This window comes from Periplaneta americana, chromosome 4, assembly GCF_040183065.1.
Source record: "Periplaneta americana isolate PAMFEO1 chromosome 4, P.americana_PAMFEO1_priV1, whole genome shotgun sequence".
Taxonomy (NCBI): domain Eukaryota; kingdom Metazoa; phylum Arthropoda; class Insecta; order Blattodea; family Blattidae; genus Periplaneta; species Periplaneta americana.
In genome coordinates this window covers 84,396,933-84,537,247 of record NC_091120.1, presented here as the reverse complement: position 1 = coordinate 84,537,247, position 140,315 = coordinate 84,396,933, and the positions used below count along the sequence as shown (strand labels likewise).

At 34.2% G+C, this 140,315-nt stretch overlaps 1 protein-coding gene across 7 annotated transcripts; it reads left to right on the top strand.

The window, feature by feature from the left end:
* Positions 1–39,089: 39,089 nt before the first annotated feature.
* LOC138697999 (dipeptidyl peptidase 9) lies at positions 39,090–136,994 on the top strand. Of its 7 annotated transcripts, none has more exons than XM_069823662.1 (18): positions 39,090–39,218; positions 39,562–39,628; positions 39,755–40,084; positions 45,615–45,762; positions 48,324–48,459; positions 52,709–52,849; positions 55,851–55,953; positions 56,369–56,545; positions 62,538–62,709; positions 64,182–64,389; positions 83,582–83,808; positions 84,924–85,059; positions 90,374–90,546; positions 100,535–100,654; positions 106,398–106,550; positions 116,199–116,341; positions 124,170–124,281; positions 126,057–136,994. In XM_069823662.1, the coding sequence occupies exons 3-18, from the start codon at positions 39,771–39,773 to the stop codon at positions 126,147–126,149; spliced, it is 2,556 nt and encodes an 851-aa protein (XP_069679763.1). In that variant the 5' UTR covers positions 39,090–39,218; positions 39,562–39,628; positions 39,755–39,770; the 3' UTR covers positions 126,150–136,994. The 7 variants fall into 7 exon arrangements, with proteins under 7 accessions (XP_069679763.1, XP_069679768.1, XP_069679766.1 ...); XM_069823667.1 differs by having other exon boundaries at positions 39,559–39,628; positions 45,618–45,762; positions 64,182–64,338; XM_069823665.1 differs by having other exon boundaries at positions 39,559–39,628; positions 45,618–45,762.
* The last annotated feature ends 3,321 nt before the right edge of the window (positions 136,995–140,315 follow it).

Genomic DNA, 140,315 nt, shown 5'->3' with positions numbered 1-140,315 from the left:
AGCTGTCTTTCATATAACACTGGTAGTCCGAAATTACATTTGTAAATATTAATCGCGCTTTGTTCCCTTTAATTCTCATCTCCAGAAAAAAATAATCACAAAGAGAGTCATCAACTTAAGTTACTTTAAATGATTGTAATCCAAATAACATTCAAAGAAACCACTGGACGCTGTTTTCTTCTCATAATTATGTAAATAATTTATTTTTAACTATATAATGTTTTTGTAACGCCTCTCCAGTGAGTTCGCTGCGGTGCTCCATTGATGGATAATTTTTCAACCTTTGATCTATAAATACTGCATGATATTTCGTAAATTATAAAATACTACGGGCCTCATGTTGAATAAATAGTTTGTACGTTTTCTGAAACTAATTATGAATGTATTGGGAAAGTTGACATAATTTCTTTTCTCTATTCTTCGTAATTAATTTAATTTGTAAAAATATACTGTATAAACTATATGCTCTTGACGGTTTTACTGTACCTAAATACAGTTACTTAACTCTTATTTTGAAAGGCCTTTTCTTATAGAGACAGACAGAATTGTACAACTAATTTTAGTTGGTTCTAAATACAGATGGTGCGAACTTGGAAAAAGCCTAAACTGTGTTTTGCCTTGGTATCATGAATTTCGAAGGTGTTTATTATCTGTTGCTATGTGGAACGGTAGCATTAAAACATTTTCTTTATTTAGTGACGAACAGTTTTCAGAACATGGAGGGGTTATAGTAGAAGGAAGAAGAATAAAGTGCATAAGATTTTCTGATGGTATGGCGTTGTTAGCAGAAAAGGAGACGTTACTATGCACCTTTCCAAAATCCCTCTTTTTGACATAAGTCTTCCATGAAAATCCTTTGTTCTAATGTAAATTTCAGTTTTGTAATTTGAGCCATCTAATCTAAACAAAAAATGTGAGAATTTGATCGTTAAGTGTAACCAGGACGAATAGAAGAATTTCTTCTATTCGTCCTGGTGTAACTAAAGTGTAACTGAGTAAAGATCGAGGATTAATTAGTTAAGTGTTAAGGGGAAGACGAATAGAATAAACTAGTAAAAAGGAAAGTAGTAAAGAGTGTTAAAGTAAGTTAGAAATTGTAAGTAAAGAATATTGAGTGTTTTATGAACTAGAGAGAGGAAGAATCTGGGAACTACAGCAGAGAGCAGAGGTCTCCAAAAAGCGTATCGTATTTCGTGCTCTCGATGCAGCCCGCCGAACACAGTGTGCTGTAAGGGAAAGAGACTCGTACCTCAACAGATGGGAGCGATCAGTGAGGGATCGCGGCAACGGTGTGCTTATGTTTACAAATAATAACATCAAAAGAATAAGAAATATTATACGTTTGTATATTATTTTGACATACTATGAAGCTGGATCCCGTCTGTTGCTATTGACACAAGCCATTGCAAATTAAACCTCTTCTGTTCTATGGTGCCTTTCAGTGCCTGGAAAAGATCTTCTCCAGTTATATTTTGTAATTACATCTAGAAGACATTCAGACACAGTAAAATGTTCATTAACTCCTCGGAAGAAAATGGCTAGGTGAGCCTTGTCATTTCTATCTGTGCTTTCGTCCAATGCGAGTAAGCTACAAACTGGTTAATTGTGGTTTCGACTTCAGATTCAATTACATTTACAATCTTGAAATTCCTTCTCTGAACTGTAATTGGAAACAATTTAATTCTCTAAAACTTTGACTTTGTTCTGGACATGGTATTTTAGTAACGTCCTGTATGCACGATTTTACAAATGATGCTTCTGTAAGGGGCTTCATTGACTTTCCAATATTCCAAGCTAGAACATAGCTAGCAAGAAGCTTTTATTGTTTAAGACTGAGGACACGTGTGTGATTTGTGTTTGTATTTTCTTATTTTATATTTATCAAAATATTTGTAGGCCTACGCACTTCACCTAAAATTAAACGAAAAACTATATGCGGAACTGAGTGTAAACGTTTTGTAATACACTGATTATTATGTATAACCAACAGTTAAACAGATAGCCCCAAAATAAATTCTTTTCACATGTCCCACATACCTGTAATTGTATGATATTCTTTGTGAAGAGTCGAGTATTGTCGTCGCATGTTGAATTTTAACACACCCTTAAGAATTTTCGAACAAATTAAGCATTTCACATTCTCCCCACTAACTAAAAAAAAAGTCTCTTCCTATTCATCCTTGAATGTACTACGTCCATGATTAGAAGACATTGTGAAAATGTGGAACACTCCGACCAACACAATGATAATGGCAGTCCGCCACTGCTCCTCGTTTACGCATAAACATTGAATACAGTACAGGTGGGGATGGGTGAGGCGGAGCGGCTCATTACGTACTGGCTTCGGTTCCGTTCAGGGGCTTACTCGTGAGTACGCTTTTGGAGACGTCTGGTAGAGAGAAATTGAAGTTGAGTGCAAGTAGACAGAGTGAACCATAAAAGCTATACCAATGAAAAAGAAAAAGTCATAAGTGAATTGAAGAAGTGATTGTAAGGAAGTACTACAAACATTGAATGAATGCAAGAGTAAAATTCTGAGAAAAATTTAGCGAAGAATAGGGCAATAATGTAATATTGTATTGTAGATGAAAGAGTGGAATATAGAAAATTAGTGAATATCAGTCAGAGATAAAAATAGTTGAAGATAAACAGAAAATTAGAAATAATAGAAATGAAAGGTAACAATGATAGCATAGGAGGATTAGTTAGATTGTAGCCGAGAGTGTTTCTAAACAAAAGTAATGTAGGCAAGTATTGCATAGTTATCAATAATAGGATAGAGGGAACACAAATGGGAACTACTGCTACTGCTACTGCTACTACTGCTGCTGCTATACTATACTATATACTATACTATACTATACTATACTATACTATACTATACTATACTATACTATACTGTGCTGTGCTGTGCTGTGCTGTACTGTACTGTACTGTACTGCACTATACCATACGATACCATACCATACTATACTATACTACTCTACACTATACTATACTATACTATACTATACTATACTATACTATACTATACTATACTATACTATACTATACTATACTATATAGTAGACTATACTATATAGTATACTATACAATACTGTACTATACTATACTATATTATACTATACAAGGTGTTTCCGAGGTGGTGTTACAAACTTTCAGGAATGATGGCGAAGGACACATGTATCAATTTGAGATAAGGAACCCTGTCCGGAAATGACCGAGTCGAAAGTTACAAGCAAAAATAGTTGTGTGGAAATGAAATAATTTTATTCCTCTGTACAAGTTATTTATGTGTATTTATCTTTACATCTTACACATACTGTATTCATCCGGCGTTGTTTACGTTGTCTACTTACAGTATTCCATTCAGTGCGCTGTCTGAGGAATGGGGACAGGAAACTACAATAAAGCAATGCAGATAGCGTAATATGTAACGGTCCTGATATGCACGTCTGTAGACAGCAGTGTATGTGTACAAGTTGCAGTGTCCAGTTGATCAGTCCTAGTGAAATGGAGGAGTACACGAGAGCGGAATAAGCAGACCTGATTTTCGAATACGGATGAGCTAATGGGAACAGTAGACAAGTTCACACAGATTGTATCGGGTCAAGTGCCCACGTAGGAGACATCCGGCCCATACCATCTTTCCACGACTGTTCTAAAGGTTAAGGAAAGGAGGGCACGTGGTGCCAAATTGCAATTCCTTTTCCACACAACTATTTTTGCTTATAACTTTCGACTCAGTCATTTCTGGACCGTGGTTCCTTATCTCAAATTGATATATGTGCCCTTCGCCATCATCCCTGAAAGTTTGTAACACCACCTCGGAAATACCCTGTATAGTATATTATATTATATAGTATAGTATTATATTATACTATACTATACTATACTATACTATACTATACTATACTATACTATACTATACTATACTATACTATACTATACTATATAGTACACTATACTATAAATTGTTGCTGCTTTCTATTGGTTTTTACAATGAAACGACTTAGAAGCCATAATCAGATAGTTCACCCTTTTCAATTTCCAAAAAAAATAGTTAAATAAAAAATTAATAACTGTTATTAAAACAATACATTTTCCTGTACTGATCTCAAAGTTTAAGTGTGCTGTGAGTTCCACTTTTGAGTAGTGACTCTCATTTCCGTCCCCTTCCTTAACAGAATCGATATTCTCACAGAATCAATTACACTAGCCAAAATATTTCATACTTGAATTCACTTATGCAACGGAATTTCTTTATACTCTTCACATAAACCGATATACACCCTCCTCCACTCATACACACGCCTACATAGACTATTTCCAACACATGTAAATTTTATTCTTAAGGGGAGGTGGTTGTATAATTGAATTTCTTCCTATTTGATGGTCACTTTTCATTTCTTTGTATGTTGCTGCAACAACTAAAATTCGAGATTAGTAAAAAAATTGGAGCAGAAATCTTGGGGGGGGGGAGTACTAGGGCACTAGAGTTCACCACAGTGAATATATCTCATCCATTTTTAAGATAAATTAAAAACCATTTGGTCATTTTGCTCCTAAAAGCACATTCTTTTAAATGGTTGTAGCGTAATTTTGATATTCGTTTTCAAAATGTTAAAATAAAGAGTACATCTTAAGAATCAATTTTAGAGATACTTTTCATAGAAACATGAGAAGATATTTCTCAAATGCAACAAAATAACAAATCTTTGCTACACAGAAAAGTTTCCTAATAGTGCAAGAAAGTGTTTCAAATACCATTCATGTAGCATTAACAGTTCCGAAGATATAAAGATATTAATTCTTTTGTGTGAGAATGAAGCAAAAAATTAAAGTTATCAGAAATTGCAATTACAGTTTAGTGTAATTTAAAAATTCTATACTATTTTAAGCTCCTGACATTCAAAGCTTCATGAAACAATTTGGAATAGCTTCATAGCAACATTATGGGGAGGAATATTTACAATTTTGTTCGATTCATATATGCAGACAAGAACTGGAACACAATGAAACACAGATTTCTTTCTTATAAAAAGTTGGACTTAGAACAGTCTGGTTCTCAGCCATCGATATTACAATTAGCAATAGAAAATGACTTCAACAAAAAAAATCATATAAAACTTTATACACAAACGCATTAGATCATAAAAAATAAAACACACACTACTCTGCAACCCATACATTCTAAAAGGAAAAGCACTTGGGCATCCATGACATATATTGGAAAAATAAACAATCAATTATAGGCCTTTAAAAAAAATAAAACATAAATTTTACACATAAGAGAAATAATAAATTAAACAGCATCATACCAAGTAAAGTGAGAGAAAGAAATTAACACTTGTAAAGCGGCATATACAAGCTTAATATAGGACAAACAAAATGGAATTTCAAGGAATATAAATCAGATTCTATCAAAAAATCGGAACAAATCAAAATTTGCTGCTTACTTGATCGACTCAGGCCATGAATTGAATAACATAGATAATACCTTACAGATCCTAAAAATAGTTACTTATGGCTTTTAAGGAACCCGGGAGTTCATTGCCGAACTCAGATACGCCCGCCTTTGGTCCCTATCCTGAGCAAGATTAATCCAGTCTCTACTATCATATTCCACCTCCCTCAAATCCATTTTAATATTATTTTCCCACCTACGTCTCGGCCTCACTATAGGTTTTTTTCCCTCCGGCGTCCCAACGAACACTATGTAGTATTCGTTTCTAGATTCGCCTATACGTGCTACATACCCTGCCCATCTCAAACGTCTCGATTTAATGTTTCTAATTATGTCAGATGAAGAATACAATGCTAAAAATAGTTAACAATCCTAAATTAATTAATAGCCTACTGCTGAAAAATACTTTATTGTTAGAAATCATATTCACAACATTCAAATGCTGAACGAACAGATTTCGAACCCTCAAAATCCACTTTATCGTTTATCATTTAAAACTACTCACCGATCAATAATGTCCGCTAAATGACCGGACACTCCCACCACCTCTCCCCCAACCCAACTTCCTTTACGTTCCACATAGTCAATAGGCCAGTTGTAAGTAATAAATACATTAACAAAATTCCATCTAAAGTAATTTTCAGAACTTCATACACTATACAATTGAAGAGTACAAGGAAAGAACAAAGTCACTTTTTTTAAGTTTTGAGCAAATTACATTTTTAAGTTTAAAACACTGCCATTTATTTAAATTAATATTTGGAAAAGTTATTTCAATGTAAAAATGTTGCACTGGTATCTGCCCTGAACTCATGAACCAAAAATTTTACTTTAAACCAGTTTTTGTTGCTTAATTTTTCAACAGTGCACGTTAATGTAACTTTTTACAATGATATAACAATCAAAGTCCTTAGAAATAAGGAAAGAGTAATCAGAGTCCTATATTACAATTAAACTGTAATGATTCACAATGTTATTAACACAATATTTCTTGCTGCACTTTCACAGTAGTTGAATTAATCACTATAATCACAATAGTTGAATTAATCATCATAATCACAATAGTTGAATTAATCATCATAATCACAATAGTTGAATGAATCGTCATAATCGCAATAATTGAATTAATCACTATAATCACAATAGTTGAATTAATCATCATAATCACAGTAGTTGAATTAATCATCATAATAACAATAGTTGAATTAATATCACAATCACAGTAGTTGAATTAATCATCATAATCACAATATTTGAATTAATCACCATAATCACAATAGTTGAATTATATCACAATCATAGTAGTTGAATTAATCATCATAATCACAGTAGTTGAATTAATCATCATAGTCGCAATAGTTGAATTAATCATAATAATCAAAGTTCTGAGAAACGAAGAAAGAGTATAAACAAAGTCTGACATAATAATAATTGAACTATAATGATGCACAATGTTATTAACACATTATTTCTTGCTGCTCTTTCACAATAGTGGAATTAATCATCATAACCACAATAGTTAAATAAATCATCATAATCAGTCCTAAGAAACAAGAAAAAAGTACCGGTAATCAAAATGTCCGACATAACGATTAAACTATAATTATTAACACAATATTTCTTGCTCCTCTTTCACAATAGTTGAATTAATCATCATCTTCTATGTCGGCTTGTGTCTTTATGTTCTTGTAGAATGCTTTAGCTAACGGACCACAGAATTGACTTAACACATGAAGATCACAGAACTTTGTAACCGATACTGGAAGATGAGTATGATAGCTTATTTCAGAGGATGGAATGTTCTGCTTTCTGTCGACAGAAATATGTGACACCCAGGCTGCGTTGTATGCACATTCTCTCATAGTAATGGTGCGAGTATTCTTCTTTCTAATAAAAACCTCATTTATTGGACGTGTTGCAAATGGCGATTTCTTCTTATAATGAGAATCCAGATACGATCCCCACTTGTAGAACATATTATGTTGATTGACAGGATTTCACTCTCGAGGCTTTGATGTGCTCATTCCAACCATTAGGTACTTCGATATGAACATTCTGTTTAATGAGACCCGCATTTTTATCGGACTCCATATACGAATGACCTCTTTGTGGGAAGGTTACCCTTACAGAGTCAAATCGGTGACACATATGCACTAAATAATGTAGAAATCTGAAAACAGTATAGTTTTTATTTTGTCCTGCACATGAATCGCAAAATATTTCAAGATGCTTCACTTCGGACAAAAGAATGATAGAGCAGAAGTGGTGCAGCATGGAAAAAACATCATCCGCACCTTTCCTTACCGTGGTTTCATCATATGTGTACGAGTACGTCCTAACTTATAACATTAGTACTTAGACGTATACATCTTCTCATAGACTATTGTTTACGCATACAATGTGTATTTAATATGTTTTAACTATGTGACCGTGATAAAAATAGGAGCAAAATATGTTTAACATAAAATAACCAATAAGATAGTATTGTGTAACATTGAAGTTCACCCTTGTTTTAATACGATATACAGTTTTATCACTCATTAATTATGTAATTATAAGTTTTTATGTTGTAATATAGCATGGTATAACTCCTAAAATATTATTCAAAATATTCGTATTACTTATTGTACTCACATAATCACCTGAAGATGACCAATGAAATGGTCTAAAACGTTTATGATTTAAACTAGTTAATGTGTCACGAATTAATAGGTTGTTAACCTTCAATATACCTGATAAGTTGATAATTGAAATAATAAAATATAGTATAAGCACTGAGGGGAACCAAGGGACGGAGAGTGAGATTGACATATTTTAACACATAAAGAAAAAGGCCGCCAAACAAAATGAAAGTTTGTAACAGAATTGCTTAGCTGTGAACAAGTGATGAGGAAAACATAGAAACACGCCAAAAGCGATCTATCTGAAAATGGCTCTTAAACATAAAATGTATAACTACTTGCGCCTAAAAAGACAACGAAGCCCACAAAATACAAATCTTAAACAGCGCCAGCAACAACTCTTCGTTCTTCTCCTCTCATCTTCTTCTTCTGCTGGTAGTTGCTCCAATGATGGTGCTGTCATGGGAGCTGGCACAGGATCTCGCCTGAGAGGTGGACTGGGTGTTTTCATGTGACCTCGCATTTGAGGTAGTGACCTTGGTGCATAGTAATCGATGAAGTCCACCATATCTGCAACAAGCAAAATGAACTGGATCATTAAGCATGTGTCATCGTCAGTGAATGGCATATTAATAGGGCGAGAATTCGTATGCAACTGCATATTTTTACTGACTATTTGCAAGTCATACAAAATCATTTTGTACATATTTTGAACGAATGTAATGACGAATACTGCAAATTAATTGTATATATTTTTGCATATTTCAGGCGTTCCTGTATATTAGACTAGTGAGCAAGCAATGCAACATATTTTCTATATTTTGTGGCAAAAAGCCCCAAATTATATTTTGTAAAAACAGTAATATTCTGAATTGCAAATCTAGTTTTTTAGGTAAAGCTCCCTGTGAAGCAGATTTGAATAATTTCAAAGGAAAAATTGTTCCGATTCCGGTTATCGATCCCGGGATCTGAATGTTTTATCTGAAAAAATTAGATTTGCATAATATATACGTTACTGTAGGTACGTTAACACAAAACCACAATTCCAAGTCACAGAGTTTGTATGCACTCGTCAGCCCACTCGAGTTGTGTGGATATAAGGGGTAAAATTGAGACAGTGTCGGGTGGAGTTCCTGGGTAGCTCAGTCGGTAGAGCGATGGTGCGTTCAGCCAGAGGTCCCGGGATCGATACCAGGCCGCGGAACAATTTTTCCCTTGAAATTATTCAAATTATTCAATATGCTGAATTGTATGTCAGCACATAATATTTTTTATCTTAACTGTACTTGATAGTCGGAAATTCCTTGTATATGCAGTGTGGATGTGGAGAAACCAAAACAAACACAGTACGCTTTTGTTCCATTGTGCTACTGCTCAACAGGAAGCATACCCAAACACATCTACCTACTTGACTTCATCATCATCCATGCAAGTATTAGGCCATGTGGCCTATGAGTCATTCCACGTCAGACCGGAAACATTTTAGACCTCATATTTTTAGAATTGTTAAAAATTGTTTATGCTTTCTAAGTCAAAAATAAGAGACCCATATTTTTTGTTGGCCCCAATACTGATTATTTAGAGATTTATACAGCATCAAAATTATTTAAAAATTGCACACATTGACATATATAAATATTTGTTTCTCCCATTACGTGTGTCGTATGAAATCGAGGTTAGTCTCATTTGGAAGTTTAAATATATGGCTTTTAGACTGTGTATATTCACTTCCATTTTTACATATTCACAGTACTTTATGCCATAATTATTATATAAATCTTGATGTTCATAATGTTCGGAAACTTAGAATACCATTTTAAAGTTATCATCGTGTTCTCCATTTAATTATCCGTAAGTATGCCAAATTTCATAGTGGGAAAGCAATAAATGACAGACTAAAAAAATACTAAATAAATACGCGCGCAGAGTCTGTTGCGCTAATCTCAATCCCTTGCAGCAGCACACTGTTAAACTGCTGACTGAAGCTGTCCTGCGATAAACTGTCAGTTGCTGTCTTTGTCTGTTATCACCACACTGGTGACTGTCAATTCTCTTTGTTTACGTCTGGAAAAGCTTAGGTGGAATATATAATTCTTAAACCAGGTCCAAGGCAGAATGAATTCTCTTCAGTTTGTTTCAAGATTTTCAACCGTTCGGGCATTAATAACATAGTACTATAGTGAGTGAGTGAGTGTGTATAGCGTAGTTTCTGTTATTGTTTTTAGTTGGTGCAATTATTAGTGTGTAGCCTAATCACAATGAGTAGTGTAACATAACCTAGACATTATCAGTGTTTTAATCCTTTCAAAATAAGCATCCACAGTCGTAAGTTTAAGAAAGGAAAATTAAGGTGCGTGACTTCCAACGTGCTTAAAAATTGAACATGCAACACATTAAGTCAGTGATGTCAACTGATGCCCTTAGGAGCAAGTGCGCGCTTTAGAGCCCAGGAGAGCCTGAGCGCTTTACAGCGGAAAGGAAAGAGACAGACGAAAGAGATAGTACATATCGCTTGGTCGAGCTATATACAGGGATGGCCAGCACTGATTCAGTGGATGAAGGGAAGAGAACTTATTAAAACTGTATCCATGTTAATTTTTAGATGTCTGAGAAGTATAAGTGCATTATAAGAATGTAAGTTTTAAGTAACTGATTAACTAGCGGACTTACTCGTGTTAATTATGTAAGTCTGTGCGGCTTACAGCTGTTTCGGTGCTTCATCACACCATCCTCAGAGCCTACTAGATCTCGGCGTCATCTCGAACTACTCTGCCTGTTATGTGGGTGCGTTTGATTGTTGAAAGGTGTTGAAAAGTGGAGTCAAATAGTGTGTGTACTGAAATTGATCTGTGTGTTGAGAATTTAATCGGGGTGTGTTTTAGTGTGTTTGTATATTTCGTATTGTTCTAGTGTGTTGAGATTTTGGTTCTTGGATTGTATGTGTAGGATTTCCATGTGCGCATTTATGTTATTGTATGTATGGTTAGCATTGGTTATGTGATCGGCGTATGTAGATGTATTGTGCCCTCAAAATGTAAGTTTTAATTTTAATGTTCATTTTTCACAAGTTTGCTTTTTTATTCAAAAGGAATATTTTCTTAACTATTTTACAGAAAAGTGAAATTTTCAGATAAGTTGGTTTAGTAGCCTTACAGATACTAAAACAATGTTTTCGTAAATATAATATATCGTAAATACGTATTACTGAAGATAGTGTATTAAAATGTTTGGAAATATTCGCATGGAAAATGTCTGTAAGGAAATGAATTAACAAAGCAAATACTGTTACATCACAAACAAAAGATATGTGCCTATGTGTTGGTAAAATGTCAGCTGTATAGCTTCAGCAGATTTCGAGATAATTTAATATTCTGATATCAGAAAGTTGCGCACTAATATCACCTAAAAGTATAATGCGATAAGAGTTTTATTATGTAATAATAGTTACAGTTAAAACATATACCTAGACAACTTTGCTTTGTACTATAATATTGTTTTGATACTTTTATAAGGCTAAAGATACCATCAATATCAATTTCAAATTATCATGTCATATTCAGTGTCTTTCTTTGGGATAACACTTTCTTTATGAATGATGTGTTTAATTCAATTAGTACAGTTAGTTGTAGTTATTACGGAATTTGTGTGAAAATTCCTTCTCTACTCTTTATTATGTTATTAACGTTTAAAACACAATTGCAATATTGGGCTAAGAAATAGGTGTTAGTACTTTTATTTTACAGACAATATAGAAAATAACAAACAGAAAGAAGCCATATAAAAATAACGACATAAAATTTCACGTTCCGTTTGAAGTTTGTGCACCACTGTTTTCATAATCCAACAGGCTGCTTATTCCTCCTAGCACACCTAGCGCTTAATGCCCGCGCACAACGTCAAGGTCAGAAAAATGCGCTTGCTTTGACATCACTGCATTAAGTTGTCATACAATCTAGGGATTTGTGAAAATTGTCGTGAGAAAATTTCGTTAATATCAGATGTTCGTAAATCAAGTGCCGTTCAAACCAGCAGTGTTGATATCTTAGCCGGTTCTAGTGTCCAGAATATTGAACAAGAAACAACAGGCAATTCGGAAACTGATAAATGTAGTGCGTCAAGTAATTCAGAGGTGTCAGTGACGGACATTGATAAGTTGAATGAAAGTTTGGTCTCAATGGGGGAAACACCAATTAAGCATAAGAAATTATCACAGAAGAAGTATCCCCAACGGAAACATCAGAAAATAAAACAGACACTTAAGGAAAAGATTTTTCGCGTTGAGAAAATGGAAGTAGAAACACCACTAGATGAGAAGAGTAGTAGTGACATAAGTAATAAGCTAGCAGAGTGTTTCAGGAACACTACTGACAGAAAACTTAAAATTCAGATTTTAACTATATTTGAGGACTGGTCATAAAGTAAAATTAGAGAACACTTTGATGCATCTAATCACATGATCAGTGTTGCAAAAAACTTAGCTGCAGAGAGGGAAATTCTCTCAACTCCAGAATCTAGAAGTGGAAAAACTTTATACATATCCATAATGAAAAAAGTACTTGACCATTACGCTAATGATGATGTGAGCCGAGTCATGACTGGAAAGAAAAACTTCGTTTCTGTAAAAGAAGACGGCCACAAAGTACAGAAACGGAAAAGATTGCTGTTATCAAATTTAAAAGAAACAGTTTGGGCTTTTAAGGTTAAATATTCAGATATACAAATTAGTTTTTCAAAATTTGCCGAACTAAGACCAAAACAATGTGTGCTTCCTGGAGCCAGTGGTTCTCAGTCAGTCTGTGTGTGTGCTCGTCATGAGAATGTAAAGTTGTTGATTGATCGTGGAAACATTGCGAAATTGACAGCCAATCTAGAACGGCCACTGAGAAATTACAAAGATCTGATTTCACAGATTATATGTAACCCTGCATCCCCTGATTGCTATTTCAGAAAGCGTAAAAATTGTCCATCGACAGCAGACTTCATTCAATATTTAGAGGAAGCATTTGAAACAGAAATGATAGATGTAGTCAATTACAAACAATAGGTAACTATTGACCGAACTAATTTAGAAATTTTGAATTCTTCAGTAGAAGAATTTTTAGATAAACTTTCGACCAAGTTAGAAGCCCCTAGCTCGTCATGCATTTATTGCTCAGCAGCAAGCTGCGTTTCTGGCGGAAAAGAAAGAAGCTCTCCAGGATGGTAAATGCCTTGTAATTTCTGACTTTTCTGAAAATTATGCCTGCGTGATTCAAGACTCAGTACAGGATGTTCACTGGAATAAAAATCAGGTCACATTAGGGCTGGGAACAGAGCGGTTCGATTCGGAGCAGTTACTGTGACGTCATTACTCGGTTCATCCGAGTACAGTACACAGTACAAATTTGTGGCGGCAGATTTAAGATTTAGATAGATTGAGTGTTTTACATGCGTTGTAGTAAAGCTCTTTCGCTTCGTCAATTGACAAAAAAGTGCTTCTCTTCATTGCAAAAAGGCAGTTGCAAATTTTATTTGCATGATTACAACTATTTGCACAGTTATTTTATATGAAAGGCCTATTTTTTAACCTTCAGTGTTGTTATATATGACAGACGAAATAAAATTGATAAAATAATTTATAAAACTAACAGCTAATAAATTAACATGTGAGGTAAACGTTGAACGCTGCAGCTAAGTAAAAAAAAAGATAGAAAGAAACGGGCTTCATGAAGTGCTGCCTAAAGCACTTAAAAATAACACACAGAATTATTTACTGTTACGGAAAATGGATAAAATAATCAATAAAAGGTGGAATCTTGAACTGAAGAACATAATGTTTAATTATTTTATAACATTACTAGCCTTCCCATACAACCATGTTCTCTTTGGTGAGGAGTAATATTATTGATAAATTAAAGTAATTAGGTAATATAATTCGTAGAAATAAATACAAATAAAATGATGACTGATGAGGTAACACAAATCCAATAAACACAAATAGAAAAAATATAATGCACTTCCTTTTTTAACATATTTCAATATTAATCACTCTAATATAATAATAATAATAATAATAATAATAATAATAATAATAATAATAATAATAATAATAATAATAATGCTTATGGCTTTTAAGTAACCCGGAGGTTCATTGCTGCCCTCACATGAACCCACCATCGGTCCCTATCCTGAGCAAGGTTAATCCACTCTTTACAATCCTATCCCACCTCCCTCAAATACATTTCAATATTATCCTTCCATTTACGTCTCGGCCTCCCCAAAGGTCTTATTCCTCCGGCCTCCCAACTAACACTCTATATGCATTTCTGGATTCGCCCATATGTGCTACGTGCCCTGTCCATCTCAAGCGACTGGATTTAATGTTCCTAATTATGTCAAGTGAAGAATAAAATGCATGCAGTTCTGCGTTATGTAACTTTTTCAATTCTCCTGTAACTTCATCCCTCTTAGCCCCAAATATTTTCCTAAGCATATTATTCTCAAACACCCTTAACCTATGTTCCTCTCTCAAAGTGAGAGTCCTAGTTTCACAACCATATAGAAGAACCGGTAATATAATTGTTTTATAAATTCTAACTTTCAGCTTTTTTGAGAGCAGACTGGATGATGAAAGGTTCACAACCGAATAATAAAACGCATTTCCCATATTTATTCTGCGTTTAATTTCCTTCCGAGTGTCATTTATATTTGTTACTGTTGCTCCAAGATATTTGAAATTTTCCGCCTCTTCAAAGGATAAATTTCAAACTTTTATATTTCCATTTCGTATAATATTCTGGTCACGAGACATAATCATATACTTTGTCTTTTCGGGATTTACTTTCAAACCTATCTCTTTACTTGCTTCAAGTAAAATTCCCGTGTTTTCCATAATAGTTTGTGGATTTTCTCCTAATATAGTCACGTCATCCGCATAAACAAGAAGCTGATGTAACCCGTTCAATTCCAAACCTTCTCTGTTATCCTGAACTTTAATAATAATAATAATAATAATAATAATAATAATAATAGTAATATTATTATTATTATTATTATTATTATTATTATTATTATTATTATTATTATTATTATTATTATTATTTACAGTAATATGTTCAGACTGGCAGTGTTCATTAGGCTCACTTAACAGGTCATATAATAGGATGAACTCATCTTCAATACTAGAGTATCCTTGATAAGGAAATAATTTGTCCTACAGCAGAAAATATTTAAATACAATAGTATCTACGTTGTTGTCTGGTAGAACTAAGTGAAATACGTAAACTCTGTTCGAACGTTTGAACTGACCGGAAACGGCTACGGTTAACAGAGTAACTTCGGTGCTCCGCTGCCAAGCGCGTAAGCCGATAGAACCGAGTTACTCGACAGTTCTACTCGCTCCGTCCCCAGCTCTAGGTTACACTCCATCCCTTTGTAATTTATTTTAAAGACAAAAGTGAATTAAAACACAAGAACTTTGTACCAATTTCAGAGTGTTTTAACACGATACAAATGCTGCCCACCTTTTCGAACGACAATTAATACGGTTTCTGAAGAACGAAATAGGAAATGTGAAGAGAGTTATTTATTTTTCTGATGGAGCTAGTACCCAATACAAAAACCGAAAAAATTTTGTAAATCTGTGTTTTCACGAAGAAGATTTCGGCGTAAGTGCTGAATGGCATTTTTTTGGAACTTCACATGGGAGGAGCCCTTGTGATGGGATTGGCGACACCACTAAAAGACTAGCAACAACAGCAAGTCTTCAGCCACATTAGGACCCCATTACGACACCAAGAAAATTGTTTAAGTGGGCTGAAAAGAATATTAGTGGAATTGATTTTCTATTTTTCACCAATGATGAACATAAAAATGAATGTAACTTACTGCAGTCTCAATATGAGTGTTCAAAAGCAGTAAGTGGCACGAGAACACTACATGCTTTCATACTGGTCTCAAAATCTGAAGCACTAGTTAAAGATTATTCTTTGTCCCACGAAAATAAACGAGTATTTATCTGAGTTGCTTAAAAGTACGTTCAGTTATCCAATCGTTTGACTTTTTTTTATGTGTTTTAAGTTAGTTTTGTGGAATTGTATGTTAATAATTGTGCTTCAAAAGTGTTTACATATTTCGTAAGTTGACTTTATGATGTATAACATACTGACACTGTGTGTACACACGTATCCATACATAGCGACGCGGTCTTGCAGTGACGCTCCTACTTAACAGCGTGCGCCCGGCTGGGTAAATTAATTTATTGCAAATTCATTTATGTATATCCCATTCTGAAATTTTGTACACATATAGTTGAGAAACTAAGGAACGCAGTGATATTTTATATATTTCGAAAAGAGTTTCCGAACTTAAAGAATAAGGCATTTTAAAAATATATTTTCGAGAAAAAAAATACAACAAAAATGTTTATGTAATCGAAAGTTAGATATGCTAAAAGTATATCTTATAAGCTTTAATGTGAGCCGAATTTGAATAAATTGCGTTAATTAGTAACGGAGATATTACCGTTTATATATAACAGTGCGCGCGTTATTACGTAAGTTTTGAATTTAAATACTTTTCACAAAAATCAAATTTTTATGAAAATAAAAATATACGTATATTTTATTTTTGTTCTTTCAATCGAATAAAAAAGTTTGACAGAAATAAGAAAACATTAAGGTTAAATTTCCTTTAAATTTGTCCGCTTTGACGTGGAATGACTCCTATTAGAAAGTCATAATAAAGATAAATTTTCTCTCCACCTCTTCTTAAGACATCCCAGAAATATCTTCCTATGGACTTGATAGTGAAGCACAGCTTTTGAGATTCTGTGGGATCTCATAAATCGCAAATGGCTCATCCAATTATTCTGAGATTTCTGTATGAATTGAAGTACTGGTTCCAGATCGAGTTCTTCCATTACTTCGTCGTTGCGTTTATGGTCCCATTTTGTATAACATGCTTTTCTTTCGCATAAATCTCATTTCGTTAGCTGTTATTCTGCTTTCATCCATCCACCTTTGAACTACTTTTCTTCCCTCCTATACCTGGTAGTTGATTCCCGATTTACCACGCAAATCGTCTGTAGCTGCATTTAGATTGGCAACAGGCCATGACTGTTTGGCCAAGCATCTGCATAGAATTGGAATATTATCAGTCTCCTAACTGTCCATTGTGCAACTCAAATCAAGAAATGGATTCAGAACATCTCAAAATCTGTGCGTCAGTGGCTAACCATGACAATATCTTTGAAAAATATTGGAGTGCAAGAGATCAAATGCCTTTATTGTCAAATGCCTGGCATTAGAAAACAACAACATACCTAGTAAAGTGATTTGTTTGTATTTACGCCAGTATCATCGAACTCCAGTCGTGAAACGGAGTAGCAAACGGTGTTTCCGGTTCGCAACCGTTAATCCAAAGGTATAACCAGGTTAATATTAGAAATGTTAGTAAAAATAAAATAATGCCCCTGTACATTTGTGCATGACATTAACCTTGTGGGAATTTGAATTTTAGAAAGTTCAGTTTTTTGGACCATACTATCATGTCAAGGCACTGGAAGATACCTACTAGCAAACACATTTGATTTTTAAGTAGAGTTCTCTATTTTAGATCTTTTATGTCAGATTCTAGATCTAGAATCTTGACCTAAATAAGTATTTAATTGACGGTATCGAATGTATTTTGCGTGTTTAATCTTACTGTTTCTAGTTGAACTGCGAGAGATTCGGTATAATGTATCTCTGGCAGACTTAGCATTCTCTTAAGAGATAAAAGTTTCTTGGTAGGCGATCTGTTGCAGACTGGATCCTGTTCTCTTACCAGGGATAGCTTGGTTGAAACATGACCATCAACGATCTTCCTGATGATAAACATTTCTTGCACGGCAAGATGAAGGATCCACCTGACGTAAAAGCCTCGCACTCAGCATCGCCGAATTTGAGACAGTCAAGGTGGAAACGTGGACTAAAATGGCCCAATGCACTTCAGACCGCGCACCTCTTAGTTTTACAAACTACTCACTATTGCTCGTATAATGTGGATTTGTACGAAACTGGCCTCGCACCTCACATGCGTCAGTTCTTAAACAGCAAGTCTTTAGAAGACTTGATGGAATACTTTCACTTTTCATTGCACTACCCTGATTACTATGGGGGGATTTACATTCAAACATAAGAACAGCTTAAATGATACTGACTACTACCGACCCGGCGGCCATAAAGTATTCTGAATTGTCAATACTTTTAATGAAACAAAAATCTATTCCATTAAAAATGGAATAAAAATTGTAGGAGTATTAAAAGGGGAAAACGAAGTATCTTATTAATGTGCTTAGTAGTGTATTTTGTAGTTGAAAGTCTATTTATTTCTTTAAATAATGTTTCCGAATAATAAACTATGGTTCATTTTTGTGTATGCGGTATTAGCTCTCAAAAGGAAAGGGGTATCGGTAGGCGACTACCAAAGTAATTGCAGATCGGTTTCAAGCCTACAAACATAATATCGACGGGCCAGTTCAAAAGGGAAACAACTCAAAATTTAAACTTTTGAGAAAACTGAAGTTTAAAGCTTCATGTTGCTGTGGAACATCCAATTAACACAATCTAATTTGAAACTTACAGCATAGGCTATATTAAACATGATTTGAATTTGGATTAAGTTAAACGATTCTTTGATTTTTCACAGCAACATAAAGCTTCAAAGTGCAGGTTTCCCAAAACTTTAATTTTGAGTTGTTTCCCTTTCAAGCTGGGCCGTCGATATTCTATTCCTGTTCTGACTGGCTGCACACTTGGATAAGAAACAACGATTTAATAATATGATATGATTATGTTTACTGTCTTATTAAAAAGCTAGAGAATTTCATGTTAAAATGTTAAATTAATGCTCTTCCTTTCTGTCAAGAACCTAATTTGTTTTAACTTAAAACTTTAAGAACAGGTTCTACGAATTCAACAAGTGAATAGGGCGACTGGTGTGAACTGGCTGAATGACACCATTGGATAACTGCTCTATTTGCTACCAATAAGAATCCAAGTCTCCTGAACTTGTGCACAGAGTTCGTCAATATCCAGAGTACAGCAATCCTTTGCACTGGAAATGCCGACAAATCAGCCATTTTTATTCCAACGCACGCTATTTGCCGTATACATATACATTTGTATAGGGAATGAATGTAGCTTAAATCAGAATAAAATATTTTTAATTTTAAGGGCGACGGAACTGGCCTAAATTGAGTTTTACTTTAAATGGAACTCCCAAGCGTGTTGCAATGGAATAACAATGGCGACCAACTAGCTGATTGCGCTACTCTGGGTATACATGGATTCTGCTTATGCATAGCTGAAAGCGCCACTAGCTTAGAATTTAAACAGTTAGTGTACCTCCGTAATTCTTCTTTTTCAAGTGTAGGAAGAAATAAAGGTGATACTCTAGCTTCACCATTTTCTCCAGGCTCTCCTTCATGATGCTGTCCTCCCACTCGATGTACTCCCGGATGAGTTCAAACATGTAGTCGCTCTTCGAGGTCTGGGCAGTAGCGTGTACCATCATGGGCCTAACCCGCTTGCGAGCTAAAAGGTAATGTCATTCTGAGTTGAAATCTTCATAATACACTGATTGCTAACTATGAAGAGGATAAATAGGTACTGTCCAGCCGAATGGTTATGTCACATCCTGGTTTTCTCCACTCGTTTCTCCTGTCCTCTCTGCAAGGGCTAATGACTAAGCTGTAGGCTCTTCTTTGCAAATATTTGCTGCACGGAATTGGAAGTTTATGCAGTATTATACAACTGTTTAAAATAATTTAAAGAAAAGGGTCATGTTAAGTAAGTGTCATGTGATTTCCGCCATTTTGACGACCGTGTAACATAACCACATGGACGGACAGTAGCATGACAGCATGTACGTCATCAAACTATTAACATTAAGTGAATCATAACAGTAAAGTCTGAAAAGAACTCAAAAGATGAATCACCAACAAGAGGGCTAGAGCTACTGTAGCCCTCTTGAGCACTAAGTAACGGTTACTTCTAATATAAGTATAACCTCAAACAAAAATGAATACAGGAAATTGAAATAAAGGAAGTTTAGACTTTTATTAAACATGAAATTAATTTACTGATTTTTTTTTATTTACAAATGTCTCCTAAATGTTATGTGCCTGTGTGTACCAGCAATTACCAGAGTGCTATAAGTGAGTGTGTTATGTTATAGTTTTCAAATTTCCAATTGAAAAGGATAAGTTATGTGGCTAGAATCTACTCGTCTACCACGAAATGTCTTCACGCCAACAAAGCATTCAGTTGTGTATATTAAACATTTGAAGTAAACGATTTGTACCTAGTACATGTTTCTAGAGACGGAAGGAAATATGCAAGAATACCCCGAAATAGGTGGATATTTAAGGAAACAAGGATATTTTCAGGTTTACCGGAATGATTAGATAATTTTATTCCTCAACAAGAATGGACCCTACTTTTTAAGTTACTTTTAATCTCCTTAAGGAAGGACAGCCCTCAAATACCGCTGCAGGTAGGTCATTCCAATCATTTATAGTTCGATTTGAAAATGAGAGTGGCAGAAATACGTTCAAAGATTTGAGCAGCAACAAATTAAGTGGTTGCAAATAGACGAAATTAATTCGTTTGGTGAACTGTGTAACTAAGGGTCGAATTCATAGTCGTCACTTATAAAATGAGGAAACACTTAAGTAATGAACATTTCCTTAGCACTTATTTTAGATCGTATTACAGAGACTCTACTCTATGCACTGAACATTCATTCCCTTGACTTCGAAAGAAATATAGTAACATGTCTAGACGTGAGCGCTTTCGTACATTCAATTGTTTTCCAGTACGTTCAAATTGTTAAATCGGCATTATCATCGTACACAAATACAGAAATAAACATTATAGAGCTAAAAATTATACAAAATGTCGAGAAAGCACTTTACAGAAGAAGAAAGAAGTGAGCTAAGGGAACTAGTTATGAAATACAGAAATATCGTCGAAAGTAAAAAAATCTTATAATTGTTCTCTCCTAAAGAAGAAGTTGACAATTTATTTTTCAGATACTTTTATGGTAAACAAAGTGGAAACGGTATAATTACGAAAATTTTAACAGCTTATTCCTTGGATAGAATACAAACGAAAATGCAAATAAAACTTCGTTCGGGCCTGAATACTTTCCAAAAAAAAAATACCACTTAAACCTACCTGAAATGATCCTGTAGCATAAAATCTCAAAGCAACCGGTATTTTGAGCAGTGATGAAATCAGTAAGCCTCATGGTTGTATTGTGAATTTCAATGAGAGACACCAGAATATCCACAACAATGTTATCGAAACGGTATCTCCTCTTAAATTGTTGGTCATTGTACTTCTCTAAACGGTTTCCCATATCTCTCATATATATCTTTTGTTTTGCCGAACACATTTTCATTTTCATTATGAAACTCAATAAATTTATCAAAATCATAATCATCATCCATTGTATACTATTATTATTAATCTAATGCTCCAGACTATTGGAACTCAGCCATCAGTCTTCTAGCATCCCAATACATTTGTCCATTCGTACCGTTCCAGAATTTGTGAAGTGCAGTACTTTTCCTAAGATGGTCGCAGTTCATAATGGCATTTCTTTTGCACAGCAAACAGTTTGGTGAATCCAGAATGTTGAAGCGATGGAAGTGTTCTGCCAAGCAGTCGTGTTAGGCGGAATGATGTTTTATCCGTTACCAATTTCGCCCACATCTTCCCATTGTATACTGAATCAGCTGATTGCAATGCATATGAGGAAACACTTGAGTAACCTGACAAGCTACTTCATTTGAATAAGTGTTCACTTCAGTGGGATTTATGAATTGGAAATTATTAAAAGCAACTGCTTACAATAAGTGTTGGCTATGAATTCGGCCCATGGATACTTTAAAGAAGATAGCAGGTGTATCATTAATTCAATGCATGTTTGTGTATTTCTTGTTGGTTAATTTTGAGGATATTAAAATAAATGAAAATTTATCTGTGCAATTGTGTGTAAGTAATCAAAATGATATTCACTGCATCATAGAGTCGGTAAGTGCAAACATGAAATACAGTACTTCGGGTGCAGTATTTCTACTGTTGTGTTGAATGGGGGGCAAGCTCGTGATTAGGAATTAAACAACCATAAGGCAAATTCCTGCATCGCAACCTGCAGTATATTATGGAATGTAGACTACGATTAACTTATATCGTAAAAAAACAAAGCCCGTTCAAAGGAAGAGAAGGGCAATAATACAACAAAAAGTAGAACATTTCCTAACAAAATGACCAGTAAACAATAGAAGACCAAAAATATAAATAAACTCAAAATAAAACTAGGCTATTTATTCATGTTGAAGTGAAACGAGTTTATATTGTATCCTGTATTGTCTATGATGTCTAAGAAGAAATATGATATTTCATCAACTTCCAGCCCTATTCATCATCACTCGTCAACTCACCACTATTTTCCCACCTCACTTCTGATATTCCCATCACATCCACTCTGTTTCTTATCATTGCTTCCTTCATGTTTTCCAACTTACCTGGTGGAAGTGGAGGCTTCACATACCACGTTGTAGTCGATCTTCTTTTCTTCTCACTATTTTTCTTCTTTCGATCTTCTCTTCTTTTGTTCCGTTGTATCATGACGTGTCCTTCCCCAGTATCCCCCTCCCGGACATCCGAATGGGGAGATAGTTTACGTCCGGATTCTTTTACCGAGGAAAGACTCATCATGCCATTTTTTATCATATTATTTTCTTGAGATAAATAAGTGCGGTAGCTTCCCATTGCTATCCGCACACCACTCTCTCTTTCGCATCTTAAAAGATCTCAGGGGGCCCCAGCGTGGGGGTGAGGAGAGTGGATTTGACTAATTAGGCCCTCCGGACTTCACCGAAATTCACCGCAAGTGTTAAATATCAGTTCCATCAGGGTTTTTGACCTGATCAGAGACCGGGAAATCCCAATTAGTCTTTGCTCCCCATATTGAGTTTAAAGCATTATAAGGATCATCAATGTGAAAAGATCAACTAAGATCCATCGGCCTGGGTAGCGCAGTCAGTATAGCGCTGGCCTTCTGTGCTCGAGGTTGTGGGTTCAATCCCGGCCCAGGTCGATGGCATTTAAGTGTGTTTAAATGCGAAAGGCTTATGTCAGTAGATTTACTGGCATGTAAAAGAACTCCTGAGGGACAAAATTCCGGCAAACCGGCGACTCTGATATAACCTCGGCAGTTGCGAGCGTAGTTAAATAAACTATAATTTTAAATTTTTCAACTAAGATCCTTATCGAACATGACATCAAGAAAGTTAGTCTTCAAGGATGATTTAAGAAAGTTATGTGATTGAAATACTAGATATGTAAAATTAGCATTATTACTAAAAAAATAACATGATGTCCTATCTACATTAATAGTAAGATTGCTAGAACGATACCATTTTTAAATTCACAAATACCATTAATTAATTTTCAGTTTGAGCAATACCTAGATGCGAAACAAGAGCAAGATGAATTAAATTTCTATGAAGATTAAGCAAACTAACACTTCAATATTATTAATTTATGCAGTGGTAGGGGAAGTTGTGAAACAAATGTTAAGTAAAAGTCGTGAACTGAATATAATTTATTTAAGTACCTAATAATAATTATAGGATTAATAGAATTCTGAAAAGAAAAGTTGTAACTTCAATTTTTATATTCATGTGGATTGGAGGGCACATAGGTAGACATGAAGTAATTTTGATTGTGCTACGAAAGCCCCTTAATTCTTGGTGTCCCTGAGTGAAAATCTGTCTTGCAGAGCTCACATTTGAGGTGGACGAGAAATTGCGTGTGAAGATTATTTAATGTGCTGTGCACTTATCTTCAGATTGACACTAAAGACAGGTAGCCCTAGACATTGCGAAACTTACAGCCTACAATAAGGGATCTCCAATTTTTTTCCGTACATCTGTGGTTCATAGATCGCGAAAATCACGACATAATAGATATACAATAGATTTGTACTAATCTTTACGAATTAAGTGATTCTGATTAATAATATGTGGATAAAACAATCGCGACAAGTCGCGAAATAGAGTTTTAACCCTAGCAATACCAACCCATAATCTGTAAAGTGCCTCTCAGGCCCACAAATATATATTTTTTTTCAAATTATGCTTTTTTGTTTTTATATTCATTAATTAAGACTTCAAATGTTCTTTATTTGCTGTAATTCAAAAAAACATTAGCCTACATGCACGATTCAGTATTCATATCATAATAAATTATGAGGACTAGGAACGTAATATTTGGGGAGAAAACTCATTGAGGCTTTGAAATAATTTCCTCAGTAGTGCAAACTTGTCATTCTGGCAGCGTAATTCCCGTGTATTCTTGTCGTTAAATCTAAGCATTCTTGTTAGTTCAAAGAACCGAGTTCGGCTCATTGCTCCGTAATAGATTTGTCGACCTTGTAGGAAAGACCACAGAAGCCGTGTCGTGGTTTGTGCCATTACCAATAACAAACCAATGTAGCAAAAGAACTGCGTGCTGTGCCTCATTGAAGTAGACTTTTGTCAGATTCATGATTTGTGGTGTAAGGAACAATTGTAGGCTTACTGTTTCCATCATAGAATTTACTTTTCCCTGTCTACGAAGTCCCATTTTTTTCACGTACAATATTCTGCACAATACAAACCTAGCTTTAAGGTATAGCTCCCTGTGAAGCTCAGTTGAATAATTTCAAGGAAAAAATTGTTCCGGGGCCGGGTTTCGAACCTGGGACCTTTGGCTAAGCGCATCAACGCTCTACCGACTGAGCTACCCAGGACGGTTTGTCAGCCCACTTTGAGGTATGTGGATATATGTTGCTAGACTGCTGAAACTTTCAACTCAATTTTCTAATTAACCGTACATTTAAACATAAAATGTAATACAGATTTTCTATTCATTTAAGTGTATTCTATCGTCCCTCTCATCTGCAGGATTACTTCATCTCTACGTATATTTGTCTTCGAAGTGTCGTGAACACAAAAGGCTATGTACAGTAGGATACTATTTCTCTCGTTTCATATTTACTACCCACTATTTCATCAGTTCCTTACTTTTTAAAGGAAACCTGCAAGAAAAGAAAAATACTGTGCATACTGTAAGGTATGCTGGGCTTTGTTACAAATTTACGCATGCAACAAAATGCTGCTAATTAACAAAACTATGAACTTAACTTCATAAAATTTATCGGAAATATGATACATTCTTTTTTTCTTCTGCTACTACAGTTATATGCAAAACACACAGGAGGCTTTTTTTTTTTTCACTTTCTTTCTGGCTATTATCTCCATATGTAGCACATGGAAAGCAGACGAAATAAATACAACGGAAGGCACTCTTATTTAACGGCTGTCGTATTTCGTCTTGGCACCACTCAGAGCGCTGTGAAGCCAAGTGTAATATTCTTCATTACAAGAAAAATATGTTCTGTATTCAACCTTTCTTTATTCTTGATCATTCACAAACAAAAACTAAAAATGTCAACAATTAACAAAAAAATGTTCACATCGAGAAAGGAAACAGCCTTACATAATACTTCTTCCCTTTAAAAATAGAATACAATCAGTTATTATATTTCATTTTAATATAATTATACAGAGAAATGTTACATTTCTTCAGTCAGTCTTTTCGGAGGCTTAATCTCCCGACGGGCTCTAATATCATCAAGCACTCTAACTCTTACTGTCACACTCATTGTTATCATTATGTTCTATTAGCAACTCAATATTATTATCACCTGAACAATCTATTTTATCTGCCTCTTTAATCTCTAATGATTCCTTGTTTTCATCCTCACTTCCCCTTCGATCAAAAATTGAATTTTCCCATGCAACAGGAACATTGGACCTTTTATTAAGCTGATTCACATGTCGAATCCATCTGCTTTGTAAACAAGGTATAGCGATCCTGAATCGACGAGGGCCTAAAACTTGTTCTATTATTCCTGCAATCCATGAACCTTCCTTTTTTCGGTAGTCTTTGACCCATACTTTCTCCCCTAATTGCCAAGGCCTATTTATCCCACCATATTTCTGAATCTGTTTCTCTTGAGCCTGTTGAACTTTGTCACTATTTGCAGGAGGCCTGAGTAAATCCAATCTACATCTAATCTGTTTCCCGAGAAGTGACTCGGCAGGGGAAATGTCAGTTGTACAGTGTTTTGTATTCCTATAGTCAATCAGAAATCTTTGTAGACCTAACGCTAATTCCATTAATCCCTGATCACCAGCCCTGCCTAATGCTTTAAGTATAGCCTTCTTAATTGTGCGAACCGAATTTTCAGCCGCCCCATTATTTGCAGCGTGATATGGAGCCCCTAACTTAAATTCTATACCATTATGTATTAAAAAATTCGGAAACTTCTCGGATTTAAATGATAAATAATTATCCGATACTAGTGTCTCCGGAAGTCCAAAACGAGCAAACACTTGTAGTAAATAGGTGATTGAAATATCATGGGTCATAGTAATAAAAGCTTCCACCCACTTTGAATGGCTATCAAGAATAACGAAAATATAATGCTTCATTATAGGGCCTAAATAGTGTATGTGTAACCTGGACAAAGGTTTTTGTATATATTCCCAAGGTATCAAACTATGTTTTGGAGGGTTATCTCTATTCTCTGCACATTCTTTACAACTACTTACGAGTAACTCAATGTCTTAATCCATATTTGGCCACCAAACATAAGAGCGTGCAAGCGATTTAACTTTAACTATTCCCATTCTTGCAGTATTCTTGTTCTTAAATCCTCAGGAATAACAACACGATATCCCCATAACAAAATATCCCTAACTACGTACAGTATAGCTTTTCTTTATGCCTGCGGAATAGAACTAACTTCTCATTTACCTTTTCTGGCCACCCAAACTTGATAAAGTTTATTACTTGCATTATTGTTAAGTCTTTTCTTGTATAAGCAAGAATTTCCTTATACTTAAGAGGCAAATCAGAATTAGAGCCGAAAATATAATTAAGAGCTATTTCCAACTGTTCATCGTTATTACTAGATACTTCAGGAAGTGGGGCTCTTGACAGCCGGTCAGCTACATTTTTATTAGATGAAACATATTCTATCTCAAATTGATAATTGGCCAAATACAAAGCCCATCGCTGTAGTCTATTTGCAGCACAAGCTAGAATACCACGTTTTGGACCAAATATAGTCTGAAGAGGTTTATGAACAGAAATTAAAGTCCACTGTCTACAAACAAATAAGCATGAAATTTCTTTACGCCAAAAATGATGGCTAAGCTTTCTTTTTGCTCCATTGAATAAGCTTCTTCGGATTTCGACAACGTTCTGCTGGCATAACCTATAGCTTTTCCACATTTTTTCTGGAGTAACATAGCCCCCAACCCATGACTAGAAGCATCAACTGCTAATCTAAGAGGACATTGCGGATCATAATGAGCTAAGGATCTAGATGAACAGGCTATTTTTTTATTCCAATAAATGCTCTTTCACATCCAATACCCCATTTCCAAGGATTATTCTTTTTCAAAAGTTTATACAAGGGGTTCAATGTCTCTGTCACCTTAGGTAAAAATTTTGATTTGTATGTAACATAACCTAAGAAAGATTGCAATTCTTGAACATAAGTTGGTCTAGGAGCATCCGGTACTGCTTTAATTTTTTCATCTGTAGTATGAATGTCATTAGCATCAATTTTAAACCCAAGAAAATTTAAAGATTCCCTACTGATTTCAAATTTCTTTTCAGAAACAGTCAATCCTGCTTCTTCTAATCGACGACTTTCTAATTCCTGTAAATCTTTACCTCCAACTATAAAATCATCCAATAGGGCTGCTCCCCCTCAACACCTTTCAATAATATATCAATTTGTTTTTGAAACTTAGCAGGCCCTGAGGCCACTCCAAAAGATAAACGAGTACATTGTAATAAACCCTTATGAGTTGTAATAGTAACCAATTCCCGTGACTTTTCATATAACTCCATTTGTTGGTAAGCATTTGAAAGATTTAACCTGGCAAAGATTTTACACCCTTGTACTTTTTAAATATATGCTCAGGTGTGGGTAAAGGATGTTGGTCAACTTTTAGAAGGGGGTTTAACGTTAGTTTAAAATCACCACAAATTCGAATACCAGCCCCTTTTTTAATACTGGCACAATAGGAGATCCGAATGGACTATAGTCCATTGGAACTAGAATACCGTACCCGTACCTTCCTTATTTAATTCTGCTTCTACACCTTCTCTTAAAGCAAAAGGCACATTTCTTGTCCGAATAAATTTCGGTTGAGCTCCTTCTTTTAATTCTAATTATAACTTTCTCTTCTTAAAACAGCCTAATTTATCTGAAAACACAGAGGGAAATTTAGCTTTCGTCCTTCTAGCCAAGGCTGAATTTTCTGAACTCCAAAAACAATCATTATTCGGTTTAGATATTTTAAAGCCTATATGATTAAACCATTGGCGGCCCAGCAAAGGGGGACCATTTGAATCTACAACATACAACGGAAGAAGTCCATAACATGTCTCATTATACTTCACATTAAAATTGATCATTCCAAGTGGTTTAGCTTGAGTCTTAAAGTAGGTTAAAAAAGTGTTATTAATGTTCAACAAATTACAATTAGAAAATTCATTTTGAAATATTGAAAATGGTAATATGGTCGAGGCACAACCAGTATCTATTTCAAACTTGACCGGTACGTCATCTAAAACTACCCATTGAAGTGAAAGGAGGTGACCTTGAAATTGTTAAATCCATATGAAACAAAGTTTCTTCATCAGACTCTACAGAAGTAATAAAATTACTCTTAACATTTTTAGTCGCATTATCCACTAAACACTTTTGTTCTTTTTTTGCATGCCTTTTTTTAATGACCAACCAGTCCACACTTGTCACATTTTAGATGTCTGAAGCGGCAAAATGCAGCACTATGTTCATATACACAACAGGGGATAAACATCAGAACATGGATTGCACCCTTTCCCTCTTACTTCAAAATTCCAACCTTGTGCACACAAAATAAATTATTGGCACTGAAAAGTGCCTTTTCGTAAATATAATGATGCGCATTCGACAAACGCAGACAAATCTGCTCTTTTTAGTATTTTAAGACATAATTTGGTAGGTGCAATCAGTGTTCTAAAATTTTCCCACCACAGGCGAGACATGTTCTTGAGTTTCTCTTCTTTTCCTTTTATTCATACTTCTGTATATAATATGTTCCTCTTTCACATACAAGTATTAATGTCTTTGATGTTGATAAGTCATACTGGAAAGCCGCAGACTAGCAGAGGCGATAGATATAGCCTTCTCTAAAGAGAGTTGAAAGTGATCCTCCTCAAACACTCTGTCCTTAACTGGTCCTTTAAGCAAACACAAAAACGACTTATGTCAAGATGTATTAACAATGCACTAAAAGATACATTATCTGGCTCCTCTGGTACACATACATTACTAATAAGTTTGTAGCCATCTTCATCCAAACTATTTAAAACAAAGCTTTTTTTTTTCTTCCTCTGTTTTGTTAGCGAGTCTGTTTTGTTAGCGAGAAAGAAAATTATAACTCTTCTTTTATGAACTAACCAATCATACTTCCAAGGCTGAATTCATGCATTTTTCCAACATACCTTCCTTCTGCCGTGTTGTTTGTTTCCCAAGTATAACTGAATCTTTTAGTAATTAAGCATATATATTTATATAATGTAGAGTTTTCCTCGTCGCTAATGTAATACTGTATTCTTCATTACAAGACAGATATTTTCTGTATTCAACCTTTCTTTATTCTTGATCATTCACAAACAAAAGCTAACAATGTCAACAATTAACAAAAGAATGTTCACAACAAGAAAGGAAACCAAGCACGGCCGACTTGATCTCCCTTCGCTTCACTATTAAGCTACGGTTTGGCTACGGCGATCTTTGCCGACGATCATCGCTGGCGAACTTCGCTGGGATTCTGTCCCGTTGATTTGAATGTGCATGGTTTCTTTACGGCGATGAACGTCAACGAACGTCGCTGGGCTCGACGAACATCGTCGGCGTTTGCCTTGGAGGCAAAAACCTGGCGATCATCGCCGAGAAACCAATAGTAAAATTACAGTAGGTTATGAATTAAATCATTTAATAACTTGTGATTTATACATCATACATACCATAATGGCGGTAAAACAGAAATCTTTCTGCAATTTCTTCAGTAATAAGGACGATTGATTAAACACAAATCCCTGTTCGACATGAGCCAAAAAGAAAAATCAATGTAAACAATAACAAATCTATATTTTGCAATAACCAGAACTGTTAATACAATTGAGTAAAGTGATTCATAATTGAAGAATGCACACGATGCGGCAGATTTAGCTACTGAAGCAAAGTTTGAGTGTGAAATAGTAGTAAGTGAAGTGGAATTCCGAGCAAAGGAGAGAAGTGCAACAACCTCCTTCTCACATTATTTTTTTTATTTGTAACATTATTTCCTAAATAAATGCTCCTAAATGAAAAAAATAACATTGTAAAAAGTAAAAATAAAGTTTTTATATAATTGGTTTTTACCTTAAAGTTATGCTTATCTTTCAGCTGGGCTGATTGGTTTGTGAATAAATTTTGTAATTTTACAACATCATTTTCAATTGAACTTAAAACAAAATGAAATTGTTCGGGAGAAAGTCTGAAATATTCCTTAAATTTGGTGGGTTCATTTTCAAGATGTCTTAATATCAATTAATTAAAAGACCCCTCTGTATATCTATTTATAAATATGACATTAACTACTTAAAAGATCCGTACTTGTTTTTCAAGGCAAAACTTATATTATAACATTATCATATTGTCATCCACATATCAGCTGATCAGACATGGTCAACTATATAAAACAATAAACTATCCACCTACGAAGTTCGCCGGTAAAGAAACCACTCTCTGACGATGACCGCTGGCGATATCAATCGTCAGCGAAGTTCGTTCGACGAAGATCGTCGCAGTGAAACCGTAGCTTTAGGGTACGTACAAGTTGGAGCGACGATAAACGATAAAAGAAGCAGCGATGCTATATCAGAGGGAATTGAAGCATGCATTGTCATTGAGGTGTGCATATTGGAGTAACGATAAAAGCGAAGATACACGATAAAAGCGACGAAAAAAATAAGTTCCATTTTCTTCGCTCTTGTCGTTCATATAATCTCTGATTAAGATAATATTGATCTGTATAATGACCGGTGGTTATCAATATATCCGAATATTAATAGATTTATTAATATTTCGGCATATTAAATTAATTGTTGTAGATATTGGCAAATTAATCAGTTGTGTATTTATTCGTGATACATTATGTGATCACAATAACCAATCACAGCACAATGAATTTATACTACCTTTGGGATGAGAAACGGGTTCAATTTTATACGTATTTAAGTTATATTAAACTCGAACCTAGCAGCTAATATTTCCTATATATCTTCTTTCATTAAGTGGATGTATAGAATATCTTCTACTGATAAATCAAAATGTTCGCTTCCCGCGTCCTCGTCGCTCTGATATGAACACTTGATTCTTTGATAATACCAAAGCGTCGCCAGGTCTTTTCTTTTATCGTTTATCGTTGCTCCAACGTGTACCTACCCTTATAGGAGAAGCGAAGCGAGCATCAAGTCGGCCGTGCACCAAGCTACCGCCTCTCCCACAGTATAAAGAAGATACAGTAGAGACAACTCTTGTCGGCACCTTTGATGTTGTTGGTACTAAAATCAAGCTCAGGGAGGTCTAATTCTCAATGAATCCAACCATGTCGCTAGTATCGGCAGAGCTAACAGCTGATTTTAGTGATCAGCTGTTCAGACATGCTAAACTTTCAGATGAAACTTTGTATTAACTGTTGTAATTATTCCTTTGTTCTGTAGTGATATTTGTGTTTTATTATGTAGGTGTAATGAAAATTCATTTTTTCTTTTCAAAATACATATAAAATTGCAGTGTTCATGATTGAAGTAACAGATACTATTAGCGAAGTACTTACCGTTTTATTCTGTTTCTTCATATGCATTGCGTTTCGTCTTGAATCACAATATGTTGTAAAATACATATATCAGGGAAACATTTAATAAATAAACAAGAATTTGAGGTAACCTGTTATAATTAAAAATGTATGTTCACTCTATATATATGATGTAGGCTACTAATTGTAGGCCTAACTACCTAGGTGTACAAAGAGGGCCTAATAATTATCGACTGCTACTTTTATCACATAACTACGTAATCCTTAAATCATTATGGACTGCTGCACTTGGTAGACAATGCTTAACTGGTAACAGTTAAATCCCGGTAACTTCTTTCACTTTTCCTTTACTGTATTAGGCAATGTTTGAATTACAATATTCTTACCTTCTTCCATTTTCCTAAAAAAATATATATATTGCAGTAACAACACATTTGAATTAACAAATTCTTACCTTCTTCCATTCTCGTAAAGGATTTTTTGTAGTCAGTAATACAAATTCTTAACTCCATAGCTAGACACAAGAGCCTACACCAAACCCTAATTACGTCTCATAATTGTGTAATGGTCGAACTCAGAAAATAATTCCCTTGCAAAATTGGCTTATTACTGTGGGAAAAAATCATTATGTATGTAAATTTTGACATTTTTTAACTCCATACGTATACTAATTACTTATCTCTATACAAGCCTCGAACCCAGGAAATAATGCATTCACGGAGTTCAAACTACGGCATGTTACTACACGGGCAAGGGTCATTGCTCATATGAAATGTTGTACCTTTTCAATCGCTCTTTCATAGCTAGATCAAAGAGCTAGCTGTACATCAATGTAATCGGATGCAGCCGAGGGTTATGTTTTCTTTCACTTATTTAGAGACATTCTATTCAACCGATACAGTTAGAAATTTTAATGTGTATGTTAATTCCAATTTGGAAACCAAAATCAATATCAATGTACAAAATATTACTTACTTACTTACAAATGGCTTTCAAGGAACCCGAAGGTTCATTGCCGCCCTCACATAAGCCCGCCATCGGTCCCTATCCTGTGCAAGATTAAGCCAGTCTCTATTATCATACCCCACCTCCCTCAAATCCATTTTAATATTATCCTCCCATCTACATCTCGGCCTCCCTAAAGGTCTTTTTCCCTCCGGTCTCCCAACTAACACTCTATATGCATTTCTGGATTCGCCCATACGTGCTACATGCCCTGCCCATCTCAAACGTTTGGATTTCAAGTTCCTAATTATGTCAGGTGAAGAATACAATGCGTGCAGTTCTGTGTTGTGTAACTTTCTCCATTCTCCTATAACTTCATCCCGCTTAGCCCCAAATGTTTTCCTAAGAACCTTATTCTCAAACACCCTTAACCTATGTTCCTCTCTCAGAGTGAGAGTCCAAGTTTCACAGCCATATAGAAGAACCGGTAATATAACTGTTTTATAAATTCTAACTTTCAGATTTTTGGACAGCAGACTGGATGATAAGAGCTTCTCAACCGAATAATAACACTCATTTCCCATATTTATTCTGCGTTTAATTTCCTCCTGAGTGTCATTTATATTTGTTACTGTTGCTCCAAGATATTTGAATTTTTCCACCTCTTCGAAGGATAAATCTCCAATATTTATATTTCCATTTCGTACAATATTCCCGTCACGAGACATAATCATATACTTTGTCTTTTCGGGATTTACTTCCAAACCGATCGCTTTACTTGCTTCAAGTAAAATTTCCGTGTTTTCCCTAACCGTTTGTGTATTTTCTCCTAACATATTCACGTCATCTGCATAAACAAGAAGCTGATGTAGCCCGTTCAATTCCAAACCCTGCCTGTTATCCTGAACTTTCCTAATGGCATATTCTAGAGCGAAGTTAAAAAGTAAAGGTGATAGTGCATCTCCCTGCTTTAGCCCGCAGTGAATTGGAAAAGGATCAGATAGAAACTGACCTATACGGACTCTGCTGTATGTTTCACTGAGACACATTTTAATTAATCGAACTAGTTTCTTGGGAATACCAAATTCAATAAGAATATCATATAATACTTCCCTCTTAACCGAGTCATATGCCTTTTTTAAATCTATGAATAACTGATGTACTGTACCCTTATACTCCCATTTTTTCTCCATTATCTGTCGAATACAAAAAATCTGATCAATAGTCGATCTATTACGCCGAAAACCGCACTGATGATCCCCAATAATTTCATCTACGTACGGAGTTAATCTCCTCAAAAGAATATTGGACAAAATTTTGTACGACGTCAACAAAAGTGATATTCCTCGAAAGTTACCACAGTTGGTTTTGTCCCCCTTTTTAAGAATAGGTACAATTATGGACTCCTTCCATTGTTCTGGTACAATTTCCTTTTCCCAAATAGCAAGTACAAGTTTATAAATTTCGCTATATAATGCACTTCCACCCTCTTGTATTAATTCTGCTGGAATTTGATCGATACCTGGAGACTTGTACTTTTTTCAGATTTTCTATCGCAATTTCGACTTCTGAAAGCGTGGGTTCGGGTATAAATGGCTCAGCAGTTTGTATTTCAATATCGTCCCGATCATTTCTATTTGGCCTATGTACATTTAGTAGTTGCGCAAAATAGTTTTTCCATCTGTTTAGGATTGATGGAGAGTCTGCAAGCAAGTCACCATTCTCATCCTTGATCACGTTTACCCTTGGCTGATATCCGTTCTTAAATTCCTTTATACCCTTATATAAATCTCGAATGTTTTTATTCTTACTATTTGTTTCTACCTCATTCAGTTTTTCCTTCAAGTAACCTCTCTTTTTATTCCTAAGTGTACGACTTGCTTCCCGTCTTTCATTGAAATAATTATCTCTCTTCTCCTCAACTGGATCCTGTAAGAATTTCAGTTTTGCCTGTTTCCTTCTTTCTACTGCCATGCAACAATCTTCATCAAACCACGGTTTCTTTTTCTTAGTTTCATAATAACCTATGCTCTGCTCAGCTGCAATTTTGATACTATCTCTGATATTTTCCCACACGCTATTAACATCTAATTCTTTCTCAACTTCGTCGGAACTTTCTAAAATGGCAAACCTATTCGAAATTTCGACCTGATAATTTTGCTTAGCTTCCTCGTCCTTTAATTTCAAAATATTGAATTTAGTAATATTAACTTGTTGCTCTACTCGCTTGGCTACTGATAATCTTTCTCTTAATTCTCCAATCACCAAATAATGGTCAGAATTACAGTCTGCATCCCTGAAAGTTCGAATATCTACTATACTAGTATGTCTCCGTTTATCTATCAAGATGTGATCTATTTGGTTGTGTGTCAATCCATCTGGAGAAGTCCAAGTATATTTATGTATATCCTTATGGGGGAATGTTGTACTTTTGACAATTAAATTTTTCGATGTGGCAAAGTTGACTAATCTAACTCCATTGTCACTACTAATTGCGTGTAGCTCTCTTTTCCAATAGTTGGTCTAAAAATATCCTCCCGTCCTGCTTTAGCGTTGAAATCCCCTAATAAAATTTTCATATGATATCTAGGGAACTGATCAAAAGTATGTTCCAATTCCTCATAGAAGCTATCCTTTATATAGTCGTCTTTCTCTTCTGTAGGGGCGTGAGCATTTATAACTATGATGTCGCACCATCTACCCTTAAGTACTAAATATGATAACCTGTCACTGATAAATTCGACCTTTTTTACTGCTGATTTTATTCTTTTATGTACAAAGAATCCTGTTCCTAATTGGTGATTATTGTTTCCTTCCCCATAATACAACAAGTAATCTCCTATTTGTGATATGCCATTCCCATCTAACCTAACCTCTTGTACTCCCACAAAGTCTATTCTGTATCTAGCTAGTTCTTTTGCTACTAATGTTACCCCTCCTGTTCTATAAAGATTAGTTACGTTCCAAGTGCCAAATCTCAAAACCTTATTCCTTTGCTGTGGTCGTGCCAGAGAATCAGTCCTATTCCGAGGCTTACTGTAGGAATTCGTAACAAGCTGTTTTTTACGGTGATGGGTTGTTAGCCCTTCGCCCAACCCCCAAGCTGGAGGACCACCCCTTATCGGCTGTCCACGACTGCTTATTCAATATATTCGCAGCTACCCTCCATATCTGGAGGCCGTCTCCTCTATCCGCAACCTGAGGACGCGCCATGCCGTGGTGATAGGGACCCACCATACATGGATGTACAAAATATTACTGTCAATAATAGGAATAATCATGTAGTCCTAAGTATAACGTTACTGGTATGAAATAATATCCATCACTAATATAATGTTATTAGCTAGTCAACAAAATTTTATTATATCCATTGTTGACGTAACTTCAACGAAACGAATGTCATGATCTATGTAGCTAATGATTCAATATTACGTTACCAACATAAGCATCTACCAGTGACTTTAAAATTAGCGTCAATTAGTGAATATTTTCATGGTGTTTACATACGGAAGTAATTATTATTATGATTATGTTGCCATTCCTTTGCCTCATGTCTTTCAAATTGTTAAAAGATGAGTAATAAATCTTTTCAGTTAATATTAAATCATGCCAGCCTGTCGTAGATGGAGAACCATCTGGTGGAGGTTCTAGACAATACACCCGGTTTCGTGACATGCGCACTCAGAATTTGTTCCCACGAAATGGGCTAGTTGACCTTACTGTATCTTCTTTATACTGTGCCTCTCCCGTCTTTTAGCTTGTTGATGTAAAAATGATTAAGTTCTCATGGATGTTAACTGTGCTAGTTAATTGCAATTATTAATATAAATTATAGTGGGGGCTTATCATTAATAGTTCATAACACATAGTAATTATTAGTGAAAGTTATATTAAATTTATTTATGTGGATTTATTAATCATAGTTTTACCGCAGTCTAATAGATACAGTCACGCAACTCATACGTATAAAATATGCCAACATTTGACAGCTGGCGCGACAGTAGCCCTCTAGCGGCAGGCAAGTTAAAAGTGTGCACACGACATATAACACATCAGAAAACGGGTTTTGCGTAATTTATTTTATATTTTTATGCTATACAGTAAGTGTATATGGTTCTTATTAGTTCTACTTTAGAATCCTGGAAGAATTTCACACGCAGTTAATCTACAAGTTTCAGAAGCTGAGTATAAACGTAATTCTTTCTGCTCCTTACAACTGAATCATTGCCTGATCACGTATCATGGTTTGAAATAATATAAGTTCTTACGTGGACGGTTAATTCAATTCATTCCTAAATATATTTATGAATCATTGGAACTCTATATTTCCTGTGAGAAGAGTCAAAATTAGTAGCTTCAAAATTGTAGGGCATATCTCGTAGGGTACATCGCGTGGTGAACTCCTCTCCCTATTTCCCGAGAAATTAACTATTTTCCATACCGCAAATTGGGGTAAACTCGGCCGCTGAGGTAAACTTGAATATAAGAAAGGGGGAGGATTTAAACCTTAATATGACAGACATTGATTTATGAAGTTCATATTTTTCCATTTCTTAAGAACCAGTATTTCCTTTATTCTTTTGAGTCACAAATAGTGCTGATATTATGGTTTAAATTTTTATGGCAAGTTTACCGCATTTTACATTACATTTCCAGTTTTCACACATAAGCTTAATTTTGACTAATCCTACCTATATAATACATAATTTACATGCACTTATTGTTAATATGACGTAGGTGAGAACAAATAAATGAACACACAATTTTGTTGAACATTTTATAACTTCAATTAACTCAGAAAATGTAGGCCTAATTTTATTTTCAGAGCAGAAGTGGTGTAAGTCAAAAATGGGTAATGAGGGTTGAAGTAAACATTCTGTAAAATACAGCGCAAAGTAGCAGTTAATATTGAATTTATTCAAACTATTAGTAGTCAGTGAATAGTACGAAGGATATATTAATTGCTACTTTGCGCTGTATTTTACAGAATTTTTACTTTAAACCTCATTACATAATTTTGATTTACACCACTTCTGCTCTGAACGGCTCAAATAATCACTGGTAATGTAAAATCAACACCAATAATATTCATGCAAATTATTACAGAAAAGATTGCTTTTTATATTAGATTTAAAAAGGCTCTTTTATTTCTTGAGAACTTAATACGTCTGCCACATGAACCTACACCAACACATCAGAAATTTATCGACACTGGATTTATTCTGGAAATGAATATTTTGCAAAAGGATTACAATACTCCATGAATTCTTGATAAATAAACACCATTATGCCTACTTGAATGCAATATAACATTCAACTTTTGAAAAATAGAAAGAAAAAAACACGAATACAAAATTTATGAAATTAATTGCATTAAAAACTGTAGGCCTAGGTATATTATTCAAAATCGGAATGGTTACACATTTACACACATGATCTCTGCAAAAAAAAATAATATACTGTAACAGGTATTTACTTTGTTTTTATTTAAACTGTTCTTCCTGACATACAAATAGGTAACTGATAACTAATAAATGTTTTATAGAACACAATACGTAGGCTACCTACAACGTGGATTATAGGTTATGACTGAGTTATGATTTTCTCTTGGTCTTTAGGGAATCTGAAGAACGACAAATTCGGAGATTTAAGCTTGTTGTTACTGCAATTTTCGTCATCGCACACATTGCCTTTATTCCGACGCATGATTAAAACGTTATTATAACATCTCGCATCCCTTTAAAGCACGTGCTGGCTGAACGAGACTGTATCAACCCTATGACCAGTGCCTTGCCTGCCGCTTGGACGCTAGTGTCGCGAATGTTGGCAAAAAAAGTGTTGAAGTTGCGCGACTGTATCTATTAGACTGTGATTTTACGATTAAAATAAAGAATAGTTATAGAGTAATTTCTGTAATGTATGTTGCTGTTATTCAATTTTAGCGATTATGCAAAATGTTATGCATTCATCGCACCTAGCCAACAATAAGAAGGCTGTGAGCACGCTACTTGATCGTCATATGCGACTGGTTTCTATGTCTACAGGTAGAGGGCAATGAACAGACTTATTATAAAAAAAAAAAATAAAAGTGGGGTCCCAAGTCATTTTAGTTCCCAAAATTTAAGGGAAAATTATAACATTGGTGGCTTTCTCTAAGATTTCAGTATTGGGTGACAAGGTTATTACAAATGCAAAATTTTGTGTTGTGTAAACTTTCTAGTTTTGTGGTCAGGAAAATATGGTTAGAAGTTATCAGCTGCTACATTTGTCAAAGTTATGCATACATATTTTGTAAAATAAATCATCATCTTTAAATTGCAAATCATATTATTTACTACAGTTTTCAACCATTAGTTGGAGTGACAATATATGTGACAGTGCATAGTTCTTAAGCCTAGATATTGGACTACGTGCATTGACATTGTTTATCTTCAGGTTAATGCACTCTTAAGCGTATTAGGGAATTATTTTAAGTTATAATGCAATATAACTAACATTTTATATTTATAATGTTACAGCAGAACTGGCCCTATGCTGTCCTTTACGAAAAGAAAACTTAATTAAAAGGACCCCTTACAGCCTTTATAGGTAAATATTCTAATTGCATCATTGCTCTTTATCTTACCTAGATCTTGTGTGTTAATTAATAAATGTATAGCATTCAGCTTAGTACAATATGTTGTATCATGTAAATATTTATTTTTTTGTGTTGAGGCTGGAGTCGTGGAAGATGGAAAGCCATGAAGAGTCGGATATCAGTCATAACGGAGAACATAAACGTTCATGGTCTGAACTCAAAAATGTGGTTTGTGATTTACGCCGCCAACTATCAGGCTTATCAACTATGGTTCCTGGTTCTGTGTCATTCCGAACCTTACCAGACGGAAGAACACGCATCTATTTCTTAAGTACCCCTGCAAATGGATGGGAAACAACATTACTATACGCGGATGTAATGAACGGTGATCATCATACAGGTTCACATCGTTTACAATGGCAACCTGTTATAGAAGCAAACTTCCAAAGCTTATCTAGTGTGAGCAGGTATGTTTGTCAAGAAACCTTATGTAGTTCATCAGAGGAGAGATATCTACACCTAATGGTCTTTTTGTTTGTAAAGTTATTTTGTGATGACTTCCAATTGGTAAGTCTTAAGCTTTGATTGCCATGTTCATTATGCTTTAACTAATAAACGCAGTTTGTATTCATGTAGTGTACACTTAAATTTACAATAACAGATTAAATCATGGGTTAGCTAGTGGTGATTTTATTCTCCACAAGCTTCTCCTATCATGGAATGTCTATGCAGACAAAGGATACTCGGTAGGCCTATATACAAATATAATAACAGTAATGAACAATATTGATAAAAATGGGCTCTGAAATTAACATAATTGCAACTGGTACACAAGAGAGCAATGTAATGAGATAAAAGTTATAAGAAACTTGCATACAGATGGAGGTGAATGTAGAGTATCCAACGCCCACTGAACGAATATTTCACTTTTATAACTGCCAATGTTGCGCTATAATCGTATATGCAAGGTAGGCTATAACAAAAACCTAAACTAACCAAACCTAACCTGTCAAAGAAGCAACAAGTTATACTAAATATGTGTAAATTGGCCTATGTCTCTATAGTAGGCGGGACATAAGTAACATTGACCCAGATGGATCTCTAAACCCTAATGATGGGACATCAGGAGCAGGGTATTATATTCCATATTATCAAGAAAGTTACTTCATACCATGTTCATCCTCCTCCAGTCTTGACACTGAATTGCTAGCTACTGATGCTGGTCTTCAGTGTGTTACTCATATTTCTGAAAAATTTATTTGCATACTTACTGACTCCAAGGGGGCTGTATTTAATATAATCATAATATAATCAAATATGTACCAAACCTATACACACATAGAATTACTCCAATTCAGAAACAACTATGTAAAAACTCCAAAGGGAAATAACAGTGGATACCTAGTCATTGTGGCATACTAGGAAACGAGAAAGTCGATAATATTGCAAAACAGGTAACATATTTGCAACCAAGACCTCTTCAAGTGATATCTCTATCCAGTGCCTTTGCTTCAGTAAGGTCTCATTTTATAAACCTATGGATCAACAATTGGCTCTCTTCTGACAAAGGAAAAATTTTACAGTCCGTTCAAAAGAAACCAAATGATCTGAAAATATACAAAAGCTTGTCCAGATATGTTAAAATATTTTTAATAAGAACCAGAACTGGACACATTGTCACACAATTGTACCTACACCAATTTCGCCTTTCTGATACTCCTACTTGTCTGTGGTGTAATAATCATGATGAAGATCTAAAACACATTCTTCTATACTGTCCATCCATAAACCACAAAAGAAGTAAATTAAAATCATCAGTACCAGTTTCGTATATATTGACTACACCCCAGCTCTGGCTACTAGCAACATTCATCTCTAATGAACACCAATCAAAATACCCCTCATTCATGAAAAACAAGGACTGAAAAGGCTACAGTGGATTATAGTGGACTTTATGTTCTCAGCAAGCAGCTGGATACATTAAGAAGATTAATTGAATAATTTGGTATTTCTTTACTATTGCGTTACCATTTTAAGGTACAAATGTATTTACATCCTTGAGTTTTATTCGAGTCTTACATATGGTATATGAAAAAAAAAATGAGTGCCAACACCAATTTCACACTGAAAATAAGGGTCGAAAGTTGCTGTGAATGTGGTGGCTAGCAGAGAGGTGCGGGCAGGTGGGATGCTCGAGCAAGGCAGGGAGGGGCAGCACATCTCATTTCCTTGCGTTTTCTTATTGATCACAGAGAAAAAGCGAGTTTTCGTAAGGTCGAATCAGTGACAGGTTAGGTAGGCTTTTGGTATGTCGTAGAAGAACGAGCATATTCATTGGCAGTTGTGAGTATATACAAGATATAGCAGAAGCCTAAACTAACCTAACCTAACTTGTTACTGATTCGACATTATGAAAACTCATTTTTTCTCTGCGAGCAGTAAGGAAACACATGGAAATGAGACATACTTGCTGCCCCTCATTGCCGCCTACTCTTTCTACTCGACGCAGTGATGCCGCCTGACAGCACTTCTGTGCCAGCCCCCCATTTTCACAGCAGTTTTCATCCTTATTTTGGTGTGAAATTGGTGTTGGCACTGAATTTTTCTTTTGTTTATGGTGCGTATCACTCAACTGGATTGCAAGTATATGTAATACATTTGTACCTTAACGTGGTAACACTATTGTAAAGAATTGCCAGAAATTTAAATATTTGGTACCGGTACATAAGAGTATTATGGTGTTTTAAAATTGCAAAAGTTCCTTTTACATCAGAAATAGCTGCAGTCATCATTAAAGCAGAAGGGAGACTAAACTTGAGAGAGAAAGTTACTAGCCTACACTGAACAACGAATTTCAATTGTTTCTTTGCGCTCTAAATGAAAACAGGTGATTTTGTCTAATTAGCCTATGCTGAATTTATATCTGAAATACAAAATTTCATACCAATTTTAAATTTATCACAAAAATTTATGTAACAGACCTTATTTAAATATTGTCCTAATTCCTTATGAATAGAGAACTTCATAAAGGTCAAAATTTCTATAACATTATGTAAGTGTGCAGAACTAAAAAAATTGCAGTTACAGTCTATACAAAACTAGACAGGCTTCAAAGCATCACCATGGCAACCAGTCAAACTACCCAATCAGAGACCATGTCAACAGGCCGACATTGCCGACTGTGCGCAGCAAGCACATGGTAGCCAGTTGCTTTGCTTGGAAGCGTTGAATCTTCGTTACTGTGTTCTGTCGTGGCTATTGTTGTCGTAGATATTTTGTTGTTGATGAAGGTAGAATAAATTTAAGTTTAGTTTCAAATTTAATTTAGTTGTGAGTGTATTTGTAATGCGATTTATAGTGTCCGTGTGTTTCACTTATACAATGTCGCAAGGCATCACTCCTGCAGTTAGCAGCACAAAACGAACCACAGGCTCAGAGGGAGAAAGGAATGCTACAAGGGACAGAAAGAGGTCTAGAAGTAACGAAAAAGGTGCTCTTGATCTTTTACCTTCAGGAAGGGCAAAGGTATGAGGGATGCAATTGGACTACTACAATTGGCGAAAGATGCCTAGAAAAGAATAAAGAAGTGTATATAGTATTTGTGATCCTAGAAAAGGCATTTGACAGACTGGGTTGGAACAAACTGACAGGGACCTTGAAGAAAATAGATATGTATTGGAAAGAGAGGAGGCTGTTCGGTAATCTTCATATGAAACTAGTCAAAGTGAGGATAGGAGAAGAAATGTCAGAAGGAAATGAAATAGGGAGAGGAGTACGACAAGGATGTCCTATATCACCTACCCTGGTCAACATCTACTTGAAGAATTTAGTAAAGAACTGTTTCCAAAAGTGGGAAGGGTGATAGTAGCAGGAAGAAGAATAAAATGTATAAGATTTGCTGATGATATGGCATTGTTAGCAGAAGACGAGACAATACCAAGGTATATGCTACTGAAGCTAAATGACAGCTATGAGCAGTTTCGGATGAAGATACATTACCTTCCAAAAAAAAAAACGTGGCACATAGTTTTTTTAACAGAAACCACATCTGAATGTGGAAAATTTTAATTTGCTTCAACTGTATCATTTTAAAATTATTTCCACATAGATTTAGAGCTTTAAGAATGCATACATAAATTTAATTTTACTACAGTCCTATTAAAAGTAAAATAAAAAAAAACAGTATAGACTTTTTTTGGCATAAACGAAAACAGAGGATTTATTGATCATATGTTTGAAAGAATTACATTCAAAACTACAAAATTGTTCATTTTATGATCAATACCCAGTATTCCCACCTCTTGCTTTATTACCACTATGAGTTTTTAGCAGTTTCCTGATCAAAACCCAGCTGTCCTATGGTATTTTCTCACATTCTTTCTTTAGTGCCTCCCGTAGTTAGGTTGGAGTGGTGAAAACTCAGGTTCAGATATGACATGCAACCATGCCCCACATTTGTTTAATAGGGCTCAGATTGGGACTCTTTGCTGACCACTTCAAAGTTGAAATGCCGACCTCCTAGAGGTAGTTCATCACACACCAAGCAGCAAGGGGACGTGCATTGTCGTGCATAAATGCAAAGTTTTTGTTCATGAAAAATGCAAAAGGGACTACCTCTCATTTCACACATAATTTACTACATTTCGGAACAATTTTCTTTTCTTGAAATATTTTCCTATAAAATCCTTAACTTTTGAAATCCATCTCTCCAAGAAATCCCTTAACAAATTCAATCATTTTCACTTCCAAAACCACCGGAACTACCTCAATGCTCGTTTCTCTCTATTTGCAAGAAGATTTCTTAGTGTGAAGGTTCCAACTTGTGAAACACTTCTAATACATAAACTTAGAGAGTCTATAAGTGTGTGTAACAGATAAGAGATGTAGGAAGTTCTGACAGAAGAAATGTTGAATTGGTTACTGCATGGAAAATTCCTCTAAAATTCCATTAGGCAGCTAGCCCAACAAGTGGGAATTTCTCATTCTTCCACGCATAGAGTTATAAAGTTGTTGAAAATGAAACCATACAAAACTAGTGTGTTTCATGACCTTGAGTTGCAATGAGGCAGTTCTGGAATATATATATATATATATATATATATATATTGTGAATGTGTTGTAAATAACATGCAAGATGAAGAAATAGACCCATATCTTATTTTCTTCTCTGACGAGGCTTGGTTCCATCTCCATGGCTACATTAATTCACAAAATGATCGCTACTGGTTCAGTGAAAAACCAGACATTATTCACGAGGTTCCTCCACATGACGAGAAAGTTAGTGTACAGTGTGCCATGAGCAGTGAAAAGATTTGCCGTACTGTTATTTATTTTTTTCAAGAAACAATTAATGCCAATAAGTATGTCAATCTGATTTTATATTCCCTTTAAAAAAATTGACCAAGAACAACGAAATTGTTCATTCTTTCAACAGGATTCTGCTACTTCTCATACAACGAACGTTTCTCTACAAGAAATTAATCAGGTTTTCTAGAACAGAGTCATGACTGTTAATCTGTGACCCCCATGTGAATCCTCTGTGATTTTAATCTTTGAAGCCTATTGAAAGATAAAGTGTATATGGCAAATCCAAGCATCTTATAAGATCTCAAGCATAATATTCACCAGGGGATTACCTCTATTTCTCGACTAGGACTTCCAACAGGTTATGGGGAAAATGTTAAGGAGGTGCCAAACATGTATAGAAAAGGACGACAGACAGTTTCAGTATATGTTACCAGCATCATTTCAGCATGCCACATGACCAGTAGATATACTGTTGCTGTGCATACAGAAACTGCTGCACAGGTACACTATGAGACACTGTATTACACGATTTAAATAGCAGTTTTGTAAAATTGTTTTATACTGTTTTTGAAATGCTCTCAACAATTTCCCTCTTTCTTCACAGCATTCCATTAAAAACATTGATAATTTGTTATACTCTTTATCTCTATTTCTGTTCCTATCAAGTGAAATTAAGATTTATTTAAACAGCAGGTTCTCACGTGAAGAGCAGCTGCTTTGGGAACGTAAGAGGTTAGCAACATGGGGAATCACGTCGTATGAGCTCCATCAGGAATCTGGAAAGCTCGTGTTTCCAGCAGCCAGCAGTCTGTTCCAATGTCTTGATACAGGATTCGTAGTGAGTATTGCATTTACATTAATTACTTGGTTTTAGTGGAGAAGTTTATTCCAACCCAAATAAATACAGGGTGATTCACGAGGATTTACCGTCCCTTACGGAGCTTATTTCCGAAGACATTCTGAGCAAAAAAGTCATATAAACATTTGTCCTAATCTCAATATTTTCAGAGTTACACTAATTTGAAATTGTTTGTAAAATACCATTATTCTTGAGTTTTAAGGGTAAAAGAATATCAGAGAGAAAGAATGAACTATTCAGGAGTATCATTTCTTTAATCAGCTAATATTCTGAAGCTAAAAATGTGTTGTGAATTCCATAGTTGCTTCGTACAGATTTTTTTTTTTTTCGATTTTTAATTACAAAATTCCATTTTCTTACACATTTTTCACAACAATTTTTACAAATCACGCCACTCTTGTAAATTTTTCAAGACTGTACATTAGGATACATAATTAAACTGTAAAGAATCAAGTTCCTAAAGTCCTATGATTTGTAACAATTTTTGTGATAAGTGCATAAGAATGATGTCATTTTGAGTTAAAAATTGAAAAACAAAATCTGTACAAAGCAACTTACAACACATTTTTAGCTTCAGAATTCTAGCCAATTAAAGAAATGATACTTCTGAATAGTTCATTCTCTATTTGTAACATTTTTTTACCCTTAAAACTAAAGAAAAAAGGTATTTTACAAACAACTTCAAATTAGTGTAACTTCGAAAATATTGGGATTAGGACAAATGTTTATATGACATTTTTTGCTCAGAATGTCTTCGGAAATAAGCTCCATAAGTGACGGTAAATCCTCGTGAATCACCCTGTATATGATCTATAAATTATGTTGTTGTTGTTTTCTAATGCCAGGCGTTTGACAATAAAGTCATTTGACCTCTTGCACTCCAATATTTTTCAAAGATATTATCATGACCAGCCACTGAAGCACAGATTTTGAGGTGTTCCGAATCCATTTCTTGGTTTGAGTTGCACAATGGACAGTTAGGGGACTGATATATTCCAATTCTATGCAGGTGTTTGGCCAAACAATCATGGCCTGTTGCCAATCTAAATGCAGCTACAGACGATTTTCATGGTAAATCGGGAATTAGCTGTGGATTTTGATGCAGAGAGTTCCATTTTTTCCCTTGGGATTGTGTTATCAAATTTTGTTTGTTGAAGTCTAAGTTATTTTCCAGTTATTATTTTTTTTTTTTTTTACATTTTAAAGTCAACAAATTATTCAGGAAAACAAAATGAGAGGTTATTTGCTATAGAAATCAAAGAACAATATGCTATCAACTGTAAACCAACCAGAACATAGTTAAAAGAACGTCATTAGATGTTTAATATCATCAATGACGTCCCTAAACAAAATACAAAAAATAATAAGATATGAAATTGCACTGAGTTAATGGCTTCACTCACATTAACCTTATAGGTAAGATAAATAAACAGTGACAGAAATTGCATAATTTTGACAATTATGGTACATTTCGATGGACACTATTCTCCATTAACCAATAAATACAGAAGTCAAATTTTCTCGCTGTTTGAAATGCTCCAATACCTCCAGATATATATTATAAACCAATCAGAAAAAGTCAGCGATTAAGTTAGGCTTTTATTATTGACACTGAATCAAAGTTGAATTTCATTTTGCCATCTATGGACAGACGAAGTGAGTAAAATATTAACCCATACCTCATCTATGAATGGCCCATGAAACAATTTGTAAATAGGGTTGATTACGTAAGTAGGTACAAAAGGGTATCTGTCGGATACAGGGGGGAGAGCCATTAATCCTTCCCATTGAAGGCTTTAAGGAACCAACCTGGACAAATACCCAATGTCCCATCCCTAACTTCCCGTGGTGCAGCTGTTAGTAAGCATAATTTTACAAGCTGAACTACTCATCAATTAGCACTGGTCAGCTTGATGAGTTAATGACTGAATTTGGTATAATTTTCCTCTAACCAATACGTAATTCCCTCTTTACCCTTTCCTATCCAGTCCTCTGACTGAACTCTTACTTTCTTCGACCCTGACGGCATTAGAGCATTCGAGGCCTAGGGGTTCATTTCCCTTTCCTTCCTCCTCTTTCTACTTTTCTGTTCCTAGTGCTGACCTGCTATGGCACTAAAATCGTCCTCCAGTGGCTTAAGGAGGGAAAGCTGGTGATCAACAAGATCTCCCAGCTAGGTCCAATGGACCCATCGACCAACAGCAGGTGTGGTCCTCCAGACATTCTGGGGGTTGTGTGTGAATGAAGTAGCCACCAAAACGTTAAAATATGGTGTTCACTTAAATCGGCTACTCTTTTACCATCTGCTTGATAGGCTAAAGGTCTGATCACTCAGTCACCACAAGGGTCTCTGCTTTTGATACTTTATATGCTTTAGAAAATAATTGCTCACATAGGTTAACTTTTAATATTCATATCTATCATAAGTAAATTTTCTCTCATTTAATTTTATTCATTAGATGCGAAATTAATATGAAAGTCGTGATTTGGTTACAATTCAGATTAGAAGAAGACTAATATTTATTGCAATTTTGTTTCAGAATGGACCTTTATTTCCAGCTGAACTGCGTATGAATTCATGTGGAGCAAAGCTGAACCCACAGATATGTCCTTCTAATCCTGATCTCGTAGCGTACGTTTGCAACAGTGATATATGGGTTTCACATACATTAACAGGTAACTGTCTAAACAGAGTTATCTATAAGAAATACAGAACTTTCACTTAAATTGCTGCTTAAATTGCAGTGGTGTAGTGTAGATTATTGTTGGAATCCTTTTAATCAATAAAATTAATAATTCATTACTCAAAATCATACAGCATTTCTTCATATATACAGTGTTTTCGTATACAGTATATTTATATTAGGAATAAAATTACAGCATCATAGTTTTCAAATTGTTATACTGGATAGATTATTCAACGATACATGGCATTGCCCAATAGAAACTGAGCACGCTGTTGGAATCCTAAACATACACATGAGTAAGATATTGGGTGGCAAGTTCTGTACATTAACACCCGAAATAGAATTGCAGAAGATCTTGCTGGTATGTTAATTTTTATTTTATTCTTACCATGATAACTGCAGGACCCATATCCAGTGAGGGAAGTAAGACAGTATGTGCCGGTATGGAATACCGCCACTGGTTTCTATGGCCGGAAAACATACCGTTAATGAAAAATGAAATACCAGCACTGAAAAAATGTGATCTGTAAAAATTTGTTTATAAATTTATTCACAGCAAAGAGTATTATCTGTTTGCTTCGTAAATCTAAACCACAGCCTTCTGGAACTGTATTCAATATGTATTTAGACATGTTTATTTGATAAATCAACTCCTGGAATGCTTACAACGGTAGCATTTCAAGTATAGAAGGCTGTGGTCTTTAGCTTGTAGTGGTCATTGTTACCAATTTAGTGACTGTCATTTTTGTTGTTGTTGCACTTTTTATTAATAATAAAATTAAATAAGGCACTGTGAAGCTTTAACATTATTTTAAATGATAAGTTTCTCTCAGTGGACATTCCAAAACAATATAGCAAATAACTGAAGTAACTTGAAATTATTTTATTAAGAAATTTAATGTGTTGCATAAGCTTCAAACATTTGCGTTACTGATTGCACGAAACAATTTATTACGTAAATCATGTATGTGTATGTTGTAAGTGAGGGAAGTATACCTTTTTTAAATAGAGGTATGACAGAGGAAAATCTTGGAGTAGCATACCGCCTCTGGTTTTTTTCCGCTTCCCTCACTGCCCATATCCAACTGAATATACAAGAGAAGAACTAGCATATCCCCACAATTTCACTTGATTCACTGTTCTCAGCATCACTGTCAACTGTTATCCTTAGATTTACGATAAGCTGTTTTAATACTTCAGAGAAATTATAAATAGCCCAATGCAAAATATCTTCCAAAAGGGTGGCCAGCATTGTTACACTTTTGTCTTATATAGTTTTCCTCGAGACTTAAACAAGAGCGTACTTCTCTATTGCATCAAGTTCTTGCTTTCCTTGCAAATTCTTGAAATTGTATGCACATCTCGGCAGTTAAATTCCAGCCTTTAAAAGGCAACAGTTTTCTAGTTTTATGCAGACGATAAATTCTTTAGAATACCATACACCTTATAAAATATTTCACTACCTCGTCCGTGAATAACTCCACTTTTTTTTGCTGCAATAAGATCTCTGCTGCTGTTGCTGCGACTTATACTTGGTTCATAAAGCATTATGAATCCTTGGGAACAGCAGACATATAAACTTGGAAAATATTCAGTAGACCATGATCCGTCAACACGTGGTAAGAATGCTAGAGAGCAAGTGTGCCACAGTACTGGACAGCACTCAGGGCAGTCGAGTGACCACAAGTGATAAGGTTCTTGTTTAGCTTTCCTGAGCAATAGGTGTACAATACTACTGCCTTCCCTTCAGTAATGTCACTTCGCAAGTTTGAGCATACATGTAGTGTTCTTTATAGGCTAACAAGCAAACATTTTCATGGGAGCAGATCAAAAAGTTATTTTTTTTTTTCACCATGTTAATAATGTCAAAACAAGTGCTTATACAAATTTTCGCCATTTGAGCGCAATTACAATGACTCCCCAGAAAGTAAGTTTCCCTGGGGCCATTTACAGAAAGTGAACACAATTTCTTGGAAAGATTTATTGGAACAGATACAGCAATTCTTGAGCTATTTTTCAACATATTCCCCACCTGAACTGAGACACTTGTAATACTGTGGGATCAACAGAGAGGTACAGACTGCTATCACACACTGGTTCTGATCTCAGGTGGCAGACTTCTATGATACAGGGATACAAAAGTTGATCCCTTGGCATGACAGATGTCTTAATTCTGGTGGAGAATATGTTGAAAAATAACTCAACAGTGGCTGTATCTATTCCAATAAATCTTCCATGAAATTGGTTTTCTTTCTGTAAACAGGCCCAAGGAAACTTAGTCTCTGGGTGGCCCTTGTAATTGCGCTCGAATGGTCAAAATTTATATAAGCACTTGTTTTGACATTATTAACATGGTAAAAGAAAAACTTAACTTTTTTTATCTACTCCCATGAGAATGTTTGCTTGTAAGTGTTTTGTTACCTGCTTGTTGCTAGTCGTAATATTCATACTGTATTATACGAGGTGTGATCATTAAATTCCGAGACTGTGTCTGCTGTGGGCGAAGGGATCACGTGATTGACATGTGCTCATACCAGTGACACTAGGCGACCTTGAAGAGACGCGACACAAAGTTTCTAAGTGCTATCTTCATTGAGACCTGTGTTACATAAGGTTTTGTTAACACGTGCATCTGCGCATTTGCGAAATCACAAACCCGAAACTGGAGCAGAGAGCCAAAATCAAATTCTTCGGGAAATTGGCAACCGAAACCCATGGAATGTTGAAGCAAGCCTACATTAATGAAACAGTGAGTCGGGTGAGGTGTTTTGAGTGACATTCACGTTTCAGAAAAGGCAAAACATCACTGGAGGATGACGAGAGGCCAGGTCGACCACATACGTGAAACACTGCCGAAAATGTCGAAAAAATTCAACAAATTGTGCATGATGATCTTCACATCCATTTTGAACATTAACGACCACAACTCTGGACAGACAACAAATGAATACTCCATGACGACAATGCGCCAGCTCAGAGAGCTCTTGCATCACGCCAGTTTTGCACCCATAACATGATGGTCGTCGTTCCTCACCCTCATATTCGCCAGATTTGGCCCTGCAACTTTTTTTTGTTTCCAAAGATGAAATTGAAGCTAAAGGGTCACCGTTTTGGCACGGAGGAGATCCAGTGTGATTCGCAGAAGGTGCTTGACAAGCTTCAAGAACACGACTTGCAGGAGGCATTTAAAAAATGGCAGACACGTTGGGACAGTGTAGAGCTGCCCAAGGGGACTATTGTGAAAGGGATGGCAGCCAAATTTAAATCAGGTAATTTTATTTCCATTTATTGGACAGATCTCGAAATTTAATGATCACACCTCGTACTTTCGGTAATTTAGTGTTACCTGACAGTATGTTATGCTATAGGTCTACAGAATGTGCAAATAGCCTATTTAAGCCCACCTAAAAAACACTCAAACGGACGGCTTTGAGTAGCTCAGAAAAATACATAATATTAAATGTGTGTAAATGAGAACAGAATTTAAATCTGGCCACACTGATTTTGAACATCACAAATTAAACTGCATATTCCACAGGAGTATGTAAACCTTCTATTTATCAAGTGATTCGTGAGTACAGGATAATTCATTACATAAAAGCACCCAAAAAAAACATGCTGCATGCGAAGGCTGTTGATACAGTTGACAAGTTTGACAAAAATGCTATCACAACGGAAGTGCACCAGTCTTTGTTTCGAAATGAACTGCCTACAATGGACGAAGTGCTTGCTTCCTGATTTACCAGATTTTCGAAGAATAACATTTTCTGAGTTATTAAAGGAACATAATTTCAAGTATGTTCACTGCGGACGTGATGCTGATAGACAAAGATAATATTATTCTGTGGAGGCTATAAAATTAATGGGACAAGAAGGCAGGAAAATACGTTACATAGATAAAACATGGCTCAACGAAGATCACACTAGAAATAAAGTTTGAATAGATTCGTCCATTTCGTCTTCATAGCAAGCCTTTTTGTCGGGATTATCTTGTGGATAGAAGTTCTCCTCAGGAAAAGGAAGACGTTCATTTATTGCTCATATTGGAATTGAATCGTTAAGATCCAAACAATGATGGTGATAAACAATTTGGTAGTGTTTCTTTAATGGATGTATTTAAAATACTGATCAGGGTTCATATATCATGAAAATATTTAGTAAATATCCAAAAATATTAATTGTAGCCCAATAAATCATGAGTTCTTTTTTTTTATAATTATATCTTGCTATTCTTTCAGGAAGCACCTTAAGACTAACATACGCTCACAAAGGAGGTCGCAGCCTAGCAGACGACCCCTTGAGTGCTGGTATTCCTTCATATGTGATGCAAGAAGAATTCAGTAGATATCAGGGTTATTGGTGGCAGCCAAAAAGTATTGGTGAGATATATATATATATTTTTTTTAATTTCAAATATACATGCATGTGTAATATACATTATACAGGGAAATTACAAAAATGATTCAACAGGTTTTAAGAGGCTGCATAAAGAAAAATATAACACTTAGAATAATGTATGATACATCAAAATAAACAGAAACTGTCCAAGTTTAGGACTCACCTTCACAAGTGTTAGATATGACATCCTCACGTTACATGACACACATTGATGCATTGTTGAAGTTCATCCCATACGTGCAGTAGCATATCCCTGGTAATGGTCGTAAATGTAACTGTAATCTGATCCTTGACTCAACCAAAATTGCTGGTAGTGGTGGCATGTACACTATGTCTTTTACACACCCCCAGAGAAAAAAAAGTCACAGACCATTAGGTCAGGGGATTTAGGAGGCAACTGTAACAATGCTAAGTCATCTTCAACGCATCACCCAATCCAACGGCAAAGGAGTTCTGTGTTCAGGTAGCTACGCACTTCAGTGTGCCAATGGGGCGGTGTCTCATCAAGTTGGAATATGAATTTATTGGACTCCTCAGCCACCATTGCTGCAACATATCGTGGAATGACATGTCTCCGTGGAAAAAAAAGAAGGCCATACACCTTTGATTTGGACACTGCAGCAAATGCATTCACTTTTGGAGAATCTTGTTCATGTTGCACTGTCAAACGGTTTTTCAGTACCCCGGATGCGTACATTATGGCAATTAACTTTGCCAGTCAAGTGAAATGTGGCCTCATCACTAAACACTAGAAGGTCCTCAAAACCATCATTCTCCTCCATAGTGGCCTGCATGGAATTATAAAATTCATATCATTTGACAAGAATCCCGCACCGTGGCATTGTGGTCTAAGGCAGTCTGCCTAGGACTCGCGTTACGGAATGCGCACTGGTTTGAGTCCTCACGAGAGAAGAAATTTTCTCATGAAATTTCGGCCATTGTATGGGACCGGTGCCCACCCAGCATCGTGATGCACTTGGGGTGCTATGTTAAGTAGCGAAAATTCAGTTTCGCAAACCAGCTATAATGGCGGGGGGGGGGGGGGGATCATCGTGCTAACCACACTATACCTTCATACTGGTTGGATGATCGTCCACCTCTGCTTCGGCATGTGGACGTGAGGCCAGAAGCCAGCTGATCGGTCTTGGCCCTTCATGCACTGTGGCGCCATGATTATTTGACGAGGTCTTCCAGTTATAGCTTTACAGTAACTGTAAGCAATACGGTTTCATTCGCAAATGGGTTCGTAAAATTTTTCATACAAACAGTTGCGAAATATCAAGTTCCTAACTGGTGCAGTATGTTGATTTCTGAGGGCTGCGAATGAAACTTGCACTAACTCGATCCACTGTTTCATTAGAAATGCTAGGGCATTTATTGCTTTTACCTTTACTCATGGTACCATTTACCTTAAATTGACGATGCCATCGCAGAATACTTTGGTGACCTGGCAGTGAAGTTCCAGGGTATTGTTTCCGGAATGCACGCTGTACGGTAACAAAGGAAAATGACTTCTCATATTCCAAAACTGTGAACGCTTTCTGCTGCATAGACACCATTTTGAAAACTATCCTTGTGCTGCCGTCTGCCTACATGCACCAGAGTTACAACAATGGAAAAGTAAACTTTCAGAGTTTTTCTTTCTATTCATCATTAGTACAAACATATTGCATCCATAGTTTTCGCAAATATTTGACTCAAAACCTGATGAATCATTTGTTGTCCTGTATTGTCATGTAATCACTAGACATTTGAATTTAGATTTAGATTACATTTCGAGTAAAGACTGGTCCACAGTGAACTGGGAATGAAAACGAGAACAGACAAATTGTTAAATACATATATTTAAATGTGAGCATTCACAATTAACAAGAAGCTTGCCAGACCCCAGGAATGGGAATATGAAGGTTGGCGAACTTTTAACTTTGCCATTATCGTTTTCAATCACAACCTACTAGATTCATTCTATTGTCAACAAAAAGCTATTTGGTCTTCGTATATTTTGTAGCAAGGAGGGTGCGACATAATTTTTTCTTCCATTGCTTGTAACTAACCCAGAAATTCAGTAGAGTCACTTTCAATATATGCTGCATGTACATGTGACCAGACTACCACGTGAATTGAATTCTTAAATATTCCGTACCTCAAGTTTTGAAGTTGGTTAACCTGTGTTCATATTGGCTGACTTGTACTCATGAGAGAACGCCATTGGTCAATTAGACACATCAGAATGCGTAATATCGACTTTACATATATCGATATGCATAGTCATTTCCGTTCTCGGTTTATTGTAAATAAAAAATCTTCATTCCTCCGCTTTCCATTGTCGTTATGGTTCTCATTCTTAGTTTATTGTGGACCAGCCTTAATATGTGAGTCTTCATGTAACTGGTCTGTTGATTTTTTTGTGTACTTCTGGTTACCTAAGCCTTGAATCCATTTGGCAAGTTTAATGGTCTACATATCGGACTTTTTCAGGTCCTTTGCAAAAATGATAGGATTTTGTTTATATTTTTCTGATTTGATTACTAAAAGCCACTACACTATAATCTACATAATGTTATGTCTTCATATCAGTTGAATGTTTTTATGTTGAAACATGCCTTTGTTCTATTTCTGTACTTTTCTCCTGGCCCCTGAAGGAATAACCAGCAAAGGAGCGTAAAAATCTCATTTCTGCAAATTCAATTTTGCGTTATTCTTTCCTGTTCATCCATTTCTGTGCTCCACGTGTTAAAATTAGAACTGCTATTGTTGTATAAAACTTAAAGTTGTGTATCTCGTCTTATTTTATTTCGCAGAACTTGCCTTATTGTATAACAGATAAGTGAAATTTATTTCAATACTTTTCTCTTTTATATACGAAACATACAATCTAAATAACTGAATAATTATTACATATTTTAAAATTGCATTCCTTCAGTACTTCAGCTAAACCTAGATTGAATGTATTGATTTAATGCAACTTTTAATTTTTTACAGATGGTATTTATAGAATAGTTTATGAAGAAGTAGATGAAAGTGATGTAAAAATATTCTGTTTTCCGTCTTCAAATGCGAATTTTGGAGAAATAGAGGAATTTAGGTGAGTTTTATTTAAATGAAGTAACTTTTTGATTTGATTTTATTAAGTTCTCTAGGAATAGTAAGTTCAAAATTTGCTGCTTATAGTCTGTAATTAGGAACCATGCTCAGTTTTACGTTGCAACCACCTCAGCTGTGAATTAGTTATTCAGTTGACAGATATTCATGGGATTCAATCCCTGGCAGATTCTCTGATATTTATAGTGAACATTACAGATCTTGACAAATTTGCTTTGTGTATTTCGATTTCTCCTACCATTCTCATTTCACGATTTCGCCATTATTTCCATATCATGAAATGCTTTGGTAGTACAGGGAATGTTAAGTAGAGCAGTTACATTAATTTCACATTGCATTGTTTGTTTTCTGTATAAATTTGCTATTGTAATTTAAATTGTTTTATGTGGCTTTTACAGATTCCCACGTGCTGGCACACCCAACTCCAAATCTAATTTGAAGATGGTACAATTTAGACTGAACGAGAATATGCAGGTCATGGATGTAGATACATTAGAACTTCAATATCCACTGTCTGTCATGTTTCCATGGATGGAGTACTTGGTTAGAGTAGGTTGGACCCCATCTGCAGAATAGTGAGTGAATGTTTTCGTGTGATTACTGTGTTGTAGTGTACATTTCCATTCTCTCTAAATTTCTTAATAATAATATGCACTCTAGGATGACTAAGAACTTTGTTACCTAGAAGATTCTCTGCAAATCTTCTTTGCACTCATCCGACAGATTTAATGAGTTACGTACTTGAGAAACACAAATACTCGCTATTATAGCTCGCGAAAGAAACGATTACCGAAAACCAATGGTGGCATTGCTGTCTGTTTTGATGTGTGTATCTAGGCATGCCAAGGGGGAGAGAGGTGCCAGCCGATGGAATTACTGTCTCTTCCAAGAAGATGAACAAATGAGGACATCGCTGTGGAAATAAAGAACGTAGCAAAAGGAAAAATTCGAAGCTAATTAAACGCGCAACTTATGTTTATGAATGAAATAATAATACCGTGCGGTACAAGACACGCATTCACATGCAGTGAAACAAACTAAAGTCGTAATGTAACTATCACAACGCAAGACTGATTCTATCGATGTCATTTCTCTTCCGACTGTACTCTTGAATATCATTCAAGCTATCTCGTGACTTTTCCTGTCGCCCACTCTTCCTTATCGCAGTGTTTGATTCGCATTCCTTCTGTCTGTACTCCGTGCTTGCGAGACTTATATGTAGTGAGCCAACAGGAACATTCATTTCAGTTACTGCATGATTATGACAAAAGAAATTTTCGCTCGTACTAACTGCCATACCCAACAGAGAAATTAATTCTCTTCATTTGGGTTGAGATGAGTCCATTTCTCTTGTGTTCGTCTTATGTTACCAATTGTTATTTGAGGTGTTAACTCTTTTAATGCCAGCCATACTTATGTAGAATGTTTAAGTTATTATCAAGGATTTAGGTTAGGATGATGGATGTTCATATTGTAGGTCTTTTTCCTCCCCCCCTCTCCCCCTCCTTCTTAAACATCAGCCGAACTGCGGTAATTATAAGCATGTTAAATTTTATCAGCTGATTCGTGATATTTTTACAAGTTAATAATATCGTGCAGTTTTCGGATTTTCTCCATTAAAGTGCCTGCCATCTTCGTTAGATGAAGCACAATCAAGGGAGAACTGCATCCAATTCCCAGTACAGTACTATTAATGTCACTTCTGTTTTTAATTTTTTAATTCATCATAAACTAATAATAGTAATAATAATAATAATAATAATAATAATAATAATAATAATGGCTTTATTTAACCTGGCAGAGTTAAGGCCGTAAGGCCTTCTCTTACATTCAACCAGGATTAAAACTTGCTTACACAGTTGAACATAAAACTTGATCGGAATTAAGTAATTACATACTGATACATAATGAGATCAAAAGAGGTAGTTACATAAAATTTACCTCATAAAATAAAAATAAACATAGTGAAATACATATTAATTTGTTAGTATCAAATACGAATCACATAAAAACAGAAGCTGATAATTCAATAAAAAAGAAAAATGTACACAGTAAAAATAAAAATAAACACATTAGTATATATATTAGTATTAGATTACAATTAAGTAGGATTTACATAATTAAACCAGAAACCGACAATTGAATAAAATGTACACAAAAAATAGATTAATAATAAAAAACAACAACATAGTGGGATACATATTGGCATTAAGTGATAAATAAACACGATTTAGATAATAAAAATGAGAAACAAAAAAAAAAATAATAATAAAATAAAAATAAATACAGTAGAACACATTTGCAACACGTTAGGTCTGGCAACTCATCATAAGATATTTTTCTAATTTACATTTAAAGGAAATTAAAGTTCGGCAGCCCTTGACTTCAGGCGGCAGAGAATTCCAGTGACGAGAACAGTGAAAGATGAAGAATATAGAGATGATGTGTGCAGTGGTATTTCTAGAGTGTTATCATATTGTGACCGAGTATTTAAGTTATGATACCGAGAAAGACTGTGGAATCAGACAGATAAGTAAAAAGGAGTAGAGGTGTGCAAAATTCGGTATAAGAGAGAAAGGGAATGTAATTTTCTCCTCTCAGTTAACCTGAGCCACAATAATTTATCAAAGGAAGGTGAAATGTGATCGTAGTAACGGACATTACAAATGAAACGAACACACGCATTATGAACACGTTGCAGTTTATGGGATAAATCCACCCTGAGATCACTGAATAAAGCGTCACAATAATCGAAATGAGGCATAATAAGAGTCTGTACAAGCGTCTGCTTTAATTTAGCTGGATAGTGGTACAATCTTTTTAATGAGTGAAGAGTGGAAAATACTTTCTTGCATGTGTGTTTGATATGCGTGTCCCAGGTAAGGTTAGATTCAAAATGAGCTCCCAGGTTTTTTACAGTTGAACTTAATGGAATGGTCGCTTTATTCAGAGTCACAGGAGGAAGGTTGAGCTTATTAATATCGGGGATTAATCTTTTATTCGAAAATAAGATGGCCTGTGATTTATCTGTATTTATCTGTATTAGGTGGGTAGGAAAGAATTGTGTGTCTACATATAGAATTTAAACAGAAAGTACTGTATAATTTAACTTAAGTAGTCAAAATTTTAATGAAAATAATCTGTGCTTCCTTCCAAAGTACTGCAGGAATGATAATCAAGGTCAAACCAGTGAATAGGGATTACAAAGAATGGACACTGAGCGAATTTTCCTGTGTTTTGTTTCTCTGTCCGCAGATGTTTAGTACCATTTTCAAATGCTAGAGTTTAGTGTAATCAAGCACACGCTAAGATAATAATTGAGTATAGAGTTGAGACACAGGATCCAAACATCGCCTACCTTATTGTATAATCCAGTAACACTTTGCTTCATATAAATTCAAGTTAACAGCTTTTCCTTACTTCTCAGTGACAAACTAGTTGTAATAATAATTTTCTTTATTTTATATATTATAAAGTATATATATATATATATATATATAATAAAATAATATAATACATTGTAAAATTATGTATCAAATTCGTTTAATATTTGTATACAATATCATATAGGTATATGGTTTTACTTCTCATAGGAGTTTTGTTTTTCCATTTTCAGCACTATCAAATCATTGCATATTTTAATTGTTGCTGGGGTCAACATCTCAACTCTCATTATAAAGGAACTCTTAGAGTCTACACATTATGGTTAATGATGGATTTATTATTTCATCAGTCCAATTTATTTTATTTGAGTACATAATGTACCTAGGTGTATTAATTGTATGTGTTATATTTCCGCTGTGTCAACTGCTAGCTGATGTGATATCAGTGCCAACTGCTGGGAGAAAGTAGACTCTCACGCTCAAACTGGTTTGAAGGTTATTAAAATCAGTCCTGCTACATCAAAGGTACCGACACAAAGTGTCCATACTATGTAATTATCTATAAGCTGGTCAAACCTCTTTGATGTTTGAGGAACAAAGGTACACCCTTACATATTTCATCCCCACAAGAACACTCTGACAAGCTATTATTAATGGCTAAATGTTCTCACATTACTAGACCAGTGGTGTTCAGGAAGATCTTAGTTGACCATATCTGGAAGAACTGAAACACTTAAAATGTATTATATTTTACGTTATAAATTGCTGTAAGTGTTTCATTTATAATATGCTTGCTTACTTATGGCTTTTTAGAGAACCTGGAGGTTCATTGCCACCCTCACATAAGCCCGCCATCAGTCCCTATCCTGAGCAAGATTAATCCAGTCTCTATCATCATATCCCACCTCTCCAAATCCATTTTACGTAATATTATCCTTCCATCTATGTCTCGGTCTCCCCAAATGTTTTTTTTCCGTCTGGCCTCCAAACTAACACTATATGTATTTCTGTATTCACCCATACGTGCTACATGCCCTGCCCATCTCAAACATCTGATTTAATGTTCCTATTTATGTCAGGTGAAGAATACAATGCATGCAGTTCTGCGTTGTGTAATTTTCTCCATTCTCCTGTAACTTAATCCCTCTTAAGGTACGGCACACATCGCTACTTTTGCAGCACAACTTTTGTACTGCAGCTGCAAAAGTTGCATGTCGTGTTCACACGTAAGCCAAAAGTAGCACGCTGCACGCTACTTTTCGTGCTGCGCAACCCGAGTGCTGCAAAAGTTGCAACTGGAGGTTGCGAGTCTGTTCACACACAAGGCGCTACTTTTGCAGCCCCAGTCATGCTGCAGGTTTCCATCTCCGTGTTGACTTCTCAATATACATTTTGTGGTTATGTTCGCATTATTAAGAAACTCATGCAAAAGCTTCCTGATCTATTATTTGCTTTTCTGTCGTATCTAGTATTCAGAAATTGACATTATTTTTACTATAAAGCTTTTAAAAACGCCTATATACTTAAATGATAACCAACAGTATATTCACGTAATCAATGTTGGCAACCCTCCTGTTTGGAACTACGCTACGGAAAATTTAAAAAATGGATTATATCGTCAGCAATTATGCTCAGACTGTGTTGTGTATTTAATAGCTGTTACAAATAATTTATTTTCATCACATTTAACATTAAAATATATCCAAACAATAAAAGTATCATTGGCACATTTGGGTGATAACACTGGTTGCAACCGCCGCAAAAGTTTCAACAAAACCGATAAAAAAAAATGCTGCGGCTGCAACCCTGAGAACCCTGTTCACACGTCGCTACTTTTAAGCTGCGCGCAGCATGGAAAAGTAGCGGGCAGCAGGTTTGGCAGCTGCTACTTTTCGGGTTGCACCGTTGTTCACACGTCGCAGTACAAGAGTTGCGCAGTTTTTTGTACTGCAGCGCTGCAAAAGTAGCGACGTGTGACTGTACCTTTAGCCCCAAATATTTTTCTATGCACCATATTCTCGAACACCCTTACCCTCTGTTCCTCACTCAAGGTGAGAGTCCCAGCTTTTTTGAGAGCAGACTGAATGACAGAAGCTTCTCAATGAAATACATGCATTTCCCATGTTTTTTCTGCTTTTAATTTCTTCCCGAGTGTCATTTATATTGGTTACTTTTACTCCAAGATACTTGAATTTTTCCACCTCTTGAAAGGATAAATTTCCAGTTTTTATATTTCTATTTAGTACAATGTTCTAGTCACGAGACATAGTCATATACTTTGACTTTTCGGGATTTACTTCCAAACCTATCTCTCTACGCGCTTGAAGTAAAATTCCTGTGTTTTCCATAATAGTTTGTGGATTTTCTTCTAACATATTCACGTCATCTGCATAGACAAGCAGCTGATGTAATCAGTTCAATTCCAAACCCTCTCTGTTATCTTGGACTTTCCTAATGGCATATTTTTGAGCAAAGTTAAAAAGTAAAGGTGACAGTGTTTCTCCTTGCTTTAGCCTGCAGTGAATTGGAAATGCATCCAATAGAGACTGGCCTAAACAGACTGCTGTACATTTCACTGAGACACATTTTAATTAATCAAATTAGTTTCTTGGAAATATCAAATTCAGTAAGACTATTATATAAAACTTCTCTTCACCAAGTCATATGTCTTTTTTAAATCTATGAATAACTGATGTACTGTACTCTTATACCCCCTTTTTTTTCTCCATTATCTGTCGAATACAAAAAATCTGATCAGTAGTCGATCTGTTATGCCTAAGACCACACTGATGATGCCCAATAATTTCATTTACATATGGAGCTAATCTTCTCAAAAGACTATTGGACAAAATTTTGTATGACGTCAACAAAAGTGATATTCCTCAAAAGTTATTACAATTAGTCTTTTCCCCCTTCTTAAAGATAGGTAAATTATGGACTCTTTCCATTGTTCTTTATAATATGCTTAATATGCTAAATTTATTTATTTTTTTTTAAGATATCAACAAAAAAAACGTATTCCATAATTGAGTTACTGTTGTTTTATTTGCTTATTCTTCATCATTCACTTCCTGATTTCACTCAGAGGAATATGTTGTTTCCGTATGACTATAGTGTATACATTTGTTAACCAGTTAGTTTTTTATCTTTCTGAAAGAAATTATGTAAACTACATTCATTTCAGCATTTGGGTTCAGCTTTTGGATCGACGACAGCAAAGGTTAGAGTTGGTGCTTCTTTCTGTGGACAACTTCACAGAACCTCCGCCCAACATGTACAATGTAGAAAACAACCTGAACCCACCCACGCCTGCCGTCCAGGTTATATACACGCAGCACTCAGACATTTGGATCAATGTAAGTTTTATATTATTATTAAGTAAGAATGATAAATTCTTATTTGTGTTATCATAAATTACAGTGCATAAAAAAGTAAAAATATTTTTTTTGTAATCATAGAGAATTAATAATTTTTAGGAAACAGTATTTTAATTACAGTCTTTTGATAAGGAAAATGACTGTGGCATAATTTATGAGAGATTGTCATATACATAATATATCCCTGAAACATTCACTGCAACAAAATACTGTATATTTTTATCACTAGAGCCCGGATGTTTAGGCATTTATTATCTATGGAAACAGAATAGGCATTTATTATCCATGGAAACAGACAAAAAATAGACAAATACTTAATAAACTATCTCATACGGTACTCACTTTCCTTGGTTACATGTCACAATAAGATGCTTTTTTAAGTTGTCAACTGTTGTCAATTCTTCATGGTGGAAAAAGATCTTTCCACTTCTACTGAAGTGATTGGAACAAACTTAAAACAACTTATTTCAGAAGGACTGCCTTTACTTTCTTTCAGAGATTGGGAAAAACCGACTGTGTATTGTCTCAAAAAGAGGGATGTGAGAAGGGATTAGAGACTTCAAAGTATGCGTGACTTGTGCGTGCAAGCGACAACAGTAACGGGATCTGGAGACTTGCTTTTAATACTTCCCTCATCCCCTTTCTTTAGCTGGTAAACCCCGAAGTGACCTGAGCATTGAAGGTTATACTGTTCAAACATCTTTGTTAAGTGACACAAAAGATGGAATCAGTAGGGGAGAAAAGTTTACGACTTCTTGGAAACATATGTATTGCTGGAGAATAAGATTCTCAGCAAATATTTGTGTGAAGTGAATGTATATTTTTAATTTGTACAACTGTTCTTTTTTGTTTTTTTTTTATATATATAATTTATGTGCGGTTTATTTTAAACACATTAAAGATATAGAAAATGTACAGTAACGATGTAAAAAGGCTAAAAAAGTCATTTAACCTTAAAATAGGCAATGGGAGCTAAAATATGCAAAAAAAGGCAAAATAAAAATTGGGCCTATCTTCCCCAAATTTGTGGAAACGTGTTTATCTTTAATAGGTCTTTCATACATACGGTACACTCAGTTTAAAAAAGGCATTTTGCCTAACATTCAGGCTCTACTTATCACTTTATTGATGAAAGTAACTTGGGCTAACCTAGAATTCAATTGAAAGATTCAATTAACTTCAGAATGTTACTTGTCAGATTCATCCTAGAAAGAAAGGACAGGAATATAGTGTTACTCTGATTTATGCAGTAAGTTTGTAAAATGTGAAAATATGGGTGTGAAAGAAGCACGAGAAAAAGATATAGTAAAAGATTACTTTCCCTTAAAAAGATTAAGAAACAGTGGTGCAGATAATAAGCAGTTAAAGGTTTCAGATTCCTGATATGTATTTCTGTTTTATAGGTTGTAATTTAGTCTTCACTGTAAACAATATATACATTTGTTTGTCAGGTGAATGATCTGTTATACTTCTTCCCAACGAACGAGAACAATGAAATGAGGTTTGTGTGGGCGAGTGAAGAGACTGGTTTCCGACATCTTTACTTGATCACAGCACAAGTTTCAGGCCTCAGCAATGGTGTGGAGGAGACACTGGAGCGTATGGAAAGTGAGCAACTCTACTCTTCCCTACTCAGCTCCACTCTTCAGTTTGTGCGCAGTAAAATCATGTTTCAAATCCATTTACTTACTAACACGTTTTTCACAACAACATTCAGCATGCAATTTTCTGGACCATTTTTATTGGGCCATTTGTGATGTGCAGTTCTTTGTGGCTTCTGATCAATTAGGAATTAAGAATGCTATGATTCTAGAAATTATAACTGGCATTTCCAAAGCATGGCATTGATATTTTACATATATAATCATATCCATATAGCAGTTTGGAATATATTCCTCCTGTGTTCTTGTATTACATGAGAAATATCTTTGTGTAATTTGTTTGATAAGACCATATCTTTTTATAAAGGTTTATGTTTGTCATTCTCAATGGTTGAATAGTTAATATGCCTGACCTGAGATTCAGATTCAGCTAAAAGTGTCGACTTTTAAGAACAATAGAAGATTGTACCACATAAAAGAACTCCAACCCTGTATGAGAGAGGTCCTGGAAAAACTTATCAGCAGTTTCTCAAGAAAAAATTTAACAACAGTTTCTCAAGGAAAAACTTTACAAAAATTTCTCACCAATATAAAAAATCAACTCCAATCATTATTGCCTGTTGTCTTATTATGTGTCATATTGTTAAAGATTTCTGTCTTATAAATGCTACCAAATAGAAATTGTCAGGCTAGCAGAATTCCAGAAACATCTTGTTGATCACGCATGGGAACACTGAAAATCAGAAACAGATTAATACAAGGACTTGATCTGAATGATTTCACTTCTTACAAGGCTTTCTTCAATCAAGTATTGATCTTTGTATCTCCAAAGACATTATCCATCATGCTCCAAGTAAAACAAAAAAAAATTAATATTACTGACCACCCTACCCCATCATCTCCTGGCCTAGTTGCTCATAAGTGGTGCCTTCTTGGTGTTGCTTGTGAGGTTCAGACTTATCTTCGGACAGTTGGCTAAACAACAATTGCTTATCAAAATTTTTATACCGAGTCTGTATTGGAATTTACATTGCTTTCACTATAATGAAAGTATGAAACTGTTATAAACCGTGTTCCTTAGAATAGTAATACCTAATACCTATGCACTAGAAAGAATAGTGAATGGGAGAAGAGTTCAGGACAGAAGAAGATATCAGATGATAGACGACATTAAGATATATGGATCATGTGGAGACTAAGAGGAAAGCAGAAAATAGGGAAGATTGGAAAATGTTATGAATGAATACACACACACACACACACACTCACATTAATATAATATTGTATAATTTGTTTGATAAGACCATATCTTTTATATCTATCTCCAATAGATTCTATGAGATTCCTCACTAATATTAACAGCATCAAAATGATAATAGAAGAAAAAGCACTGATTCAATATGAAAAACTTATCAGATTACCAGGAAACAATTGGCATTCATACAGTCCTCTCTGTAGATTGAAAACTCAATAAAGTTTCATATCCATTGTTCAAGAATTAAAACAGAAAATCAATATCCCGAATTTAAAAGAAAACTTACAAATTAAACCAAACCCTTTAACTCTATTAAATATAGAATATAATTTAAATTTAACAGAAGAAATACTGAAATCAGAAGTAAACACTGAAATAATGAAACAATTGTCTTTAGAGACAATTAATATTAGGTACCCTCCACAAAACTGGCTTCATTTATACACCGATGGATCCTTGATCTCCAGAGAACAAGGTGCCGGTGCAGGTGTTACGTGCTGTCTCTTCTCACTTTATAGATCTCTTGGATATGGAACAACAAGTTTTGATGGTGAAATCATTGCAATAAGTGAAAGTCTCGGGAATCTTCTATGCCACATCAATAAATTTAGGAATGCAGTTATATTGTCAGACTCCAAAGCAGCTATTCTATCAATAGTCTCTAAACACACACCTTCATCTCAAACACAGAATTAACTAAAATGCTCTCTCAATTAATATCACTCAATAAAAGAATTGCATTCCAATGGATACCATCCCATTGTGGAATCCTGGGAAACGAGAATGCGGATGCATTAACAAAGAAGGGCAGCACTGCTACTTACAGACCTGTTACTAAATCTACGTATTACTCTGTGAAAAGATTTATTAAATCTACATACTTAGACTTCAACAAACAAAATTTGATAACACAATCCCAAGGGAAAAAATGGAACTCTCTGCATCAAAATCCACAGTTAATTCCCTATTTACCACGAAAATCGTCTGTAGCTGCATTTAGATTGGCAACAGGCCATGATTGTTCGGCCAAACACCTACATAGAATTGGAATATATCAGTCCCCTAACTGCCCATTGTCCAACTCAAACCAAGAAATGGATTCGGAACACCTCAAAATCTGTGCTTCAGTGGCTGGTCATGATAATATCTTTGAAAAATATTGGAGTGCAAGAGGTCAAATGACTTTATTGTCAAACGCCTGGCATTAGAAAACAACAACACACACATTATTTTGTCAATGACTTTGAACATAACATAAAAGTACAATGAGACTTCTGTGATATTCATTATGATAAAACTGCACTGGAGGAAAAAATTATATATGTGGAAAATATTGAATTTTTTAATATCCACAGTGGTCCAGTGGCTAGGGCACTGGACTCGTAATCCTGTGGATCCAGGTTCGATCCCCATGACATGTGTTGGGCAAGCCAAGTGACACCAGGAGTTTTCTCTGGTTCCCCTGTGGCATCCTAACAAATCTTCATCATCGTCTCATCTCATCGCAGGCAGTGTATACCAGCCTCCTATGGCACACACTGTACAACGACTCTGTCAGTAAATTGTTTTGCATAACTTACTTTATATGAATGACAATTACAAACAGTTAGGTATTTGCCATTAGTTGAAAAAAATGGAGTATTTAGGTCAAGTCCTATATTTTAATAATTTCACAATGTATTTTTTTAAACGTAAACACAAACTGCTATTTGTAAGTTGATATACATTCTTGAATTTTTAGATTGGCAACAGGCCATGATTGTTTGGCCAAACACCTGCATAGAATTGGAATATATCAGTCCCCTAACTGCCCATTATGCAACTCAAACCAAGAAATGGATTCGGAACACCTCAAAATCTGTGCGTTAGTGGCTGGTCATGATAATATCTTTGAAAAATATTGGAGTGCAAGAGGTCAAATGACTTTATTGTCAAACGCCTGGCATTAGAAAACAACAACAACAACATTCTTGGATTTTCTCATGTAATAATAATCCATTTCCTCCCCCTTGCCAGTATTAACTGCAATAATGAATTAATGCACAGATGTTTTCAAATAAACATTCAATATAGTGGTTAATAATTTATTATTTATCATCATCATTATCATCATTTATTATTTATAATTATTTAAATGAATGTTCATTCAAGTTTATTTATTGCAGTAAATATAAAACATCAAGCTGATAATAAGCTACAAATGCTTTCTATAAATATGAATTACATAAGCAAGAATAATTTGTAATTTACAATTCATGTTTTTATTTCAGATAATTCAGTTATTAAATACAATAAATAATGTTATTCAATCTTTTGACTTAACAATTTATTGAAATTGTTTAACAGCACGTTAAGACACTGAAGATGACACAGGACTGGCATCAAAATGGGCCGTCTAAGGTACATAACCTTTTTTAAGAATTTTAACACTTTTAACGTGTCGTTAAACAATTTTAAGTTTTTTAACAATTTAATATTTACATTTATACATTATTTATATTTAAAATGTATTAACAAATGTTAATATTAAATTGATAAGTCATAAGATTGAACATTTTAACATTATTTATTGTATTTAAAGAATAATTTGGTTAAATATAATTTAATGATTATATTAACTTCTAAATTTTCTTAATTTCGTGTTATTTTTCTTACTTTCTCACTTCATTTTCATATTCTGTCCTTTAACTTTGAACTCTATATCCACATAACTAAACTGTTTGAAAAATAATGTATGATTCCTTGTTATTAATTTTAACCAAGTACACAGCTCTTACACACATACACACCTGTATTAAAGATCACTTAGAGTTCTTCAAATATAGTCATTCAGAGGGGCAGTCACCTACATGGATGTTTGCAGTGTGTTATTTTTCTAGATGGAAAAAATTTTCCTCAAAAATGGCAAAAATTGAAACTTCGTATCCATTCAAATCTCCATTCCTATAAGTTTACTTATACTGTTAGAAGAGTAGTAGATTTTAGACTAGGCTGGCTACAAAATGTAAAATTAATTTATCCGAATTTAATACTGTCGCTTCTTTTTTTTTCGAGACTTTATTTTAACGTTAATTCAATTCAGACTAAAGAAAATCTATTGTTGAGGTCTCAGTTCTTGGTCCCTGTGAAGTAATGTTTAGAGGCAAGTGCATCAAAGAAGCAGGTATATTTGTATGGTGTTATTTTTAATCAGTTATTTGACAACACTATATCGACTGAGAAGTTATCTAGCATCAGTGAAATTAGAAATGGTGAGATGTTACGTGACAAGTTGAGTCTGAGGCCCAAGAGCAGCCTCAGAACACTAGTCGAATTTCATAACTCCTATGGTATCCTGAAGGTTTTGATGTTAAATGAAAGTTTAGCTGTACTCAAAAACACTGACTGTGGGTTTATAGTTCACACAATTCGGAACCCGTACATTAAAGTAGCATATGTTTTGGAGTAGAATAGTAGCTCGTTCATTTACCCCCACTTTTGTAAAAAGTTGTCTGCATTTTTTGCAGAGACATGGAGCTAAGCTGCGAAGAGTGCTATGAATAACCGCATTACTCGAACAATTTATTTCCTGTCATCACTGTCTCTGTTGTCATTTTTAAAAGACTGTCTCGAAACACCTGTAGTAAATAGATAGTCAAATCATGTCCATTAATGTTTCTGTTATCCTACAGAATTTATTTCACACAGATGTTTTTGTACTTACTTACTGGCTTTTAAGGAACCCGGAGGTTCATTGCCGCCCTCACATAAGCCTGCCATTGGTCCCTATCCTGAGCAAGATTAATCCAGTCTCTACCATCATATCCCACCTCTCTCAAATCCATTTTAATATTATCTTCCCATCTATGTCTCGGCCTCCCCAAAGGTCTTTTTCCCTCCGGCCTCCCAACTAACACTCTATATGCATTTCTGGATTCGCCCATACATGCTACATGTCCTGCCCATCTCAAACGTCTGGATTTTATGTTCCTAATTATGTCAGGTGAAGTATACAATGATGTTTTTGTAAGTGGCTAATAAACTGAAGTTTGTGACAGTATTCGAGTAACTCATAAAAGAATGATCAGTCTTTATAAATATCAGTATTTCGTCTTCTGCTAGGATAGTGTATAGTATCACACCATTGGTAGTGACCGTTCATTTGTGTACTGTGATGGTTAAATTCGGCTGACTTTCTGACTTGAAGTTCTACTAACAAGGGAACCGTACCTGGTCATGTTGCTTGAATTTAATGAAAATGCTAATTTAAACTAATTTTCGTTCGTTTGGATTCTCATAGTTTTGCGACACCATATCACAGCTCTCGCATTAATGCTCTGGTCAATTTTTTTTTTCTCTTAACTCACATTAATATAGTAGTAATGCAATCCATGGCATCTGTCATTCATTCATACACTGTTCAAATCCATAGGTATGCAGCTGGAAGTCTAGGAACATGACATTACATATCCTTTCAAGAAACGAAAGGGAAATTTGGACCTAAAGTAAAACAATGTGTAGACAAACATAAGTCATTTAATGTCATGATCGATACAAGTAGTTCTGGTAAACTGACAAAAAACCATGTGAGAAGACAGTTAAGAGATGTATTTCTCCCAGTTAAGAAAGACACATTACTACTATTGGATTCCTGGAGTGGTCAGATGATACTGATGAAGAAGTAAACAATATTTTCATGGCAAGACATTTAAAACATAAATTATCCCTTCAAAAACTACAAGATCATTGCAACTCTTCGAAGTGTATTTTTTTAGGCATAAAATTATCTGTGAAAACATTCCAGACACATTCTACAATAGGGGCTTCATAATGACATTACATTCCATTGTGTATCACCAGTTTCATTCATCTTCTTCAAACACTTGCTAATATACACATGGCAGAGTTGTGAATATGTGATTGAAAAACATGTGAGAAAGTTTGTTAACTTTCTTGCAACAATGTTGCGTGTTGGAAACTGTATGTGTGTTACAGAAGAGTGTGAAAAACCAGTCTATATAAAATATTTGTACTGTTCAATGGCTCTTTGTCTTCATTTCGAATCAACACTATCATATTTAAGTGAGTCGCAAAGTTAATACATATTTTAAATTCAATTTGAATTTGTATTTCAGCAAGAGTACTGCATTAATGTGAGTTAAGAGAAAAAGAAAATAGACTAGAACATTAATATGTGAGCTGTGGTAAGATGTTGTGGCATAAGTAGCATTGATTTTCAAGTCATTATATTTCGTAAATGAGGAAAAAACGAAACGAACAACTATCACCACATTTCTTAACGAAGGAAAATTAGCTTAAATATACATTTTCATTCAATTCAAGCACCGTGACCTGAGACAGTTCTCTTGTTAGTAATAACTTAATAATAATAAATAATCTTTTTATTTTTTAATAGGTTATTTTATGACGCTTTATCAACATCTTAGGTTATTTAGCGTCTGAATGAGATAAAGGTGATAATGCTGGTGAAATGAGTCCGGGGTCCAACACCGAAAGTTATCCAGCATTTGCTCATATTGGGTTAAGGGAAAACCCCAGAAAAAACCTCAACCAAGTAACTTGCCCTGACTGAGAATCGAACCCAGGCCACCTGGTTTTGCGGCTAGATGCTCTAACCATTACTCCACAGTTGTGGACATAAATAATCTTTTTAAAGTCCAGTATTTGTGAGTTAATAGGTGATCCTAGAAAAGTGTAAGATATACATAATGCTTTCCCATAAATAAAAACACATAATATTTTGATTATTACTGCCATCATTGTCTTTACTATTAGCGAGAAGTATGGTAGAGAGAGGAGAAGGGACTCGTTAAACAGTGTATTATTATTTATTTGAGTCTTAGAAAAATTGCCCATTAACAAGTATAATTGCTTTATAGATGTGATCATTAAGACAGGTTTTATTTGTGAATATGCATGCATATGTTTGCGTGTGTATACTTCTGTAACTAATATGAATGCTTAATTCTTACAGGAGCTGAAATTTTATTCCCTACTAACATTTTAATTCTCTTACTCCCTCTTTACTGATAGAATAGAATAGTTTTATTTGAACTTTTCTTTGTTTGACAGTATTATGGTGTAAAGAAGTATTTGTGTTGAATAGTATAGTTTGCAAAAGTTTGTCACCTTACTTTTCTTTTTTAATCTGTTTTCGAATAGTTTAGTAAATACGAAATTAAAATTTGAATTTAAGTTTAAAAGGAAGTCCGTGACCTCCTCTTTCTCTTTTCTTCCTCCATTGTCTTTTTGGAAGAGTTGTAGTTATTAAATTTATTTTCTGAGTTTCATATTTTAACATATTATTAACAAAGGACATTGTGTTAACAAAAAATTTAATTTACTGATTACTACAATTTGTTCTTGTTCTTACTAAATATCCTTATTCAACTACTATTACATTAATTTTATTTCAAATACTTTTTCCATAAATAGCTCTGCAGCAGCACCAGTTTTCTGTCAATTTTAAAATTATAGATTAGAGTACATTACAGTTATCTATATTACTTACTTACTGGCTTTTAAGGAACCCAGAGATTCATTGCCGCCTTCACATAAGCCCGCCATTGGTCCCTATCCTGAGCAAGATTAATCCAGTCCCTATCATCATATCCCACCTCCCTCAAATCCATTTTAATATTATCTTCCCATTTACGTCTCGGCCTCCCCAAAGGTCTTTTTCCCTCCGGCCTCCCAACTAACACTCTATATTTATATTAGATATATTTAAATTAACCTATTCCAAAAATATATTTGTTTTTCATCTTTAAATGCCATTGTGCACTGTGTTCCCCCAAAATGTATTTTTAGGCTATGATTTTCACTCTTAAAATAGGTATTATTCTTTTTCTTCAGTTCAAGTGTTATGTTTAAGCCTAGCTACAAATGCAGTGCATCTGAATTTTATTCCTGACAGAAAAGTGAAGATGTGTCTCTTCTTATAGAGATAATTAATTAAACACAACTGATATGAAATTAAATGTAATGTAAAGTACTTGAGGTCAAATATTCTAGGAAATGGTTCCGCATTTCCTGTCATATACAGTAATTTTAAAAACTAGTATTGTAATAGATGCATAGAATTTTAAATCTAACATTTAAATCACAGATAAAAATATTATCATAGTGATATTTGGCATGACCAACTATTTGGGTGTCTTTGCCTGGTAATGCTGAAACAATGACTCTCGGTTAAAGTGCATGTGTTAATGTGCCTTTTCTTATGCAAATGTTTCTTCCTTGCTTTAATTTTAAGTGACAAAATTATCTGTTTCATAAGTGCAATCCCTGATCACATACATATCAGATTGACCATTTTCATGTTATAAAATGGCAACATAAGGAGAATGGTCACTAGGATCTCCATTGTCGAAAATGAACTTTTGGTAATGACCGCTAAATGGAAGAAAAGATGCAAGCTCCATGGAGTAATACTTATTACATAAAGAAAATTATCACATAGGTGTTATTGCACATCGCATCAGGGTTAAAAATATTGCATAATGCTATACTACAATTTATCGCGTGGTTGGCATTGCTGCCCCCATGTCCAGATAGGACCGTTCTACCATATCATGTCATCTGTTGTCGGTCTGTGGAACTTTTCATGTTGTTGCCAAAAAATCCTTATCTGTTATATGTGATCATGGTTATAATGAAGCATCTTGTTCCTATCTACAGTTACAGTTAGTCTGTTCTAATTTATTGTCTGCTGTATTAGACTTCATTACTCTTTTGCTTTCTTGGATGATGATTCAATTTTCATACACTTTACAGTTGTGACAACGGTTGCTTGTTGTTAACTAATGACTTCAGATTGCTTTTACCTGCAGTAGTTATTATTAATAACAAAAATGAAATAGTTGTGACAGCATGAACATAAATACCTGTTCCTGTTTGAAAAGCTAGAATTTTTTATTTCCCAATTTCGTTCTTTCATTCTTTCTGAAAAATGTTATCTAAAATTAATCTTTTTTGGACGATTACTTGTTTATTATTACTATTTTTTCACTTCAAGGTACACAAAATTTATGAGAGAGTTGAAAAATTTTACTTAAAAGAAGGAAAGACTTAAGATTCTTATAAAATATTTGATACTTTCACGTTCTAATGAAATGTACTTTTAGAAACGGGATTAGTAGCATACTATTAATTTATTGTTCTTTTTTATGGTCAGAATGCCCCTCAGAACTGCCAGGATTACAAATTCAGTTACTTTGTGAATATGATTATTAAAACATGATGTTACTGGCAGTCTTAGGAAAGGTTTTAGCCCTTAATATCAATTATTTACTGTTACACATCTTACCTTATCAATGTCTTTATTGATAGCAAATAGGAAACAGTATACATAATGGTCATTGATTTATTAAAATAGCATGTTATGGGAGAATTTTTTTTTACAATTATTTTATACCTTTCTTAATAGTGTGCCTCTTAGGAGTAATTTCTGTGAAATGTTCTCTTTATTTAATCGTAATTGCTTTGATAAAATTTTTTTTTTTTCTTCAGTTATATGGTGAAGTAATATTTTGTTGTAAATAATATGAAATGCTACAGACTATGGCATCCATTCTAATGAGAAAAAATTAAATTTATTATTTTGCAATCTGATTATAAATCGTATTTAATGAGCCAGTCATTCTGTCAGATATTTTCAAATTGACAGTATCTGCACTCTCTGTTCCATCTCTCAGTTATTCCTATTTTCATCTCATTGTAATTAATTCTTTTTCTTCATTAAAATAAAAAAGTTGTTTGACGCTAATCTTCTATATGGTAATGGATATTGTTGCCTCGAAAGGTGCCATATTTTGCTTTCATTTACGACCATAAAAGAGAAAAATATTGTGATAATATTACAGCTAGAAAAGTGATAGTATAATACTTCAACAAAAAAAAAAAGAAAAGACGTGACTGCTCTTCCTCAATTTTCTTATTATTTGTAAACTCGTCATTAAATACTGTAAAACAATTTTTACGTCATCTCGTGCATCATAAGTGAGAGGCCTGAGGATGTCATGAGATGTCTTGCAAAAAACATCTGCAGGGTGTTTCAGAATTCAACCGAAAAAATTTATTTGGTTATAGAAGGATTCTAAGCAAGCAGTTTGATATAAAGAACCCAGAGTCTCTGACGAAAAATGTCTGAGTTATCAGTTGTTAAACTTGTTCACATTTGATACTAATATTCCAGTATTAAAATGAAATAGAGTGTGGAATAGTATGTGATGGTTTCGGACCTTATTAAGGATTGCACAAAGCCCAACTCTTGAGAACTAATCAGCCATATTTTCAAAATTTAGTCTTCACAGAATCTGTGAAATTGCTGGCAAATAATGAGACAGCACGCCACTGCACTGCTTGTTTCACCCTCATTCGTTTTCGTTATTGTACCTATTTTAGAATGGAATGGTCGGCATGTAACAGACAACGTGTCAGACCTGAAGCCCAAAGGTAGTATGTTCGAGTCTGACAATGGTATTCTTTGTAATTCCAATACATTTCTTTCTTTTTTGGACCACCGGAATATGTATTGTAATATTTATTTATTATTCTTTCAGCAAGGGTATACTGTATACTACTAGCCATTGATTCATTACAGTTCACTTGAGATCAGGTCAGTTGTATTGGATTCCTATGGAGCTCAGTTAGGTATTTGTTAGAAACACACTGGCGTTTGGTTGTATATGTAATGAGTACATGACCTTTTTGAGTTCTGTATTATTATTATTTTAATGCATTTTTGTCCCATTTTAATATTTAAGTTGTATGAAATTCGTTGTACATAGTTTCTAATAGTTAAACCAGAATAATTTAATAAACTTCAGAAAAAGTACTTGTTTTGTTGCAGAAAAATACTGTACTTAAGGCTGAAGTCATTACTTTGAACGATTTCTGTTTTACAACTGACAGTGAGTAGTGAATGAACAATGTTTTCCTTTATTACAGTATATGTAGATAGTGTACTGTACTATAATTCCTGAATATTGCTTACTTTCTCCTCTAAGGAAGAAAAACTTTCGACCTCAGTGTCTGACTGAAACCATCTACAATGTTTATCGATTGTGCACAGAGACATAGTAATATTGTATCCTCACATTTCTGTGCTTCAGTGGCTGACCATGACAATATCTTTGAAAAATATTGGAGTGCAAGAGGTCAGATGACTTTATTGTCTGGCATTAGAAAACAACAACAACATTTCTAAATGTATAGCAATGCCAAGGGCAGGTTCAATCAGTGGCATACTGATCCAAAAAATATTATACATGTTTATGTGTAAGTTTTAACCTGCAAACCCCTAGTTTCCTATCTGAAAATACTTACCTAGGACCTCTCTGCAAGCCCTTAAATTTCTTCGATTGAATTTTGAAACACCCTATATAGCCTCAATTGAGATGATTATCCTATTTAAACATCATCATCATCATATCCCTCACGTATTAGACCCTACAGGATCTGTTACATTCTCATGCCAGCGCTCCTATTTAAACATTTGAATGTAAAAGTGCGAACTTGGGGTAAGGAACAATGGCCCTGTAATTTTACCTATGTCAGAATGGCAAACTTGATAATTAATAGTACTTTGACAACGACCTGTCTAAATTAAGCCTTTTAGCTAAGTCCTAAGTGGCCGATGTTTGCGTGTTTACCATTAGAACCAAAGTTTGTGTGTTCAGATTCATCTAATTATGGATTTTCAAAGGTGTTAAGAATGTTCAGCTTATTTTTCCTTGGAAGGCAAAGAAATAAATAAATAATAAAATAATTAGACGCTCTTTTTGTGGATTTGTTGTACAGTATGTAAGAAAATTCTTTCTCTGAATGAGAGGGCACAGAGAAAATTTACAAATCATTTCCGCCATTTCAGAATTCATCTTAGCTATTCATCATTCTTATCTATTTTCATCCTATTTTGAGGTAACGAGTTTTGCCTTAAGAGATGGTAGATGACTTCTTCATATTACCTAGTGACTAACAGTGTCCTGAAATGTCTTCATGAACCATCTTGAGATTCATCTAGCTGACCATGGCATATTTGTTAATATTGGCAAGTCAATAGAAAGGTCTGCATTTTTAATTGGAGCAGATAATTGCAAATTATTTTAATTCAGATCCAGAAAAGTGCATGCATTTGACGATATTTACTACAAGAAAACACTTTGAACTGATATAATGTTATGAAAAGGCTTTTTTTTTCTTCAAATATTTTATGTCATAGCATTTTTAAATGGTCTCGTATTGTTTTAAGACATTGTGTAGTATTATCCTTAGCTAATGTGCTAATATTTGAACAATTTGTTCTAACTGTTGTTAAGTTTGAGTTGTAGAACTTGAAGCTTAATGCTGATGTCCTGAACAAATACCAATAGTAATCCTAGTGCATAATATATAAAGCGAAGCAAGCTTTCTTTTATAGACTAAGATGTGTGGCAAGAATTAATGGTGTCAGTACGATTTTTATCTACTGTGATTATTTACCTGTGGTATAATTACGGAATATATTAACAGTCCTCGAAACAAAAAATGCCTGATGTCTCTAGATTCAAACAGTCTACCAAACAATATAGCTGCCACCAATATTTTACGTTTGTAATAAGTAATCATATCTCATCTTTCTGGCTCCCCTAAAATAGAGAACTCAGACAGTTGGTTGGTTTATATCAACTGTTGTCCCTCCTTTGGATACATTATTTGTATTATAGCTATAACCAGAAGCAAGTACATAGTAGCTACCCAATATTTTTCAAAATTAGCATTCTGAAACGGACAACAAAGAGATGGTTTCTCTCCTACTCATAACTTTCATTTTCATGAGGCAAATCAATATGTAACTTCTCTGGTGTTTCAATAAAGGATATTTTGCAATATTGAAGTAGAAAGAATTCTTTTGCAATAAAATATATGGTAGATTATTTACACGTTTTATTTATTTCTGTATCTAATATTACTGTTATTTTTCTAACATAAATTCAAAATTACATTTAAAAATGTAATACATAAACAGCTGATAATAGTCTTTAGAAATATTGCATGAGTGATAAAGTAATTTCATATTTCCCCTTAGCAGCCTATTATATTAAGATTCTTGTATTTACATCACAATATTGCGACAAATTTTACTATTTTCATTTATCTGCAGCAGAATGCTTGTACTGTCACCTTCCATTTATTGTTAATTTGTTCCTGTTAAAAATCTTGTACTTGTGGAATTTCTAAACACATTTAATTAACAAAACGTGTTTGCAATCAAAGAAATTAATTTTTTTACATAAATTATTAAGTAGAATAATTAAGATTATGCTTCATTTTTCTTGTTTAAATTACGAACCCAAATGTATGTTAGCTAATTAAGCCTATTTGATGTTTTTTGCATAACACAAGCATCCATGCACTGTGAGGGATCTGGACCCACAGACACAGGTACTGAGACCGAAACTCCTGTATATTCAGTGGTCTTACCTGTTCATTTCATTTTTATCTTTTCTAAAATGTATACCCCTCCAGATAGAAGGGGCACTCCATACGTTAGAGGTAGTTGTATTTAGTTACTAACAAACCCCTGCTGTAGTGCATTTCCTTTTTTTGTAAATATAACTTTTTTCCAATTTGTTAGTCTTGGGCCAACTGTGGTGAAGTAGAATTGTCAGTTTTACAATCGAATTTATTTGGATGCTGAAAGCTGTTTCTGTTTTTATTACTATATCATAAATGCTTTATTCTCATATAAGGAATATGGAAAAATATCAATAAAAAATTTAAATTCAGATTTAGAAATAGAAATTTTTTTGTGATTGTGTAGGTGACATACCTACCTAGAATGTGTAAGTGGTATGTTTCTTTTTATTACTATAGTTATGTCTGCTACAAAATTTAGGAAGTAAATGGAATGTAATCTACCATAATGAACTTAGCATTTGTGTATCCATTGATATGCTTTTCATATAAGCAGTTTTGAAATCCTCTTAGAAACACTAAGCAGGGGGTTGTTTTAAGTTTTACAACTCACATGCACTCAAATTTGGCATGAAATTTTTATAATTATTTTGCAACATATAAATTTTTTAATGCAATACACAGTAATTATTTTTCGAAAGGAAAATTTCCCAGTTCATTTTCTGTCAGTTAACTATTTTCAGTTTCATTTTCCGTATTTTCTCTAGACCTCCCTTTATAAACAGTGAAGTAGAATAAAAAAACGCTCGTTTCCATTACTCCATATATAACTATGCTACAAATTTCTGTAACATTTTAAAATCACTAATTTCTACATTATCTTAAATTAATAAATAATAACATTACTATAAATAAAAGTAGTAATTTCCCCCTAAATAATAGCTAAAATAATTAATTAGGTACTGTAAACAAATTAAAAAAAAAAAAGACGAAGTGTCAATAAATTTTTAGATAGCCTATCAATACTTCACAGATATTAGAATTCATTTTTTTAAATATATGTTCCAAATAGACAAAATCGCATAAAATCTTAATACTGTAGATTTGTGACGACGTAAAAACTTCTAAATGTGCAACATATAGACAGTTCAGAGAGTATTTAACAATAATTGTAGTATGTCAAGTGAACCAAAAATGAAAGGAAAATATCTATACATCTTGATTACACAACTTTTAACACTATATCACTTCGGAAAACGTATTATGTGTCTTTTTTGTGTTAAATTTTACATTACCTCGTTAACAGGTTTCAACACAAACACAAGAACACAAAAAATACATCACACTAACATACGAAAACAAAAATACACAAGATTGCAACCTCATTCAAGAAATTAAATTACAACATCGCATAAGAACAAATAATACTCCACAAAAGCATCTCAACACACAACACAAACAAATACAGCCACACAGGCGAATACAGACTTAAATGCAACAACTTCTACATAGGACAGACAGGCAGATCATTTCAAACATGTTACAAAGAACACATCACAGCCATAACAAAATTACAAAACATTTCTACATATGCAGAACACATCACAAATGCTAACCACAGCTACAGAGACATCAACACAGACATAGAAATTCTACACATTCAACCAAAAAGCCAGAAACTAAACACACTAGAACAATACGAAATATATAGACACACAAAACACATCCAAATGAAATTCTCAGCACACAACTCAGTTTCAGAACACACACACTTTTTGAGTCCACATTACACTACACAAACACACTCTCACAGGAAACACAAACAAAAGGCGCCAAGACCAGCAACAACCAGTTCTGAAGATGGCTGATAACAAGCTGAAACATGTTAACGAGGTAATGTAAAATTTAACACGAGAAAGACGCATAATACGTTTTCCGAAAATATTTAGACCTAAAAAGAACGTAAGTAGAGCACTTTACTTTTGTTATGTGTTTCTGTTTAATTTGTTATACTTTTTAAATAAATACTCCGTGATTTCAATAATTATTAATGTATAAAATTTACATATAGAACACAGGCAATGTACACATTCTTTACATAAGATTTATTCAGAAATTAAGGTCTGGTCAGCAAATGATGAATAAAAAACTAAGAGATAAAAGTGATTTATTTTAGGCTAAAAATATCCGCACATGTATGTACCCTACTATTGTTTTTCCAAATAGTCATTATTCCTTGCATTTTACGTGTCTTGCTGTCAAGCCCCTTATACCAATCTAAAATAAGTCTGCTACCAGTGAGATGATCACCTGTGTACACCTATTATCAGTTCCTCATCATTTTCGAATTATTGAACTTGAAATGTGAGCCATTGCTTTAGGTGCAGTGGTAGTTACTTAATATGTTAGGACAGTAGAGTGGGCTGTGGCAAACTTCCCATCTAAACAGTAAAGAGTTAGCCTATTGTATGAAATCTCACATTGTCGAACAAGAGCATATTTCCAGAACACAGCATTCAAACATCTTTTGTTTACATTGATATGTCTCAATTTTTTCACGGTTTAATAGTACTCATTGGCATTAAATATTGTTCCACGTTCGAAAAAATTAACTAACAATACCTCTTTTTTCCAGCAAGCAGTAATCTATCCTTTTCTGACAGAAGTTGCTTAAATTAACACGACATAACTCTCCACAGATACACATCATGCATAGCATGGCCCACCGAAGTGGTGTGCAACTTGAAAATGGGCCATAGTCCTGACATCTGTTCGCAATATGCAGAACCCGAATCACACAAGTGAAATGGGTAGGCATTATACACTCACACACACACACACATACATTTAGAAAATCCGTCTTTCAACACCAGAATTCATCTCCATTTTCTAACTGCGCCATTTTTTTAATGTATGCCACACAGTAATATTTGTTTTATGAATGACTCTTTGCAGTAAACCGAAAAATTTAATGAAATTTTGAATATTGCGAAACAACAATTCTTGGCAAATTTTCATGTTCATTTCTTCATCTGAATTGTCTATCACTGCAGTTGCTTTATTATTATTATGGATATTGGTTCGCTCTTCTTTAAAGAAACAACACAAATCTCTAGGTTTATCAATACTCATTAGGCCTACAAACCTCGCAGTTGGTGAGATTTTCTATTATAATACTCATCATAAATCACAGACAATACCAAAAATCAACACAAATATGACGAAATGGCTAACGAATGTCACTTTAAATATTGGTACTGCACATGTTGTTCGACATTGCTCTCTTGTGCAAATGAACTTTAATTACAAATCAATTTCCAGACGCACCTCTTGTGTCATTTGACGTTGTGTATATGCATATATCTGAAGGCGTATCTTCTCCATTAATGCAGTGTGTTTGTATTCAATGTTGGTCTCCATTGTAACTAACTATCAAAGTTATATTCAGCATTTATGCAATTTTTCTGTTAAATTCTGACAGTGAAACTCGTTGTGTAAAGTAATTTTAGTAATAATTTATTATTATTATTATTATTATTATTATTATTATTATTATTATTATTATTATTATTATTATTATTATTATTCATTATAAACCAGTGGGGTATACTGGTTAAAGGGTTTGGGCTACCTCTGACCCTATTATTATACAAAATATATCTAACAATTACTTTAATTTTAATTACTATGGTAAAACTAATAATACAAAATTATTACATTATGTTATATTATAAACTTTTTCTTTTGTAATTTCCTTGGGCTACCGCCGGTAGCCCGCAAAATACGCCCCTGTTATAAACATTAATTGTACTTTAAGATTTAATGGCAATGTTCCCTTTTTATTTTAGCTCTACCTAATGCCAGAATGCTTGACATTTTTGTGCCTCTCATTACGAGTAGATTCTGCATTTAAAACGTATGAAGGCAGTGCATTTGGTCTCTTAAATATGCATACTTTTTTTTTTTCGTTATTAAATTCCGTATTGGCTTAAATTACGAGTGTGAGTAAGTCCTTCAACACTATGTTTCCTGCACACTTGGTATTAGAAAATCCAATTGAAAAAAGGCCAATTGCGTGGATGCTATGAAATATGTAGAAAATAATTAAAAGGATTATAAGAAAATAATTGAAACATGAAAGTAAATAATCGTATGTGGTTATTTATTCGTTTTTTATTGATTATTAAAACTAAAAAGTTTAACAGTAATAATATAATCTTTTTTTTTTTAATCCTTGTAGCATCTATTGTATATACAGATTTATTAAGAATATATTTGTACATAGCAAGTGTAATCGCTATTTATGACTTCAAAAGTGCTGTAATAAATAGAATCATCTCAATTTCAGGTCCTTGTATTATTCTAACTATCTATACAACAACTATTTTAATGTAAAGTATGCTATGATAATTTGCAGTGATATTTTCAGTTAAAATGAAGAGGCACGTGTGAGATTATATTCATGCCAGATTTGAGGTATCTTTAAATTACAAAATGCATTGTTTATGAAATGTGCAGTGTGATCACTGTGATTTATTAAAAAATATATATTTTTTAACACTAATAACATTAATGTGAAGTTAATAATTATATTTTAATAATACTATTCCTCTTTTATCGCAGAAATTTTAGGCTAATATTAGTAAGATGCATTATTTAAGATATTTTGTTACTTACGGTATTGAATTTCTTTGTAAATAATTATTTATAATACGAGAAGTTATATGTCATCATGACATTTTAATTTCTGTAGTGGGCAGTAATACTTCTTAGAAATTACACTATTCTCAATCTAGTCCTGAAAGTTTGACACTATCATTATTTATTTACTAAATTAAAAATCTCATTGACGTGTTAAAAAGTGTGATAATGCAGCCGAATTATTACAGTGTTAAATTGCTTGCAAATTCAAAACAATATCTATAATTTATGCTATACATGTGAGTCTCTGTGTAGTGAACTAATGAGATATGTAATTATCATATATTTTTATATGAGTCTTAATACGAATTTTTATTTATGTTAAAGTCCTTTAGCTTCAGCCCAAGTAATCAAGTAATCTTAATTCAAATGTAATTTTTGCACATATAATTATTTATAATGAATTACGATCCTTTTGAATCTTACAGCTTTTTCTAATTCTTAAAGCTAAAAATTGACTAATATCTCCCTGATTATATTCTCTGTTTTCTTGGCTGCCTGTTAAGGTTAATATTAGGGAATGAAAATAATTGAGTTGAGATGTACGAGTACAAGAGGGAAAGAAAAATGCATATGCAGATTTATAAAATTACCACATTTGTTTTTGTTAATAAATTAAACAGTAATTTGGTTATGGGAAGTTTTGCATATTGGAGTTTAAACTTGTGTTACATTGTAGAAAAAGTAATAAAATTTAAAAAATCATAATTTTTTGTTGTTGTCAAATACAAGAGACTTAATAGAGGCTCAAATAAAATGTATCATTATAATTATAATTGAACAAAAAAAAAAGACCAACTGTAAAACTGGCACTGGTACTCAGGTGATGTAATGTTAGTTATTCCATAAATACGAGTATTATACAGATATTAATGGTTACTGGTTTTTCTGGCAGGTGTATTTCTGCAACCACGTGTCGGTCAGAAAGTGGCACTAACGTCAGGTGAATGGGAAGTATTGGGTCGTAACCTTTGGGTAGACCCTGATCGCCAGTTAATATACTTCCTGGGATTAAGAGAATCTCCATTAGAGAAACATTTGTATGTGGTGTCTTTAAGAAGGCCGGGTGAAGTCAGGTTACTCACTCGACCAGGCTACTCTTACAGTGTTGACTTCAATAAGGTGAGTTATATAAAATGTGCCAATATACAGGGTGGAAGTGAAATAATTCTGCAGATTGAAAGGGATGATAGGGTAAACTTAAATGAATAGAAAACCTGTATTACGTTTTGTGATTAAATGCAGGGTTAATTATAAAAATTAAGCTGGAAGTTTCAGCAGTCTAACAACTTCTCTCTCTTCTCGTAATACAGATGTAAGAGATCAACGAATTCAGGTCTGTCTTTGTAGGTGAACTAATCCCACCTCCCCCTCTGGCTACAATGTTACAATCTGCTCGCATCATTCAATGGCTTCAAATTAGTGGTTTCTAAATTAAATTTACACAAAAACCGTCCACACTGTTGAAATACACCAGAAGGTTAAATGATTCTTTGTTAAATTTTCTATCGATATGGATAAAATTTTCTCTGATTGAGATTCTGGCTGATATGTACTTCTATTATCAGACAGTATATATATATATATATATATATATATATATATATATATATATATATATATATATATATCTCACTTGACGATATGTGTCAGAGGAAAAACAATTTTTTGTTTACATCTGAAGTCTGATTAGTGTAACATGTAGCTGATCGGCAGTGTATGCGATGAAGGGAGAAAGAAACTGGCCACCCTACCACATTATCTTCTGGTCTAGTTGCCTCATGAGAGGTTCCATATTGGTATCACTTACGATGTTCAGACCTGTCTTCGGACAGTTGATTAAACAACAATGGACAAAATTCATGATTCTATGCACAATAGTTACCGAATAAGAGGGTGTTAAACATTTGGAAAAACACATTTTTTTTTCTGAAAAACTATGAACTTTCCACCAGTATGGTATTACACTTTTTTTGTTACTTGTAACATGAGCTATTTGCTCTTAAACATTGCAGAGTTTTTTCACTTCCATCCTGTATACTGTTACTATATATTACATAACAAGTCTGAAATTTTCTTTTCACTCTTAATACTACCACTATCATGACTACTACTGTCACCACCACCACCACCACCATTACTGCTAGTATGTATGTTTTGATTATTGACAGGTATGAGATTGTGATTTATTATACACAACGTATTTTTATTACTCATTTTCTTTCTCCTTGTACTAGGAATGCACCATGTTTGTGGCTGTGTATAGTAATATTCAGAAGTTGCCAACGTGCCAAGTATTTCGAATATCACATACAGACTGGACTGTAGAAGGTGTAACACTCACACCTGTTGGGTACTTATTAGAACCTTCTGGTAAGTACATTAAATATTAAGCAACGGTCATATATGTGGAACATAGTTTTGTTATATGAGGTGCATTTGAAAAGCTCATGGCCTGACACATAGAAAAAGTGTCAACAATGCCACCATTGTCAGCGGCCATTTTATATTAGTTCAAGCACGAAAATCATAATCTTCTATTGACTATAATTTGCATAGTTCAATTTTAAAGTTTGTGCACCAAACAGATTGGCAAAAATGGAAAATATCGAGCTTCTTGCTGTTATTAAATATTTCATAAAAAAAAGAGAATGAGTCTAATAGAAATTAAAGCAGACATGGCTGCTACACTGGGGGAATCAACTCCAGCATTTTCGACTGTGGAAAAATGGCCGACACTATTTAAACATTGTCGAGAGATCCCCACAGTGGATATCCAGTAACATCAATAAGTGAATCAGTCAATCTTCTTAATGTATTCAGCTGTTTTCTGACAATATAAAGTTCACTATAGTCCACTGTAGTCTTTTCAGTTCTTGTTTTTCATGAGAAATGAGGAGTATTTTGATTGGTGTTCATTATAGATGCCTGTTGCTAGTAGCCAGAGTTGGGGTGTAGTCAATATATACTGCAGAGCTGTATCTTCTGCAATTGGTACTGATGATTTTAATGTATTTATTTTATGGTTTATGAATGGGCAATATAGGAGAACGTGTTCCAGATCTTCATCATGATTATTACACTACAGACAGGTATAGGTACAATTATGTGACAATGTGACCTGTTCTGGCGCTTGTTGAAAATGTTTGAACATGTCTGGGCAAGTTGTTGTACATTTCCAGGTCATTTGATTTGTTTTGAACGGACTGTAAAATTTTTCCTTTGTCAGAAGAGAGCCAATTGTTGATCCATAGGTTTATAAAATAAACATCAATAATTGAAGAAATTGTAGAAAAAAATCCATCGGAATTGATGGTAACACGTTGCCATAATGCAGCACCACACACTTGAGACTTACTTTGGAGGAGTCGATGAACAACCTTCACTCATCACTTTTGTAATCAATGGACATAGCTGTCATTAGTCCCTGTACAACACTACAAAATACAAAGTTCTTTTCACGTTCGAAAAATGGAAGGAATGGCATATGGCGGTTACGGAACACAGTCACATTTACTGTCTTATCAAGACAATTCCACTGTTGTAGTCTGGACGCCAACAGTTCAACTTTACCTTTCTGCAATTCAAGATCTCGCACTAGGCCATTAAGTTCACACTGTGTTATTTTGTGAATCTCTGTACACTCATCTTTACACACAAAATCAGCATCTTTCGAAGAACTGGGTTTTGAAGGTGATGGTGCAGCACTAGTTTCATTGACGCCCTCAACACTATCACTGTCACAATCAGGTGGGACAGGAACAGGCAGTTCGTCTCCTTGAGGCACCGGTCACATGGCCAACGGTATGTTAGGATATGTCAAGGAGGACTTTGTCTTCTTGGAAATACTATGTGTTAATGGAGTTGTCATACAAAAGTAACAATCCTTTACATGGTTTGATGGTTCACGCCAGATCATGGGTATAGCAAAGCCCATGGAAGATCTTTTACGATTCAATCACGAATGAAGACTCGAGACAAAACATATGCAACATACATGAGGAGCACAGGGCTTGTCCTGGTCCCCGATTTCACAGCCAAAGTACAGTCTGTACGTCTTCCTAATATATGGATTTTGAGGAAAAAATGATAAACCGCGCAGACTGAATCAAGAAGAATTGAGTGATCTCATTAGAGACCTTGACCTGTCAAAGGAGAAGGCAGAAATTCTAGGGTCTAGACTACAGCAATGGAATCTTCTCGAACGTGATGTCAGGGTCTCACAGGACAGAAAACGTCACAGGGATCTGCTTCCCTTTTTTGAGAAGAAAAACAATATTGTTGTTTGCTGCGACATTAATGGCTTGATGAAATGTTTGAATTTGAACCATGATCCAACTGAATGGAGGCTATTCATAGACTCCTCCAAGCTTAGTTTGAAAGCTGTATTACTTCACAATGGCAACCGTCTTCCTTCTATTCCTGTTGGTCATGCAGTTCACATGAAGGACACTAATGCAAATATGACAGCCCTCTTCCATTCAATCAAATATCATGAACACAAGTGGAAAATCTGTGGTCATCTAAAAGTCATTGCTGTACTCTTAGGAATGCAACTGGGGTACACAAAATATTGCTGCTTTTTATGTATGTGGGACAGCAGGGAGAGGAAATCACATTATATTGAAGCACACTGGCCTGCAAGAAATATTAATCCTAGCGAGAAAAATGTCATTGCCGAGTCTCTCGTGGACCCAAAAGATGTTCTTTTTCCACCCCTGCATAGTCAGCTGGGTTTGATGAAAAATTTGTCAAAAGTATGAACCAAGAAGGACAGGCCTTTAAGTACGTAAGAGAGAAATTTCTGATATTAAGTGATACCAAAGTTAAGGAAGGTATTTTTGTCGGGCCACAAATTCGAGAACTTGTAAAGGATCCTGCATTTGTTCAAGTTTTTGAGGGGAAAGAAAAGGAAGCTTGGGAAGCATTGAAGGGAGTTATTCATGGACTTTTATGCAACAAAAGAGATAACTACACTCATTTGGTGACAGTGCTCCTGCAAAAATACCATCAACTCGGATGCAACATGTCCCTTAAAATCCATTTTCTCCACTCCCACCTAGACTTTTTCCCTCCTAGTTTTGGAGCTGTCAGTGATGAATACGGAGAAAGATTCCATCAGGATATTTCTGTTATGAAACAAAGATATCAGGGCCGTTGGAATAAAACAATGAAAACAATGCTTGTGGATTACTGCTGGTCTTTGTGTAGGGATGCTTCGGAACTCACAAGACGCAAGCTAAAAGACGACGATCTCATGAAGCCACCACATGATTCTCTTCAGACCCAACCATCTGCTAGGTATTCTTCCATCAATTTAGAACTCTTAGAAAGTAACTGCCATTTTAAAAAATTCAAATGCACTTACAATGTTGTTGGCATATGTAATTAAAATGTATCGTTTTATCTTAATCCGTTAGACTGAAATACTTCCACCCATTGTGTATCACAGAAACTAGAGCTAAGAAAAATTTTTCATTGTCATATTCGTTTTTCTCATTCCAAAATTAGTAAGAATTGACTCATGAAGTGCAGGAAACATTAAAAAAAAATTATTTTGTTGGCCAGTGTTATAATTAAATATAATTAACTGCACCCCCCCCCCCCCTTAACTTGGAAACGAGAGCTAATTCGAGTTTTTGATTGTCGTTTTCGTTATCAGCGTGGTCGCTATAGTTCACAAACATTTATTTCATTGCAGTTACATTTTCACTGTTGGCTAGTGTTATTAACTTCAGTATTTCTTCTTACAAACTGTTGTTTGGAGTTTCATTAATTTTAATATTATAACCACAGATTATGAACTTCTGCATTTGTTCTTACTGACTGTTGTTTGGAGTTTCAATAATTTTAAAATAATAAGTAAGAATATGCCTTAATAATGAATTACATTCGATCAGAGTTGAAACTGAACTTTGTTAAGAAGAAAAGAAGAGTCAAGATTGCAGAATAGTTTCCCTCTCAGGACACAGTTGTAAATTTACAGTAATTCTATGACAGATTATAAACAAAGAGGAAACTCCATGCTTTTTTTAATACTGTATGTTGTCTAATAAGTAGAGCCCAGAATTTTAGGTGCTAAAAGTTAATATTGTTCCTCACTATAGCTTATAAATATAGAATCCGTGCTCCCACTTCTTTGAGATGCCATTCAGTATTTTCCCTTCAGTACTGCTAAAGGTCTCTAATCCTCTTAACCACCACTTACAACTAGTGCACGATTTACAAAATCATTACCATATCTCCACTTCTTTGAAATACCATTCTTGTCATTCAGTATTTTCCCTTTGGTATCGTTAAAGGTCTTTAATCTTCTTAACCCCACTTACAAATTAGCACAAGGTTTACAAGATCCATCGCTCAGTCCTTCTGACTCTGTTGTCTATTATTACATATCGGACCCTTGTGAACTAAGTTTAAAACCCTTCTCACAGGCATCACTTCTATTCATCTACACTCAGTGTCATTCTTAACTTTTAGCACCTAAAATTCCAGGCTCTGATGATAAGAGATACATTGCAAAGAACTTGTAGAAGGAGGAGAATCTCAGTGTTTTTTGCTGAAAGACAGAAAATGTTGCAAGACACATATTGGCCTCTTATGGAGGACCCTAAGGCTTACACCACAGCCTGAGGTTTATTGTGCTTATGTAAATGATATTTGTTATTGAATGATCACGCTCTTGTACGTATACAGAGCAGACTACACCGTGAAATTAACCCAGGTTATGGTAGATGATGATAATGACATGTGAAGAAATGATGATGAGGTGAGTCCGAGGTCCAATGCTGGAAGTTATTCAGCAACTCTACTTCAGTTAGTTGAGGGAGGAAAAAAAAAAGTAAATCCATGGCGCTACAGCCCTGAAGGGCCCAGTCCGACCAGCCGGCTGCTGGCCTCACGCCACATGCCGAAGCAGAGATGGACTATCATCCAACCAGGATGGAGGTATCGTGTGGTTAGCACGATGATCCCCCCAGCCGTTATAGCTGGTTTGCTAAACCGGATTTTCGCTACCTATCGTAGCTCCCCAAGTGCATCACGATGCTGGGTGGGCACCAGTCCCATACACTAGCCGAAATTTTATGAGAAAATTCTTCCCCCATGAGGACTCGAACCAGCGCACATTCCATAACATGAGTCCTAGGCAAGATGCCTTAGACCCCGACGCCATGGTGCGGGACAGTTGAGAGAGAACCTCAGAAAAATCAGGTTTTGAACCTGAGCCCACTTTTTTTTGGGGGGGTTATTTTACAGTGCTGTATCAACATCTCAGGCTATGTAGCTTCTGAATGGAATGAATGTGATAATGCCGGTGAAATGAGTCCAGGGTTCGGCACTGATAGTTACCCAGCATTTATTTACTCATATTGGGTTGAGGGAAAACCCCGGAAAAAACCTCAACCAGGTAACTTGCCCTGACCAGGATTCGAACCCAGGCCACCTGGTTTCGTGGTCAGAGGCGCTAACCTTTACTCCACAGGTGTGGACCCCACTTGTTTTACTGTCAGACATGTTAACCATTACTCCACAGCTATGGACTCCACACATTTGTCATTGGAATATATTAATAAAATATTACATAAATCATACAATTTTGCTTGAGTATTAAACTTACTTTGGACCTCTGTGAATAATAATATTTCACGTAAATTACATACTCATCATATTAAAATTTATTTTTTAGCTCCTGAAGGTGAATTTTACTGCCCAGAACTGTATACACATCAGATCTCATCAGGAGATCTCCTTTATGCCATGGTGTTCAAACCTCACTGCTTCCAACCTGGAAATAAATACCCAACAGTTGTTAACATATATGGAGGTCCGGAAGTGCAGTTAGTATCCAACACTTTTAAGGTTAGTTTTATTTCTTGCTAATACATGTTTCTTCTAACTTATTTTAGATGACAGTGTCTATTCTCATTATACTTGTTCTTCATGAATCTTTCAATTTCCTGTTTTCAGTTTATTACAGTAATTTATTCATTGCTTCAGGTACTGGTATACCAAACAAACTCTTCATCTCTGATGTTGGGTGAATGTATTAGGCTTATTGGTGTGGACCTATTGTGGTATTTCAAAATTTTTTACGTGGGCGAGAAATGACTGACAGATTTTGCCTGAACTGTTTTTAGGGACACAAATTTTTATGTGCTGTAAATGTACAACATACAATATTGTAGAAGCCGTACTTAGGATTTTATTCTCTCTACCCTACATAGTCCTTGGTTTCAAACTGTAACCAAACTTCTAATTCAGTAGCTATCATGTTAACCATAAGACTGCTGTTGGCGACTTATCTCTGATATTATGCTCGAACAATAGGAACCTAATTGATAAATCACTTTTATCTGTTATAATTTCTTTATTGTGGGCTAATTGACGGCAGAAAATTGAGAACTGTCTTATTTTTTAAAAATACAGTGAGACTGAAGTCCTTTGTGACGTACAGTATCTGAAAAATCTATATCCAAGCCTTTATAACTATGCTCTTGACACTTATTACTCGCGTTGACAACCCTCCTGTGAAAAACTGAAGAATGCTACACAGTACCCTTCTTAACCAACAGAATATAGCATTTTCTATCAGCAGCTTCTGCTGTTGCTACTATCGTGTCAGTTGCTACTTTCTGTGTTATATGGTGTGTTACTGTTATAATGTTAATAATAATTTGTAGTGTTGGTGTGAAATGTTGCAAAAAAAAAAAGATGTCGTTTGGAGACTGATAACACACATTGTGAGAATTCTTTGCATTAAGGTGTAGCATTAAATAGTCAGGCATCAGAATTGGTGCAAGGGACTCGTGAATTTTACGAGGAGGAGAAGGAAGAACTTATATAATTGAAGTTTATATCTAAATTAATATTTGAGAAGAAAAATTCGCTCCGGCGCTGGGGATCGAACCCGGGTCCTTGGTTCTATGTACCAAGTGCTCTGACCACTAAACTGCGCCGAATTCACTCCACAGCACCAGACCGAACTCTCCTCCTTTAATGTTGCCCTTTATGGCCTGACTCCAAGTTAGGCATATATGTTGATGTATATGTCCAATGTCAACTGCCATTATACTAGGAACGCACTCAGCTGAGTGACTTATTTGGCCGGGATTCCGCAGTTAAGTGAATTTTTCTCCTCAAATATTAATTGTCAATTATTCTGTATGACACATTAATAAAAATCTATAATATTTATATCTAAAGTTTATACAACAGTTCTATTATTAGCTAATTATCCTAATCAAAAGTTATATCATTTTATAATTAGCCTACATAACATAATACGATATAATAATGTAGATACAGTCGACTTCCGATAATTTGTGTGCCATTAATTCGCGATTCTTTTTTTCTGACTGGGGAGGGGGGCGAAGTAACGATTTCATTTATGTTTTTACTCGATTTACACTCTGTTCCTCCTCTCAAACGTTTCTCCTCTCCCTCCCCACTTCAACATCTTTCGATCGACGTTGCCAACTATAGCATAATTGTGCTATGCATAGCAGGATTTACGTCTCATAGCATGTAGCAAAACGTCCATAGCATAATGCTAAACTGTAGCATAATTTCATTGCAGAATGTTCAATGTACTAGAGCCTGTAACATGGAAAATTTCGTCAATATATTTTAGAACTTTAATGAAAAATTGCATACTGTGGGAAATTGAGTTCTCATTGGTCCCTTTAGGCTGTTCCTGCAGACTTGTAATAAATGTTATTGTACCCACCTTTAAGATATTATAATCCCAACAAAGCACTGCCGCTTATAATAATGAATTTTGTGAAAATTGCCGAAAATGGTAGACAAAGTACTTTAAACCTATAAGGTAGTTGTTTATTTTAACTTGGGGCACAAAGAAGTAGCATAATATTACTTAAAGTAGCGTAATTTGGCAGCACTGGTACAGTTGGGACGTTCGTTCTGTGCCGGTGAGAATCATGTGGTAGCTAGCCAGTGAGCCTACACTCTTGCGCATGCGCAGAATATGGCAAGTGGCCAGTCTCGCAGAAAGCCTTGGCTGTGTAACATCGTCCTGCCACATGCGTGATAATTGCTTTTTGTTAGTTTAGTTAGTTCATATTCATATTGTTTATTTATTATCGTGGCAAATTGCAGTTGTGTGTGTTTGTGTAGACTAAAATGCCTCCTATTCAGTCTAAACTTGGCGCAAAAACACTGCATAGCCAAACTCGGGAAGTTGTGAACAATATACATTCTTTCATGAAGAGTGAAGCAGCTTCTGGAGACTTTTTAATACCGCTGAAAAAGGTGCAAGAACGAGTGAGTGCAGCAACTAAAGTGCTCGAAAGAACAATAAGAAAGATAATTAAAGAAGGGAAACAGTGTGAGGAAGAAGGGACCTCTTTTGGAACGCCCGGTAAAGTTCATCGTGTACCGAAACGCATCACAGATGTTGATGATTTTGATAAAAGAGTTATACGACAGACAATTTATAATTTTTATATAAATGACAAAACAGTGCCCACTGTCAGTAAACTGCTATCTAAACTAAAAGATGCCATAAACTTTAACAGTGGTAGTACAAGTTTAAAGATCATTTTACGTGATATGGGGTTTAAATGGAAGAAGACAAGAAATAATAAAGCGGTATTACAGGAAAGGCATGATATTCGAGAACAGCGCGTATCATATTTACGCGCAATAAAGAAATACAGAGAAGAAGGTAGGCCTCTAATATACGAGGATGAAACGTATATTCATAGCACGCATACAAGACCAAAAAATTGGAGTGATGACAAAACCTCAGGTTTACTGGCGCCTATTTCGAAAGGACCTAGGCTTATTATTGTTCATGCAGGGGGTCGAGCAGGTTTTGTACCTGGCGCATTTCTGATGTTTAAATCGAACAGGAAAACTGGAGACTACCATCATGAAATGAATGCCAACAATTACCAGAAGTGGATAATGGAAAAGTTGATTCCGAATTTGCCCCCTAGATCTGTTTTTATAATGGATAACGCACCTTACCATAACGTGCAGTTGCATAAAGCTCCCTCAAGTAATTCAAAGAAAAGTGATATGCAGGACTGGCTTAGAAGAAACAATGTGCAGTTTCAGGAAAATATGCTGAAAGTGGAGCTTTATGGGCTCATTAAAACACATAAGCCACTTCACAAAAACTTACGTGATTGACAATCTCTTAGCTATGAATGGACACTGTGTACTCAGATTGCCGCCGTATTCACCTGAGCTAAATCCATTGGAATTGATTTGGGCAGATATCAAGCAGTGGGTAGCCGGTCAAAACACAACTTTTAAATTAGAGCAGGTGATGAAATTGTGCCAACAACGGGTTGATGACATCAGTGTAGAAAAATGGGAAAAAGTATGTGAACATGTTGAAAAAATCGAAGATGAATATATTGAACAGGAAGGAATTATGGAAAATGTAATTGAAAGCTTCATAATTACGGGTGGAGACAGCAGTAGTGAAAGCGACGATGATGAAGATGATGATCACGATGACAATGGTGGTGATATATCTGGTATCGAAAGTTTGTCTGATGATTAGATATATTGATTGCGTCTGTTTCTCTTCATTGCTATATAATTGAACCGTGGATATCATGTTATGTTTATAATCAGTTTTTATTTATTATGATAACACGTGTGATGTGATAAGTGATACTGGACAACTGTGAGTGAAATGCGCCGTTCATCGCACATCCTGGAACCAACTGCGCATGATGATGTCACTACACGCTGCAGATCCCAGCCGAGGCGGTAAGTCACGTGTTTCTATAAACTCACTCTGTTGCTCAAGTAACCAAGCACACCGGCACAGAACGACCGTCCCAACTGTACCTAGTGTAATATTGATTTATCAAATTTACAGATATTGTTTTCTTAAGAAATTTGCTATATAAAAACAGAATTTTCAATAAATGTATTAATTGAGTCTTTAGGAGCTAATTTTGAATATGATTTAAAAAGGATTATTAATGTATCCTACTCTTAGACAATTAGGTTTTACATGAGCAACAAATCACTTTCATCTTCCACTAATATATGAAGAATCCACTGCAAGAATGATGGATGACATTTGGAATACATTTTGCAGGAGAAGCAATTGAAAGTTTGAAATGCTTAGCGTTCAAAGCTTAACTGTGATTTTTCGATCATTACTGGACAATGACTATCAGTGTTAATGCCATATAACTCTCTATGTACATTCTATAATATGTCTTAAGCTATGCATTGACAGTCTTGGTTCATTTTCGACAAGAAAGTGACATCCATCATTCTTGCAGTGGACTCTTCATATCTTGAACTATGTTTGTCATGTCTCTCCATAAGCAGAAATCTAATGGTATCAGATTTGAAGACCTTAGAAGCAAAGACAAAGATTGAACTTACTACAGTATAACAGAATGTAACTCCATGAGAAAGTACTTCTGACCAGTGCACGGTGGTACCGATCACCTCAAATCTCCGCCAAAAATATTTGAAGCTAACTAGCATGCACTGTATACATTTTTTTATACCACATTGACTTAAGTAAGTTACAAAAAACAAAAAGACTTCATGATATTACCCATTAGACTATTGTTTCTCAACCAGTGGTTCACGAACCTTCTTTTTAAATTAAGTTTTCGTTACATATAGATAGCATTTAATTTAAAACTATGAATATTGACATTTTCATTTTAAAATATTACATGAAGCTCACATTCTACCTACACAAGGAATTAGGACAGGGTGGTTTTTTAAAATCCAAACGTTTCTCAACTGCTTCTTTATTTTGATTTCCTCTGACTTGCCATTGTTTAACTTCCAGTCTCTAAGATATGTGAAGCAAGCATTCGAAAAACGAATTTAAGCATGAAATGACGAAAGACCAAATCAAAATATTTCGCAGCCAAAGCCTCCAGTTGGTTCATAATTTTCGGGTTAGCTCCACAAACGTAACAGTTCTGTGAAGAAGTTTAGGTCACAGCATTACACGCTTTGCCATCTACCATATTTAAGATTAATTGTTGAGTCACTTGTGCCTGCTTTCCCTTGATGTTACATGAAGTTTCTCAGATCTTTTATTTGCACATCCATATTGGAAGCTTCTTCTTTAACAACGTCTTTTGTTTCTTTTAAACTGAAATTTGAGCAGTCGACAAAATAGAGTAGAAGAAGGTTTAGCATTCTACCACAATACTACTCTTTCAGATTTTTCATCAATAAAGTAAAGCTGTAGCAGTCATTCCACATTAAATCGCACAAAATTATACAAATTTTAACCTTCATATTTCTGATTGCGTTTATACTTTTTTTTACCAACTCTATGGGTCTAATAAACTAACAAGTGTATTTTTATTTCCTCCTAAGTCCACATGTTTTTCAAATATTGTATGTTAAAATTCGTTAAAAATGTCGCACCCTGCAACATTTAAAGCGTCATATTTCTGAGGATACTGATGTTAAAATTGTTTTTGAAAAATGCATTTAAAAGCTTAAAATACTGTCTTTTGTTAAATATTTACTAACTAATTTAAATATAATTATTACAAATATTTTTTTATGATCCAATTTATAAAAGTTAGATATCAATGTGAAATAGCCATATTAAAAATCTAAAAAAAAATGCCTACTAGGTACACTGAAGTATTCTTAATAATTCCAGAAAAAATCACAATGGGATATCCAATAGTTCAATGGAAATTTAATTACTTATGACACAATGTGTCGCTGTCGGTGCAGCAGCAGTGGACGGGAAGCGTTGAAGTGTGCTGGGAGGTTTATCGGGCTGGATGATCGAGTGAAAGTTGCAACATTACACCCAGTACGGATCAAGTCACTCGAGGAAACACTGCTAATTTATATATTATGATATCTTCAAAATTTGTACATTATGCTTTTTAAACGTTTGTTTTCATTCACACTACACTTTAAATTTTCATTCGTCTACCTTCATTCTCGAAAGAAAATTGTTTTACTAAATCTTCAGTTTTTTACAATGGAATGAAAGAATATAATTTTAATGTACCACTTATTGGTTTTAGATTGTGGTATCTGGCCTGCAAATTTTCAGTGTGGTTTTTGTGCTTATTCAATGGACAAAATATAAATGACACGTTAGAAATGTTTTCTGTGACCAATCAAACGGTTTTTTTTTTTTTTTTTTTTTTTTTTTTTTTTTTTTTTTTTTTTTAAGGATCTTGTATAGGCTGGCTCTCGTGGCACGTCTTTTAACAGTTCCTCCAATGCCATCACATGGACCTTTACCATGCGACATTGTAAAGAAGTGCCATTCAGCATTAATTCCATAATCGTCTTCATGTAAGCAATTATTTTTAAAACTCGTTTTGTTTTTGTATTGTGAACTTGATCTATCAGAAAAATAGATGTTTTTTTTTTTTCATATTGTTGATTTCTTGCTTTAAGAAATTGATTGCTTCGGATTGAAAAAAGTGAAAGGAATTGGTGTCATGTTTCATGCTTTCTGAGATGACAACAATACTTTTGTGACGAATTTCTATATCTTCTTTGAAATATACTACTACATTTGTTCCAATGCACACCTTGTACTGAATCTTGTATTACAAATGGATAATTTTCAGAAAAGTCTGCAATAACTATGTAATTTTCAAGTTGTACATTTTCTTTGCATTCCGTCAAAAATAAAATATGGCTGACTTTTGAAGGAATGACGATGCATCTTCTACATGAAAAACTTTACTTACTAGGGAGCCTTTTACTTCTTGAAATATTTTACGGGGGTATCATTTTTGTTGTAGTTTTCTTTTCTTGATACGGGATTCTATTGACATCAAACTCTTGTTTAATTCCTCAATATTACTGATTTCTAGCGCTGTATCCATAGAATTGCTAGAAGAAGAACTGGGATAATCACTTTCTCTGTCCACACTTTCATTTGATTCATGTTTATTAATATCACAAGAACTACCGGCTTCACATATAATTTCACCTGCCCTATCTGGAAGTTGATAGATTTTTTACGGAACGTATCACATATTCACACATTCAAAGACTCCTTTAAATTGAACTTTATCAATAAATCGCGACTTCGCATCTTAGTGTACTTTTCTTTTTAAAAACGTGATTAGGAAGGTCAAATGGATTTAAACACTTGTTACATATTACGCGATCTTTACCATCACTCATGTTGTAGAAGTCACGTCACTCCATGAAATTCAAACCCTGACTGATTATTTTTCTCTTCTATATTTTGTCTCTGCCATCTGTTTACTGCCATGAAGTTTATTGCCTTACCCAGCCTTGTTATCGTTAAACACTTGGCCATATTACAGTATAAACATACAGCACTGTGAAGGGCTCCCCCTCTTAGCTGAGCTGACAATAATAAAATAACTTTAGATAAGATATTTACTATTCCTTAAGGTAGTATTAATCATTTGATGAATGAATTCATTTGTTTTGTAGTGTGGCGACATCAGTTATTATATGCGATGGGGGATTTTGTAAAACTTTCCGCAGGCAGCCTTCTAGCCTACGGCCGTAAGCAGTTCATTAGCTGGGAATCGCAAGCACGTGCATACTTCCGGAAAATAAATTGTTACAAATGTATGTGTGCAGATCCCACATTTCTAAATGCAGTAATTTACAGATAATACATCAGGGAACAAGTCTAATTTTTTTTTTCTTTCAGATTTTTAACTTTGCTATTTAATATAATAATTTTGCTTTGAAAAAGAAATTATTAAAAAATTAGGCCAAATTTTAAATTTATTTGTGATAGGCCTGAAGTAATAAAAATTCTTGTAGCCTATTTAGTCTTTCAAATGTGCCAAACCGCAAGTCTCAATTATATGTAGACACAGAGTTCCAAGTGAGTTTATGTAATAATGCGCGCATAATTTGCGTAATTTCAAATAGTCATAACTACACAAATAATTAATAATTGTGAAAATAAAACAATACGGGTCTCCTTATTTGATGTCTGTAATTCATGAAAAAAATTCGACCATTTATGAGAAGGTCGTGTTTTATTGCTGTGCAATTTGACGTGGAATGACTCAGTGGTACCAAGGACATAAACAATATATCTCAGTCTGAAAAATACTCTCGTTCTGCTCTTTGTTTATATTTGACTGTCCGCTGATTTCATCATAATCAGTGCCATTTTAAAATAGTATTAGACATGGTATTAAAAATTGTATGTTTTTTTTTATCTATCATGGATAATACTGGTTCTTGTACTTGCATCAATCCCACTGCTGTATGATCTACTAAATCTTGAAGTTTAACTTCTACACTGTCTTGTGATAAAACATTTTCCGGATAGAATCTCTTTTAGCAGTTAAAATGTTTTGATATGATGGTTAGATGTCGGCATTAAGCTGTTTTGCTCTGTGTCTACGCAAAAGTTAAAAATTTTTCGCATCACCAGATTCTAGAAAGAGAGCTAAAGCATTATCATTGGTATATATGTCAACGAAATTAGTGCTAGTTGATGCTGATGCCCAGACTTTTTGTATTTTTAATGGTCTTGTTGGTATTTTTTGCATTTCAGTTAGTGATTGTGCCAAATCAGTGTTCCTACTTTCCCTTTATTTCATTTCCACTTCGAAAGTTAATGATTTCACAAGTTCGTAACTTCTTAGAGTTTCTGTTTTCCTTCGTTTTGTTCTCACACTACTCTCTTCAAAATCCGTGTCTAGTCTTCCCTTTTTTGAAATTGAAGGAAAATTGACATCAATGTCAGAAATTAATTCACTGCTAAACCAAATTTGGCATAATGAAGAAATCTATCTCCTCTTCTACCAACTCTGTCTTATTGACCAAACAACACGCTAGAAAATCGGAAAACAGCCCATTTTAATATTTGCGATTTTTCTTTAGAGCTTCCTATTCCAGTTTCTGCTATTATATGATTCAACAAAATGTCTGTTGTTTCTTTCTAGCAGTGAATTTTTGTTGCAATATCGTATATAATGTTTGTCTCCATCTAAATGTCATCTTGCACCCTATCATTAAACAAAGAAATCCTAAATGAGATGGCTTTTTAAACAATACAGTACTAATTTGTAGTGATATTTCATAACCATAGATTGAAATAATAGTCATTATTTGTAATATAAAACCACAGTTCGATTTTTCATTTAGTATAAACTTGCAATTATCACATTATCAGTATTTTTACGTTCTAACCTATTCCCTCAGTAGCAAGCTTTTCTTGGAATATTATCAAAAGGCGCAAGAAGGCGCAATTTTTTCTTTTAGAATCTAAAAATAGAAATGTCAGACAATATCTTACAACATAAATCAGAATTGGGGAGCTTCAGGAAACTTTTGTAGGTCTGCGTAAACATTTTTTCAATTACTACGATATTAAATACTTTAAAATATAACGACTAATGACATAATATGATTAAAACATCACTGTGTCAGAATAATATACACATAAACAAAGTCAGAAAACACATTATTCGCCATATAACAAAAGATTAAGTTGCCAGAAACGTGTCTTGAAACATGCATCAGAAATAAGCTTAGTGCCAAGGGACCAAGCGCACACACAAACTCTCACTTTCAGCTCTCACCACTAACTGAGGTGAGTTGAAGTGCAGTCATCATCTGCAGTTTTATGACCCACAGACATAATAGAACAATGGTAGGTGGGGTACATCCTGTTATTCGCATTTTGAAAAATTGATTTTTGGCCGGGTTTTGAGGTGATCGGTACCACTGTGCAGTGGTTGCTTGTTTTGATTCTGGATATTACTTCAAGAAGTTTATCCAGAGATTTTTTCTTCATGCTTTGTAATTTCTGTTACGATCACATGTTGGAATGAATGCTGGAAGCTCATATACTTTTACATTTTAACACACAACCTAATTGTCATATTTTCAGGGTATGCGACAACTTCGAATGCATATGTTAGCTGCTCAGGGTTACTGTGTTGTAGCCATTGATTCACGAGGATCACAACACAGAGGTCTACAATTTGAAAGTCATTTAAAAGGCAGAATGGTATGTATATTTAATAGGTGCATGGCCATTGTACATATTAAGGATTCACACTTGATTGGCACTTGATTATAGTGTTTAAACATGAAAACACTAATGACTGAATATTTTGAGCTTTGAAAAGAGCACACTTAGCCAAAGATTAAAGTTTATATTTATTACATAAAATTATATAGTGTGTCCGTAAAGTCATGGTGGGGTTTTAAATTATTATATAATTGTAGTGGTGAAGTAGGGGAGACTGTTGTACCTTTGGTATAATTAGTGTATCTTTGAACATTTTTTGTTTTTTTTAATTTTTGCTGCTACCTAGAGGACTCAAACTGAAGTAGATTGTAGAGAAAGCCGAAAGTCGTAGTTTCAGTTTGATTTACTGCAAAGTGTGAGTTCCGTGGACAAAAGTAGTTTTTTTAGTACCAAAAGTAAACATTTCATTCATTGATATATGTTTTCTAACACAAAACCAGATTGTATTTGTTAATATCTTTCAAGTATGGTGTGTTCCTATCATCTGGTGAGTACTAACATATTTTAATTTCCATGATTTATTCGAATCTCTAGTTTTGGGAGCCATATTTGTTTAAAAGTGCACCCTCTTGTACATTGGAACACAAAACATCTTATACCATGGAACATGTTCCAAAGTACACGATAGTATCGGTTTTTGTTTTTGTTTTACTTTAAGATCGTGTTACAAAGTAAGTCTGGAGTTAAGAGGCCTCCAATTGATCTGGATGCCTTGAAGAAAGCTGTTGAAGCAGTTATTGCTCCTCCAGGAAATAAAATCTAAATCAGAGAAGCCTGCTTTGGTTTATGATGGCAAATACATTTTAAATATGATTGTCAGTTTTTACAACTATATTTCCACCTATATTCCATGTATTCCAACTTACAAGCGGGCATGTTTCAAGGTACATGAACCTGATTTTTTCCATCCTTAATAGATCTGTAAAACAGGAAAATACATACAGGAAGTTGTAAAGGAATCTTCAATAATTATTTCAAGCATTTTTTTATTTAAAAAATTTCATTTTCCAAAATTAAAAAAAATAAAATGTGAAAAGTGTTTAAAGGTACAACAGTCTCTCCTACTTTGTGTGAAGTGTGACATTGTATGGGACAGAAACATAGACTTTACGACGAAGTGAAGAGAAATGACTAGAAGCATTTAAAATGTGGATATGGAGAAGAATGGAGCGTGTGAAGTGGGCAGACGGAATAAGAAATGAAATTGTGTTGGAAAGAGTGGGTGAAGAAAGAATAATGCTGAAACTGATCAGGAAGAGAAAAAGGAATTGGTTGGGTTACTGGCTGAGAAAAAACTGCCTACTCAAGGATACACTGAAAGGAATGGTGACTGGGAGAAGAATTCAGGGCAGAACAAGATATCAGATGATAGACAACATTAAGATACGGTATATGGATCGTATGCAGAGACAAAGTGGAAGGCAGAAAATAGGAAAAATTGGAGAATGCTGAGTTTGCAGTGAAGTACCTGTCCTTGGGCAGAACACTGTGTATATGTACGTAACGAAATATAACATAGATGTGAAACAGCCACGAAGTAAAAGAATAACTACAAGTTTTTGCTGTGTACTCATTTAAGTATTTCTCTGTTAGTTGGGAGGCCGGAGGGAAAAAGACCTTTGGGGAGGCCGAGACGTAGATGGGAGGATAATATTAAAATGGATTTGAGAGAAATGGGATATGATTGTAGAGATGGATTAATCTTGCTCAGGATAGGGACCGATGGCGGGCTTATGTGAGGGCAGCAATGAACTTCCGGGTTCCTTAAAAGCCATAAGTAAGTAAGAAGCCTACATTCCAAGATAAGTAAGTATGTGTTCCTCTAATAGGCTGACAGACATCCAAGTAATAATCCAATGCATGCCAAATATGGCCAAGAATATCAGGAGTGATGGATGTAATAGCTTGTCTGATTTGCTCTTTCAAATGGTTAATGTCGTTACTGGTACACTGTGCACTCTTTGCTTAACATAAACCCATAAGTAAAAGTCTGGAGGAGTGAGGTCCAAAGAGTGTGGTGACCTTGGTTCTGGAAGCCATTGTTCCAATCCATCTCTGTGGAAATGTTTCATGTAGGAATTCCGAAGTATGCCAGGAAAGTGCAGAAGAGCATTATCTTGCCAAAAAAAAAAAAATAAATAAATAAAAAATATATTGCATGAGAGAATATAAGGTACTACAAACAGATCCAACATATTAAAGTAATTCTGTGAGGTGGATTCTGCAAAGATTCTCTTTTTCAAGAGCACGCTATAAATTAAAATTCGAACTATTGTGTTTATGTTCAACAATGGTATATGGATTTTCAGGAGCCTATATTCTCTCGCTGTGTCAGTGAATGAGCCTGGAAACGATGTGGGCCTCATCACTAAACAGTTTCCCTTTTTGCGGAACATTCTGCCACAAACCGGTGGATCACTCATCATGAAGGACTGAGCTGAAGTGAATGGAGGAATGCTATAAAAATGGTCGGTAATGTTGTGGCTGTACGCACTATTCCGGGCAGATCCATGGACAGTAACTGTTGTCACCACTGTTCAACGAGCTAGGAACACTCGCTCACATTCGTGGATCTTGCTCACATGGTGAGACATTACACAATGCCAGACATCACAGAATCAGGTCCACAATTGCTCAAGCTCTTCGTGACAAGGGATATACCACCTATGTAGAAATCCATGGTCTATCAGAAACAGGAAGCTGTCGGCGGGTTGATATATTACCCTTTAACAACACAACAGGCTATATAATAGATCCTACTATCTGCTTTGAATTGAATACATCTCAACCAGAAGATATCAACAATGAGAAAAATCAAATTTATGGTCCAACTGTCCCTTATTATTTATATATGTATAAGTTACAAACCATTGAAATTATTGGGTTATTAGTGGGTGCTAGAGGCACTATTACAAAAAAATTGATTAATTTCTGCTGAGTTCAATCTTGAATCCTCTTTGGCCAAGACTGTTTCTTTGATAGCTCTAAAATATTTAATCTATCCTGAGAAATCACATATATAAAGTAAATTAATAACACAATAATAGTAATTATATTTCTCACGAAAACATTTTCATAAAATTGTACGTATTTACTAATACTTGTATATTTGGTATACTTTGTCCTCCAGGGCAACCCCTATTTTAGGGGAAGTATTTTATAATAATGAATCAATTTCATGTAGAATATCCACAGCAAAATCGTATCTTTTGTGATAACCAACTGCATGGAGAGAATGCAACAACTGAAGTTGATAAGCAGTAAAATGCAAAACACAGGCATTTTTTCAATACATTATGGACTACTGTTTTTTAAATGCTTACTTGTTGAGCATATTTACTCATTGATTTCTTTTAATATGTACGTAATTTGTTGTGAAAACTGCGGCAGACTTGTCACATATCGTCTACTGAATGTATTTTGTTCAGCAGAATTCTCGTTTCTTTCAACTTTTTATTTCAATGGCGAATGTTGTTTTTATGTGGCAGATTCTCATTAAAACGCAACAGTATTCACATTAGACAAGAGTAACTATTTGAAATTTTGCAAGCTGTAAAATGTATTGCACTTTTCTTCTTACATCCATCTTGTTCATTGTAACAATAACAATTGATCATAGGTAATATGTCAGCCATGAAAGGAGAAACACATGCAAAGCTGTTATTCTTTCGTTTAGTAGCTATTTCACATTCCTATCCTGTTTCGTTTGAAACCCTATCGTGACTTTACTGACACAGGATATTATAAAATGAACAAAAAAAATCATTACATAACAAAGCATTAATCACACTTTTTTCTATGAAACTTAATCATCACTTCTGCCACCATTACCCTCACCACCATGCCTACTGTCTTTCTTTTTCGAAGAGCAGTATATCACTTCTATACTAGATAAAACTTGACATAGACAAGCAATGTCAGAATTGAGATAATTTTTCTCTCGACTTCAAAAGATTTTTGCACAATGCTCTTTTGAACTAGAGAAGCAGTTGTTCAGTCACTTATTCATTTGTTCATTCACACTTTCATGTTTTCTTTGTTCTTTTCATTCTTTCTTTCTTTGTTCCTTTTCGTTTTTACCCCATTCCTCTTTCTATTTCTCTTTCTTTCCTTTCTTTGTTTACTCTATGTTGCTGCAAAAAATCTGTTTTGATATTTTCATAAAAATGCATGTTTTAAGCATTCCAGGTAACAGAAAAGTGACTTTGGACGTGACATTTTTCTGTGTACAGCAATTTTGCCTAAGTGGATTTTGTTCATATTCATTATCTATAAATAAATTTATTCGAGGACTATTCAGAAATCAGCTTCCGATTGGCTATAAAAAAAACACAAACAATCTTACAAACAATTTATTGCCTGGAAAACGTTCCTGAATAGTGACATTATTTTTCAACATAGTCACCATATAAATTCAAGCATTGGTCATAGTGTGGGACTAGCTTGTGTATTACGACTTGTTCTTGAAATTTGTGGGAAATTTTCAGAGAATTCAGAAATTGTGAAACAATGTCTTTCACGCACAGTTTGTTCAATTTGTTGAATGAGTTCATCAGTCACAATTGAATGTCGTCCTTGACCTCCCTCATTGTGCACATCTTCACGCCCATTTTTAAATTTTCTGCATCAGTCCCGTACAGCATTATGACTTATAATGTTGCCATAAACACGACACAATCGACAGTGAATCTCAGCAGCGTTAACTCCTTATGATTGAAGAAATCGAATAACCGAACGAACCTCACAACTCGCAGGACGAGTAATAATCGCGTCCATTATCAACAACTGTTTCTCACAAACTATTGAATGAAAATGAGTACGCGATGCATGGGAGCATTATTACGTCTTTACTCTTTGTTACTGCTCAAGCGCCATCTTCCTGCAACGATCTAGCAATCCACAATTGACAATCGGAAGTTGATTTCTGAATAGCCCTCGTACATACAGTGACAGTTTAGCCCAAACCAATCAAACGATTATCCTCGATTTCTTGCATTGTGTGTAGTAAGCTGACAAATGGAATGGTTCAGTTCCTATTGAACGAAAAATTATTTCCTAAGAGAAATAAATAATTAGTTAATTACTGTGGCATTTTGCTTTAAGTTCTTATCAGTCCCAGCACAAAAGTCAATGCATGGATAGATACATACTAGAAAGAGCCACTTTCTTAAAGTTTTAAAGCCTTATTCAAGGATATAAACTGTAAACAGTAATATCATTTGCAAGATGGTAAAAGGTTTGAACTGTTGCAAAACATGTAAGACATATAATGAGAAATTATGTGTGTTCTTGTGACAACTATTTTGCTTTTTCTTTCATTTTATTTGTTCTTTTTCGTTTAGTTTTTTCTTTCTCTTTTTGTCCTTTCCTAATCTTTTTTTCTTTTGTTAGTCACTCATTTACCCATTAATTATTTTATGATCTATATCAGTGGTCGTCAGCACTCGCCGAAATGTGCAAAGGGTACTCGGTGCCGTCCTGTGTGCACCATCGTGCAGCACAGAGAGATAGAGAGCATACCTGCTAGCAGCTACGGAGTGCACCATAGTGCACTGCGTTTTCCACGGGTAAGAGATTCTAGCCCCAGCGTGCTCTCTACTGACGACCCCTGATCTAGATAGTAGTTAATATTTAAAAATGTAACCTTATATATATATATATATATATGTATATATATATATATATATATATATATATATATATATATTTGATTTGGCAGGGTACAGTAGAACTTGCAGACCAGGTAGAGGTGCTGCAGTGGTTGGCAGATAGCTTAGGTTTCATAGACATGAATCGTGTTGCTGTACATGGCTGGTCCTATGGAGGTTATCTCAGTCTCATGGCTCTTGCTCAGCGTCCCGATATCTTCAAGGTAAGGCAATTTGTAGAGTCTTCATAGCTGTTGTAATAGGCTTGTTGCCATTGTGGATTAATCGAACCGTATACTCTCATATCATTACTTAGCACTGATAAGTTCATCAGGTGGTACACTCCGATGGTTAATGAATTTGGATACAGACTTTTTCCATTCTAGTATTGATAAACTGATCAGTCATCAAAAATTCCATCAGTAAATTTGGAGAATATTTAGACAACTAGTTAATATTCACTTTTTATGTATAATTTTCAATTTTATGTCGATGTGTATTCTCGGGGAAAAAAAAAAGTAATACTTTATTTTTCTGAATCCTTCTTAATTTGTAATCACAATCATAGACTTATCAGTTCTAAAAATTGATATAAAAAGTACTGCATATTGTGGGAATATCATCCTAGATACAATGGATATACTGTATTTACCTGAATATAAGCTGCACCTTTTTTTTTTTTTGCTAGATTAAGACCGATGAAATATATCTGCGGCTTAAAACCAGGTACGAGTAATATGCAGGGATAAACGATGTAAATATGAACCTATTTCACTATCATATCAGTACATCATTGAAAGGTTAAGTAGGGTGCTGAAATTTCCTTTTTCCCAAAAAATAACTAAAATGTTGTTGTTGTTTTCTAATGCCAGGCGTTTGACAATAAAGTCATTTGACCTCTTGCACTCCAATATTTTTCAAAGATATTATCATGACCACCCACTGAAGCACAGATTTTGAGGTGTTCCGAATCCATTTCTTGGTTTGAGTTGCACAATGGGCAGTTAGGGGACTGATATATTCTAATTCTATGCAGGTGTTTGGCCAAACAATCATGGCCTGTTGCCAATCTAAATGCAGCTACAGACGATTTTCGTGGTAAATCGGGAATTAACTGTGGATTTTGATGCAGAGAGTTCCATTTTTTTTCCCTTGGGATTGAGTTATCAAATTTTGTTTGTTGAAGTCTAAGTATGTAGATTTAATAAATCTCTTCACAGAGTAATACGTAGATTTAGTAACAGGTCTGTAAGTAGCAGTGCTGCCCTTCTTTGCTAAAGCATCCTCATTCTCGTTTCCCAGGATTCCACAATGGGATAGTATCCATTGGAATAAAATTCTTTTATTGAGTGATATTAATTGAGAGAGCATTTTAGTTATTTCTGCTGTTTGAGATGAAGGTGTGTTTAGAGACGATTGATAGAATAGCTGCTTTGGAGTCTGACCATATAACTGCATTCCTAAATTTATTGATGTGGCATAGAAGATTCCTGAGACATTCACTTATTGCAATGATTTTACCATCAAAACTTGTTCCATATCCAAGAGATCTATAAAGTGAGAAGAGACAGCATGTAACACCTGCACCGGCACCTTGTTCTCTGGAGATCAAGGATCCGTCGGTGTATAAATGAAGCCAATTTTGTGGAGGGTACCTAATATAAATTGTCTCTAAAGACAATTGTTTCAGTATTTCAGTGTTTACTTCTAATTTCAGTATTTCTTCTGTTAAATTTAGATTATATTCTATATTTAATAGAGTTAAAGGGTTTGGTTTAATTTGTAAGTTTTCTTTTAAATTCGGGATATTGATTTTCTGTTTTAAGCCTTGAACCATGGATATGAAACTTTTTTGAGTTTTCAATCTACAGAGAGAACTGTATGAATGCCAATTGTTTCCTGGTAATCTGATAAGTTTTTCATATTGAATCAGTGCTTTTTCTTCTATTGTCATTTTGATGCTGTTAATATTAGTGAGGAATCTCATAGAATCTATTGGAGTTTATTTGATTCCACTAGTAATGAGTCTGAGAGCTTGGTTTTGAACATATTCTATGTCGTTTATGAAAGGTGAAGTAATTAAAATTTCTCCACAGTATGTCAGCACTGGCTGTATAAACATTTTGTATGTAGTGTTCAAAGTATTCCTAGAGCATCCCCATTTCTTTCCTTCTAGTCTTTTTAGAAGGGAGAATCTTTTACGAGCTTTTTCAGAAATGTATTTCAAATGGTTGCTCCATGTTAACTTACTATCAAAAATAACTCCAAGATATTTGGATTCATAAGTCCTAGGAAGGTGTTGGCCGTTGTATTGGATATTGAATTCTCTTTCTTTTTTACCGAGTGAAAATATTTGGTAGTTACTTTTGCTTAAATTGAGTGTCATCAAATTTTATGTATTCCATTCATGTAGTTGATTTAGAGCTTGAATTTTGTCTCTATGTCTGTAAGATCCGGAAGTCCACATAACTATATCATCTGCAAATAGTGCTGTTTTCATGTTTGATTCCTCTAATAGGGAGGGTAAGTCATTTATATAAATATTGAATAAAGTTGTGCTGAGGACAGCGCCTTGAGGTAGACCTCGATATGTTTGTCTGTAACTAGAAAGTGAGTTATTGAATTTAGTGGCAATGAATCTTTGACTAAGGAATTCTGATATCCATCTGAACATATTGCTGGAGATACCTAATTTCTGGAGTTTTAGTAATAATTTATTTCTCCAAACAGAGTCATATGCTAACTGAAAGTCAATAAATATTGCCAAGGTATCTTCTTTCTTGTTAAAACTGTCTTTTATTTCTTGGCCGAGGCATATGACTTGTTCATTGGTAGAGTGTAGTTGTCGAAAGCCGGCTTGTCTTGGTGATAAAAGATTTTGGGATTCTAAATACCAAGTTAATCTGTTGGAGATCATGGACTCCATGGTTTTTGCTATCATGCTTAATAGTGCTATTGGTCGATAACTATTAACATCATGAGTAGGCATTTCCCTTCTTTGTGAATTGGTACAATGATTGCTTTTTTTCCAAGCTGCAGGAATTGAGGTGTTCCATGATAAATTGAAAATGGATAAAAGTAGAGACTTGGCTTTTTCCCCCAGATGTTTAAAAAATTCGGAATGAATGTTGTCGGGGCCAGGAGATTTCTTGGTTTTTAAATTTTGTATAGCTATAGTTAATACTTTGGAAGTAAAATTTTGATGAAATATTTCAGGTTTTGTGATATTACTAGTAATATTGTTTTTATTATTTTTATGTAATTCTCTTTTGATAAATTTGTCAGTTTTTTTATATTGGGATGTAATCTGTGAGAGTTTGAGTAGTGTTTATTAAATGCGTTTGCTATATCTCTACTATCTGTTAGCATTTTGTTATTACGAATAATAAGTTGGCTAGTATTTTCCTGTGTATTGGAAATATTCTTCAGAAATTTATATGTTTTAGTGCTATCGGTTCTGTAATTAATATTTTCAATAAAAAGATATATGGATCATATAAGGAAACAAAAATGAAGGCAGAAAATAGGAAAAATTGGAGAAAGCTGGATTTGCAGTGAAAGATCTGCCCTTGGGCAGAAACTAAATGAATGAAATCTCCTACATTAAATGGTAAAATATACTACTTACAGATCACAGTGGCTTACCATAGTCTAGTACATACAGTCACGAAGCTCAATACGTAGGAAATATGCATCCAGTGACAGTTGAACTTCAGTTGCTAGCCATTAGGATCAAGAGGCCTATATATATGAGAGGGGTTCAAAAGCCGGATTAAGTGTAATCTGTCAAGAAGCTTCTCTCAACTACCAGAGGAGCGCCACAAGCAAGCAAAAAATTGCGGGAATTTCAAAAGACTTCTCTTCACCTCCCCTCTGTAGTAATATTATATTATTATTTACAATTTCAAGACTTCCGCCGATAACTATTAGAAATTCTCTGCACCTTGACGTGAGTTATTTATAAGTTCTCTCCGTTATATTACTATTTATATCAATGTTTGAAATGCAGCCATCCCTACTAAAATTATTATTTTTTTGTTGGAATAAAGATCTTCAACCAACATCAACAGAACGTGATATGCCAGGAAGTGAAGGTAGGAAAAGGGCTGTGAAATATGAAATGATTTAGTCATGACCAACCAAATCTGTTGTGGTTAGAATGCATTAAAATTTATTTAGGTAACAATATATATTTTTTTCATAAACATACAAGATATTTTGTTACAATTAACTTCCACTGCTTTTTTGCAATACAGAAAAGATTTCATGATCCTAAGTTCACTATTAGTACAATATAATTAATATAATATAATTATCACAGGAAAATGTACAAAAAAATCATATGTAGACTTAAGTCTGCTGGAAATCAGAGATTACTTCATGAAAAAAAATTTAATGTCAGTTTATTTCATTTTCTTAAATGTCTAGATTTATTATTGTGTTTTGAAGAAAATAATTTCAAATCATCTTCAGTAGAAATCGGAGTCTGCAATGCTGTACTCTTATTGTCTTGTACAAATAAATATTGATGTTTCAAATAAGCAGTTACAATGTGTTAAGGCTTGTGATAACATTGAAGGCACATACATTTTTTTTTTAAGATTAACACTTAATAGCATTATGCCAGTTTGTTCGTAATTTTCTACATTAAATTCGAGACTGTGTATGGGAACATTGGAGAGCAAGAGAGTTGATGGGTTTATTGAAAAAACTCAGTATTAGTTAACATTAAATTTTATATGTTATTGAACACTTTTAATAAGCTGCACTGATTAAAGATTCATTCCAACCTATATCTAGCATCCACAACTGAATTTACTTCCTTTATGGTATGATTTGTCATTTACCTTTGAAATATTCTACCTGCTAGTGTAACCGTCCTTGTGTTTAAATTATATGAAATGTTAACTAGGATATAAAATATCTTTCAAAGATTTTGTTTAATGTGTCGAGAAGATGGCTCCTGTGTTTGACACACAACCTTGGCCACAATCAATATCACATAATAGCAACTGTATATGAGCATAGGCTTAATAATCAAAAAGCTTACATCTTGCTTGGGGTAAAGCCAGCTCAACCATTTTATTCAGCAAATGGTCAGATAATTGTGGATTTCCTTTACACAAACCATCTCTTAAAATGTACACGAAATATGTCGAAAAAGTAAAACGTAATATTTTAAGCCTAAAATAGCAAAATGGAAACATATAGGTCTATAGTATACAAATTTGATAAAGATAACCAGTTTCAGTTAACAAGAATTAATGATAAACATGTGTATGCAAGTGTATTGAAACTGATGACAGTAAGGACCACAGCATGGACTTAAGCCATTCAGTAGCTGCAGACATTTCTTGCTTGCCAAAACTGGCTGTACATGCAGGAGATGCAACACATAGAGCAGAATTTGTAGGAAACATGGACAAGACATTTGATTCACTGAATGGAAGTACAGTTTCCGAGAATAGGAAAACAGTATGTGTAGCTGTGGAAGATAAGTCTATGCTTGTATTCATCTGGAATGAAATGTTGAATTTTTAGTACTGTCAAATTTATAAACAGTGACAAACTAGGCATGTGCCATCCACATCTTGTTGGATTTGTGACTTAAATGGATCAAAATTACTGTAGGAAGTCATTAAAATGTGCACTGATATGCATTTGCTCTTAATTTGGAATATTAATCAAGATTACTTAGAGATTTACTTTTGCATAATTAGAAATAATGATGGTAGAACAAGCCAGATAACTCTTCTTGCAATGATATACAGTACAGTAATCGGGCATTGCTGCTCAAAATGATGTTATGTTCTAGTAACAAATGAAATTGTGAAAGAGGTTAATAGCTGGTGAGGGAATCTTTTAATTTCTTTGATGATGATAATGAGCTCGTGAATGCAAATGCATTATAATATATTGCTGGTTATATTGCTAAGAAGGCATGTGATGCTAAACAGTGTGTTAATTGTCGTGGAGCTCTTGCAGACAATAAAAAATAGAAGAGGGCATAACATGTATGTTCAAGGAATATGAAAAAGTAACCGAAGATCCTCAGTTGCCATGACATATTTATTAAAATGTGTAACATTGATGACCAAGATGTTTCATAATGGCTTAGAAAATCTGCTGTCACAGAATGATGTAATAAAGCAATTTAATGAGCTTGATTCATAATAGTGTTCATTTTTATTTTCTTTCATACTGTAACTATGACTGCAAAAATTATTTTTTTTCTCACTATAATGTTAAATCAATGCAAGACTCAGAAAACTGAATAAAGATCTGTCTTCTGATGTAAAAAAAATAAGAAAACAAAAACCATCTGCACCAATAAACTGCTAACATAAAATAGCATAAATATAATATGAAATTATATTATATAAGACTCCAGTTTATTAATGCAGAACTTTTTTCATTTTCTTTTCTTCCTTTTTGTTGTCATCACTTGACAGTTCTTTATTCATTCTCCATAATCTTGCATGAATCAGCACTCGTGTGAACAATGAAACCAAATATCTTTTACAATCAGAATTACAAGTATGTGCAAGAAAATCAAAACAAATTTCATCCTGAATGAGGCTAGTAAATCTCTGTACTACATCAGGCTTGAAAATCAGGTTTCCAAAGTTATTATCAAACTTATGTGTCATATCTTCAACACATTTAAATAAATTTGCAGAATACTTTTTGAACATGTTTCGTGTACTTTTAATCAAGTGTGGAGTGTAAAGTGTGGAATGTAAAAAAATGCCACAATTTTTTTGTCATTTACTGTAGTAACTCCCAATGAATGATACGCTTTTTGATTGTTAGAGCCCTGATTACAAACAGTAGCTACTACTTTTAAACCAATGCTACTCAGCTTCTCTATTGCTTTGCCAATGAGTTCAACTAATGTATTGCCAGGGGTGCTTGAATGTGCTAAGAAAGAGCCAGGAACTTGTTTGTAATTACTGCAAAATACCTCTAACCATAAACACAAGGCCTTGATTGGCAATTTTATCTGATGAATAATTGCTAGAATACCTCTCGAAGCCATCTACTATGTCTTCATTGCTACTGTAGCACAAGTTTGCTTTTAAAGACATTTGATCCCACATATGGCAACACAGTTTGTCAGTCACAGTCATCTTACTACAGGCATTCCTTAGTGTGTCAAATATTTTATCACTAAAACCAACATCAGTGATATACTTCTGCAATACTCTAAGCAATGTAGGCTTTGAAGGGAAATTTAATAACTTCCTAATCATCCTATAGGAACTTAGGCTCTGTAAATAAATGTTAAGAGCCTTTGTTTTCATTTCCGGTGACCACCGATTTCCTCTGTACACACCGTGCATCTGAAGAGATGCAATTTCTTACCAGTTCATATAATGGCCCAGGAACCTTACTCTTTATACATGCAAGGGCAGTGTGTATCTTCGGTTCTTTCTGCATAGTCTTGAGAACTCTTCCTCTCAGACGATCCAATTGTACTCGAAGACTGCGAATCTTTCTCCTCTTCGGTGTTACTATCAATCTCCCCGTAGTCTCCGCAGCTCTTGAAGTGGGTTGATCAGCCTCTTCCCACTCCATGTGACTTGGCCCTGCAGAATCTGTATAAAACAAAACAACAGAAAATATATAATTATAAACTAACAGTAAGAGTAAGCAGGCCTATAACACCACGAATAGAGGTTGCAGTTATGGGGTCTACTAAGCTCAATACGGGACTACTTATCTTTCCCTATAAAAACAATTATGGAATCTCCAATTATGACAGAATTTATGAGTATAGTTCTGAAGCATTGAAATTGCATATCATTGGGTAACTTTAAAAATCTTGTAACTGCATTTCAGGAAATTGGACAAAAGAACAAAAGAAGTTATTATTTTTATATCCCTGTTAAGAATTGTTATGCATTTGTTACATACAAACTGTAGAAGAATTTTCATACTAACGAGGTGTTATGAGCAGATGCATTTTAAAAAAGTTATACACAGATTTCAACATTCTGTAAAATTTGGACTTGGTTTTAGAAGTAAGCCGATGATACCTAAAAAGTATACGATTAAATAAGTTACTTTGACCGATGGAGATAGTCTGAACTTTGCAAGGTATGACTTCTCTATTCAGATGTGTGTGGAAGGTACTTGTGAAGTACTTATCTTCAAAATGGTCCTCACACACCCGAAAGTTGTTGTGCAATTTCTTGGGCACATTCACCATTAGGTCTTCTCTGCCAATTACTTCTAGCCATGCCTTGCATCTGAAATCAAAAAGAGAATAAAATATCGATATAAATGATGAGCACAGGGACACCATTTCGTGGTACTTTGCAAAATCACTCAGATAAGCTAGAAAATGAAAAGAAACTGCTCCATTGACCTTAAAGGTAAAATAATAATTATTACTCCATTTGTAACGCATTTTTGGAGAAAAACACTCATAATTTAGATAATATTTTAATAGCAAAGCGGAAAAACTTGCAAGCTCCAAATTATGATTTAGAGGAACAGAAATAATGTTTGCAACGTTTTCCCGCTTAGCTATTCATTTGTAAAAATACGATGTGAATCAACCAAATTTAAATGTAGGCCTAATAAAAAATTAATATTGTTAGCCTTTTCATATGTCGAAAATGGTAATAAAACGGTGTACTACCGTGGCTTACTGCATCTGTTCTCTTCGATTTTCTACCTTATCTGAGTGATTTTATAAAGTGATATGATATGCGATCATGGAGTGTGTGATGTATCATTTGGTACTTTCTCGCACCACACACAACAGAAAAAAAATTACTTCAGTAAATAACCTCTAAAATTGTAGCAAACCAGGTAAATCAAACTTCAGTGTCGTGTGCGGCAAAGTACCGAAGTTTCAGTAAAAAGATTAACTACGATAGATCATTCTATTGAAAAATACCTCCCACATGGTATCGGGTACTGTTAATTTATACGAATACATATTACATAAATTAAATATATACAATACATTTAAATAATAAAGTGGGGAGTGTAAGCATATATATAACTTAAAAATTAGTATCCGGCAATTCATGCATCATGATGCACATGGCTAGAAAAATCTACAATACATCAAGTTAGTTTAAATGATAATATTAATACATTGTAAATGAAAACTCACCTTTCACTATCTCCCGATATTTTGAAGAAACATTGGCAATCTCTTCGGGTGGCTGTTCTTCCGATTCTTGCACTCGAAATATTCGCATTTAACATGTGATGGCATTTTGAGTAACTGCACAACACACCAAACAAATTCAAAATGTCTTCCCTCTTCCCCCTTGTGTTTTCCTTCGCCTTCCTTATTCAGGACTGACAACTTAAACCAAAAGCACGCATGGTCATTTTCCATTTCCTGGAGTTTGAATTCAGTGATGCAATGTTGGTGAGAAACGATGGTAGCGCTCGTAGTGCTGGTTGAAAGAGTTAGCAGCAGTTAACAAGGGAAAGGATAGGACTGAATCCCTCTGTTATATTATAAGTCCTCTTGATTAGGATCACTACTATTGCCTCATCACATGCAATGCAAAATAGTACCAGCATAGTCTATTGTTCCTAGTACTCTCAGTTGCTAACCGCTTGGAGCGCTGTATTGCAAAATATGCAAAAAAAATCACTTCAAGCTTGCTGAGAATGTTCACCACATGTTATTCCTCTCTTTTCTCAATTTGAGTGAAAGTATTAAAGTCTAGAAATTGATTACACTTACATTTTCCTTTCAAACTATCAGAAATAGAATTCATATGTTTAATAAACTTGAAACTTTTAGTAAATAAAACCTTTAATGTTGTGATTATTGTAAAATTGTAGAAACGCAGCACTAGAGCAAACATGTCAGTTACACAGTGTGTTGCACATTGCAGCTTGCAATAGCTGGAGCGCCTGTAACTTCATGGACATTGTATGACACTGGTTATACAGAGAGGTACATGGATCTTCCTGAGAACAATCAACAGGGATATCGAACAGGTTCTGTACTCAGCTATGTTAATCAGTTCCCAGACGAGTGAGTACTGTACTTCCAAATAGACTTACTGATTTCATATAATGTCGTTTATAGGTTTGCTGGTTTTATAACTGAATAGTTATAAAACCAGCAAACCTATTAACATCTGTACATTTTGGAAATGTAAAACCTATACTTGAGGGGTATTGAAGTCTATATGAAGCTATTTTTTTTTTCTCATTAAATAAGTGTAAAGAGGAAATATTGTGATGCTGCAAAACCTATTTTGAAAATTTCACATTAGTATACGTTTTGAGCATTCTGATAAAAAAGAATAGTTGTTTTTGACATGTCGTCTGTCAATATACATATAATGATTTTGTTGTTAACTATTGGACGAATTTTATTCATATTTTGTATCTTCAGTTATTCATTCCACAATGTAATTACAAGGGTCTTTACATATAAAAATAACACAAAAAATGAAGTTGTAAATGAAATGGTTTACAAATTATGTCTCGAAAATAGTTTTTTTAGAGAAATTAATCATTATTTACTTAATTATACCTCAATTGAAAGCTTCTTCAGGAAAATGATTATGCCTTAAAACATCTATACCAATTAGTTTGAAAATTAATATGTTCCTACTTGTTATGAAAATAGAGCAAAAAATACTACTTTTCTGTAGACGTCTCAAATGGTCACTCAGAATTTATCTAGTCACGAATGATTTAAAGCCATACAGGTGCAGGACCATCTGATGTCACTGTAATAAAGAAATAGCTTCTGATCAAAAATTATGCAGACTAACTTTCTGGAGAAAGTTCATCTGAAACTAATTTAATTATTTTCTTTAATGCAGCAAAAATATGAAGGCTATTCATAAAGTAAGTTCCATTTTCATATAGAACGTGCCGTAATTGGCACAGCGATGCCATCTCTGAGTGACTGTTGCGTGATTCGAGCAGTGGTACAGAGGATTGTGCTACACATGTTCAAAATGTGTGTTCTAATTGAGAATCCTGCTAGCTGTGAGATATGCTCGATGATATGATTTCTTGTGGCGAAAATTGTAAAATGGCTGAAATCCATCATGTTGTGCTCTGACATATATATATTTTTTCTTTTTTTTTGCACAACAACGCCTGCCCGCATACTGCACAGTGTACTGTGTCCAAACTGCAAAATTTCAACTAGAAAGTGTTTGGTCATCCTCCATATAGCCTTGAAGTGGCTTGCATCACTGCTCTGACAAAGAGTTGCAGTCCAGCATCATAGGTTGACTTCAGTCACAGACAGGAGACTTTTATGATTGCACTTTCAAAATCTTGTTAAACGCTATGATAAGTACCTCAGTTTAGCTGGAAACTATGTAGAAAAATAAATCAAAATTTGTAGTTTCAAACTGTTCTAAAAAATCGTGTAGCTACATTACCATTTTTGTTACAATGAAATGGAATTTGCTTTATGAAGAGCCCTTCATATCTTATATTAGGGCTTGGATTTCTATGACATGTCATATTTTTATTCTTGTCTCGTTTGTACAAACTTAAGTTAAATTAAACACATTGCTAGTTTTTCTAAATACCTTGACATGGCTTTTATTGGTCATAGAAATGCATATCGATGGTGTTTAGGTAAAAGGGCTTATCCCACAAAAGAACAATTTTTCAGGAACAACAAAAATTAAATTTTGACACATTATTATTAGTTTCTGCAAGAAGTTCCAGCTGAACAACGACTTCGTGAAGTTTCCCTTGCTGCTACTGAGGATTTTGACACATTATTATTAGTTTCTGCAAAAAGTTCCAGCTGAACGACTTCATTCGTGAAGTTTCCCTTGCTGCTACTGAGGATCACTTGCCATTTTAAAATACCATCTGTACTTTGTTTCCTAAAAAGGAAGAATTTTGTTCGAATGTCTAATCTGTTTGTTTACCATGTTTAGGCCTGTTATATGCATGCTATTATTTTTCCTGTACTTAATTTTTCTTTTTTTGTTCGTTCCCCACATTTCTCTTTTGTGGTCTGTTTTTGTTTTCACTCTGTATGTTTGTTATGCTTTGTCCAATGAGGCAGTCCCGTTATTGGGAAAGCTGAAAGAGTGTCTTATTATTATATGAAGGAATGTAAACATAATTGTCAGAAAACATATCTTCATGTTTTTAATTAAATTTTAATTTACAATAATTAGAGCATAAAAGTCACATTTAAAAAAATTAGGATTAAGTCCTTTTACCTGAACACCATCGATATTTTAGCATTAAGTCAAATTTTACCAAAAAATGGTATGAAACATGTTTTTGGTTATATTACATTTTGTTTTAACAATTATCCAAATATTATTCACATATTTTGTAGTTATCCAAATATTATTGACATGTTTTATGTGCCAATAATGGCAAGGGATTTTTTGTGTTTGGTTATTTATTTTAAATTTCGTTTCTTTAGAAATATTTTGTGGTTAAATGTAGTTTGAAGTAGTGGTCGAATTGGAAACAAATTATTGCCGATATGAAGAGACTTGTCTTGCAATACTATTTTGGGGATTTCTTAAATAAGACATTGCTCCCAAACGCGAACTAAATAATTTATTATATCAGACATCACGCACTACTGCAGGGATGTCTAAGAGAAGGTGTAGAGTATATCGACACTATTGGTTAGCTTGAATGATTATGTGATGAGCTTCACTTAATAACAGTCAGTTTTTTATTTTTACTGCCGGTATGCTTTTTGGCATCCTATTTTACTGCCACTGGTTTGAAGGTAACAGAATTCCCCAGCAGTAAATTGTCAAAACACAAAGGGCAAAAGAATGTTAGGAATATGGCCAGTATGTTGATGGTCGGTCTTGCCTTCACTCCCTTTCATCCCTTCCAAACATGTGATGATTGTTTCCAACCTCGCTGTTGCCAAGTAGTAATTCATGAACATTCTGTGACACTGTTAACATAGATGTAAAAACATTAGTCTTGCAGAAGACAAGCGTTGACATTTTTCACCCAACCCGAATCACGCAAGTGAAGTGGGTGGGCATTGGACACACACACACATTTTTCACCCCTCTTTTGTCAGAATCTGTTTGACTTCTCTATTCTGAAGTGTGAACTCAGTTGTGCAGTATACAAGTCTAGTTTTAAGACACTAAAGTAAAGTACTCTGATAATGCGAAAGTTTGTTAAATAGTTTGGTAAAAAATATTGCGGAGTCAGCCTCAGTAGCATAGTCTCTATAGTGCTGACCTTCTGTGCTCGAGGTTGCAGGTTCGATCCTGACCCAGGTCGATGGCATTTAAGTGTGTCAGTAGATTTAATAATAATAATAATAATAATATTAATAATAATAATAATAATAATGGCTTTATTTAACCTGGCAGAGTTAAGGCCATAAGTCCTTCTCTTACACTCAACCAAGATTCAAACTTGCTTACATAGTTGAACATACAACTGAATCGGAATTAAGTAATTACATACAATTTAGGTACATAATGATATCAAAAGAGGTAATTACATAAAAATTTAACTCATAAAATAAAAATAAACATAGTGGAATACATATAAATTTTGTTACAATCAAATATGAATCACACAAAAACAGAAGCCGATAATTCAATTAAAAATGTACACAGTAAAAATAAAAATAAACATATTGGAATACATATTAGTATTAGATTACAAGTAAGTGGGATTCACATGATTAAACCAGAAACCGACAATTGAATAAAATGTACACAATAAAAAAATTAGACTACTAATAATAATAATAATAATAATAATAATAATAATAATAATAATACTAACAACACAATAGGATACATATTGGTGTTAAGTGATAAATAAACACGATTTACATGATTACACAATAAAAATAAGAAACAAAAAATAAGAATAAATACAGTGCATTAAATATTTGCAACGCATTAGGTCTGGCAACTCATCATAAGATATTTTTCTAATTTACATTTAAAAGAAATTAAAGTTCGGCAGCCCTTGACTTCAGGTGGCAGAGAATTCCAGTGACGAGAAGTAGCAACAGTGAAAGATGAAGAATAAAGAGATGATGTGTGGAGTGGTATTTCTAGGGTGTTATTATATTGTCACCGAGTATTTAAGTTATAACAAGAAAGATTGTGGAATCGGACAAATAAGTAAGAGGGAGCAGAGGTGTGCAAAATTCGGTATAAGAGAGAAAGGGAATGTAACTTTCTACTCTCATTTAACCTGAGCCACAATAATTTATCGAAAGAAGGCAAAATGTGACATTACAAATGAAGCGAACACACGCATTATGAACATGCTGCAGTTTATGGGATAAATCCACCCTGAGATCACTGAATAAAGCGTCACAATAATCGAAATGTGGCATAATAAGAGTCTGTGCAAGCATCTGCTTTAATTTAGCTGGATAGTGGTACAATCTTTTTAATGAGTGAAGAGTGGAAAATACTTTCTTGCATGTGTGTTTGATATGTGTGTCCCAGGTAAGGTTAGATTCAAAATGAACTCCCAGGCTTTTTACAGTTGAACTGAATGGAATGATCGCTTTATTCAGAGTCACAGGAGGAAGGTTCAGCTTATTAATATCCGGGATTAATCTTTTATTCGAAAATAAGAGAGCCTGTGATTTATCTGTATTTACATAAGTCCGAATTGTTGAGACCAAGATGAAACAGATTCGAGGTCTTTATTGAGTCTATTAATACAGTCACTTAGTCTATTAGGACTGGCGGAAATGTATAATTGAACGTCATCTGCATAAATATGATATCTGCAATGCTTAATTGACTTAGCGATATCGTTAATATGGAGACAGAAAAGCAGTGGACCCAATACCGAACCCTGGGGAAATCCTGACTCTACTGTCTGCCAGGAGGAGAACTGATTATTTATTAAAGACATCACGTTGCTGGCAGTCAGTGAGGTAGGAGTGCATCCAGGTGATAACATTGTCAGAAAAATTGGAACACTCGAAGTTTAGTTAGTAGTAGATCCATGTCAACAGAGTTAAAGGCTTTGCTATAATCCAATAAAATTAATATTGTTGCTAGTCGTTTATTCACAGCCTCTCGTATATCTTCAGTTAAATGCAATAAAGCCGTGAAAGTGCTATGACTGCTTCTGAATCCAGATTGGAAGGGGTCGATAATATTAAATTCAATTAGATATTTGCGTAATTGCTTATGGAGAATGTGTTCAAGAGCCTTTGATAGAACGGGAAGAATGCAGATTAGCCTATGGTCTTTAGGAGATGTAGGTGTGTTTACTTTAGGTATTGGACGCACTACAGCCGTTTTCCAAAGATTTGGCTAGGTAGAAGTAATGATGGAAGAATTAAAAATATGTGTTATCACAGGAAGCATGATATCGATTAATTTATTAATAAAAACAATGTTTACATTGTCAGAGCCTTACGCTGTAGATCTAATGTTTTTAAGAGCCTGCCTAACTTCTGTGTCTGTAATATTAGAGAAGAAAAATTTTTCGCGCATGTAAAAGAATTCCTGTGGGACAAAATTCCAGCACACCAGCAACGCTGATGTAATCTCTGCAGTTGCGAGCGTTGTTAAATAAAACATTTTTTTTTATTGCTGTTTGAGAAATCAGCTGGCAGTTCAGTTCATCTCCAAATAGTGCATCTGAATCTTATAAGGATCTTTATGAGATGGTGGTTTCATCAAACATTCCTTACATAATTACCTACCGGTACATAACTTTTCAGATGTTCTTAGAAAGGTACAAAACTCATTCTATTTTTACAGCGTCCATATTAAGGGAGTTAATATTCATAAAAACAGTTTTGTTGAATGGTGAATAAAAAAGTTTTCTAAGTAGTTTTTGGGCAATATTTAATTTCTTTTGCGTCATATTTTCAAGTTTTTAGGTTATAGAAATCCGAGACCTACTGTATGTATTATAAACATTCCCAAAAGAGCATACACTGCTTAAACTAAATTTGAATTCTATGCCCTGTTGAAGTCAGCTGCAATTAAATAGTTGTTCTATAGGGTGTCTAAAACCTCTTAGATCAAAATAATACAGATGATAAAGAAGTCTAAATTGAGTATTTTGAGATAGGGCACCAGTAGTCAGAAATGCATATTTCAGCACCATGAGATCTTCAACAAGAAGTATGTTTGAGGAATGTTTTTGTAAGCTGCTTCAGTTTTTATAACAAACAACTGCCTACCACATCGACATTTGGTCGCATTAGCGTACAAAACAGTAATGCAATTGCTGCAGGTAATTTGGACCAATTAACCTGGTGGACTTGCCCATGAAATGCATGCTTTGAGAGATACTGTGTGGCGAGTAATGATGGAGCAGCAATTACACTTCTATCACTGGATGCAAGCAATGGGACCAAATGATTTCATGCCTAGAGTTCACTTCTGTCAAAGGTTTATCTGGCGTTATGATATTATTACTATACCGAACTTCCTACAGTTTATACTGTTCACAGATGAGGCCTGTTTCACCCATGATGGTGTTTTCAGCAGCCACAATAGCAATGTCTGGAATACTAAAAATCCATTTGCCACTCTCACGTCTGGTCAGGTCACCAGCATTGATTCTCTATCGACATGTGGGCTGGAACTGTATAGGAACATCTTATACAACCTTATCTTCTGCTACCTGTTCAAACAGTCTATTTTACCTGCGGCAATTGTGTTGTTTTTTTTTTTTTTTTGCAAGCTAACACCACCAAATGTAAATGTGGGAGACATTTGTTATGAAACAAAAATAACTTACAAAAACGTTCTCCAAATACAACATGTCCCATTTGGAGGGATCGAGAAATAAGTGATCATTTCAAGTGTAAATAGTGGTTTATTAACATACCTTTTTACATAACTTAATGTAAAAACTCTTCAACTTTCGGAGAAGGCTCAATGCAACTCGATATGTGCGCCTTGAGTTGCTCTGCAGACGTCTAAACAGTACTCAACCTTCCGCCAAGTGTTCTGAGCATTTGTGGAGCAGCTGCATTTGTGATGTGTTGCCTCAGTTCTTCCAAAGTGTTAGCTCTCCCTCTTTAGTACACTGCATCCTTCAAAAGCCCCGGAAAAAAAAAAGTCCTGTCTCTTCAGTTACACACCGTTTCGCATGTTTACCAGTCCGCAGTAGCAAAGATACTGTTTCTCGGAGTCTTGTGTCCCACTTGAGAATTGCTTTATGCCCAGGTGAATCTACATTCCATGTATGATGAACACGATGTTTTACTCACGTAACAGATATTTCTTCTGCTAGCCATAGCATGCACTGAACTTTCTGTTGTGTTGTGGTATCCACGTGTTTACCAAAGCATGTTCTCCTATAAAATGGCGCCAGGCTTGTTTTAGTGTCTTAGCAACAAACAAACGAAAGTTACACATAAACAAAAGAAAGTTACGCATGCAGCTGTTTTCATACTTTGCTCCATAAACTTAAAAAAAAGTTTCTCTACTGTATATTGTAAGATGTATATCACAACGACATCTTTATCTAATTTTAAATGGTGAGCACTTATTTCTCGATCCCTCTAAGCGGGACATGGTGTATAATTCTCATTTTTAAGCTCTTATGGCACCTGAAACAGGCATTTCCGACCATTGTTTCCCTATCTCAAAATAATCAATTAGAATACTCTATCATCTGTATTGCTTCAGATACCCGGCATGTTCATTATATGTGAACTTTCTGATTATAATGCTGTTGATTGCTTTATGTTTCAAGTTGTTCACAGAATGAAAAGTATGAATTAAAATCAATAAACTGATTACATTATAAATAAAATAAAGTAGGCCTGCTTTAAGTTATTTGGTGTTTGTTCATAAAGGAAGAACCATATGTATAAAAATTGTGAGAATTTCTTCATTGTTAATGAACTTTTGTTATTCATTTTTCAGTGAAAATCGTCTCCTAATAATTCATGGACTGATTGATGAAAACGTTCACTTTTTTCATACTAGCCAATTTATTGCTGCTATGGTCAAGGCTGGAAAGCCCTATCAATTGCAGGTGAGGTTGTATACAATTTATATTGCCCAGTTTGATGAAATGTTCTATAATACTCCTTACACGCATTCTTACATTATATACAGACCAAGAAGTAACTACTTGTCAAAAAAAGAAAAGCAAACATTTTACATATTCTATAAAGTTTTCGCAGTTCATTTCTATTATAACATGGCTAGTGAGAAAGAAAGATTACAAAAAAAAAGATAGATTCTAAAACGACGAAATTAAGCTGAAATTAAATATTTGAATAAATTTTAAGAAAATGTGTACACACACTCTCTCTCTCTCTCTCTCCCTCCCTCTCTCCCCCTCTCCCTCCCTCTCTCTCCCCCTCTCTCCCCCTCTCTCTCTCCCTCTCTCTCTCAGCTATGAATGATATGAAAATATCATTTTATTCATTCATTCATACTTATGCACAAAAATAATAATAGTAGTAATATTAAAAGTGGTAGTTAAATATTAATAGTGAAACTTAAGTGAAATTGTGTAGAATTAGAGACATCTATTTTTTATCTGGATGTGGAATAAATTATATAATTTATTATATCTTTTTAATGACAGTTCAAGAAAATGAACAAACAAGAGGAATATCATTGGCAAAATTATAAAGAACTGAATTGTGAAATATGTGAGAAGATAGTACGTGTTATCTTCATGACATGGAATTTCTGTTATATACATACATGCATACATGCATACATACATACATACATACATACATACATACATACATACATACATACATACATACATACATGTACAAGTGTGGTAAAGTGAATGGGACACCACCACCAAGGGTAAATTAACAAGATCGCTCTTCCCTAGTGTACAGGATAGATTGTTTAAGAAACTACATATGTGTACAAACTTAGCTACTATCCTAACAGGTCCTGGGAAACTAAGATCGTATTTCCATCGCTTTAAGATCATGGACGATCCAATATGCCCTTGTAAACTGAGTCCACAAACTGTGGATCACCTGCTCTGGAAATGTGAGTTACTAAATAAACAATGACTAAGCCTCAAGAAAAGTGTGATTAACACCGGCGGCCACTGGCTGATGAGCAATTGTGGCTTAGTGTATAAATATACAAAACCATTCAAAAAGTTTACAAAAACTATTAATTTTGATATATTGTAAATAGTAAATTCAAGCAAAATAGGTTAATTTGTTAAATAGTATCCCTCTAAACTTAGTATTTAAAAGGATTAACAATAGTATTGATTTTTTATTTTATTTTTTTTTTTTTATTTCTTAGTTGTACAATGTATTTAAAAGATTCAACAGTAGCATAGATGTTGACACGTTGTAAATAGTAAATTTAAGGAAAATAGGTTAATTTGTTAAATAGTTAAATAGTTTACTTCTAAACATATTATTTAAAAGGATTAACAATTTGTAAACGGAATAGGCTCTAAAATAGTGTTGTACAATTTATTTCAAAGATTCAACAGTAGCATAGATGTTAACACGTTGTAAATAGTAAATTTAGGGAAAGTAGAATATGCTAGCAATAATATGTATACACTGTATTCGGAAGAGTTAGCAATATTGTAATGTGTAATCTGTTAGCATGTAGTATTGGATTTTTGTAATGTAACATGCTTGTAAAGAAGGATAAAAAAAAGAAATACATACATATGTATAATAATAATAATAATAATAATAATAATAATAATAATAATAATAATAATAATAATAACAACAATAACAATAACAATAATAGATGTATGAAAAATTATGTTATGTTCTTCTGCTACTGTTTTCTTTTCAGGTGTACCCAAATGAAAGGCATAGTCTGCGACACTTGGATGCGAGCAAGCACTACGAAACAACACTTCTTTCCTTCCTCCAGAATCATTTATAGTGTAGGAACATTCGAGTGTCCTGTCATTCTACCTTTTCCCTTTTAATATTGGAATACTATAATGATAATTAATATCTGCTGTGCAGCAAATATTCGACCCCACTTCCCTCTTTATTGCAGTGTAATGTAGCCATATTTATGTTTCCTTTGTCGAGGAAAGTATTACATTTTACTTAGTGATTGATGCAGCAATCATTGAGGAAATTTTGTGAAGAAGTGCAATCATAGTTTTCAAATAGACTTTTTTAAAATAAATTTTTTCCTGTTTACGCTAGAAATTGTGTTGTAAATATTATAGTAACGATCTACGAATGAACTGAGAGATACAGATTTACAGCTTAAGATTGAAAATGTTGCCATCTATTGTCTTGTCTTTCCAATTTCAACTTTGTACATTTCACAACATACGTATGATATTGTTACTAACGTAGTATGAATGTCGAGGTCAATGTTGTAAACATTAGTAAAACGAAATAGAATGAATGTATGAGCATGTTTTTTTTATTATTTAATATTCAGATTAAGCAGTTAGAAAGTCATGACGTTTGTAATTTTCTTTAAAAGAATGATTTTATATTTCATACAGTCTTTTTGGAACGTATTCTTAAGAGGAAAACTGAGATGATGATGTACGTAATTGTATCTTCTGCTGCACAGAATTTTTAAAGAAATGCTGTATTTTTAAATGTCCTCATTGTCTATTTCTGACTGTAGTTAGGGCAGGAAATCTAAAGTGGCGTGTTTGTTCTAGTGACATATCTGAAAATTTTTGGCGTAAGTCTGTTTTATTCTTTGGGTATTTTGTTCAGACATATTCATTACAATAAATTTGTATCTTCGGGCACATTTTATCATAAAATGCAAATGAGCTTAAGTAGTCCTATATACATAAATGAAAAGTATAGAAGGATAATGAAAAGAAACAAAGGAAAAGAAAACATAAAAATTTAATCAGAAATGAATGTTGTTACGATGGTTCAATTACCTTATAAATTTTACGTCAAGAATGAAGCAAAAATTACAGTATATTTACGCAGACAAACAATATGAATGTGTACTCATAATTTAGTTCACTCTTATGTATGCAGAAATAACAATCAGATGGTTGGGGGACGAGGGAAACATAATGCTTTGCTATGAACACATCATCACTGTCATTAAATACAATAAAAATGTTCTTAGTAATTTGAATGACTCGTTTAGTATTTTTATAGGAGATGCAAAAGACTGATATAAAAGAGTCTGAAAGTTATATGAACATATTGTCAGGTTTTCTATATTTATCTAGAAACTTGATTAATTGCTTATTTACAATTAGCCTGTAATTATAACTGTATTAGTACTACAATATTTGTATGAGAAAGTGTGAGAGTAAAAATTTTATCTTTAGAACTTTTAACTTCTTGCATCTATTACGTGCGTGTACATGTGCGAATAGTGTTGAAAACTCAGTTCAACCTCCAATTGTATTCAGATTACTATTTAGAGTATTTCTTTGTGTTTATATTCAGAACTGATAAATTTCAAGATTGCTAGCTTTAATGAAAAAGTATTATAATGGCTGTAAACATTGTATATTTCAATTATCTTTCTGTTATTTCTGCATATTTAAAATAACCTTTTCACTCGTTTTTTTTTTTTTTTTTTTTTTTTAAAAAAAGATTGGTGCTAACTTCACAATTACGCATGTTGAATTTTGGATTACAAAGTCAACTATTAATATTACCTCTGCTGACACTTCTCCTGTTTGTAGTTTCGTATTGCATAAAATATTTAATTAGAAGTTTTCTTATTTAACAATTTAACAACAATTATCTGGTATCGGTATTTTGGTAGAACATGAAAGTTATAATATTTCGCTTAAAAAGTCTTAAACAATATGATTAACAAACATTGCATAAATTAATATGGCTAATTCATAAATTTAAACATCGTTTGTGTTTATTTATGAAGAATTACACAAAACAGGATTTCTTATGAACCAAGTAATTTTATTTTCAGTCAATACTGCAATATTCTTTCATAATTAAAACGTTTGTATATAATTTTTCACAAGAAGAAAATTACCACTTTTCTAACTTCAGTACAATCTCTATATATAAAATTTTCTACAGCAAAAGATACATTTTTAAATAATGTGGCGCTTTTAATTTTATGACGCATTTTTTTCAGGTCTGTATAATTTTTAGTATATATTGGGAACCTATTTAATTTTGTAATAACCTATGTAACATGTTCTCGTATTGAAGTTGGATATGGCCAAAATATGATAGCACGTATTTCCTTCAGGTCTTATATTGTCGCCATAAGTTAGTTAATTTTTGTTATACTATTTCTAAGCAATTTCTTACATAAACTTCAGTTTATTGGCTATTTACTGCAAAATTCGTAGCATAACATATTTTATCTACATTATATTGTAAAATTGAAATACTGTTTATACTTTAATACTTTTTACTCAATTCATATTTATATTGCTGAAGTAAATTATTCACATCAATCTGGTGTATAGTACGAAACAGAATGTCACGAAATTCCAGTTTCATTTTGGACTGCTGCATGTTCAAAGCAACAGTAGAAGGATGTATTTTTTAAAATAAAATATGTAACAGTATTTATTACACTGCAAAACTTAAAATCTTGTTTAACATTTACACAGAAAATTTCTTTAGATTGGAGGTTGTGGGTTCGATCCCGGCTGAAATCGATGGCATTTGTGTTTAAATGTGACAGGCTCATGTCAGTCGATTTACTGGCATGTAAAAGAACTCCTGTGGGACAAAATTCCAGCACATCAGCGATGCTGATATAACCTCTGCAGTTGTGAGCATCATTAAATAAACCATAATTTAATTTTTTGTTTAGATTAAAACAAGTTAGTCACCTTTCTAAAGATTATGTTCATAAAACGGAGGAGGAACTGGTACACTTACCTATTTACTTACGTATGCTTCGTCTTAATCAGCTGGTAGTTCACTTACAAAGTAAATTTTTAGAAATTAGGCCTACACATTTGTTATGTAAGTACCCAGTACTTCAGAACTTTTATAATTTTTTTTTTTTATTTTATGGTTCCCTATTATTCAATATTTTGATAGCCTTTCTGTATTTTGTAAAAATTGTTTGAAAAGCTTTGAACACTTTTATTTTTCCATTTATATATATTTAGTCTGTCATATGTACGTATGTATATACATCTAGTCAATTTTACAACTTACTGTTCTCCAACCAGGAGATCAACCATGAAAGGAATGTGCTTACTATTGTGACATGTATTGGAGCGAAGTAGATATATAATATCATCGTTATAACGTCTGTTTAAAAACCATGCACTCTCCTGCATTTATTTCCTGTATGGAGAGATTAAAAGACCAGGAGATTAACAGTGATCTAATTTTGTAACTAGGGTAGTATAAACATGTATCAATGTTATTGTTTGTGCTGTGACAGCAAGCCAATAGAAATATGAGTACCCACGTGTGTGACCTTATGACATCAACATTCATTCACAGCATTACTCCCCTTTGTCTCATCCGGCAGAGACTTTCTCGTGGTTGGAGCACAGTACCTGACACTAGTCGGACTTACTTCTAGAACTTTATTGTTTGCAGGAGAATATGAGGCCATTTTGGCATTTCATCCCTCTCTAATTCGATATATAAATGTAATAATGTTACATCATCTATTCTCACCCTTCCTTCTTAGAGGGAACTATATTCGACTTATTTACTGTTCATAGAAAATAAAAACACGTTGCGACACTGGACAAAGAAAAATAACGGGTGTTTGAGTTAGGAGATTTCCTGTACACTTTGTCACAGCTTTGGTGGTGGAAAGCGTTGAACTGTTCTGCAATTAAGCAATTACCATTTCTGCAGACAGAGACAAACACAAAAATCTGCACTTACTTACCTTAATTTAAAGCACAGTCTCGAAATGCTGTCCCTCTGCTAAGATGCATACATCACATTGTTTAAAGGTGTTGCTAGCAACAGCGATGTTCTTCTGTGTTGTTAGTTTGTTGTATTATCTTACAAATAGACTTTCTCGCACTGGCTTCTAAACAGACATCTATTTCGTCCAATTTATCTTCAGTAAGAACATGTCTACTTTTAGTTTTCTTTCTATTCAACAGTGATCCCTTTTCACGAAATTTTGCCAATAATTTGTAAATCATTGACCTACTAGGTATGGGAGAATTTGAAAATTTTCTACGAAAGTATCTTTGACATCTCCAATTTTCACTTTTAGCAAATGTATCATATATGAACACATGCTTTTCAAATAAATAGATATATCACAACAGAGTTAATGATGTTACTAAGCGAGCACAACATGGCTTGCCAACGAACATGTGAGCTTGTTTGCATGCGTGAGTCACACGTTAACTGCACAGTACTGCATTTTCTTTTCATCCATCTCATGTCAGACACCCGTTGGTTAACAATAGTAGCTTAAGAAACGAAGATAAATGAGATTTTAAATTATTCTAGTTCTGTTCTGTAAATGGTATACAGTCAAACCTTCGTATAATGATATTTGCGGGCCCTAGCAAGTTGTATTGTTATTATCAGGGTTATTGTTATATTGAGGGTCTGTGATTTATCACATAGGATAAAAAGTGCAAGCAGAGTACTGTTTAACCTACAGGATAATACTAGGAGGTAACATGTAAAGGAACTAAATATAATAAACCACACATTTATGTTCTTACATACTACAGAAGTAGATTTAATACATTTCAGTATTACTGCATACATCTATTTTTGAAAGCAATCTGAAAATTTTCTTTGCTTTTTGCTCTTGGTAGCCTCTTTAAATAAGCACCGACCTTAAAGATTCCAAAGCAATTAGTTGTTCCTTTGTAACACATTGAAGAGAACTTCCAGCACACTGAATTTGTTCTATGTATCCAAGCAGTTCTAAATAAGGTACTTTTTTGGATTCTACATCATTATCATCACAATCAGCTGTGGAATCTTCATCTTCGCTGTCTTTTATTTTCCCATTCTTCAGCTCTGCAATTGTAGACTCATCACTGCACTCCGTAAACAATGATACACCATTATCCACGACACACAAACCATTTTATTGTAGCATTGTCCACATCATCTGAAATTGCCATCTTCAATCGTTTTCGTGCTGAATCAAATTTACCTCTCGTAACACCTCAATTTTTTTCCTTTTTAAGAAAAGTAGCCAATGTAGATTGTGAAAATCCATATTTTTGTGAACCTGCTGTCTATTTCATTTCTTCATCCAAATCTTTAAATGCAGCCAATTTAGTTTCCAAATTTGTTGATTTCCATTTAGCAGAATCCATCGCCATGCCTACTTATTCTCATCTGAAGAAAATAACTAGGAAGATTGGTTACACATCCATCCCTTTGTAGAAATTTCCACTCTCAGGTAAATAAGACCAAGCTGCTGATTTACGAAAAACCTTGAAATTAAAAATATATATTGTTGTAACAGGGTGTTTCTAAAATTGCTTCATCACTATAGTGAGGTATATTTAACGTTATTTATATAGGAAATTTTCCGGGACCATAAAAAATATCATTTAATGTGGGTTTATCGATCTTCATTGTATGGAGGTTTGACTGTATAATTAATACACTTTAATAATTTAAAATAACTTTATAAGTTGGCAAATATAAAGCATAATGTACTCACTATTTGTGAATTCAAAAATCATCTGATGAAGCCTAATGAAACGGCCACATCCTTCTAAAGAAAGTTGATCTCTTACGTAATATTACTGTAAATAATTTCGTACATAAACTCGTGAAAATTTAAGGAAACAATTCAAAACTGATAAGATAAGTAATGGGAAACGTGTAAAAAAAAAAAATGTTGTTTGGATTTATGAACTGAGTGTTATCATTTTTTCTGTTTTCTGATATTCCTAATATTTTCAGAATGTAATATATTAATGTTTACTTATTTATGTTAAGCACAAATAGGAATCTTATGATTAGGTATTTGTGCACTCATAGCATCCTATATTTTTACCTCAAAATATTTTCACTTGAATCAGAATGTAGAAATATTTCCTTATTGTAGATTGAAACTGTGAATTTTGGTACCCTTGTAAGTTGGCCACCTGTCATCAGTAATCGAATTTTTAAGAAGCCAATAAACTTTACACAGATTTCTAATTTTGTTAAAGTATATTAATTCTCCTGACATTGATTTTGCAGAAATGCTGTTGTTTCCTATATATTTTCATCTTTCCATTGCTCACAAGTGAGGTAATGTATTTTAAATCTTGCAATATTCCTCTTTGATGATGATAGTCTTGTATTGTGCAACAAACTGTAATTTCATACAAATTTCAAATGAATCTGTAACCTCTCAGTTCCTTACACATTTCTGTAGCTTTAAAATTTGTTTTCTGCGAACAAAATGAACCATAAACAAACATTAATAATGCTTGCCAGAAATATAAAATAATGTCTTAAATTTTGTGAAAAGAAATATTTCAATGACAGCCTCAAGCAATTGTTACTCATGATAGAATTCTAAAACTCTGTATGAGCACAATGAAAATGACTCAGAAACAGTGCTACAATTGTTGCACCAGCACATTGAAGGTCTACATATTTTACATTTTATAACAACATTTAAAGAGAATTCATGAAAGGAATTTCTTTCAATAAACTTAAATCTATTTCAAAAGTATGCTGAAGAATTATCTACAACAACTTTATTTCAGTTTTCCAATGCAGAAATTGTGCTCATTTGAAGCGAGTAACTTTTGAGAACAAAAGTGAAATGAAATTGACAAAGTAAATGTGTATGCAAGAACTGATCTACTTTTTTTATGGCACTTATTCTAGTATTGTTGTTTACATACATATATACATACGTACATAAGTGTTCTGCCCATGGACAAGTCTTTCACTGCAAACCCAGCATTCTTCAATCTTTCCTATTTTCTGCCTTCCTCTTAGTCTCTGCATATGATCCACATATCTTAATGTCGTCTATCATCTGATATCTTCTTCTGCCTCGAACTTTTCTGCCGTTCACCATTCCTTCCAGTGCATCCTTCAGTAGGCAGTTTCTCCTCAGCCAGTTACCTAACCAATTCCTTTTTCTCTTTCTGATCAGTTTCAGCATCATTCTTTCTTCACCCACTCTTTCCAACCCAGCTTCATTTCTTATTCTGTCTGTCCATTTTACATGTTCCATCCTTCTCCATATCCACATTTCGAATGCTTCTATTCGCTTCTCTTCACTTAGTCATAATGTCCACATTTCTGCCCCGTGGAATGCCACACTCCACACAAAGCACTTCACTAATCTCTTCCTTAGTTCTTTTTCCAGAGGTCCGCAGAAGATGCTCCTTTTTCTATGAAAAGCTTTCTTTAGCTGTTCACTTGCTCTACTTTCTCAGTTAGAATTCGCAAGTTGACCTTTATTTTTCTTGCAACAACCATTGTCTTCGTTTTGTTTGCATTTATGTTTATTCCATACTGCTCACAGCTGTCATTTAGCTTCAATAGCATATCCCTTAGGTATCATCTCCTCTTCTGCTAACAACACCATATCATCAGCAAATCTTATGCACTTTATTCTTCTTCCTCTTACTTTCACCCCTCTCATGTTCTGAAAACAGTTCTTCACCAAATTCTGGAAGTAGATGTTGAACAGGGTAGATTAGATGATAAAGGGCATACTTGTACTCCTCTCCTTATTTCACTTCCTTGAGACATTTCTTCTCCTATCCTGAATTTGACTCATTTCATATATAGGTTACTGAACAGCCTCCTGTCTTTCCAAACAGTATTGAAAGAGCACGATAAAATACATAAACCGGTAAAATGTAAGGTATGGCTAATTTTTGGCTACACTGCATAGAATGTAGCCTACAGTTATGAAAAGTTTCTGTGAAAATAGCCAGCAGTACATGTTCTTAAAACAGATTGTGAAGTTAAAGAGACATAAAATTAAAGATTTACAACCTGTTTTAAAGTAGGAAACACGAAGAAGGAGATAAATCATAATTAAAACACTTCCAGTAGATTGTTTACATATTTTGGTAAAAAAATTTTTAGTGGTTTCAGTGTTTAAAGTTACATAGAAAATTTCAACTAGGTAATGGTAACAGAAGAAATCTGGAGAAATACGTCGCCATATTTTGGTCTATCTGTTTTCACATCTGAAAATCAATCATAGGCATATGTATGTTCTTAAAAGATATTTAGTACAATACTGAACAAACTGATTATATGATAACTATTATAAATCATAATTCAGTCAAGATTATATTCTTTAAATGCATACGGTCTTACTCTGTACCAATTATTGCAACACCCTGATAGAGAGAGAAGGAAAACCAATGTTGTGATTAACGTGTACACGTGATAAAACAGAGAGACATAGCAAAAGTTACATGTAGGAGTTTTATAATTACAGTAGGTACTAGGAAGACTGTGAATATTATCGAGACTGGCTGCTAGTTGTCTTTAATATAATATCATGTGTACATATTGATTAATTATCTGTTGCCACTATTGGGAGACAAACTTGAATAGATTAGTGACTAATTCAGTGGTTAGCATAAAAGGGGAACCACATATGTAAATAAATTCTCAGATACAGTATATACAAAGTTTGTCACATATGTTTCACGTGAAGAAATACAATCTTTGTATTCCTAGCATTATGATTTATTGTTTATAAAAGAGTTTAAATTGAAATGCAGTTCAGAGTCACGATTATAAATACCAATTTTTCCAATACTGAAAAAAGTTTAATTGTTCTTGCTCACAGAAATACAAATAATGGATAAGTAAAATTAATTGGTCCACTCATACAGGTATTGATATTGTACACATTGACATGATTATGTTAATGCTTTCATTGTTTCTGTATTTCCAGAAATTTCGTTAATAAGTGCAATTACATTGCTCACAGTCATAATAATATGAAACAATACCTTGAATAATGGTATGTCATATGCAGACTGCTTGTGATCCACTTTTTAGTCATAAAATATCAATTTGCACATTTAAAGCATTCGGATATTGAATAAGTTTCATTGAACTTTGCAATATATATTCTGAAGATCAATACCTTACTCGCATCATGTCAAAATAGAGGTACTCATTTACTAATATTGACACACACAAGGACCAGCCACCTTCTTTTGATTTTAAGTGTCTTTCCACAACAATCCACAAAATAGGAGTCTACAATAACTTTACTTTCTGTAGAATTTATCAATTATCTTACCAGTCGCAGCATTTTAAATAATCTAAGAGCCAAATTTATCTTTTATTTTATTATTTTATATTATGATCCCAAATATGTGAATTTCCCTGCTGGCACCTTATTGGCCGTGTTCTGAGTACCACTATTTTAGAATTTCAGTTTTTTTTTTTTCTGTTGTGTTTATATTGTATACATTCTCAAAATCAGTATAAATGTATGGTTGCAGATGTTGTAAATCATACATGTTTGATACTACATAGCTTCAAATTTGTATTAGTGAGAATTTACGTTGAGTGTCACATAAAATAAGTTCTTAATGTGGTCAATATTTTTCGTAATTTGGATCGAAACTGGTATGAAATTTTTAAATCGGAGTGCGGATTTAGAAAAAAATTGAGCCAAATTATTTTAATCGGTTTGCATGGATCTCACTAGAGTTTCACAAAGTGACAAAAAATTTCAAGAACATCATTTTAATTATTTTCAAATGACCATTCTGTATTCAACGCTTCCAGTTAATTAATATTCTTCTTGTCCATTTAACATTGACTTTTCTAAAAGCAAGTCAGTTTTATTCATCTGCTAGTAACCAATCAATTCACGGAGTCAGGTCCTGAGTCATTCCCCCTCCTGTAAAATGCAATCATAATTTTCCCCACTTGTGTTTCATTGTTAAAAGCGGGGAAAGTTACAAATGTATATATGGTATAAACTGAGGGATCTAGGCTGTGGACCCACTTTGTGAGAACCCAGTTTTATAGTAGATCCACCTAAATTTAAAAATACATATATTATATGAAACTATATGCAATAACGCACGAAAATATTCGATAGTGAGGTCTGTCAGAGTGACCCCAGATTACAATAATAAAACTGTAAACAGTGTTCTGCATTGTTTACTTTTATATAAAATAAAACAAATATAAATCTGTTGTTCACACTATTGAAGTACAGCTGTTCATTTTAACAAAGTCTCATATTTTGTAATCTGGAATAAAGCCAATAAATCATTATAAAATTATGTTTTGTTACATAAATGTTAAGTAAAACTATCATATTAATCTTAGAATTTTGTTACAAATAATAGCATAATTATTTAAATACTCAATAGCAGCAGTAAGTGTATGACATAATTTCGAAGTAATTTAAACAAATTATACTCTAAGTGCAAAGTCATTTACACTGTTATTAAATTTATTACTTATAAGAAAACAGTGCTGTTTGTACAATTCCATATTCAAATAATGTCATACTGTATCAGTAGGTGGAAATTTAGTCGAATTTAGGCTCTCTTCTGGCATCTGTAATAGTATAATTATGAAATTAGTTTACATTATCATATACGAATTGCACGACCTAATATTCAGAAAAGGAGCAAAGTGAATTGTCTAATCTTTATGAATGCAATAACTCTACAACATTATAAACGAATTTCATACGCAATTTTTTGTACAAGAGCATTATAACAGAATTAATAAAGAAGAAATTAAGTTTCTAATCAAGTTACTTGTGACAACATTGTCTGATTTGTTGAATTTATTGACATTGTTGCTACATATGGAAATCAATTTACCAGCACATATTTTAGAAGCAGCTTATAAAGCAGAATTGGGCTTAATTTCCCCCCCTCCCCCAAAAAAAATCTCGTGGAAGGTATGAGACAGAGCATGAGAGCTGTATTAAAACGTTGGAGAGTAAGAAAACGAAGCCGATTTCAGAAACTGTGTTTGTGACATCTATTGGAACAGGTCAGTTGATTAAATTTTACATTTCATTTTTACGTTTAATTTTAACGTTCAGAAGAAAGGATGCTTTATTGGTTAATAAAATAATATTTTATTTTAGAAATTCGTTTTAATTTAATATTCATATTATGACGTACCATTGTTACAAATAAAACCAGTTCATGACGTATTTGTTGCTCTAGTAATTTTATTGTACCTTGCCATAAAATCCAATTTTATTTACGAGTTTGAGCAACAATAAATACTGCTTATAGTGCTGGTGTACATAAAATCTAGGATCCTCTGTTGATCCTCTTTTATTTTCTTAGCTGAAAATTTAAAATATGAACTAATTGGTACCGGTACAAGCATCATTAATCAAATATGAATCTCAATAAAAATATTCATATTGTGCGTTCATTTCAAAAAGTCAATAATTTTAGATGTGCAGGAGATACGATTTTGAGAAAAAACACATTGATTTAATTTTCGAGAGGAAAGTTCAAAACTACTGCTGATTGAATTTTCTGTTCTGCCCCTTCGCCACTTCACCTTCACCTTTACATTTCAAGTTGCACCCCCTATCTTCAGACATCATTTTTAAAAAGGATAATAAACCCTATACGTCCACCAACAACAACATTAATACGTAACTGTCCATCCACTTGTAATATAGAGCCAGAGACGGATCATTTAATGAATTAAAGTTTAATTGCTATTACATCGTATTATGAAGATACTGTGCAATTACTGTGTACTAGAAAACAAATCTATTACTCCTTTGCGTGGTATGAGTGAGTTCCTGTTGTGGAATTTTCTGGCAGTTTATTTTAAATTTATTTGTACACGCTTTTAACACCTTAAGTCATATAGGATATTTCTAGGCAGGCCGTGAACTATTGTTGTGATTCTGCTTCTATTGTAATTTATTACAAATGGTTTGTATTCATTATTATTATTATTTATTACATGATATGTTTCTGGCTCTATTTAAAAAACAGATGGACTGATTCTTTTTTTGTATCATTTAATGAATAATAATACAATTATAGAGGTTAAAAATGAATATACATACAAGCCATTTATAACATATAATAGAAACACAATCACAATAGTTCACGGGCTACTGACAAGTATCAAAGATCCTACTCACGCAATATAACCTAAATGAAATGTTAAAGCATACTTATTTACAAATAGCTTTTAGAGAACCCTGAGGTTAATTGTCGCCTTCACATAAGCCGCCATCAGTCCCTATCCTGAGCAAGATTAATCCAATCCCTATCATCATATTCCAAATAGTATGTACGTACATTTATATAATTAAAGGTAACGGTATCCCCGTAACATGCCATGAAGACACTTGGGGGACATGGAGGTAGAGCCCCATGCTTTCCATGACTTCGGCACTAGAATGAGGTGTGTGGTCGGCACCACACTCTGACCGCCTTTTACTCCCGGGAAAGACCCGGTACTCAATTTTATAGGAGGCTGAGTGAACCTTGGGGCCGTTCTGAAAGCTTGGCAACGAGAAAAAATCCTGTCACTACCTGGGATCGAACCCCGGACCTTCCAGTCCGTAGCCAGCTGCTCTACCAACTGAGCTACCCGGCCGCCTTTATATAATTATATTTTAGCCTAATTTTTCAACTTTTGGTTGATATTTTTCTGGAACGGCTGAGTAACATATATCAGTAAACTTAAGATTTCATAGAACAATAAATACTATAATAATGGCAGCCAGCAAACTGCTTTGGTTTCCCATTTTTTTTTTCCATATGTTTAACGGTTTCTTAATTGAAAAATCATTCTCCGATTGAGGTTCTGGCTGATATGTACATCTATTATCAGGCAGTACATCTGACTTGACTAGTGTAATATGTAGCTAGTCAGCGATGTATGCATGGAAGGGGGAAAGGAACTGGTCACCCTACTCCATTATCTCCTGGCCTAGTTGCCTTATAAGTGGTGCCTTCTTGGTATCACTTGTGAGGTTCACACCTGTCTTCGGACAATTGACTGTGAATGTTACTTATGTCCCGCCCACTATAGGAGAGACAAGCCAATTTTACACTAATCCTGAACATATTTAGTATAACTTGTTGCTTATGAGCCATCCCAAACCCCGACCTCAACCCATTACAGCGCAGTCCTTATATACCCGTCAGTCAAGGCCTTCTGACAAATAAAAGCAATTGATAATAGATATCTCAGTAATGACAACCTCATAAAATATCCTATCAATTGAATAATCGATCTTCTTACGTACAACATAATTATAGTATTACCCATTTCAGCGAGTACTGACGACCACTGCAAAATACGACAGTTTGGTCCAGGGAGCATTCTCTTTTGGCACAAGGATGATTTATGTAACATGTTTCTAAATTATCCGTCTTTTAAATACCGGTAAATGTTAATATAGGGATGTGGAGTGAGTACGAAATTATTATTATTATTTTTGGGGCGTCATTTTTACGTAAATAACGACAAATAAAAACTAACATGCCACATATTTTAAGAAATACAGGAAACAAGCATGAATATTATTCACCATTCTTAACGATCTTGCGATAGGAAAAAAAAACGTATGGAATAGAAATTACATACAATTAATGTGCGTGTAATAAACAATAAGCAAACCATCTTCGATTAATCATTTCAAAACAACGTGAATATAGCGTGGATTGTGTAGAAAAATAATTTCTTATATGTTGCTCCCAATGTGCATCATTGTTTACTTATGAAAACAAATGAAAATTAACATGGCATATAAACACTATTTGAAGAAAGATAGGAGATATCAAGTAATATTCAGCGTTCTTAATGATCTTTGGATGGAAAATAACAATGAAATATATCTAAAATAGAAATTACATACAGGTGAGCATATAAAAAAACAGTAAGTAGAATCATATCTGATTAATAAGCTCAAATTACTCCAGGTTTAGTGTAAGAGTGGTCTATATCTAACGATGTCACCCAGCAAATTACTTAATTCATAAAAACAAAAAAAATCGTGTTAGGAGATTAAATTTGTGTATTTTCTCTGAAACTTTCCAAATATCTGTAGGCAGTCTTTTACATTAGATTGCCGAAAATTGGTTTATAGCGCAGCATTGGCAGTGATAAAAGTGTGAAATATTCGATCAGTGGGCAGTGGATACTCTACATTGACCCAATTGACTAAACAACAATATTGAGAAATTAAATATTTCAT

Bases quoted from the DNA above. Each gene is read 5' to 3' on its own strand.
- LOC138697999 (XM_069823662.1), top strand. From the start codon at position 39,771: ATGGAAAGCCATGAAGAGTCGGATATCAGTCATAACGGAGAACATAAA. The intron at 55,954-56,368 runs GTGAGTTTTATT...TGGCTTTTACAG, and splicing joins GGAGAAATAGAGGAATTTAG to ATTCCCACGTGCTGGCACAC. The intron at 64,390-83,581 runs GTAAAATCATGT...TTTTTCTGGCAG, and splicing joins CACTCTTCAGTTTGTGCGCA to GTGTATTTCTGCAACCACGT.